The sequence below is a fragment of the Camelina sativa genome, chromosome 18 (genome assembly GCF_030686135.1).
Source record: "Camelina sativa cultivar CO46 ecotype springtype chromosome 18, ASM3068613v1".
NCBI lineage: Eukaryota > Viridiplantae > Streptophyta > Magnoliopsida > Brassicales > Brassicaceae > Camelina > Camelina sativa.
Window position 1 is genome coordinate 5676736 of NC_141897.1, and position 133509 is coordinate 5810244.

A 133509-nucleotide genomic window follows, 5' to 3' on the forward strand; every position below is an offset into this window, starting at 1 on the left:
AAATCTCTAAAAACTAAAAACACTCTTTGTTCTTTGGCTAGGTTTCTCTCATCTCGAGAGCTGGCTAATTCAATTATGTGTTTTTTGTGAACATTGGATTGATTGTTCGTTGTGTGGTATTGAATTGAAGAAGTTTGTGTTCGATTGTGGAGTTTATTGTATTAGAGGCCCAACACCAAGACAGCCCATTTCGTCTGAGTCATTCAAGGAAATGTGCTGGAGCCAACTCATTGTTTCCTTGTTAATGAAACTATGTGTTCTGTAATCTGCAAGTGATGTTCGAACAAAAGAGGAAAAAGCAAGGGACAAAACGCAGTGAGTGGGTGAGTGGGAAGGGAGAGTTTTGAATGCGTGTAGGGTTTGAGTTGTGAGTGTAAAATCTCTATGTAGAAGCCAATTATATAAGCTTGATTCTAGTGGATTCCGGGACAGATGTTTCCCGGAGTGAGTAGGGTTTCCTATAAGAGTTTCTTTGGAGTATCTTATAGGTTCTCAAATGAGAACCGATCTATGTTCTCTTCGTTCTTTTCTTTTTAAAATTTTTTTAGATACCTTCTATAATGTAACCGATGGAGGTGTTATAAGAAACTACTAGAGAGCGGTAGAAAGAACACAAAGAATTAGATAATTTCATTTATAATATCATGTTATTTTTGAAATTAACTTTTAGTAATGTTAAACATATCTTTTAATTAATTATTTACATAATTTAAATAGTTCAAAACCTAAATGGAAAATAACTCAATTTTACTAACCAAAAAATCCACAAAGGGAGAAGGGAGAGATTTGTGATTTGCAAATAACACAAATTCAACCGGACGCCGTCGGATGAAAACAGAGAAACAAAGGACATGGATTAGCAGAGAGAGACGTGAGCAGAGGTGAGAGGACTATGATGCTCCTTGGTGGAAATGATGTGAAGAAAAGAGTAAATCGTGATAGAGAGGAGAGAGAAAGACACAGTGGAGTGGTGAAAACCAATGGTGGGTCTGGGGACTCATGTTGTTGTTGTAGCAAGTCTTGATTGTGGTGGAGGAGCCAAGACAGGTCAGATCTGGGAAGGTAAAAGGGGAGAAGATAAATAAAGTGTAAAGAAAGATGGAGATAAAGGATGTTTAGAAGGACCCAATTTTGGGGGCTCTACGGCAACGTATCTGACGTCTTTTGGGGAAAGTAAAGATACCTACGTGATATCCAACAAGCCAATAGTCCTTACTAAGTGACAGAGCTTCAATAGGACTTAAACTCAACGAGTTATGTGTGCTACTTCCTAGCCAAGTAGTTGCTGGAAAGTGGTGTAATTTATGCTAAGTAAAGAATATGAACAGTTCGTAGATGGGTTATCGAGGGCATCTTTTGGAGGTCTTAGTGATGTCCGATTGAGCTGAAAATTTGTGGAGAGACTCGTGGTAGTACATGCTCCATAATCAACGGTGGAATTGCACGAGTTTGGTTTGAGCTTAAACCTTGCAGGAGTTTCCATGGCTTATGAAAATAGGTATTTTTTTTTTGTTATTTATCATATATATATTAATACCAACAACAGTCTATATAAAATAATAAATTAAATAATTCTATACTATTTTATTTTTTTCTTATTAATTTGATAAAAAACAAAAATGATGCTTAAATTATAAACAAAAGAATATTTTTGTCAAGAATATGAAAAAAAAAGTTATAATACTTTTGTATATTATCTAAAACTTTTGCATATTATAATACTTTTGCATATCATCTATCCGTATATAGCTATTTATATGATTTTTAAGTTTAAAACTTTTTAAAAACAATCCATAAAAAGATATCCGCGCGTAGCGTATGGTAGATTCAAAACTTAGTTATTATTACTAGTCAAAGTTATGATTGTGTTGACATTTACTCTAGCGAACATAGAAACAAATTACAAATATTTGGGAAAAAAAACAAATTGACTTGAATTTCTCTTATATTTCTATTATTTTTTTGAATTTTAAAATAAAAATAAGGCATGTTTTGGTCAAAGTTTTCACTAAAAATTATTGTTTGACTGAGTTAAACATACATAATATAATACTAATAATATTAGGTAGCTAAGAGACTTACTACTTTTAATATTACACTATAGGTATCCTTTCGAAACTATAAATACACACACAAAAAGAGGGAGAAGGAGAAACAAAAACATTAGCTCTCCAACAATTCAACGAGGAAGCAACTTTCAAAAATAAGAAGAAAGGATTCATGATGAAAGCAACCTTTATTAGAGTTTTTTTCATTAACCCTTTCTTTCTTTTTTTGTGAGTATCGATCTCGTAATCCTGTAGTATGATATTTCAAATCATATGTCATCGTGTATGCTTCGAGCTATAGCATGGTAATGATTTTTGTTTGTCACACCTGTTATTCTATTCATGCCTATTTTGAAGGAAAAAAAAATCTGTAATTTTTGAATATGGGGTTAAATAATATATATCGGATGTAAGAACAATACTAGCCTTCTGAAGAAGTGTTATTATCCAATTTGTAATTACCCATTTTAAGTTATTCATATACATTTTGCTTACTCTTATCCTGTATTTTTAAATTATAAGTTCTTTTAAAGCGTTCTTTGGTATGTATCACTTGTTAAATTTTGGAGTTCAATGGAAACTTCTAGAATGATAGGATAAGGATAGTACAGCAAAAATTTGGAATCTTCATCTAAATTATTTGCTTGCAGCTTTCTGTGTGATCTCCAAAGTAAAAGTTTAAAGAAAAATTACACACATCAGAATTTAAAGGTTGATGCGTGTTTTGAAGGAGTGGAGAACAATCCTAGTGGAATTTGCTGGGATTCTACCTAATTTTAAGGATTTGAGTTCAGATTGATATTTACATAACTTCCCTCCTACGTGGATTAAGAAGTGAGTGACTCTCCGCAATTTTTGAATGTACAAGCAGTCCGGAAACTTGACAGAGACCGTCTGAACCAGGGTAACATCTCCAGGTAACAGCTCCACTCCGGCTGTAGAAAAAAGTATGAGCTCCACGAGAGAAGACCAGGGAGAGAAGGCTATATAGAGTGACGGAGATATCGTTCCAACAGATTATAAGTTGAAGAAATGAACATTCATCATCTTTTAGGGATATCTTTTTTATGTTTTACAACAGTAACAACAACAAAAACACAGTAAGTGGTATTGCGATGATCGATGGCTTTAGCTATGGGAAGGTTTTGCGTCGCCAATTTGTTCTACCATGTTTTCGACCTTCTGCTTCCGATTGTAGAAGCTAGTTATCTTCTTATCCAGTTTGTAGTATGCCTCCATTCTCTTTAATGGTTTCAGGCTTAGATCAATGAAGTGTACCTACATTTCCCAGTCCAAATATCTTTACATATATAAAAAATAAAAAACAGATTTTATGGTTCCTGAAAACTCAAACTGTTTTCTAATGAATCTCTTTTCTCATCAGGACTACAAATTCAACAATCACACCATGATCTCAGCAGATAGTTCTAATATTTCTTTCACCATAAAAGATAAGAATATGTTAAAATTAATGATACCTTGTAATCGAAAGTTTGATTGGTCGATTGTAGAGAAATGTAATCACAACAAGGTGCTGGGTCCCAAGCGTTTCTTGATTGAAAACTGATCATAAGACTACAGTCTTTGGCAGTTGCAGCAATTAGATACTCCTTCACGATCTTCAAGCTCTCATCTAAAGGTAAACCATGTAGAGACGATTTCGCCTCCAATGGCGTACCTTCTTTACAGATAGGGCAAGGCTGGTTGATAATATCGTAATACGAATGAATCGCTCCTTCAATGTCTAATATGTCTAGCTTCTGGATTTCAAGAAGTCTATTGAGCACTCCTGAGCCACAGACAGCGTCAGATACTAGTTGTAGAAAGGACTTCGTCCTATGGCCATCTTCTGATTCAATAAAGCCTTTGAGAGCATCCTCAAAGGCATACCCGATTTCGGGGCTGGTTCTCCCGGTGCTTTCACCGGAACCCCCTAATATGAGAGAACCATTCAAGAATACACGGAAATTGTTTTGGGGAGTAGAATATAAGGCTTTTATAGCTTCCAAAACTCTCTCTTTGGATCCAGAGAACAGATCAAGAGGATCATATTCGCTTTCTTCAGATATCTGTACAACAATGGCATACTTTTTATAAGACTTTTGAGCAAACCACAATCTATAGACCTCTTCCACAAAAGAAAGTTCCATTAAGATTGTAAACTACATATGATTTGCCTTACCTCGTTATATTCCAACTTCAAAATTTGATGCATTTTGAAGCGGCTTACGCTTGTTTTGAGCATGTTTTCTTTACCTATGAACCTTGAGGTTGGAAGAAATCCGCATTTGGGCTACTTCAGGGAATTAAGGACAGCGAGTTTAGGTCAAGGATGGGAAATACAAGGACCAGCGAATAGGAAAAAAAAAGAAGAGGATTTATCAAACCTTGATTTCAACACTAATGCAGTCACCACTGCTAGAAATCCCTGACACAGATCAACTGATAGTTACGACTAATTTACGTGATCACAACAAAAAACTCAACACAGATATGATTCTCTAAACAAAACTGATTTCTGATTATAAAATGGTTACCTTGAGAAAAAAGTGAATGATCATTCAAAATAAGGGCAGAATCATGACTAGTATCAACATTGGCTGCATTAACACGCCATAGCGGACGCTGCTTAGTTACTTTCTTATCAACACACTCAAGAAATTCCTTAGACACAGATACACGTACCTGGTAGACAAAAAAAACACCACAATACTCCAATCATCAGCTTACTAAGAAGCCATTGGTGTCCAAACTAAACCAACAAAGACAAATTGATAATTAAAACTTACTCCCGCATCGACATGTTTAGTACCCAAGAGTGGGATGATCACATGCTTAACATATCTTTGCTCAAGAACTTCCTTGTTTGGAGATGAAATAATCTCCTTGTGTTCTCTCCACAGAAGTTGCTCATCACTTGTTAAAACCGAAACAACGCCGTTTGCACTCTTTGTTGCTTTATCATTCCTCCGAGCCTTCTGTATACGGATCACTTTCCCCACCTAATATAAAAGTTTAGAGATTAAGATAACAGAATGACAATCATAATCAAACTAAAACAAACCAAATCAATCCTGTACATGACGTTTTTACATTATTTGGAAAATTGTGTGATTCTCTATACAAATTAACTCAGTTCAACAGCCAAAACATTTCTATCGCCTATCACATTTGCAAACCTAATTCTGATTCTGATTCTGATTCTGATTTATCATCATCCTCGAGCCACTAAAATAGAATCTGAAGAATCTAAGCAAAACTCGTAAAGCAAAAAAGAGAAAAAAAAGTTCAATGACGGCGAGAATCTGAACTACTTTTTTTTTTTTGACTACGAAATCAAAATTCACCAAAAGCTTGCTTTTTAACTTTTACAGGATTCAAAAATAAAAACGAAGAGAGATCGAAGAAGAAGAACTAACAAAAGGTGGAGATGATCCAGCGTAAGCAAGTACGAGATTAGCACCGCCTTCGCCTCTATAAATCCAATCACATGCATCCTTCTCCTCCAAAACCATCTCCATCAGATTCGATTTTTGAAGCGATCGAGATCAAATCGATGCACACCACGCAACAATGCAAATCGATCGAGAACGAAAGCAAGGAGAGCTTTTGAAAAAAGTTTCGACTACATCAAATTGGGTTTACTTCCTTTGTCTTGTGTTAAGGCTTTGGAGAGTCAAATTGTGAGCTGACCTTCTCTGTGATACAAATTGAAAGAGAAGCGTATGTGAAATGTATTCTCTCTGTGTATAGAATCCACGTGGATGCTGTAACCTCCACGTTTTATCTTTTACTTTATGAGACACACTGTATCCTTCTTTTTCTTTTCTTTTTTTTTTTTTTTTAACCACACACTGTATCCCTCTAAATTTTGCAAAAACTTGTAAAATTGCTACAAGTAAGTATATAAAATAAAGAAATTATTAGAAATACTCAGATACTTTTTTCCAAAATATCCTATACATATATATATATATATGTCTTCAATTGAATTTTTCAGGTTCCTATTTCTTTTTTTTTTTAGATTTTTAAAAATATATTAAAATTAAACAAAAATTTATTTGGGTCTGTTGGAGTTTTTAAAAAATGGTTCAGTTTGTATTATATTCAATATGGATTTAGGTAAAATGTACTTAACCAAATTGTGTCAGCATCATAATTTTATTATAGTTAAAAATGTATTTTGTACATATTCAACTATAGTTTAAGTCATTTTGTTTTATTTGGTATATTCGGTTTGGTTATAAAAATTAGGATTAGAGTTGGGTTTGGTTCAGTTTATTTAGTATAAAGTTTACGTATCATTATGATATATTTTATATATTAAAGAGTGTTCAAAAAACCGCTAGGCACTAAGCCACTAACTAGGTGGTGACCCAGCACCAAATACCTAAAATACTTAATCGGAATCTGTATGACTTTAGACGGTTTAAATGTTTGCACCATAAATCATTATCTACATAATATTAGAAATGGAAAGTATACAAATTATGTATAAGAATAATAAAAATATTCAATTAGAAACAAAAATATCATTTTTTAATTCAAAAGTTTGGAATCAGAATAAATTGTCTTTGGAAGAAAAAACTTTAACATAACATGTATATACCTTTCTGGGTTAAAAACTTTGATATATATGCTTATATTTATTTGTATATACATAACTCATACGTAAGTATATTTTTAAATAATGATATATATTGTATACGTGTCTGAATATTATTAAATTATTGACTCATAGTTAGATAATTTACTTTGATTTTCGAACTGTGTTTAAATCTTATTTTCTAAACCTTATTGTCAAAGTTACCCACTAACAAGATCGTAACGTGTGTTAATTGTATCATTCAGATATTGACAAACGTTAATTCTAAATATATTAAATTTTTTTAAAAAATAAAAAATGTAAAAATTCAAAACTTACCATAAAAATGTTTAATATAAAATTAAAATAGAGAAAAAAAAACCTAATTTTATTTAAAATCTTTTAAAGAAAAAAAAAAACCTTTGTAAACTTCTAAATGTAAAAAAAAACCATTAACAGTTTTAAAAATATTAAAAGACAATTATAAGAAAATTATAAAATTTAAATAGCTTTAAAATTTTATAAGATCATTATAAGGAAATTATATCTATATCATAAAATTGGAAATTATAATATAGTTTATTTGTTTTAATTTTAAATTTTACAAGAAAAATGATTAATTTTTATATAAGATACAAAAAGGTTGTGAAAATATAAAATTAATTACTGTTTTAAAAAAATGTAAATACTCACCTTTACATAAAAAAAAAATGGTTGAAATAAATAAAAAAACAAAAATTGTAAAAATGTTAATGTATGCGTTTTTGTATGTACAAATGTAAAAATGTAAATACTCACCTTTAAAATTAATATTAACGTATGCGTTTTTGTACCTGTAAAAATGTTAAAGTGAAAAGACATATAATAGGCTATTTAATGTGTTCATAAAGACAATTTGTTCGTAGTAGTAAAGGATAAAAAGTATATTTAAATAGTAAAATATATTTGTATGTACAAATATACTTTTAATGGTAATGTATATTTTCTATAATTAAAAGTTTATCTCTTTACTTTTATACATTGTTTTTACTTATGAAAAGAATTAATCTATATATTCTTTGTTAAATTTAATTTTAGTTTAATAAATTTGAACTCATCTACAACTATTTTCTTTAACTAACACTGTATCTATTTACTTTTTTTTTTTCAACCAAACAATAAATTAAAAGGAAATTCATCGATTAGTTGTCCAAGCTGGAGGGAAAGAGTTTACAAAAGAAACTTCAGAGATAAGAGAACGTGAAACACGGGCAAGACAATCTGCCTTCGTATTTGACGCACGCGGGATCCAAAAGATATAGAATAGTGGGAAGGACTCCAATGAGTTAAACTCATAGAGCAGGTTGGAGAAGGACGACCAATCTTTAAGGACTGCACAATAGTGAGTAACTCAGCACAATCAGTATCGAAATGTTGACAAGCGATCCCTGCAGCACGTATCCGCTCCATGACCCACAACAACGCTTCTAACTCTCAATGTAGGGGGGAGGGGTTCCGTCTTAGACACTTGTCTCCCAGCAACAAGGTTCGCTCCTCACCAATGCAACACCACCAGCCCAATCATGCACATTGGTTGCTTTCCAAGAACCATCAATCTGACAACCAGGTGAAGAAACCTGGACATCCAAAGACGGAGTTGGAGCTGACACGACCGCCGTAAAAGAGAGCGCCTCTTCCATGGTTAACTTATCGCCCAAAGTCTGAGCAATTATATTATTCGCCTCGATCTCTCAAACTTGAAATTTTTTTTTATTTATGACCTTCCAGATTGCGCATAAAACCTATGGTAATTGAAGAAGTTGATCAGGATCACCATGTTGAGAGGCACCCCTCCTGAAAACAAATCCAAATTCGAGTACACCGACTCATATGCAAAAGCCTCTGACGAGACCAGAGTCGGAGATAAATCTCAAACTTCACAAGAGCGAGAGCATTCAAAGAAAATATGATTAATAGTCTCAACCGCAGAGTCGCACCTTTTACACCAAATATCATATTGGACAATTCTGTGTATCAATTTATTTTTATAGATAGTTTTTTTTTTACTAAAAATATTTATTTTAGATTATATATTAAATTTAATTTTATTTTAACAACTCTAAACCCGCACAAAAATTTATATTTTCTTAATAATAAATTTAGTTTTTTCTGAGATACGATGGTGAGGGCGACGGCGGATCTAGGTTTCTAAATCGTTTCGATTACTACAGGGTTTGTTCGTTCTTGGAATTTTGAGGTTTCTGGGTACTCTTTCTCTCTTGACTCACTATGTGATGGAAAAGGGAGGAAGGGATTCGGTATTTTTTGTGGAGATCTCTCGCGATTGTCTTGGGGACTTGCCTCTGATTTGGAGGATTGGGTTTATCATAAATGGGCGATTTCATCAGGATTACTATCATTTTTGGATCCCCGGATCTCTGTCTTGATCAGATTTATTTGGGTTGGAGGAACGGATATCGCTGATATCATCGCTGGTTTATTTGTGGAAGGTGGATCTCTGAATATTTCAATTCGATCGGATTCGATTGATTATTATTTTTGGAGAACACAACTTTGGTTTACTTTTCTGAGAGTTTTGATTGTGATATCGATCCTCTTCTCGATATGGCTGAATAAATGGGATTTCAAGGATTGCTATCAACGGATTTTCACGATTTCGTGTGCAAGGAAAGTTGCGAAGTATAAAAGGGGTCTCTTCTCATCGTTTATTTCTCATCACAGCTTGTTTGTTTTTCAGTCTCTTGGCTTCTTTTGCAATTTTTTCCTATCCCTTTGTTCTGTCTTGTTACTTTTGAGTATGTCGCAAAGCGGTCTGTTGGGTAAGAATGGGTCGGGGAAGAAGGCTGATGGTTTGACTCCCAAGAGGAAGATCAAAATACCATACTTCGATAACTCAAATATGATCAAGGGGTATTCCAAGACGGTGGTGGGTCGATGCATGAATCCACGGTTGCAAAACATGAAGTCTCTTCTGTTTATGCTTCCTCGGATCTAGCATCTGGACGGGAAGGTTGTGGGAGCCGACTTAGGCCTCGGGAAGTTCCAATTTGACTTTGACAATGAGAGGATATCATGGAGGTTCTTCAGATGGAGCCGTTTCACTTTGATCGGTGGATGCTGTCCATGGTACGATGGAGCCCAACGGTTGATCCGGATTACCCTTCGGACATAACTTTCTGGGTCAGAGTGATTGGGGTTCCGTTCCAATTCTGGGCTGAACCTACTTTCCGGAGCATCGGGGAGGATCTGGGTCGGGTTTGAGCAGTTGATATCAATGGAGGAAGAGTCTGGGTTATAGTTAATGGGCTCAAGCCATTATGTTTTGACACGGTGATAGAGTTTTATAATGGTGAGGAGACTGTTGTTACTTTGTGGTTTGAGAGGCTCTATGGCTTCTGCAAACGGTGTTTCAGTATGTGTCATGCTACTGACCATTGCCCGCTGCTGGGACCATGAAAGCCTGCTCATACCACTGCTGTTCCTATGGAGGAGGAGGTAACCAGACCTCTTCAAAGCTACAAGGGAGCGGTTATAAGTGATCGACAAAAAGGCAAAGAGAAGATGAGTGAGGGTTCAGGCATGGCTCACAAATCTGAGCGTCCGCGAACAAATAAAGGCAGAAATGCTTCAGGAGTTAAGGTTCGATCTGGTGGTGACTTTGGTGAGCCTTTTACTAAGCTAAAGAGTGGTCTGAGTTATGTTCAAGTTAATGATAATCGTCATATGGCTCGCGTTGTTGCTGATGTTCTAGCATCAGTGGCGGGTCCCGACTGATCAACAGGAGCAAGGTCAACCTCTGGGTCCTAGTGACCAGAGTTTGCTAGTGCAGGAGGTTGGTGGTCGCATCCCTCCCCCAAAGAGGGTTCTTAGACCTCTTTTCCAAGAAACCACTTTGGGTGTGGAAGGGGACCAGGCTCCGGTTGTGCGGTCTGAACAAGGTAGTGAGGCTGTTGTTGGGTCCGGGGAAGGACAGACTGAGGCAGACGGCTCTGATCCGACAGCTATAAGGTTCGCTCCTGTTGTGCCTTTTGTAGTTCAAGAGTTAATTGGGGTGCAAAATAGTGGTTCGGAAAAAGTGGTTGCGGAAGGGATGGAGCTGAGTCATGAGGTCATTCCTTTAGCAGTGGTAGCTGCTGATGGACATGTCGATCAAGTGGCAATTCCGATAGGAAGTGAAACTTCAGATTCACCATTCTTAAAGGATGTTTGTCTGGGTAGTGAGGGATCGGAGATACATGTGGATGGTCCTGCTTCAGATTCAGCAGTTTTAGGAGGGGACTTAGCTAATGGAGGGGAGGATCCTATGGATACATCGGTTCCTACTGAAGCCTCATCCTCCTCTAATCAGGTTATGGATAAGGGTCGTAAACCAAAAGCCTCTATGGCCTTTCAAGGGGCTGCTTCTTAGAAGCTGAATGTCTATTTACGCGCAACACCGAAGAAACGCCCTGCACCTAGGTCTAACGATTTGGGTGATGAGGGGCCTAACCCGAAGAACTAGGGACGGGAGAAGGGAGCACCTATTGGATCTAAGCCACCTAAACCACAAAATAATAAATGAGGATCTTAAGCTGGAATTGTCAAGGATTCGGGAATAAAGCGACTATTGGGTATCTCATGGACTTATGGGGGAAGCATCAACCAAAGTTTTTGTTTCTTGCATAAACAAGACAATCTTTTTCTTTATTAGAATCTTTTGTTGGTCATTTTTGTAATTCTGATTTAAAAACGGTTGAACCGATTGGTTTTAGTGGGGATCTTGCACTTTTTTACAATAATAATAATAATAATAATATTAGTAATGTTTCAATATTATTTGAATCCAACAGACTTATTGATGTGGAATTGGTATACAAAGGGAAATTAATTTATCTTACTTTTGTCTACGGTGATCCTGTTCCAAAAAATCAGGAGTTGGTTTAGGAACGATTAACACGGATTGGTTTAAATAGAGACTCACCTTGGTTTTTAATTGGAGATTTTAATGAGTTGAAAGGCAATCATGAGAAGAGAGGGGGGGGGGGGGGGAAATTGCGTCGTGCTTCTTCTTTTGTGCCTTTCAACACTATGATTCGAAATTGTGGCCTACTTGAATTTCCATCTCTAGGGGATAGTCTTTCTTGGCGAGGATGGAGAGATAAGAAGCCAATTCGCTGTCGTTTAGATCGGGCTCTAGCAAATGAGGAATGGCATGATATGTTCAAGGATTCTTTTACAGAATATTTAACGATGATTGCCTCGGATCATAAGCCCCTAGTAGCGGTTATTGAGGATAAGATTAGACGGGGTCGAAGTGGTTTTCGATTTGATCGACGGTGGCTTGATAAGGAAGGTTTCTATGGTGCGGTTGCTGAAGGTTGGGACGCAAACCCAACTGATACACCCACATTAATGGATAAAATTACCACCTGTCGACGAGCTATCTCCTGTTGGCGGAAGGCCCAATTACCTTATGGGCGGGAAACAATTGAGGATTTAAAATCTAAATTAGCGACAACACAGGAAAATGATGATACTTCGGTAAACGAACTTATGGAGCTAACTTGGCGGTTAAGGGAGGCGTATAGGGATGAGGAAGTGTATTGGTATCAGAAGAGTAGGAGTCGATGGATGAAGATTGGGGATCATAATACTAGCTATTTCCATGCTCAAATGAAGCAAAGAAGAGCTCAGAACCGCATTATTGGCCTCCATGACCAGCATGGATTTTGGACAACGAAGGAGAGTGGTATTCAAAGTATTGCGGTGTCTTATTTTCAGGATTTATTTACTTCGTCGGATCCTTAGGATTTTCAGGAAATGCTAGACGAGGTTCAATCGTCCATTACTCAAGAGATAAATGATTTTTTATCTCGAGAGGTTACCGAGCAAGAGATTAAACAAGCGCTTTTCATGATGCATCCAGATAAAGCCCCGGGACCGGATGATATGAATGCCTTTTTTTACCAGAAAGCTTGGGCTACGGTTAAATCAGATCTAGTACAATTGGTCAACTCCTTCATGCATAATGGGGATTTTGACAAAAGGTTAAATGTGACTAATATATGTCTCATTCCAAAGGTGGATAAACCGACGAGGATGGCAGAGCTACGGCCCATTAGCCTATGTAATGTTGGTTATAAAATTATTTCTAAGGTCTTGTGCCAGCGGCTATGCACCTTTTTACCGTCTCTGGTTTCGGAGACCCAATCAGCCTTTGTTGAGGGTCGTTTAATTTCGGATAATATTTTGATTGCGCAGGAAATGTTTCATGGTCTACGAACTAACCCTTCTTGTAAGGGGAAATTCATGGCTATAAAGACATATATGAGTAAAGCCTATGATCGAGTGGAGTGGTCATTTGTTGAACATCTGCTCAGGCAATTCGGTTTTTGTGACAAATGGATCTCCTTGATTATGTAATGTGTAAAGTCGGTTCAGTATAAGGTCTTGATTAATGGTCAGACACATGGCTCCATTACTCCTTGTCGGGGACTGCGTCAGGGGGACCCTTTGTCGCCTTATCTCTTTATTCTCTGCACAGAGGTCCTTATTGCACATTTTCGGAAGGTCGAACGGATGAAACTTCTCACGGGGATTAAGGTGTCGACTGCTAGTCCTGCCATTTCCCATCTCTTATTTGCGGATGACAGTCTTTTCTTCTGTCGGGCTACGAAGGAGCAATGCGAGGTGGTATTAGAGATTCTTGGGAAATATGAAAGGGCTTCGGGTCAACAAATCAACTTCCAGAAATCCTTGGTACAGTTTGGCCATAAGGTGGAAAATGATCTGAGGGAAGAGTTGAAAGGGGTTCTAGGAATCACAAAATTGGGGGGGGGGGGGGGGGATGGGATCTTACTTAGGTATCCCGGAAAGCTTGGGTGGTGCTAAGACGAAAATATTTTCGTTTGTACAGGACAGGTTGCAAGCACGGGCCAGTGGGTGGCCGGCTAGGTTTTTATCAAATGGTGGTAAGGAGGTGATGATCAAATCTGTTGCTACGGTTGTTCCTACTTTCGTTATGTCGTGCTTTCGGTTACCTAGGACGGTTACGAGAAAATTGACTAGTGCAATCTCTAATTTCTGGTGGAGCTCGTCTGGACAATCACGAGGGCTACACTGGGTGGCGTGGGATACACTATGTAATGGTAAAGATGCAGGTGGACTGGGTTTTCGGTGTTTGGATGATTATAATACCGCTTTGCTTGCGAAGCAACTCTGGCGGTTGATCACAGCACCAAACTCACTTTTCCACGGGTTTTTAAAGGACAATATTATCGGCATTCTGATCCTTTGGATCCCATTAGATCTTACTCCCCTTCCTATGGGTGGCGGAGTATGATTTCTGCTCGCTCTCTGGTTACTAAAGGACTCATTAAACGGGTAGGATCTGGGGCTTCCATCTCTGTATGGACTGACCCATGGATCCCTGCACAATTCCCGAGACCAGCACTAAACACAGGGTCGCCTTCTTACCCTTTGCTTCGAGTTACAAATTTCATTGACATGAGCTCTAACTCCTGGGATATAGCTCAGCTTATGGCTACTTTTGTACCAGAGGATGTTGCTATAATTTCAGCCTTGTCGATGCGACAATCAGATGCTCCAGATTTGTTGGGCTGGCATTTTACCAAGTCTGGTAAATATTCGGTTAAATTAGGGTACGATATTTTTCGCTCAAATATGAAGGGCCCTTCTGAATCGAAAGTATTTGGCCCAGACTTTGCACCTCTTCAGGCCTTTGTATGGAAAATCAGGTGTCCACCAAAACTTCGTCATTTTATGTGGCAAGTACTCTCTGGTTGTGTCGCGGTTACGGAAAATCTCCGCAAACGTGGTATAAGTTGTGATACTATGTGCGGCCTTTGTGGTTGTCACGAGGAGACGATTAATCATACTCTATTTGAATGTCCGCCAGCTAGACAGATTTGGGCTTTGTCGCATTTTCCGACTGGACTGGGTTTCTTTCCCTCGGCGTCTATTTTCACAAACATGGATTTTCTTTTTTAGCGTTTTACAAATATTCCAGAACAGGAATATTTCCCTTGGATTCTGTGGTATATCTGGAAAGCGCGCAATGATAAACTTTTTGGTAACCTTGACTCAAATCCCCTGGCCAATTTGCAGTTAGCGGAGGAAGAGGCGAAAGCTTGGGCTCTGGCTCAAGTAGATGATATGGTATTAGCTTCAGATGCTACCACAGCGGTGGTTCACCATAGAAATGGGGGATTAGGGATTCCTAGGTCTTGCTCGAGCTATACTTGTTTCGTAGATGGGTCCTGGAAAGCAACAGATCGTTTTGCTGGTAGAGGATGGTTTTGTACTTCGCCCTCGGGTGATGGTCCTACTATGGGTGCTGCCAATCATCGTTGTAGTCTCTCTCATCTTCATGTCGAGATTGAAGCCCTTGTTTGGGCTATGCGCTGTATGATTGGAGCGGATAACCAATCTGTTGTTTTTCTCACCGACTGCTCCGACTTAGTGAAGATGGTGTCTTCGCCTTCTGAGTGGCCAGCTTTTACGCCTTATTTGGAGGACATACAGGCGGATAAAAAGGAGTTTGTTTCCTTTTCTTTGGTTTATGTCCCTCGCTCTCAGAATGGTAAAGCGAATAATTTAGCGCGTCGTGTTCGCACTCTACCGCACTTAGTTACCTATGTAAACAATATTCCTACGCATTGGCTTGTTTGAGCCAATCTTGTATTTTGTTGTAAAAAAAAAAAACTCTAAACTCACACATCGGACGGATCATAATCTAGTATGTTATAAACCTAAAACAATAATTTGATTTTTAATTTGTGTAGAAAACAAACACAACCACTATTTACCTTTATCGTAATAAAAAGTTTTAATAAGCTAATTATATATATTTTATCATGAATATAATTATTTATAAAATAAAATAGTATAAGTTTTTTCCGTGTGTGGCACTGGTTCTTATTTTGAAATCTCGTTTGAGTTTTGAGTTCATAAATTTTAAGTTTAGTAAATGTGGTTCATATCGACTTTATCTCTCTTCTGGAGAATTTAAGTTTAGTAAATTGTTTTGAGTCTCTCTTTTTTGTTGGAATGTGAAATGGATTTTTGGATACCGGATCCATATATTTTGGAAGCAATAAATGAAGTTTCTCTATGAACCAAGTACACTAGTTAGTACATATTGGTAAAGTGAGCGCCATTAGACCGGGCAAATAGAGCAAATGTGATTGGTGAACAAAAACCAATTATGTATTGTCTCGGTAACTAGGTAACAGATGCCGTAGTAAGTAAACAGATCTGTATGCGTGTTTATTTTCATGCTTAAACATGGTATGGACCATTGGTTAGGGACCTCACGAATGATATTGACATGAAATGTTGGTTTCCACAAAATTTTCTGTAAACTTGAACAAATAAAATTATCTCCCCTCTCCACCACACACGTTTAGATTGTTTTTATTCATTTTATGATTTGCTTACAGAAACTTTTGACTGTATGTATATGTTTTCTTTGTCAATGAAAGTTTAGTTTAATAATAAATAAAAAGTCTGAAAACGATTAATTAAAAGAAAAAATAACGTAAAAGAAACTCTCGTCTCTCTATCTCCCTCACGCCTCACCAAACAAATTCTAGTCAAACGTATTACACCCATCGGTCAACTAAAAAATACACACCGATGGAAATAATAAATCAACTTGCCAGATTGTGACGTACCATACACATCTCTGTAGTCTTTTGCCAACCAACGTTCCTCACGTGCTCCGCCGGTTGGTAATCACGTGTCCGGCAGCTTCTTAGTTCCTACAATCTGTTTTCTTCAACAAACGATTCTTGATCTCTAGTGTCTTATTTATAATGTCTTCGTAGCACATAGAATTGTACCAAAACCTACATAGAAAAATCTTTGCCTAAAGCACAATCCATCTTTGTGACACAAACAAAATGGTAAGTCAGAGAGAGACCGTGTGTGTGACCGGCGCTTCAGGATTCATTGGTTCATGGCTAGTGATGCGATTACTAGAACGTGGTTACTTTGTTCGTGCCACTGTTCGCGATCCTGGTACGTATCTATATATGTTCTTACAAACTCCTTTCTCCTAAGATTATATAAACTTAACTTTAGTAACCGTACCGGATTTAACTTATAAAGGGAATTTGAAGAAGGTGAAACATCTCCTTGACTTGCCAAACGCCAAGTCGAAACTCACTTTATGGATGGCCGATTTGTCTGACGAAGGAAGCTACGATGACGCCATAAAAGGATGCGACGGTGTTTTCCACGTGGCAACTCCCATGGATTTTGAGTCAAAAGACCCTGAGGTGAGAGTATATTGTATATATCGATAATTTATTAATAATCAATATTGAGTTTTTAATGTTTGTGAATCAGAACGAAGTGATAAAACCGACAGTGAATGGAATGTTGGGGATATTGAAAGCATGTGTCGAGGCAAAGACTGTACGAAGATTCGTATTTACTTCATCTGCGGGAACTGTTAACGTCGAAGAAAATCAGAAGAGTGTCTATGATGAACAAGATTGGAGTGATCTTGAGTTTATCATGTCCAAGAAGATGACAGGATGGGTATGCATACTAATTAAAATCAATTTAGCTAAGGCTAATCCTCTTCAAAGTAATTTTAAGTTGATCATATAAATACGTTTTTTTGGCAGATGTATTTCGTGTCGAAAACATTAGCGGAGAAAGCAGCGTGGGATTACGCCGAGGAAAAAGGATTAGATTTCATTAGTATTATTCCAACATTGGTGGTCGGTCCATTCATCACAACATCTATGCCGCCTAGCCTCATCACCGCGCTCTCTCCTATCACTCGTACGTGTGCGCTTCTTCTGTTGTTAGAATGTGAATTATATATTATATCTAAAACGATGAATTAATATAATGTTTCAGGGAACGAGGCACATTACTCGATCATTAAACAAGGACAGTATGTGCATTTGGACGATCTATGTAATGCTCATATCTTCTTGTACGAAAAAACTGCTGCCAAGGGACGTTATGTTTGTTCCTCTCACGATGCCACCATTCTTACTATGTCCAAATTTCTCAGGCAAAAATACCCCGAATACAACGTACCTTCAACGTAAGTAATTAATACCGGCTAAAGCCTCTGATCTCCTCGGGATCGATAAGGACTAGAGAAAATATTTAGGCCTAGTTTCCTTAATTATGCAATGAAATATTTTGCTAATAACTCTTTGGAACAGGTTTGAAGGTGTTGATGAGAATCTAAAGGGCATTGTGTTCAGTTCCAAGAAGCTGACTGAGGTGGGGTTTAACTTCAAGTATAGTCTCGAGGAAATGTTTGTTGAATCTATCGAGACATGTCGACAAAAGGGGTTTCTCCCGGTTTCTATGAACAAAGTTCCGAGTAAGGATGACAATATTGAGCTCAAAACAGGAATTGGACTAACCGATGGTATGATGTCATGTAACAAGACAGAACCAGGGGTAACCAGCGAGAGAAACGATGCTCCCATGCAAGGACAACAGATGTGTGCTTAGAAAATTCAACCGTTATTATATTATTATATTGTCATATCGATTTACGATTGGAGGTATGATTTGGGTTTGTCTTTACGTTACTAATCATAATTTATCATTGCGAGTGATATGAACTGATTTTTAATGTATGTGTGATCGTGTGTGAGTGTAACGGTATATGAATGAACCTATTTACGTATTTTTAAGAGTGTTGTCTTTGAATCGACTGAACTTTTGCAAGTTATATTTGTTACAACAATCTTAGACTTTTGAATGGTTGTTTATTAGTTTATCATGATATGGAGTTTTTGAATAGTTGAATGAAAAAAAAAAACAGATTTATATGGAGTTTTATGCTCAAGTGCGTACTAATATGAAGTTTTTTAGTACGCAACAATGTATACTAGTCTATAATAATGAATGGTCCTAAACATACTACACAAACCATTCAAAGCCAAGATGATTTGATCATTATTGAAAAGGACATTGTAAGATGAGTAAGATATCCATGTAATTTGTTTTCACAATTAAATTTGCACTATAAACTGAAAGATAAACATAGGCCTAAAAACTCGGCCCAATAAGTTAGAGAGCCAATACTTGGGCCAACAGTAAATCTAAGCCCATTTGTTAAGTTGTATCGAAGAGAGAAAGAGAGAGAGAGAGAGAGAGAGAGAGAGAGAGAGAGCTAAAGAGCATCCATGGCTTGAAGGAAAAGAAAAGTTTCCTGAGCTTTCTCATCTGTTCTATAAAACCCTTTCGAAGACGAGTAAAGAAGAAAAAGAGAAGAAGCAAAAAATGTTCAGAAACCAGTACGACACAGATGTTACGACATGGAGTCCCACAGGTCGTTTATTCCAAGTGGAATACGCCATGGAAGCAGTGAAGCAAGGATCTGCAGCAATTGGACTCAGATCTCGTTCCCATGTCGTCCTCGCTTGTGTCAACAAAGCTCAATCAGAGCTTTCTTCTCACCAGAGGAAGATCTTCAAAGTCGATGACCATATTGGTGTCGCAATCGCTGGTCTTACCGCCGACGGCCGTGTTCTCTCTCGCTATATGAGATCGGAGTCCATCAATCACTCGTTTACTTATGAGTCTCCTCTTCCTGTTGGTCGTCTCGTTGTTCATCTTGCTGATAAGGCTCAGGTTCGTTTTTTTCGATGATGCTCTTAGCTATTATCAGTGTAATTGTTGATTTAGATTTGGGTAATTTTGGATTGAATCATACTTTGACTCACTTAGCTATTAGTTTCTTGTAATCGAAATTGAGATTTAGCCAAATAGCTTCTTGAATTTGCGCTTAGGGTTAACATGTAATGTCTTAGTGATTTGCTCTTTTCTAAGATGTGACGATATGCTGAGAATGTGTTTTTGTCTTCTTCAATTACTGATTTGAGTGTGTGATGAGTTTTTGATGATTTGGAATTAGAGATGAGGTTAAGAGCAAGTGTAATAGTGATCTGAGGTGATTAAGACTTAATAAATTAATAGGGGTTTGCTTGATTTAGCGGATACTGAGTTGTAGGATTTATCAATTCCTGATTTGTAAATTCTTTGGATGTTGTTGTTGTCACAGCTGCATAATCAGTCGTGTATACAGAGGTTTTACCTTTACCAAGAACATGTCATGACATTAGGATTTTGAGAATGGGTTTTGTTTTTCTTCCGGTACATTTACTTGTTTCTGCAGTTGCCATTATGAGGATCTATCGTTATATCGTCTAATAATTGGATTTAGGTTGTATAAAACATTCACTTTTGAAATTAGGATGCTAGAAGACTGAGTTTTGATTCTCTGTTGGTACTTTTACTTGTTTGTGTAGTTGTCACTAAGAGATTCAATTGTCATTCGTTTAAGATTTGGATTTTGGTCTTCATTTTGCATCTAGTGTTCCGTTTGTTGGCTTTATACATAGCTTGTCCTGCTCTCTATCTTTTTTCACTTTTCTCACCGGTCATTACTCCTGCTATGATGTTCAACATCTTGCTTATCATTATGTGATACATATCTCTTCTGTTTTATCTCTCTAACTAATGGTTTCTTAAATTAGCTATTGTACTTTTCTGCTACATCTCACGTTTGTTGATGTCTATAACGCAATTGTTGTTATATTCCCATTTTTGATTGTTGGCTTGCTACAAAGCCACTAGCAATATGTCTTTCTAAAACGAACAGTCTTACATGTTTCTCATTCTTATGTTTTTATGTGATACTTCTTGATCTAAATTAGAGATTATTCTTGTGTGTGTTTTACTTGTGAACAGGTCTGTACCCAACGATCATGGAAACGGCCCTATGGTGTGGGTTTACTGGTAGGTGGATTGGATGAGTCTGGCGCCCACCTTTACTACAACTGTCCAAGCGGAAACTACTTTGAGTACCAAGCTTTTGCTATTGGATCCCGTTCCCAAGCGGCAAAGACCTATCTGGAACGCAGGTTTGAGAGCTTTGGGGATTCTTCAAGAGAAGATCTGATCAAAGATGCAATTTTGGCTGTTAGGGAGACATTGCAAGGGGAAACGCTGAAGAGTTCTCTCTGCACAGTCGCTATTCTAGGAGTCGATGAGCCATTCCACTTCTTAGACCAAGAAGCGATACAGAAAGTGATCGACACATTTGAGAAAGTGCCAGAGGAAGAGGAAGGCGAAGACGAGGCTGGTGAGGGTGAGGCCGAAGCTGCTGCTGCTGCACCTGCAGAACAAGGTGGTGCTGGTGCAGGTGACCAAGACGTGGCTCCAATGGAAATGTAAGGCTTTTGTGTGTGTAACCTGCAACTATTTTATTTTGATGTTAGCTGGATTTACTTTGCAAATGGCTGCGGGTTTAGATGTATGCTTGGGAACCTCGTGAAGTTGTCATTTGGTGATATAAACTCAATAGCTGCCATTAAGACTTTCTAGTAGTTTGCTCTTTTGGTTTTAAATCTGAAATCTGTTCACGACTTTCTATCTCGTTGTTTCTGCAATTCCTTGGTGAGTTGGTGTCAAGCTAAACGTAGACTTAGTCTCACACACACCAAACTTTGACTGTAATATCAAATTTATGATTAGTTCGACGTCATTTAGTCAAATAGAAAACATTAGTGGCCCCTACATGGTGACAACTACGAAAAACATTGGATAATGCGGACCCATTGACTTTGCCTTCTCTCTCAATCACTTGCTTATCCACCATTTGTTTCCGTAAAAACCATTAACCATAAAAGAAAAATGATCAAGAGTTTAGAATTGTTATCTACGAACTAGTTGATCATATAAAATTAGATTAACAAAGAACAAACGTGTTTTTGGTATACGAAGCCATTTTGAACTAAGCACTAAACAACGTCCAAATTGATTGAAGAATTCGGGGGAAAAACAAAATCAAGAAAACACTATCTTTCACGATTCATATTTGTATATCCTACAGTCCGAGAAGGTTGTAGCGACAATCCAATGTCAATCCGTTTAGATGAAGAACATAGGAGCACTAAATTGTTCTGTGAATATGGGCATCAAACCCTGATTCTGCAACATTGTGACATCAAGTCATGCGGTCTACCATCTATCTAGTCATATAGTTGCTATTTAACGTTCCAAATATGGATTTAAAATTAGTCAGTTGGACCAAATGACAAAACAAAAAAAATTAGGAGCGGATTAGACCGGACCGAAAATGATTCCAAAACAACCACCATCCTAACCACCAAACATAAGTTAATTAAATCTAACAAACTTGTTGAAATGCTTGACTTCATGCGAGATTATTTTAAAACATACAAATAATAAAAATAAAATAAACAAGGAAGAAAGTGTTGAGAATGTTATGCAAACATGGCCAGCTCGACGTTTATTTGTTGGAAGAAGTTGTCTTCTTCCTAAACCCATTTTGTATTTTCTGGTTGGGTTATTAAGGATGAAACAAACATCATCAATCTTTAATTTTGTTAGAAAATAAAAATAAAAATTGTTGTTGAGAAATGAAAGGAAGGGCCTACGTCATGATCTTCTTCTTCTGGGCTCTTCTCACCATTATCACCCCAATGCTTGTTAGCTGGTCTCAATCTCTCAAAAACCTTCCAACACTCTCTAATGATCAAGGTATACTTCTTAACAATCTCTTCTTAAGAAGTCAAGAAAATGATCGTTGACTCGGTCCTTCAAAGGAAGTTGAACCTTCCATCTTCAATTCAATCCCGCTTGGAAAGAATTATTTTAACCCAATAAGGGTATTATCAAATGCTTGTTCCAGGCTTAGGGAGGCTACTGGCTCAGCCCCGAACGTTTTGGTTGATAAAAGTGAACATTTTAGTTTTTCTTCTATAAAATATTCAATATTTTTTTTATATGAATTTCAGAAAAAAAAATCAAGGAATCTAGTCCAAGGCGGATGATGGGATATTCAGAAGAAATGCATTTGGCACAAGAGTTTGTTAGTCGCGTAGAAGAAGAGAAGTTGGTAATGGAGCCTTCGATGGCGCCAACGCCTGAAGATAATTAAGCCTTCACTATCTTTTGCGCGATTAGAACAACATGAAGGATTAGTCGCTAAAGATGCACATCCCATGACTTTGCGACAATTTTAAAGAGATTCTTTCTTTGTTTGTTTATATCGGAGATTATCTAAATTATCTTCTTTATATGAAACCTAATGCTGGCGGGAGAAGCTCTTGTAAATATATAAAATTGTCATCCTTTCGACAAAACTCAAAAGCCAATGGTAAGAAACTTTCTTTTGGTTATGATTACTATTATATTTTGAATTATATGGTGATAAGATCCCACATCAGTAGAGATAGAGGAGAGAGTGGTAATATATAAGTGCTCATGGGTTTCTCTCCTAGTAACCTAGGTTTTGGGGAGACATTAAGGACCCATGGACCTTATGAGGCCATTATCTCATATGCAACTCTATCAATTCGTCCGATCTACCGACTCAGGCTGGCTGATATGGGCTGATGTGAAGGCTGATTGTATAATCCGAAGCCGCTAGCGCCGAGACGTCGCTACTCGATGGGAGGGGTATATTGTTAAAATCCAACATTGGTAGAGATGCCAAAAACTAAACCTAAAGACGTATGGATAAAATGGTATGCAAAGTAACAATCTTTATTCACATAATACTGTAAAGTCAAGATAAATCATTCAGGCAAAACATATTCATGTGTGTGTTATCATTACATTTGCATTAGGACCACCAACCTGAAACGAGTCTGGTCTCTTTGAAATCTTGTTGAGCGAAGTAATATTTTTCCGTGATGTCTTCTTCAATAATAGTGTCACCAAATGTATTATGGACACGATCCACTTCTCCTATCTTCTCAATTACCTTCTCTTTATTGGTTGATTTGTGGTGGATTCTTTTTATTTTATTTTATTATTTTAAATTTAATATTGAGTTATATTCAAACAAAATATAACGTTTTTACAACTATTGGATCGTATAGTTGAAAAGAATAAAAATGAAAACTAATTTGAACTCAAGGTCTAGAGGCAAACCAGCCTTGCAAATTGTTATCATATCGTCTATCCCCAATGAGGTGAAGAGATAAGAACCAGTCCCTCATTTGTCTATCTACCATAGAGATTATCCAAGCTGCTGCATTAGGTGGGTGTCCGTGTCTTCTGGAGTTCCGCTCCCGCCAAAAGTTATAGATGACAGTTTGAAAGAGGTAGCGAACCATGCAGCTCTCAAGGCGATCATGCCATTGCCCGTAAACTGAAATGAGAAGGGATTTCCAGTCTGTTGTATGCTTTGTATTGAGAATATTTTTTGCTGTAGCTTCCCAAACTTCTGATCCAAAACTGCATGAAAAGAATAGGTAGTTCCTAGATTCTAGAGCACTGTTGCAGAGAACACACGTCTTGGATGCTCCATTGTTCCATTGGATCATGCGGTCTCCGAGTGATAATCTGTCTTGCACTGAAAGCCAAACACAGAAGGAGAACTTTGGCGTGGCATGCATAAACCATACCCCATTATACCAAGTCATGTCGCTTGCCACTGTGCATGTGTGATTCCACGTATCACTTGTAGAGAAATTTGATTTGTAAACATCATTTTTTCCCTTCCATAGAACCACATCGTCCCCCTCATTATGGTTCTGCCATTAGACATGAAGTGTATTTTTATCGTGTTTAAAACGACCACTCGGTGTCGCAGCCGACGACGACTAGCCCAAGCCTCTGCTACTGACATGTTCTTGCGGATACCCATATCAATAATCCTTCTTTCTCCCACAACATCTGCAAAACGTCCCAGCCCAAACTAATCATCAAACCAAAAGGATGTTGTACGACCATTGTTTACCTTTGTTTTATAGGAAAGCTTGGCTACAAAACATGAGTTTTTTCCCCATCCAAAAACCAAGGGTTGTGGACTCTTTGACTGACCAAAAACACTCGTGTTTGAGCAAGTTCGCCTCAGACCATTTAACCCATAATGAGTTCGCTTTAGAGACCACATGCCAGATGAATTTGAGAGAACATACATCATTTGCTTCTTTTAGAGACCAAAGGTCTAAGCCACCCTCTAGCTTTGGTTAACAAACATCATCCCAAGAAAGCTTTGATTGGTGAGTATTTAAATCGGGATCAGACCATAGGAAACATAGCATATATAGCTTATCAATCTCTCGGATGCACGCACGCGGGAGCTGAAATCTAGATAGACAAAGATTGCAGATGCTTTATAAATTTAAACTTATCTAATTACGATGACCTATGTTTGAGAGTAAGCGGTGATGTGATACAATAAGTGAAAGATTTCTTTGAAACATCAAAAATGAAATCAAATATGAATAATACTAATATTTGTCTAATCCCAAAGATATATAATCCTTCAACTCTATCAGAGTATAGGCCTATTGCTCTCTCCAATGTGTTCTATAAGATTATTTCAAAGTATATGGTTCAATGACTTAAAATTTTGATGGGATTGTCTCTAAGGCCCAAGCAGATTTCATTCCTGGCTGAATCATTCAAGACAATGTAATGATAGCTCATGATGTCATGCATTCGTTTAAGGTTCGCAAACGAGTATCAAATTCATATATGGTAGTTAAAACAGATGTTAGCAAAGCTTACAACAAAGTCAAATGAAATTTCTTGGAATCTACTTTTGAGATTATTTGGTTTCTACAATAAGTGGATAGGTTGGATTATGGCGGCTGTATGATCCGTTAGTTACTCTCTCTTGATAACGGTGCACCGTATGGCAATATTAAGCCAGAAAGACGGATTCGTCAAGATGATCTGTTATCACCTTATCTTTTTATACTCTGTTGAGACATTTTGAGTCATCTTTATCAAGTTAAAGGCTGAAGAATTGATATATTAAAGACATAAGGATTGAAAACGACATACCACACATTACTCATCGATAATTTGCAGATGACTTGCTTTTCTTTTGCCAAGCAAACAGAAGAAGTTGTCAGGCTTTAAAAGATGTATTTGATGACTATGAGTACTATTCGAGCAGAAAATAAATACATCTAAATCATTGATTACTTTTGGATCTTGGTGTTTGGAACTACACATGATAGATTAAAACCTATTCTAGGTATACCAAATCATGGAGGAGGGGGAAAATACTTGGGACTACCAAAACAATTTGGAAGGAAAAAACAAGAAGTGTTTTATTACATCATTGACAGAGTGAAGAAGGAACATCAAGTTGGACTGCAAATTAAAGAGACTTTCTCCAGCTAGCAAAGAAGTAATGCTCAAATCAGTAGGGTTGGCTATGCCATGCCAGTCTATGCAATGTCATGTTTTAAATTACCAAAGGGAATTACCTCTGATATTGAATCAATACTGATGAATTTTTGGTGGGAGAAATGTGTTCAACAAAGAGGAATTCCCTGAATTGCTTGGAAAAAATTACAATATTCAAAGCAGGAGGGAGGACTAAGATTTAAAGACTTGGAAAAACTCAATGATGTGTTGCTTGCAAAACAAGCATGAAGGCTAGTTCAATATCCAAATTCCTTATTTGCCGCGATAATGAAAGCTTGTTACTACAAGGATGATTCTATCTTAGATGCAAAACCTCGCAAAAATCTATCTTAGGGTTGGTGTTCATTGCTAGTTGGCATTTCATTATTAAAAAAAGCACAATATATAATGTTGGTGATGGTAGATCAATCCGATTATGAATAGTTAATGTCGTCAATTCACATCCTCCTCGGCCTATTCTTTCTAATAACCAACATGATCAAATTACCAAGGATACTTTCATTTCCAGATATGGGGATATAGATCATGTGATATGCTGAAGATTAATACGGTTTTCGATGCTGAAGATCGTGAACATATTCAACATATCTATCTTTCGAAGGATGAAAAACCAGATAAAATCATTTGGAATTATACCACTTTTGGAGACTACACTATTAAGTCGGGTTACTGATTTTTAACACATGATCCACTTTCATGTGACATTCCTTCTGATATACCTTATGGTTCGGTTGAGCACTAAAATAAAATCTGGAGGTTAAAATTAATCCTAAAGATCAAACTCTATGGTGTACTGTTTCTTGAGCTTTACCTACTATAACAAGACTACGGTCATGAATAGAGTTGTCAAATGGGCTTAGAACCCGCAGGCGTGGCCCAATTAGTACCATTGCAGAGCGGGCTTGGACACATAAGTTTTGTCCAAACATATGCGGGCATCGCGGGTCCGGTCCATGCGGAACATGGGTTTAACGGGTTTTTCCGTGGCGGGTTGGCGGGTATACAGACTGGTCCGCAAAAAAAAGTTTTATATTTTTCTTATATAGATAATAGATTTATTAAAGCTTATGTTTCTTATAGAGGTTTTCCAATCTTCTATACAAGTAAACATTTAACCTAAAACTAAAAACCCTACCTCGTTGAACTTTTAAATTGTGTCGAAAGTCAAAACAGAGTATTCACAAATCACAACTCAGATTCTCATATCATTCATCATCCTTCACTGCTCAAATCATTTATCAACTATCACAAGTTCACAACTTCACCACAAAGATCCACATTCAACCAAAACCAGAAATTTGCAATGGTAAGTTACTTCTTATTACTTACTAAGATAGTGTCTTCATGATTTAAGCTAAAACTTAAAAGTAATAGTTTGTGTGTTTGTTTTAGGAGTCACATGATTCTTGCAATCGTATATCGTTAGATTTGGAATCTCAGAGAATTCTTGATTTTGCAAATGCTGAAAGCGAAAGAGGAACATAGATCAACAACGATGATGATGGTGTCAAAGGAAAGTCACCAGCACAGAGGAAGAAAAAGCAGACTAATGGAGCTGAAACGTCTAAGCCTAGTAAAAGGTCATCCATTGAGAACTCTGATGATGATGACGATGGTGATGATGGTGACAAAGGAATTTCACAACAAAATGAAAAAAAGAAGGCAATATTCAGATGTGTGGGCTGACTTTACGGTGATTACTAAGAAGGATCACAAGGGAAAAACTGAAGAAAGAGCATTGTGCAAGCATTGTAAGTCAGATTATTCTTATAATCCACACAAAAATGGTACAAATTCATACGGACGTCATTTGCAAGTGTGTAAGCTTAAGCCTAGAAATGGTGATATTAGTCAAATGATGATTAATTCAGAAGCAAAGTTGCAAGCTAGGAAGATAGATCATATGGTTTTTCGTTAAATGATAGCTAAATGTATAATTCAGCATGATTTCCCATTTGCTTATGTTGAGTATGAGAGAGTAAGATCAATTTGGAAGTATTTGAATGCTGATGTAAAATTTATCAGCCGAAACACAGTAGCAGCTGATGTTTACAAGTTTTATGAAAATGAAGCAGATAATTTAAAGCGAGAATTAGCTAATCTCCCTGGAAGGATCAGTCTCACTTCTGATTTATGGTCTGCAATCACTCAAGAGGGATACATGTGTCTAACAGCACACTACATTGACAAGAATTGGAAGCTGAACAACAAAATTCTAGCATTTTGTGCTGTACCGCCTCCACATACAGGTACACACTTAGCTATGGAGATTCTTGAGAAACTGAAGGAATGGGGAATTGAAAAAAAAGTGTTCTCACTTACTTTAGACAATGCTACTAAGAACGATACAATGAAAGAGATGGTGGAAAATCAGCTAGTGTTGTGAAACGATTTGTTGTGTGGAGGAGAGCATTTTCATGTGAGATGTGCAGCACATGTTCTTAATCTCATTGTTTAAGATGGTCTGGCAGTGATTGGTAGTTCGTTGGTAAAAATCAGAAAGAGTATCAAGTATGTTAAAAAATCAGAACACCGGGAGATATTGTTTGCAAAATGTGTGGAATCTGTTGGTATAAAGCATCAGGCTGGTTTTTTGTTGGATGTAAAAACAAGATGGAACTCAACATACAAGATGCTTGATAGGGCTCTCAAGTATAGAGCTGCATTTGCTAATCTCAAAGTTATTGATGGGAAAGACTATAAGTTTTTTCCTACAAAAGATGAATGGAAACGACTCAATAGTTTGTGTGATTTGTTGGAGCCGTTTGATCAGGTTACTACTCTTATTTCAGGTTCCACATATCCAACTTCAACCTTGTACTTCATGCAAGTTTGGAAGATCAATAACTGGTTGACAGTGAATGAGTTTAGTGAAGATGAAGTTATTAGAATCATGATTGTACCCATGAAGGACAAGTTTGATAATTACTGGGAAGAAGTAAGTGATTTATTTGCAATGGCTACAGTGCTTGATCCAAGGTTGAAGCTAACACTTGCAAACTTCTGTTTTGGTAAACTTGATAAAAGTTCTTGTCAACAGAAGATTGAACACTTGAAAAGTAAACTAACTACTTTGTTTGAATCATATGAGAACAAGTCAGTTTTTGCATCACAATATCCAGAAACACGTGAAACATATCACCACAGAGATGACAATGAAGGAAAAAGAGGAAACTTCAGCAATTACGATGTAAGCACTCCTAAAGTCTCTGTTTGACTAGTTTCAGGTTCTGTTTTTTCTTGGTTTTAAAGTTTCAGGTTCTGGTTGTTAATTTGTTATGTTTTAGTTTTTCAAAAATTACAGGTTCTGGGTTTTTAAAACCTGCAGGTTTTTAGTTCGTTGGTTGTTATGTTTAAGATTCTGGTTTTAAAAAAATAGCAGTTTTGGTTTTAAAGTTTCAGTTTCTTAATTCTTACTGTTTCTTATGCAGGATTTCTTAGCCTTTCGAAAAGATACTCTTGTTGCTAGTGGAAAGACGTCCTTACAAATGTATCTTGATGAACCAGCAATAGACATGAAGAATTTTGAGAGTTTAGATATTCTAAAGTATTGGAAAGATAACTCTCAACGCTATGGAGAATTGGCTTCCATGGCTTGTGATCTTCATAGTATTCCTATAACAACAGTAGCCTCTGAATCCTCCTTTAGCATTGGAGCTAGAGTTTTGAACAAGTATAGAAGTTATCTTCTCCCAAAAAATGTTCAAGCATTAATATGCAGTCGCAATTGGTTAAAAGGTTTTGAAGCATATGAAAATGGTAAGCAAATGTGTTTCATAAGTTTTCAATTTCACAATCTTAGACATGACCTTCTTTCCAATCGATTAACTTGTTTTTTTTTTTTTGAAATCTGTAGAAGAGGAGAAAGGATTAATTGGTGAAGATGAGGCACTACCTTCTTTCCAATCGATTGTTGATGATGAAGAAACAGCTTGAGTTCCAGTTTCAAATTATTTTTAGGTTTCAGTTTAGTACTTCAGTTTCAGATTTTAGTTTGAATTAAAAAGGTGACATTGAGTTTTAGTTTTGTTTCAGACTTTTAAGTCTTTGACTTCAGATTTTGAATGTTTCAGATTTTAAGTGTTTGAGTTTTAACTTTAGCTTTGGTTTTATAAAACTGCAGGTTATGGTTTTATAAAACTGCAAGTTTAGGTTCTAATGTTCAATACAACTGCACTTTGCATGTTTCGGTTCTTATAAAAACTGCAGGTTCTGTTTTTTAAAAAAAACTGCAGGTTTTTGCCATGAATCGAATCATGTTTAAAAAACTCAGTGTTTTCAAGTATTCGATGCAGTGACCCTTCTCCTTAAGTTTGTCTAATCATAGCTTCAGATTTTATATGAAAACTGCAGGTTTTTGGTAAATTACAAGGTTTTTGGTAAACTGCAGGTTTTTGGTAAACTTTACAGACTCGCGGGCTGGTCCACATACCCGATGATCTTTGCGGAACGGGTTTGGACACTGTTTTATCTGTCCGTGGTCAAAGCGAGCGACCCACTGCGGTCTAAAGGAAGAAGCGAACAATGGCGGGTCTGTCCAGGCGGACGCCGGCATACCCGTTTGACAGCTCTAGTCATGAAGTATGCAACTTGGTGATATTTGTCCACGATGTCAACAAGCAGATGAAACAATAAACCATGCGTTATTTTCGTGTCCCTTTGCACAATTGGTTTGGCGACTCTCAAACACTTCTTTCCTTGATTTGACTCAAATTTCTAATGATGCTGAGGAGAATATATCCAATATCATCACACTTACACTAAACCATCCTAACATGGACAATGACACATTATTACCTTTTTGGCTGTTATGGCGTATATGGAAAGCACAAAAACAGATTTGTTTTTAATGACTTTAGAGAGAGTGCGTCGAAGACGGTTTTACAAGCCAAGGCAAAAACAAAAGAATGGCTTAATATTTTTAAGAAAATAGATAAATTACGATCTACAAGAACAAGATTTGAAGCACCAGGATGGACATCCCCATCTTTTTCAACCGTTAAATGTAATTTTGATGCAGGGTTTGACAATCTACACCAAGATGCAACTAGAGGTTGAATTATGCGCGACTATTTGGGTTCGCCTTTAGCTATGGGATCAACAAAGTTCACTCACACGACTTTACCATTAGAAGCAGAAACAAAAGCACTCTTGGCTGCTCTCCAACAAACTTGGATTAGGGGTTATACGTCGGTAATCTTTGAAGACAATTGTAAAGTTCTTATAAGTTTATTCCTTGGAAGGGACGTTTGATGCATCTCTTACAAACTTGCTCCAAGATATATACTAGGGAAATCGCACTCTATAACTCAAATTTTTTATTATAATTAACTTAGTAGCTATTCTAACCATATAAAGGTGATATAGTGTGTATTTTCTATAATAATTACAATATTAACCCCCTCTTATCACCCTCAACCACCTATCGCTGGCCACCACTTCCGGCGACCACCACCGACCACCACCGTAGGCCACCATCTCCGGCGACCACCGCCGGCAACCACCTCCGGCCACCACCTCCGACGACCACCACCGGCCATCACCTCCGGCGACTACCGCCGGTCACCACCTCCGACGACCACCATCGGCCACTACCTCCGACGACTACCGCCGGCCTCCACCTCTGACTACCACCATCGGCCACCACCTCCGGCGACTACCGCCAGCTGCCACCTCCGGCAACCACCACCGACCGTCACCTTCAGCAACCATCGTTGGCCACCACCGTCGGAAACAACCTCTGGCAACATCCGTCAGAAACCACCACTGGCGAACCTCCGGAAACCACTTCCGGCCACCACCCTCTACCACCACCTCCAAACCATCAACACTCTCCCCCATTGGTTATTTTTCCTAACCCTTATATCAGATATTTAATTTATTGAATTAATGTGATATATTCTTAAATATATTATCAATTTTGGTTATTACACTAATTCACCCTATACACTATTGGGCTTCAAAAAAATTTTCCTTAAGTTTTTTTTGCTTACAAAAAGAGAATGTAATAAAGTAGCTCACTTGTTAGCACAATTTGAATGTATTGATAGAGAGTTTTATGCTGAATCTGTAAAGCAGCCAATCTGGCTACAAGAGCAACTTTGTATTGAACATGTTTAAATTAATACAAGTACATTTTTGAGCAAATCCTTGGCCACAACAATCATTACACAGTTACACAAAATAGAGTTTGGTAAACTCATCAGTTCTTATCCTTGTGATTGTTCATCCAAATCTTAAACTTCTTTCGATTTACTCCAATCTCTACGCAAAACTCTTCAACTTCATCTCTCATCTCAGGTCTCACCTTCCACCGTAGCTTCTCCGCGTAATCCTTCATTTTCTCCGTCTGCTCCGCCGTAAACTTCTTCTTCAACCTCTTCACTCTCTTCTCCACCAAATCTTCTCCTTTCTCCTCTTTCTTCTTCTTCGCTTTGCTTTTTCCGCCGCCGTAAGGTGAGCAGAAGATCTCACGGAACTGAAGCGACGAAATCTTGAGAACTTCAAGAACCGTCTCGGCGACTCCGTTGTCACTGATCAGTTCTTCACGGTGGAAGTTACGGTGACAGCCGCATGCGGCGCAATTTAGAGAATGGTCTTCCTCCTCCTCGGCGGCCGTGACGAACTCGCGGCAGCCGTCGTAAGGGATGGTGCCGATATCGGCGGCATGATTCTTCCTGCATTCTCCGTAGCGTGGTTTGTGAGTGACTTTGAAGATTGATTCGAGGATCGGTGGTGGCGCGTGTTGAGTACGCGTGGGTTTGGATTTAGGTTTGCGTGTTGTTGTTGTTGGTGGATAATGGACGTGGTCTCCAGTTTCACGGCAAATGGGTTTGACGTTACGGCCTCGTTTGAGTTTTTCTTCTTCCTTTGGTTTGATCTCATCCATTTGTGATGATGGAGGAGGAAAGAGAGTGTTTGTGGAAAGAAGGAAGAGTCGATACTTTTTAGGCTGGTAGATTTTTTTTTTTTACAGTATTCAAATTCTAACAAAACTTAATGGTTCGGTTTGTGTGATTTAGGTAGTTCGGTTTGGAAAGAATTCTAATTAGACCGAAATGAAGGCTAATAGTCTACCAAACCGAACCAACATCATACAATCTTTTTCAAGTTGTGGATTTGTTGACCGGAACCAAAACTAATCACCTAAACACTAGTTTGGTGTACTTAGGTTTTAATACCCCTGGCCATTAAGAAATCAAATTATCATATTCCTATCAGAGACAACGAGAAAAAAAAAAACACAACTTCAACAAACTAGTTTAACAAATACTTGTTCATGTTTCTATGTCCTAGAGAGACCAGGAATGTAGTAGCTCAATGCTTGCCATAGAAACCAGGAATGTAGTAGCTAACCGCTTGCCATTGCCAATACTTCCTTTATCAGTTTCTCAGTCAATTCTTTGGGCAGACCCATCACGCTATCCGTTGTCCCAGCCTGATACAAACAATTTATCAATAATTTAACATTCATGGTTCAAATCGGTATAGAAAGATAAGAGAAAACAAAATTATAAGATCAACTTTTGCAGTACATATTTGTAATCTATCTATGATATTCAAGGAATAAGACTCTAGACTTGAATCCACGTAAAGTCATGTGTTATGGTTCAGATTATGTTAATATGGAGAAAGCAAGAGGAATCTAACCACTTCCTTAACGCATGGCAATATTAGAGGATGCTCGATTAGGAGTGCACCAGCCACCTTAAGCACTGTGCCTTCCTCAATCTGGTCACCAATACAGCCCTAATCTTAGTAGAGCCCAAGTAATGTTAATAAGGTGACATATATTAAACTTGTACCAAACACCACTCACCAGTTTCTCGATAGTCTCCTCCGGTATTTCATTGAAATAGATCTGTTAGGAATTTACATCATCAGCTGGTGCTATATATATTTTACAAAATGTAAAATATCCCAACTCTAACGGAATACAAAAGTAAAAAATGTTACCTCCACTCTATCAACGCCGGATTTTCTGAGTCCTGTTTTGAGATTTGTCACAGCCACAGAACTCACTGTTGCTGTGTGTCCCTTGGAATAGCCTGCGTTTTGAATTTAGTTATTTAACATAAGCCTTTTGAGTTGTAGTAAACAAGGACGATCATGTGAACTTACCTCTTATGTACTCCCTTGCTTCCTCGACACTCGAGGGTTTCTCTCTGACGGCATCTTCATAGACTACCACCTTCACAGAAGTCAAATCATTAAATCCAAGTCTCTCCTAGACTATCCAATATCACCAAGTACCACTTATGTCCTTAGAATGCCCCATCTTTCATAAGTCAACTCGTAAAAATTACATACCAACTAACAATTTATACAATCTTAGCTCTTTAGACTCCATTTTATCACTAACGTAACCTATTTACAGCTAGCTAGATGATAATGTCAAAGTAAACTTTGCGCCAACACAGAAAGTTCAAATATAAATCAGTACTTGGTCACAAGTAATAAGTAAGGTCGACTTATCCTCCTCTAGGCTGCCACCATCAGGGATTCGCTGCATGATTGCTTCAGCCTGGGAAAAAAATTTCGCCGATTTATTAATGTGTCTGACGAAGAGGAAATGCTTTATGAAACACCTTTGGTTATAAGGTGGCCTAAGATAAGATATCATGTAGGCAGAGCATAAAGATTTAACTTGCACAGAAGATAACAAATACGGAAAACAAAAGTAGATCAAGACCTAGAGAAATGACACATAAAATAGCCTGAGAGTGAAATATAGAGAACCCTAGCCCGTACGGCTATTAAGAATGTGTTTTGCCAAGAAGATGATGCATCCCCAGAGACATAAAATGGAACTTGGTGATAGTAGATTGAGACTTTACTAGTACTTAGCTAAACCAAAAACTACATACTGTATCCGATGCAATCAAGATTGTAGGTTGTTGTTCCTCATCCTCACATTCAGTATGTAGTTTTGACACAATAGCATCAGCCTGTGATGCAGTATATAAATAAATGCTTTCTTTATTTGAACAAAACAACATGGACAAGACTTCAAAGCAATCATCAATCAATATACACAAATAACCATTTTATTTGCAGTATACCTTTGCCTCAGCTAAAGCCAAAACCAACTCCTCAGGTTTATCTTTGCGGATGTTTTTCTCATCAATATCAGCACTCTAAATTAACAATTTACAAGTAAACTTTTTACTTCAATTAAACGAACCCAAATACAAAACTGCAATCTTTGAATAAGTTCAAAAGGGACAAGAAATTAGAAATTACCATGAGAGTGAATTGGTATCCCATGTCTGTGAGTATCTTACGTCGAGCAATCGAAGATGATCCCAAAATTAGCTGCGAACAAAATTCAAATTGGAAAGAAAAGAAGAATCACATCACTAACCTCTCTCTACATAGACACCAAATTCCACCAAGGGATGGTTTTGAAAACGCAGAAAGGTTCTAGCTTTAGCAGATACATTAAAAAAGGAACAAGCAAAAACATCAAATTCCACAGTTCGAAACAGTTCAATTGCAGAGATGGGGGCAAAACTAGAAACCTAATGGAAAAGAAGCGGACCTTGAAGTGAGGATGAATCGATTCCATTTTTGTTCTGCAACTTGAATAATCGTTATCAATCAGAAACCTTGATACACTCAAATCGGTAGTGTTGGAGTTGGAGGCTCTCGAGCAAAGCAGCAAATATATTTTTTGGTTTTCAACTTCTACTAAATTGCATTACGAGCCCTTTTATTTTTGGGTATTTCCGTTTCTCGGTTTATAAATTAAGCTGAAAAACCAGTTGCGTTCATCCAAGTTAGGGTGGGCAGACCGAACCGAACCAAAAATCCCCATACCGTAATAAAACCGAAGTTTCTTAAACAGCGTGAATGGTTTGTAAAATCTATATCCAAATTAATCAAAACCAAACCAAACAATAATTAAATAGTTAACCGAAATATCAGAAAACTTAGAAGATATCTAATATATATATATAAATAAACCAAACAATAATAATTTTTTCTATTTTTTCATATTTTTTCAACAACTAAAATAAATTAGCTCAGAAAACTAATTGGTAGGAAAATTATTTACACAAGTAACATAATGCAGTTTGGTATGAACTTTTTGTGGCAAAAAATGCGCTTTTACATTAGCATTACGAGAAATAAGAGATAAATAAAAGTTTGAAATTTTTTCCCTATCGATTGCAGTATCTTCAAGGTAAACTGAGAAAGTTGGCCACTCAAAATGTGAAGACACCATCTTCACCAAGCCTGAACACTCAGTGAGAAAAGTTACATCACGGTTATCAGCGCAAATCATACACTTCATAGCCGAGACGAAAGCTTCGCGACGTAGATTAGCAGCTCCCATGGTTAGCGCATCTTCATTTGGTTGCAAGCAATACCATCTTGTACCTGAAAACTTATCACTGGCCTTCCAAGAGCCATCAACATAACACCGACACCCTGAAGCAAAAGGCCTAAGGGTTATCGTTCGCATCCCAGGTGATTGACACATAATCGTAGGCTCCGGGTCTTCCTGTGAAGGCTCTAGCTGGGCTAGCTGCCAAGTTTTCTCCTCTGTCTCTGCCACACATAACACCTCGAGAACATTTATATCCTTAATTTCAAAAATCTTACCATTCTTGGCTTTCCATATATACCACATAATCCATGGGAACGTTGGAGCATATACTTTGTTGGGTGTTCTCCAAAATAAGTAGTCCATATTGGCATATAGAGAGGATGTTGGGAAGGTACCGGGTAATTAAGGAATCTGAGAGAGTGCCCAAATTTATCTAGCTGGTGGGCATTCAAACAAAGCATGATTATTAGTTTCCTTGGATCCCCACAAGTACCACACCCTGGATCACAATCTATCCCCATCTCCTCAAATTAGTTGTGACTGAACACAACCTGTCACAACCTGCAACATGAAGTGTTTCATTTTGGTTGTAAATTTTATCTTTCAAACAAAAGCCTGTAAGGGTATAATATCTGGACCGCAAATCATATTTTTAAAACCCCGAATTATCCACTCGGGCCCACTAAGAGGTGGCGGTCGGGGAGTTACAAGTGGTATCAGAGCCGAACCCAGACCAGTGTAGAGTCAAGTGGACTCACACCGTCGAGGGTGACTGTCTTGGTACGCAACGAGGACGTTGCGATCTGTTAGTGGGGATGAATTGTGACACCCTGTTTGCGGAGAGGTTTAAAAGAATTTATTTGGCTACCTATGTCACCAAAGTGCACTTATCTTTTCGGTCAAGGGTCCTGAGAGAACTCCAGAGTTAAGCGTGAGTTAAACGTGATTAAGCTGGAGTAGTCTTAGGATGGGTGACCTTCTGGCAAGTGACTGTTAGAACTATACGAGTGAGGACAAAACATAGGAAAGATCATGTGATAATTTGTAGGGACGATAACAAGTCTATAAAACCTCTCAAACGTAGCAAACCTACTGTCAGATATGGATGGGCTCACAGGCCTAGTGAGAGGACATGAGACCCATTAAATAAAGTGGACTCATGATCTAAGATTGGACATGGGGGCATAATCATTCCAGTCTGGTGTTGTGTATAGTCACAAGAGAGGAGTACACAAATCAGCCCAAATAGAGGAAGAGTAGGGGCATGCAAAGAAAAGATGGTCACGAGTTTCATTACATTCATTGCACAGTGGACATGATTGGGCGTGTCCCCATAACCCCATGCATTTTCTCGTAGATAGCTTATCCTTTATGACGAGCCAAGCAATGAAAGAGAATCTAGGGATGGCTTGAGGAAATCAAATGTGACACCAAGGTACTTTCGGCGAGGAACCACAGATGAGATCTCAAGTGCATATTAGAAGAGAAAGAGGAGCGATACTCACCCTGCGTATACATCCATAGAACCGTATCTTGACCTAAGACTGCAATTGGAGGAGAGATAGGGTGAATGATGTCTGCAACATCCCGAGAGATATGTCCCCTTGCTCTTTGGATAGACCAGTTGTGATCAAGAGTAGTCTCAGCCACAAAAGCATATCTTGTGTAATTGATTAAAGTCTTTCAATACTTAGATAAATAAAAAATACATATTTTAAAAATAATTGATATATGGCTTGGAAAATAATTATGAATTTATATATATATATATATATATGTATATATGTATGGTAGAATATCTAGGCTAGATAAATGTATTTTTGATGAGCTTCCATTTATTTATCACTAAATTGGAAAGTGCTTTATAATAAAGGGAGAGTTTCTAGATTAAGCCAACTTAAGGGAATAATTGCTAAATTAACTCTTAAAAAATAAAAGTTAATTGAGTTATTTTCATGTAAAAAAATACCAAAATACCTTTAATATTTTTTTCCAGCGATTGGGGGGAAAAATTACAAAATCTCTCGCAAGTGGAGACATATTTATTCGAGTGTCACAGTTTTCTTTTGTTAACGGCATATTTTTTTCGGCAGATTTTCTTCGGCAGATTTAATTTGGTCCACAGACTTATAAAAATAGGTTGTGACAGTTTTTTTTACGGCAGATTTTTTTCCACGTAACAAACTTTTTTTAATGACATAACAGAATGTTATTATTTATGCCGGTTTGTTATAATTTCTGGCCGATTTATTTTTGTAGTGGTTGCAGATTGTTTTGTAAAAAAAGAAATCTGTTGTAACGTGGCAAATTTGTTGATGAAAAAAAATTACTAGTTTGACGTTTAATGATAACAGATTATTTTTTAGTTAAAACAGAATTTAATAATTTTACCATAAATCTGCCCAGAGATAGCAGAATTTTTTATCAAAAATTAAAGTTGCTAGTTTGACCTACATTGTGTAGCATGTTATGGCAGATTTATATTATGTTCTAGCCGTTTTCTTGTTTTTCCGAAAATCTGTCTTTTGTTAACAGATTTATTAGTCGAAAAAATAATTGCTAGAATGACCTTACAAATTTTTTTAATGTTGTGACATATTTTTGTTTTTTAGACACAGTTTTTTTGGTTATGACAAGTATTTTTTTTTGTCAACCATTGGGCCACAACAGGCCAGCCCATCAGCCAAATCCCTACATTCGTAGGAAGCGGGACTCGATCTCTGGTGTGATGGTGCCTTGTGCAATAAGGACTTACCATTCGCCACTGCACTAAGTTCACTTCACAAGTTATGACAGTCTTTTTGTTATTATATAGTGACAAATTTTTTTTTGAACTAAATAATGACAGACTTGTTTCATAGTTCCAGATTAATAGTTCCAGATTTTTTTTGAACTAAATAATGGCAGACTTGTTTCATGTGGAAATATGTTAAGCTATATTACAACAAACTTATTATAGGTGTGGCAGACTTTTCATTTTAATTTTCATATTTATTACCGTAAAAATTAAAATCTTAGGATTTTCCATAAACGGTTTCCTATTTCTTCTCCATCTTCATCGGCACGACGACGCCCCTACACTCATTGAACATTGTTTTTTCTTTTGGGTTCAAAGTCAATTATAATTTTTTCTCTCCTTTTGCGATCTTCAAAATGAGTTTTGATTTTTTGGGTTTGGGATTTGTAGTTACGTTTTCGGTTCTATCTCTTTAATGGTCACATTTTCGGAATAAAGCAGGTAGAGACGAATTGAAGACCCAGATTTCGCATGGATCACGTGATTGTGGTATGTGGCAAGTGGATCTATGATGAAGCCATATGGTTGTTTGTTGTTGATAATAAGAGAGGTTGTCAAATTCTAGACTGTAACAAGCAAACGAGTTATGATGATTGTATCCAAATGGTGATTGAAGATTATGGTTTGGATGAGAAAGTATATGAGATTGGGTTGAGCTACAAGATTTCGAATGTGTTTTTACAAAAATTACCAAGCGATACACCACCAATATTTATCACCAATTTTCGACAGTTTCACCGTTTTGTAAGGCAATTGAAGAGCGACACACTTCGACTTTGTGTTGAAGTGACAGATAAAGTTAGGAGTGGATCGAGAAAACGAGGCAGAGATGATAATTCTTTGGTTGAAGGAGATACTGAATTGGCTGACGAAGACATTAGTAAAGAAGATTCAGAAGTTGACGATGAAGAAATGAGATTTGATTATTGTGACGATTCTGACGGAACAGATTCTGATGATGAAAATTTTAGCTTGTATGAGATTCCACCAGAATAAGAAGAGAAACCTACTGCTATTTCACCAAATAAGAAGACGATTTAAGGTATATTCATTGAAGAACAAAAGGAAGATGATAATTTTGCAAAGTTAGACTTGTCTTCTATTAATTTGGCTGTTGGTCAATGTTATGAAACAAAGTAGCATTTGGAGACACGATTTCAAATACTAACTAGAGAAGTTTGATTTTTTTGTTTATAAATTGACACCAACTTTGCTAATTGTAAGGTGCTGGGTAAAAGGGTGTACGTGGAGGGTGAGAGCTACAACATTAAAAGACTATCCAAAGTTTCATGTGCGTATGTTTGTTTCACAACATACATGTTCAATGACAGAGCGTTCTTCACATGCCCGACAAGCAACTCATGAGATTCTTGGAGCGCTGTACAAGGATTTCGTTGATGGAGTTGGGCCCAAGGTATTGCCAATGCACGTTGCAGAAGCGTTAGATAAACGCTTTCAGATCAAGGTACATTGCTTGGTTAATATTTAATATTTTTAATACAGTTTCAGTTTCTATAACGTTATCCTTAATAATTTGTTTTGTATAGATGGAATATTGGAAGGCGTATCGCACACTACAAAATGCTCATCAATTGGTCAGGGGTAGTCCAGAGAGTGGTTATTTGCAGCTAAATACTTACTTATACATGTTAAGGTGGGCAAATCCAGGAACATATACACAGCTTGAACTTGATGAAGCAGATAGATTCAAGTACTCGTTTCTAGCATTTGGTGCAAGCTTGAATGGATTTCCATTGATGAGGAAAGTGTTGGTTGTTGATGGTACATGTTTACAAGGAAAATACAAAGGGCCACTTCTGACGGCAGTAGCTAAAGATGGCAATTTCAGATATTTCCAATAGCGTTTGTTGTGGTTGATACAAAAAATGATGAATCATGGGACTTGTTTTTCAATCAACTCCGGTATGTGACAACATATGACGAAAGTCTTGCCATAATTTCTGATAGGCACAAATCTATTGGGAAAGCAATTAGGGAGGTTTATCAAAAGTCAAGTCGGGAAATATGTACATACCATTTGTACAAAAATATATTGGTTCAATTTAAAGGTCGGGAAACATTTGGTTTAATTAAGAAGGCGGAGAATGCTTTCAGACTAGTCGATTTTCAAACCATCTTTGATCAGATTGAAGCTTTGAATCATGTACTTCATAATTACCTTGTACAAGTTGATGTGCGACTGTGGACACGCATACATTTCCCTGGTGATAGGTACAACTTGCTTACTAGCAACATTACAGAATCAATGAATAAGGTGATGTCATACGCTAGAAGTTATCCTATTGTGGAACTGTTAGAAACAATTAGATCCATGATGACTAGATAGTTTTCAGATCAAAGGAATGATGCACTAAAATGACAACATCTCTAACACGCACTGTAGAGAAAGTTCTATAGGTATATTTTCTCATCTTATTGCTATAGAGTCGTGTATATATGTTAAAGTAATAATCATTTTTTGTTGTTTTACAATATCGTGTAGAGTATTCTAAGATAATTATTGTGCAAGATATATAAGTTAATCAAGTACAAGTTACAATTGGATCATCTCTCCACGTTGTAATTTTGAAATATAAAAGGTGTACATGTCACAGGATTGACTTGGAGAACTCGCCTTGTACACACGCTATTGCGGTTTGTGAATAGAGGAAAATATCTTGAATATCGATGTGTCATCCTTATTTTCGTAGAAGCTACTTGTGTGATTCCTATTGAACTGCCATCATGCCAAGAGATTTAGCTACACCAGTTTCTGAACAAGTTGTTAGCAAGGTTGCTTTACTACCGATACCTAAAACCCAACCTGGAAGGCCAAAGAATTCAAGGATGAAGTCTGCATTGGAGATTACGTAGGAAAAGAAAAAGCCAAGAAAACAACACTTGTGGTAATTGTAATCAAGTAAGACATAATCGAAAGACATGTAGTATGTAGAGTTTTAGTTTAGTTTTAAATTCTTGATTATGTAGAGTTCCAGTTTAAGTACAGTTTCAGTTTTAGACATAATCGAAAACAATACACTTTTAAGTTCGACAATCATGTTGTTTAGAGGATATAATCATTAGATATGAAAAAAAAGCACATGTTCATGTTCCTATTTTTACAATAATGTATGAAATGAACCAAAAAAAAAAACACACGTTCACGTCAAGGGTTAAAAACAGAAGTCATAAATAAGAAACAAGTACACAAATATAAGTCTACAAAAACACAAACTATCTCTCACTCATCAATGAAGTGAGGGATTCATCAATGAGGTGAGGGATTAAAAAATCTTTAGCATGAGGCAAAGTGTTAGACATATGATGTCCAAGACCCTCACCAACTTCATCAAATAACTCACATGCATGTTTTATCCGTATCGTCGAGATGTTCCTATCGCATATCCCATCAATTTTTATCCCAAAAGCCATGCATTCCATGTAATTTAGAGCAAACACACCACAATCACCTGGATCTTCATTCAATGGCAAACCTTGTGTCAATCATTTCACCTCTAGCATGGCATAACTCTTCTTACGAACGTGTGGAGGAATTGCTTGACTTAACAATGCAGAGATCATTCGCCTAAGTGCAATGCATTCTTTAACCAAATCAGAATCCTTCACCAAGGTTGAAATGTTGTCATACACGTATATCGTTTTAGTTGGCAAGTCAATATCCAGAGCCAACCAATAATTGTGGTTGAGAAAAGGGCAAGCGTATAAATGATCAACATGAATGTACACTTCTTGTTTGTCTGTGAGTCAATAGGAGCTCTACCATTGAAGTGATCCAAGTACATGTCTCTGAACAAGAAATTTCTTCGTGGAAGTGCAAACTAGTCATAATCTTTTAATAGTGATGAGAGCATATCTTGATCCAAGAAGGCTATGTGTTGGTTAGGATACTGAGAAGATAAAAAATGAACCTTTTGCGTAACATAGTTATGGCATCGCCCATGCGCTACATTACAAGAAAACCCACATTAGAAATGACCATAACATCACCACTATGTATTTTAAAAAACAAAAAACTGCCAATCAAAACCAATATGTATTTACTTACATAGTCTTTCAACCATCCATAATTAAAACTAGGCCAGTCCGATCTTGGTGTCATAATCTGCCAATAAAATAAAACATCCACATTTCCAGTTTACAAAGGTGCCTCCCTGTAAAAATGTTTACATCATAAGGCTAATGAGTACTAATTGGAAATAAAAAGCATAAAGTATCATAAGGTTAATAGTTACTCATCAAGCTTCAAGAAATCCATAAGTTTCCATAACTTATCATCTTCACCTAGCTTAAGGTCATAAGACACATTAGAATGGATTATTCGTTTCACAGTAGAGTTACCAACATATGGATACTTTTGAGATTTCGTCAACTATGGCACTCGTTTTGCTTGTGTCGTATCTCCATCCAAAATTTTTAACGCCTCTCCAAGAGATGTCATTGTTGCATCAAGCCTTTTACTGGCCAACTGTTGTTGAGGGTCATCCCATGTATCTTCAAAACAGGAAGCCATTTTAGTATCGAGAGCAACAACTTTTTCAGTAATATCTTCAAGTTCATCAACACAATAGCTAACCTCTTTACCTTCTTATTTTTATTTTCGGGACTTTCTCCCACAACTACAGCTTTCGACTTCTCATTCTTGCGACCAAGTTTCTTTAAAACATCACCCACAATGTTCTTCTGATGATCTTGAGTAAAATAATTCTTCTCACACAAAGAAAGATCAGCAGATATTTCTGTTTCTGTCTTCTTCTTTTTATTACTCACAGTGTAAACCTTCTTCACCACTCGAGGGACTGCAAATTCATCTTTCGATGTCTCTTTTATCTCTACCATTCAAGACTGCAAAATATGAATAAGTTAGATGACCAAGAAATCATATTACAATATAGAAAAAAATTTAAACAAAACAAAATTAAATACCAAAATATAACTTATTGGTTGATGACTATGTGCCTCATTCTCCTCATTGTTGTTTGAAGTCAAATCATTTGGGACAACAGTGGGTTTTGTATCTTTCATTCCTTTCAAATCTACCTCCACCATTATAATCCTATCACTAAGCTTCTCATCTAAGACATTCATTCTCTTCTCAACAAAAAAATCGAATTTACCTTCTAAAGCATCCATTCTACTGATTAAATTCTTGCCCAAGTCGGTAATTGTCCCATTCATTTTTTCTATCATCTTCCAAATATCCAACAAACTTTTTCTCTCATCTTCAACATTCTGCAATCAGTCATTTGTAAATAGAACTATATAGTAAATAGAACTTTCAATAATAACTTTAAAGACTAACATGAATATGCAAATGAATAAATAACTAACCTCAATATGTCTTTGCCATTATTTTCCTTCTTGTTTACATATTTTTCTCCTTCTTTCATTTTCAATTTCTTATCACTGCTTTGATTCTCGCCATTATCATTTTCTTTAGCTTTCCGTTTTATTCTTCCCATGGTCACTGTTTTCTCAACTTTCCAAACATCTGAAGGTAAGCAATGATGGACAAGATCAGTAATCAAGTTCTAGTGCCGGATCCTTCTCCACGTCGTCACTCCATTTAGGATACATATTTTCCTCCGACACATGAACCATGTGCCTTACACGCACCTACATACATCATAGAATTAATATATTAGTGTTCCTAGTCACATCGGAAAAAAAAAACTGAGACAAATTATAAAACAAATGGTGTAGTAATTAATTTCAAAAACTAACCTGTCCATGTGTAGCCATCTCATTCTTTATGAATTCATCAATCTTGATACCTTTCCGGGGTGATTGCCAATCAAGCAGTGGAATGCCAGTACTCGTAGACCTTCTCAGCCCAGATAGTTCTCCAATGCCAGAAACATTTTCATACAACCAAATCAACAAAGCATGCACACATCCTTGAACCGTGTAAGATTCTTTATCTAAGTCAACAATCTTCACTGAATTAACTAGGCAAGTAAAAGCCACTCGACCCCAAGGATGTTTTTCAAAACCATCTGGATCAAAAACTCTTTTAGCACATGAAAGAGGGATTCTAGAGCCGTGATGTATGCCATGTACTGCAACAGATAATAACATTAACCTACCAACCATAATCCTTTTTTCTGGAATCCATGTCTTGCTAAAATCCATCACCTTTTCCAACTCAGTATACTTTGGACCGTCTGAAGTTGTTGGTATTTTCATTTCGCTCTAGAACTCATTATGATCAACATCTAAGTTCTCTGACGGATCAATTGGATCACAGTTTAAACCCGTTATTTCAGCAAACTCATTTAACGAAAATCTGATAGGTCTACCATCAATCAATGACCATACCTCATGAGAATTGTTGACTGCTAGCTGATGTGTAAGGATATAATGAACTTTTGCGGCAGACCATGTGTATCCTAGTTCAGCTAACTTAATAAATACTCCAAGAGATGATTCCTTCAATTTATCCCACACATCCAAGCCGAAACCTTCTTTCATTATCCCAATTTTTGACAAAAAACAATTGTGGTCCATGCTCCCGTTTTGCAAAGGAGATCTTCCTTCTTCATAGAGGCGTGGAGGATATTTGGAGACTGTACTCGAAGACGCCATTCCTAAACATTTTGAAATTTAAATCATGAGTCAACAAAGTTGATAGGATCAGCTACAAACAAATTTAAATAAAACCCATCGAAAACAAAACATGTGTGAATAAGATAAAAAAAATCGGTCACTAAAGAATTAAAATGGCATATATATGTGGCTACAACAATAAAAATCCATATCAAACAAGAATTTGGCCAAAAAATTCACCAAAAGCATCCCGATGAAGTTGACAAATTGATAATTAGAATCTCCCGAAATTAAAAATTGGTGTTGGACAATTTTTAGCCTAGGAATTTAAAAGAAACTCACCAAAGGTCTAAAGTTGACAATAATGGAAGAAAGAAGTTGTGGCTGGAAGAAGAACATGACCGGCCAAAGATGCCAATGGGGAGCCGAATACGCCGCCGAAAATTTCAGTCACCAACAGAGAAGACAAAGTATTTCGCAAAACCAATAAACCTGTAGCTATAACAAATCACCTTTCAAATCATTCAATGTCAAATTGGAGGGAAATTCTTTTGTCTAAACAAATCCCATCTAATTAGACAACCTCCTTACCAGATTAATGAAAATTAAAGCCACCGATTATTTTGAGGAGCACCGAAGCAATTGAGGAGCAAAATCTGCAACAAAAAGGGATAAATAAAACAAGAAAAAAAATCGAGCACCAACGATTATAAGCCACCCGAATCTAAACTGAATGGAAACAACATGCAACACAAGATACTTACCGAATCAGACCAAGAACAAACTCCTTTGAATCGCCGAATTATGTTTTTGGTGAAATCGACAGATAAGTAAGCTTCAACTAAGGCTTAGGCTACGAGTTCAGCAAAAAAGGATTAGCGGCGGGGATTAGGTTTCTTATTCCCCAAAAAGGTAAATTTGTTGCGATTCCATTTGTTTCTCGCCGGCGAAGTTAAAGATCCAAAAAGAAAGAACGAATTTTTTATTTTTTGGTTAAATATAGAAGTGTTCATAGTTATGATTGATGAGATTTTTTTTCTTTGTTATTTTGGGAATATTTTTTTTCGTAAATACTATTTAGTAACTGGGAAAATTTTTTTTAGCCTTTTTGGTTTTTTTACTTAAATGCTGGGTCATTCTAGTTCTAGTCAAATTTCGGGACTCAATCTAGTTATTATACCTCATATTTGTGTCAAACTGGATAATTTTCAGTATAATAAAAAGAAAAATAGAGTGGGTCTAAAGAATTTACTATATTAGATGAGCAAAAAACCGGGACGTGTATAAAATTAGTTCCCTTTAAATAGGAACTTAAGTTGGTAGATTGGCTAAAATAGATATGTCTAACTTTATATAAGTACTTCATATGCTCTCTTTCTTTCTTAACTCACTTCTATAATCTACGATGAAAAAGTCTTTTCAATTGTCGCTCATCTTTCTATCTTTCTTTATCATTCTTGTGCTAGGTTTGTAATAACATTTAAACTCGTCTTGCTATACTTCATATATATATTTATTTTCATATAAAAAATACTATTTTCATCTCAAATACCATAAAACTAAGTTTTGTGTTTTTTAATATCTCAATAACAGGAGTACAAGAGAATGTGCAGCAAATGAGAAAAACTTGTGTTGACAATTTTCCAACCTTAGATGGTAAATGTAATGAAAATGATTGTAAGTCTAAGTGCTTGAAGAAATGGAAGAAAGCGCATAGTATTTGCGCTGATACAGGCGGAGGACATTTGCACTGCTCATGTCGTCATTTTTGTTCTTAATTTCTTTTAGTTTACGATATAACTTAGTTTATGTAATAATAAAATCAATATAATTAAAGAATAAGATTTGGATTACGATCTAAAATTTAGTGATTTGTATTAATGTTATTGTTCTGTCTATCATCCTGGTGTAAACCCATATAATGTATATTGCACAAATATATATATACTATAGCATAGTAGTAACTTGTTATAATATAAATGATAATAAAAGCAAACATTAACACCCAAACTAAATATATGTTTTCAAACTAAACTATACGAAATAATAATATTAGATTACAATACTTTTAAGCTATTTGAAAAAAATAATTATTTTGTATTTGTTTTCTAACTCTGAACAACCTAAATAATGAAAAAACAAAAATCATCAAATTTCTGTCATAATGGAAAATTTACAAAAAGATAACAACAATATTTATCTTTGTAACACCCAAATTCTTTCACGCATCTACAAAAGAAAAAGAGAGTTCAAAATAAGATTTCAGAATAATATGTTCCATAAAAGTCTTGGGTTAAATCTGAAAGAAAGTACGGAAAATATCGGCTATTTTTTTGAATCTTTTTAAAGAATTCAATATGGGTGCTATCTCTGAGATAGTTCAAAAATTTACTTCTTTTTATTACGAAGAGTAGGAATAGATATCTAAACAAAAAAAACTTTTAAAGTAACTCCATTGCTTATATAGCCACTTGGATGTAATAAATAATAGTAATATTTTTAATTTGATTTAATTATTTAATTATTTTTTAATTTGTCCAACCAATCAAATAAAGATAATAGTAGATTCTGTGTCTCAATAGTTTTCAGCAAAGACAATCTTTTTTTCATCTCTCTATCTTTTTCTCATTTTTTAAAACTTTTTTAATTCTCCATACGCTCTATCAGATATGAGATATGCCCGATGGAGATGGTCTTAGAATCTGAAGTTAAGAAAACATTATTTATATGAAACCATAGAAAACTACAAGACGAGATTGAATGCCATATTTATTCTACCAAATTTTTTGGCATTTTTAGGGACTTTCTTCATACCGAAAAATTTGATAAAAGACTAAACAAGACAAATATTTGTCTAATCCAAAAATAGGTAAGCAGTTCAAAGGATAGTTGAGTTTAAGCCAGTTAGTCTTTGTAACGTGAGTTATATATCTAAGATTCTTTGTCTAAGGCTTAAGAAAGTCTTGCTTATTTCAAAATAACAATCGGCATTCGTTTCCGGCAGACTAATCATAAATAACATCATGATTGCTCATGAGATGTTCCAGATTTTTTGGTCATTAAAATAAGAATTGTAAATCAGATTTTTTGGTCATTAAAATGGATGAGTAAAGCTTATGATAGAGTAGAATATACTTTTTGGAAACTGTTTTTTGACACGGTTAGGTTTTAATTCAAAATAGATATCTTGGATCATGTGGAGTGTGAAATCACTCTCATACCAAGTGTTACTAAATGGTCATCCTCGAGGACACATTACCCCTCAAGGAGATTTACGACAAAGAAATCCATTATCACCTTACTTATTTATTCTACTGTATAGAAGTCTTGATTGCTAATATTAGAAAAGCAGAGAGGGAGGAGAAACTGATCAGTACAATGTTAACCCGGAATTGCCCTTCTATATCGCACTTATGCTTAGTGGATGAAGAACAGCGTAAAATGGTCATTGATATTATAGGAAACTATGGGAAAGCTTCTGTGCAGGATTAAGGATGTCTTGGAACTAGAGCAATTTAAAAATGGATTATCTACTGCAATTTTTGTGGTGATTTGTAGGAATAATAAACAAGTAAAGCATTAGCCAGACGAGGGTGGAAACCACAAACCTAGAAAGGGTATGGAGGCCTATGGAAGATAGTGGTAACGAGATATAGTATTTGTACTAGATGATCAAAGACATGTGCATTAATCAATATAGCCTCGACGAGTAGAGAAACAAAAGTCCGCATAGTTTTTTATCCCTCAAATATATGTATTCTTCTTCTTTGAAGCTAAAAACATTGGAACTAGGCCTTGAGTTTAGAGTAATTCAATCAGTTCCAATTCGATTATATTCGGTTTTGGTTTTAGAGTTTAGGATCCGTATAGGTTCCAAAGAAAAATTGTTTTGGAGTTGGTTTTTTCGGTTATGGAGTTTAGAATCCATTCAGATATTTTTGAAGTATTTTTTGGTGTTCAGGTACTTTGAGGTATTTCAAACATTCTTATATATGTTTCGGGTACTTTGAGGTATTTCTTAAACATTCTTATACCAGTTTAAGTATTTTGATTATTTTTGAATATTTTTTTCAGATTTTTTTTATATATATTTTAGATATTTGGTTATTACGATAAAAATATTATAAAAATATTAAGTTATATACTTCGAATACTCTAAATATTTTATTTCAGTACCATATTGATTCTTTGGTCTTCAATTTCTAAAAAAACCAAAAATCGAATAACCCGAACCAAAATACCCGAAGAAACCGAAGTCGCATGCCTACTTGGAAACGAACCTGAACGGTAGGGATACACGATTAACAAAAACAATTAAACAAATCACACAGCTTTCCTATAAATACAACATGGGCGGGGGGTTACACACATATCTTAACTTTAGTTAACGTTTAGCCATGGCTCGTCTTATCCCAATTTCCCAACCGTTCTTCTCTTCAAACACTAAACCTCAACCACCACCAATAACGGTCGCTCAAATCTCCGACCACCACCCGCCGCAAATTCTCTCTCGCAGAGACACCATTCTCCTCTCCTCCACCGCTTCTCTTCTCCTCTCACTCTCCCCTACCGATCCCGCTTCTGCCTTCTCCTTAGGAATCTGTACACACACACAAACACTTCCCACTCTCCGTTTTATCATCTTATCTCCAATTTGTGATTTTTTTTTTTTTTTTTTTTGAAATAATTTGAACGCAGCAGGACCTAAAGAGTGGCTTAAAGAACAGAAGAAGAAGTCATCAAGATTCTTACTCGCTCCCATTGATGCATCTCGTGAAGCTCTCCGTTCTGCTTACCTTTCGATTACTAGTGAATCTGAGTTTACGGATAAAGATTTGGAGAATCTTCAGAATCTGTTTAAATCTTCTGCTAGAGACTGTGTTCCTAAAGAGAGAAGCTCTCTTGTGGACTTCCAATCAAAATCCGGAGTCGAGGTTTTGTTGCTGTAATCTTTAAAGTTTTGGTTTTTTAATTATCAAATGATCTTAAAGTTTCGATTTTTATGAAGATGGTGTGATGATGTTGCTGTTTAGGTTTGTACATTCAAGCTTGTTGTGAAGAATGCTGCTTCATTACTAGATGATAAAGACCCACTTAAGTTAGAAGCTGAGAATATACTCAGTGATCTCGTTAGGTATGTGCTAGTTTCATTCTATTGAATGCTCTGAAATGTGGTTCTTTGTTAGTTGATTTCGTGCTTTTTTGTATCCGCAGGTCTTTCGGTTCCTTGATCGTGTTGTCGAATGGGATTGATATGAATCTACCTTCTGATAGGTTAGTGATTGAAATTATGAAGGGATCTTATTCCTTTTATGTGTTCTCTGTTACTTAGAACGATGTTTATATAATGCTTTCAATGTTTAACTTGTTTCTCAGAAAAAAGGTTGCGGATGCGGTTACTGATGCTATCTCTTATCTTGACAAATTTGAGAAGGGTGTTAAGGACTGCCTTGAGATATGATTTGAGATGAAGTGTAGTTCTCTCTTTCTTCTCTTCTTGTGAACTCGTTTATGGCTGTATAGGTGTACCAACAACATCTGTTACAAGTTTCTTGTTGAAAGAGATCTCGTTTTATATAAATATAATTGCATGCTTGATGTTTAGCTTTGTTTGAGTTACAGTAAGTAAGGAAGGTTATGCTAGTTATTGAACAGCATGATAAGCCTTGTTTCTTCTTTGTAGTTTTGCAAGCAGATGAAATGGAACATTTTAGTTTAGAATATAGTGAATTGTTCATACCAATGTTTTATACATCATCAAATTACCAATAACCTCCTACACAATTTCTGTGGTGCGAAAGACTCATATATATATATATATATGTTCTGCAAAAGCGTGCAGTGCCAAATGCACATCTGGAAGGAGCTTACAAGCTCACATGATTCTCTACGAAATTATCTTGAGGCGGTGAACCAGAAGCTTCGACCAAATACAAACGGCAGCATGGTTTTCCATCATCTGGATGGATCTGTGCAGTCCTTGGCAGGCTAAGAAGTTTGTTGAAGAGATTGAGTGGATCATGCAGCAGACCGAAGTTTGCATCTGGATCACCAATCTGTGAAAGCCTGACATGAGAGAACCCCAAAGATGGCAAGAGCTGATCAGGCCAGTCACTGTAAAAGTGGAACACAGAGTTTGGGAGTGTAGCAGACGGTTTGTTCATGAAATCCGCCAAGAGTACTGTGCTGGTTATTGCACACTTCTGAGCTATGAGCTTCAGTACTTGCATTGCCTCTGTGTGAGACAGGTAATAAAGAATGCCTTCAAGAACCCATACAGTGTTAATATCTGGCAGAAAACCCGATTTCTTAAGCTGTTCAAACCAGTCGTTGTCTCTTATATCAATTGCTACTCTGACTAGTGATTTCGCTGTCATCCTAAGCTCATCTCTAGAATTTACTGCAGCTTGGACTAAGCTTGTTTTGGTTTCCAAGACATCTTGAAAATCCACTTCAAATACATCACTTTTTTTCAAGCAGTTTAGTCTGTATGATCTTGCATCCATTCCTGAAATTTCATTACACCATTCTATGTTGGCTACTTATCTTAAACTCATGCTTAACATATATCATGTAATTACACAAATATAAATTAAATAGGGGAAACCAAACCTGCACCAAGTAGCACAACCTGTGAAGATGCATCACTTTCGAAAGAATCCAAAGCAGCTTGAATCCTTGTGTCAAACCATAGAGTTCGAACGGCTAGAATCACACCGGAAATCTCTCGAGCGTTGTTGAGCCGGTCAGTCTGAATCTTTGTGTGTAGGTTTCTCAAATGTGTTTCTCCAGCAAACAAGTGAGCGAGAGGATCCTGAATGACATGTTTCCACAAAGCTCTTCCTGCAGCTGTTTGACAAGCAGACTTCTGTAGGTAATCCCACTCACTTTGAATGCTCATATGCAGTTTCTTCACACCTTCACTATGTAAAACCTCGGGTATCACGAATTCTTCCTCTATATCCGGCCATGTCGTCGTAGTAGACGCTGATGATTCTTCTTCTGCTTCTTCATTTGGCTTCTGCTTTTCTATTTCAGACATGGTTTCTTTCTAGTTCTCTCTCCTGAGCGAATAATGTTTTGTCTGATATATAATGAAGGAATGTGGAGAAATTATTTGGTGTTGGTCATAGAGATAAGAAAAGAGAACCACACATAAAAACAAAGGCTTAGAAGCAAAAGCTTACGTTCTTCTCTGCGTAACCACTGGCTTTTTTCTTTCCACTGGCTCCACACTCAAGTTGCTTCTTTTAGCCCCTTCCACTATTTCATATTTTTTTAACTTAATGATTTTGACCAACTAATTCTAAAGCTCGAGTGTCCACTCGTTTTTTCTGTTCTTTTGAAACGTTTCTTTATCAATTTGTGAAAGAACCCATTTCACTAGTTTTTCTCAGTTCTTTTAAAACGTTTCTTTTTCAGTTGAATTTGTCCAGTGTGAGAATTTTTTGATATTATTTTTATTTCAATTTGTGGAAGAACCCATTTCAATTTGTGAAACTAAGATAAATTTTCATGTTGAATTATCAAACAATCCGATCCGATCCTTTTTTTTTTTTTTTTTTTTAATTTAAATATTCTAATAACTAGTGATCAAATATTGACTATCAACCTAACCCTAATCAATGATAAGACAAAGCAATTCCAATAATCTAATAATGAATAAAACAATCACATAATACCAATTCCAACAACAATCCAAAACATAAACAAAGTCATAGAACTAGCAATCCTAACAACCATTCTATCAACTAAGTTTCACTCTAGCATTCTATCAAAGACATAGAGCAACTAACCGACCCTCTAGAACATCTTCTTTTTCGTAGACTTGATTCCACGATCACACTTTGCCTTTATCTGCGCTACAACACAAAAGAGAGGCGTAAGTATTACCAGAAATCCTTAGTAAGACAATCATTCCATCTACTGGACTATACACACAAGTCAATAAAATCTCTCATGCCACAATCAACAAACAATAAAAACAAACCATGCAACACAAAGCAAACACATCATCAACCGCTGCTGAAGGTTGGTGTCGACCAACACCCGCCTGGTGTCTATCGGCACTGACACCTGGCGAAGGCTGTGTTGACCGACAAACGACATGTGTCGATCGCTACAGATTACCTTGCGTCGACCAACACAGTGTGTCGATCGACGCATGTTCGACATTTCACGAAATCCATAATTGCATCGATGACATCTCCAAATGGAGGATTTGAAAGGATTTGTTTAGTTAAAAATAAAGAAATCCAAATTCCACTAATTTTGTTGATCGACACACCCACTAAAATTCTATTTTTTGGTTCGCGTGTGTTACAAATTCGATTAAATTTTCTGAAAAAGAATAGATAGTTTTTTTAGTTCGAATTAGATATGGACCCGCGGTATAGTACCAGACATTTTTTTTGTTCTCGATTATTTAATTATGTTATACCTTAGTGTTCTTATATTGGTATATATATCTTGTTATACATATAAATATATTATATAAACGTTTAATAAATTAATAACAGTAACGTTGGAGTGGGTTAATATTATTATAGTGTACAGTACAAATGTATATGAATAATCTTTGTGGCTGTTATGATACTTACTATTCGGTCGTCATCAATATTAAGAAATTTTGTTTGGACTGAGTGCTCAATCCAACGTTAATTTTTAAATAAAATTCTGAAAAATGTATATATTAATAAAAACCAAATAATGAAATGATAAAACTCGGATCATTTTATTAAATCAACGATATTACAAATTTAAGAAAATAATGGAATACCTTTGAAAAGGAAAATATTAAGAAACACACATTGTGTTTTATTATTCAAAAGCCCAAAAAACAGAGTAGTTAATTCTGAAATATTCCACTTGCCAAACATGCTTCCTCGTAAGACATATACACAACTGATATATCATGGTTTTTATGGTTTTTATGATGTTTTTGAGTTTTGGCAGGTTTTCTAGGATTTTGACATAGATGGAGCAAAGTGGAGCAATTTTGATTGTTTTGTAGCATTTAACCAAAAGCAATCAACTTAATGTCGTACCAGAGTGATGGTTTCGATTGACACCCCTGTTTATCCGACGAGAGAACAAGTTTTGGAAGTTTTACAAAATTGCCTGAAGTCTTCCATAATTGCAACACAAATCCCTGACGTGTTTTAGGACATATATATATAGTATTTTTAGGTTTTAGAAACCCAGAAGTTTTATTTTAGCAAGTTTTATTTTCTGCAACCCTGTGAGATTTTGAGAGCTTTTGGAGAGAGAGAGAGATCTGAACTACTTTGTAGAGAAGAAATTCTAAACTGTTTCTTACTCTTTTAATTTCTATTGCTTATTATTCAGAAAAAATGATTTGTTCTTGATTAAAAATGTCTGAGTAGTTTGCTTGTTAGGTTCAGGGTTTTTCACGGGGATTTTATGATTTATTAGATCTGTTTATTTAAGATTCATTATCTTTCTAGATCTTCGTCATAGGTTGTTCTTCATATTAATTCCTGATTGATCACCTAGAATTAATAACCTAGGAAAATAAATTGATATGAGAACATAATTGTTTTTCCTGATAAAACCTTTTGATGAGCAAAATTATTTCTTGCAAAGAGATTTGATTTAATGATTTTGTGAACAATCTAAACCTGTTTTTAAAGCTATTTTTTAACATAGAATTTTACAAAGAGATTTGGATTTTCTGGTTTTAAATTTAGATAATATTTGCAGTGAACACTGATTTATTTTACAAAAGAGTTTAGAGTTTTAGATATGATTTTAATTGCTTGAATTCTATTTAATAATTGATTTAATATATTGTAATTTCCTGAGAAATTTCCTGGACCTAGCTTTTTGATCTTCTGAATTTACAACACTTTTCTTTAATATTTTGCATTGCTTTTCTTAATTAAAATCAACTTGTTTAGCTTAATTATAACTCTATAATTTATCGTGTAGACTTGAGTACTTGTGGAATTCGACCCCTAAGTATTACAGTGACCTCTTAATTTGAGAGAGTATCTCTAGGGTTTTGAATTTGAGCATATCAAATTTTGGCGCCGTTGTCGGGGACTCGTTGATCTACCATTAGATTTGAGTTTTTGATTTCGTCTAAATTTTTCTTTTTATTTGAAACTTACAAGCTTTAGCTTCTTTTCTCTTGTGTGTTTCAGGTACATGCCTAATAAGCCTAACACAAGGAGCAACAAGACTGGTCCTACTGTGAAGCTTTCGAACCAAGAGTTAGGAAAACTTGAGCGTGAGAACCGAAAACCAGCTAAATAAGCAAAGATGGTCAATCCGGTTGTTCTGAGAGTTGATGAGGCTGGTTCTTTGCGAGATCAAAAGGGCCACTTGCGCAAGGAGCAGGGCCAAAAGCTTGATGTAGAAGGCAATGTGATTGCTGAAGCTGTTGTCGTCGACGGCAGACTGATGGTGTCGATCGACGCCAACTGGGTATCGATCGACACCCACCTGCAGCAGACGTACGTGGAGCTGCCAACAACGTCCAAAACCCAGTTCGAAGACAGAACCCATATCAAGACTTGATCAGGACCATTGCAGACTTCAACATAGCTGACATGGTTTATCAGAACCGATCTACAATTGTTCCTCCTCCATTCCAAAGGAATGTTTTCGAGCTGAAGCCTGCTTATTTCCAGCTGGTTGGGCAAAGACCTTTCTCAAACCTGAACAACGAGAAGCCTTTGGACCACCTTGAACATTTTGAAGATCTTGTGACTAGTATCAAGGCCAGTGGAGTGACTGAAGACTACATCTACTGCAAGCTCTTTCCATACTCACTTGGAGGAGAAGCATCTCATTGGTTGAAACAGTTGCCAGCTGGATCTTTGACATCTTGGCAACAAATTAAGGTGGCTTTCCCAAATTATTTCTATGATGATTCTATGTCTGATGAGTTTAGAATGAAGCTGTCCTCCTTCAAGCAAAGACCAGATGAAGCTTTCAAGGCAGCTTGGAAAGATAATCGACATGAACATCTTTACTACTACCTTTGAATCATTTATGGGGCTAGCAATAGCTTCTACTTACTTAGACACATATTCAACAGAAACAAGGATATATTTGTTTCCATAGGACGAAAGAAAAGGACCCATGAAATCTATTCCCCAAACATCTGAAACTTCAACTTCTTGTATGAAGTTGTGCGGCATCACATTTTTTTTACTGATGTTCCCATGCCTTTGACAAGCATCACACTTAGATATAAATTCATGGGTGTCTTTAAACATTGTTGGCCAACAAAAACCAGCTTGTAATGCCTTAGTGATTGTTTTGAATTTGGCAAAGTGTCCACAATAATTTGATCTGTGACAAGCAAAGAGAATACCTGGAACGTATTCTTCCGGAATGCACCTTCTAAACACCCCATCAGCACACGTCTTGTATAGGTATGGCTCATCCTAATAGTATCTTCTATCCTCACGCAAAAACTATTTCTTACGGTAACCGAAGAATGGAGGAGGCTCGACCTCAGCTGCTAAGTAGTTCGTGATGTGTCTGAACCAAGGAAGGTCGTATGAGATTGATATTGGGGTACCTTAGGACGTGCCTAAATGTTTAGGACCTCTCTCATTTCATTCTTATTGCAATCATGCATAGTCGAAGTCGAGACTTTGTCGCGTGAAAAAGTTTCGTAGCCAGACTTTGTCGGTTTGAAAACTTATTTCTTCGTCAGGCTTGAGGCTTCTTTTATAACGCCATGTGGCTTCTTCTTATCATCTCTAGTATCTAAATTCTAGTTTTCTTCATCAGATTTTGTTTCACAGTGAGAATGATCTATAGGAACAGCATGGTAGAAGACTCTCTTCTTGATTTTAGGGAAAGAAACTCTTCTTCTCGGATAATCTAGAAAGAAACCATGACCAAAGGACCTGGAAAGGACTTGGAAAAAAGGCCAGGAAAGAGAGCAGAAGAATTGCTGAAGGAATGTCCAAGAAATTCTGGACGGACCGAGAGATGACCGATGGTACCATGTACCGTACCACGTACTGCAGACGTACCGCATACCGCAGAGCTGAGAGGTGCCGCAGAAGTCGTCCGAGGCATGCCGCAGAGTTGTTTGTGACCATGCCGCAGATTCCTCTGTGAACATGCCGTAGATTGAGACCGAGCCGCGACACGAACTGTCGACAAACCGCGGTGTCGCCGACCAAGCCGACAAGTTCCGGAAATTAAGGAGTGTTTGTCTCCTTAATTGGCCAATCGAAATTCATGCAAAAATGGAAGAAAAAACATCATCATTATATTTTCACAAATTTGGCCAATCAAATTGCATGAAGAAATAGTGTGAGACAAAGGAGAAGAAGTGGTGGTTATTTGGCCAAGTAACACATGTCTCCACCAAATATTCTCAAGAAGAGAAGAAGACATTCTTGAGACAAGTCTTGTGTGTTTTCACCAAGCAATTTGTGTGGCATCAAAGTGAACGCTCGCTCAACATGCATTGGCGAGTGCCACCGCCCAAAACCCTCTATATAAGCTCGCCATCCCTTCTCATTTTTCGCTCATCATCAAAAAGACATAAAAAGAAGAGAAAGGAGAGAAAGGGCGAGGAGGGAGAGAAAGGAGAGAAAGGGGAGAAAGGGCGAGGAGGGAGAGAAAGGAGAGAAAGGGGAGAAGGCCTGAAGAAGGTGTGAAGGAAGAGGAAGACCAAGACAAGATTATCGACCATCAACGGTTGCATCCGAGTAAGGAACGTCGCCAAGAGATCCGTTCGCCGGTTATCTGTGAGTTTAGGCGCATTTCACCGAGCTAGATGGAACCCAATGACCTCCATCTAGTAAACGGTTTGCTTGGATTTTTAGTTGCATCTTTACTTGATTTATCTTTTGATTTTTCTTGTTTAATGCATGTGGTGTGAGGTTACTCTCGTTGCTAGATCGAAATGATTTAGTAATGAAAATAGTAACTTGGTTGAGAGTTTACACCCGCTGCTAGCTCTAAATGTTCTAGTGGCAGAGGTGGTAACTTGGAAAGGATACTTGTAAAATTATGAGCTTAAAAACCATAGAAACTCAAGTATCAATTTGTTGACGTCTTAATGCGTGTAGTCCGCGAGAAATTCCGGCTAGCATAGTTAGACTAGGGTATGGCTGTCCTCAGATCCGTACAGCATGCAGCCGCGACATGTAACCCATGTTTGTGAGTTGTAGGGTCTGGAATGAAGAGCTCGGAGGTTACTGGGCTCGCTACCCTGGCCGACGCTGTCTACATGACGGTGTAGCTCGAGGTGATGTCCGGTGGCATGCCTTTGTGGCTACAGCGCAGGTGTTCACAGAGTTGTTAAGGTGGGGAAGCATACCGAGCCCATAAGTTAAAACTTGTTTAAAACACTTTTGCTTTTATTCAAGTTTATTTCATGTTGTTGCAGTTGATTGATTGCTTGCTAGATTTATTTATTAGCTCATTATCTTCCGCGTGCCATCTCTGATTGTTTGTTGCTTGCTTACATGTTTGATTGCTTGATTGCTTGTTTTTATGCTTGCTTGATTGATTGATTGTTGTTTTGGGGATTTGGGGATTTGGAGTTTATTTTCTGCAGGAGCCCTGTGACTCACTAAGTAATATTAGATTACTTATGGTAAAAATTTGTCTTGCAGGAAACCCTAGAGAACACTAGAGGAAGTGGTGGACGTTAGGAAACCGGAGTAGTTTTTGTGTTTATTTGTAAAACAAAGTATGTTGTTTTGTAATCGATCTTTGGCTCTAGCCTTATCTCAAACTCTTTAAACCTTTTGGTTACCGTTTTGTAATAAACCCTTTATCTGCTTAATATATTCGGATTTCTTATTCGTACGAGTAATAACTGATATAGACTTTCTCCAAGTCGGCTCAACGTCTGGGATGTCTCGCAAAGCCTAAAAGATGTCCCATGCGGTTGGAAACACCGCCGACAGACTGGCTAAGGGCCCTGATGTGTTCTTGAACCTCGTCCGGATCGTTGGCGAACGGTTCCAGCGTAGCGTCCCGGGGCGGTCCGTGGCCATCCGGCCATAGGACGGTTCGGGGGCGTTACAACGGTGGTATCAGACAATGGTTATGATGCTATTAGGACTCGTGTTTTCAAATGTTTTATCGAGTCAAAATGGTCGCAAATAGACACCTTAGGAATCCGGTTTGTTCACCACTTCAGGATTAGATGGGATGGGATTACGTAACCCTTCTTATTGATGATGAATGCAGATGTCTCGCCAAGGATCTGGAAGGTCTAGATCGATGCGCTTTTTGCCGGACAGAGGGAGGGGTTCAAGTCAATAGTTTGGTCCGGAGGAATGGGGTCCGCATTTTGGAGATGAGAAAGGAGATGAGTAGTTTCCAGGCATTTACGAGCCAAACACATATATGCTTGAGTGGGATGTACCCGGTGCGACGCCGAGGTACTCGCCAACCAGTTCTACTCGGTTCAGCACAACTGAGTACGTGTACCCGCCATATAGAGAGTATTCGCGAGTTGGACCATTCGCTACCAACCCGAATCCAAGTATTCCAAGAGAAGACCAAGGACGTAAGGAGAATACAAATGTGCAGAGGGTGCCCAAGACCCAGCAAACGCTAAAGATGATACAAGATCTCTTAACTCACATGATCCAGCAACAACAACAACAGAACCAAGGAAACTAGCCAGCCCAGACTCCATCATCTAACTTCATAAAACTATTTATTATGATGAGAAACTTAGGAGTCCGCAAGTTCAAAGGAGACCAGAACACGGTGTTAGCAGACAAGTGGATAAGATAACTGGAGATGAATTTCGAGACATCAGGATGTCCAGAGGAATACAAGAAGGTGACTGCGATTAACTTTCTAGAGGAGGATGGACGCGCATGGTGGGATAGTGTAGTTCTTCGTTAGCACTACATGACGATACCTTGGGAGATTTTCAAGAGAGAGTTCGAGCAGAAGTACTTTCCACCAGAGTCTCACGATCAATTAGAGAATCAGCTCTTGCATCTAGAGCAAGGATATATGAGTGTCCGAGCCTAATGACAGATCTTCACCCGACTTCGGAGGTATCTGTACAAGGGAAACGATGACGAAGAAGCTATGCCTCGTCGATTCCTTTATGGGCTACGGCCAAAGATTTAAGGAAGGTTGCACGCTGTGACATATCGTAGTTTAGCTGAGATGGAGGAGGGAGCAGTGAGTGTCGAGGAAGGAATAGAGCTAGAGAGAGGAGTCATGGCTCAAGAGAAGAAGAAAGAACCTGTGCAACAGAGCAAGGTAGTGAATTTCCAGAAGATTAACCAAGTAGTTGGACGGAACAAAGGTGCGAACAGTGGTAGGGTTAACATGACTGCCAACCAAGGAGGACGTACAATGACCAATTTTGATCCAAGAGGATGTTTAACGTGTGGTCAACTCGGACATTTTGCCCGAGCTTGTCCGACACTTTCTGAGGTGAAGAGTCCCAATCTTGCGCTGATCACATGTTTCTACTGTGGAGAAATGGGACACTATGCGACCTCATGTCCGTCAAGGCTGACCAAACTGAACGTCCAAACTGTTAACCCTGCCCAGCCAGTGCAGCAAGTGAAGGAACCCCCGGAAAAGAAACAAGCGACCCTAGTTAATGTTTATGCCTTAGGATCAGAGCCACCCAAACTACCAGCGCTTGCGAAAGGCGTGATATCAGGTTTGAATGGGTTCTAACTCTCTTGTGATTGATTGTGTGATTGTGTGATTGCGTGTTTAGTTTTGCATTGCATATTTTTTTAAAAAAATTGTTTTGCATTAGGAACATTACTTGTGGGTGGTAACCCCACAAATGTATTGTTTGATTCGGGAGCGACCAATAGTTTTGTGACTCCCGAAGTGGCGAATGAGTTCGGAGATGTGTGAGGAGGAGGAAGTGAACATCAATGTCTACACCGTTGGTAATCAACCGCCGCTCAAGACCAAAAGGATGTTTAGAGATGTGTCGATAGTCTTACAAGATACAAACCTCCCGGTTGATCCGCTTGTGATGCCAATGGAGAGATTTGATGCTATTTTGGGAATGGATTGGTTATCGGAACACCAAGCCCATATAGACTGCAGCAGGAGCAGAGTCATATTTGAAAATGGAGGAAGGACACCTCTCGTTTTCTACGGAATTAGCCCGAGCAAAACGGCATTTCGCATCAGCAATAAGAATTGGAAATTCTTTTGAAGAAGGGAGCATTTACCTAGTCACTCTTACCACCACTGGAGGAGATGACAAGGAAGAGCTGGAAGTTGAGGACATCACAGTCGTAAAGGACTACGGGGATGTATTCAGGCCGTTAGAAGGATTGCCCTCACCGAGAAGTCAACCTTTTACCATAAATCTGGAGCCCGGAGCAACCCCAATCGCTAAAGCGTCGTACCGGATGGCACCAGCCGATTTAGCTGAAATCAAGACGCAGCTGGAAGACTTGTTAGAAAAATGTTTCATTCGACCAAGTTCATCGCCATGGGGAGCCCTAGTGATATTCGTCAAGAAGAAGGATGGAAGCATGCGCTTGTGTATTGATTACCGAGGAATCAATAACATTACCATTAAGGATTAGTATCCGTTGCCACAGATTGATAATCTGTTAGATCAACTTAGAGGAGCAAGCTGGTTTTTGAAGAATGATTTAGCCTCCGGCTACCACCAAATTTCGATCTCGGAACCAGATGTGATGAAGACTGCCTTCCGTACGAGATATGGCCAGTAAGAGTTCGTAGTGGTGTCGTTTGGACTTACCAACGCTCCAGCAGCATTCGTGCGACTCATGGACGAAGTTTTTCATGACTATTTGGATCAATTCGTAATTATATTCATCGATGACATCCTTATATACTCCCGGAGTGCCGAAGAACATGAAAAACATTTAAGGAAGGTATTAGAAAGACTAAGGGAGAAGAAGCTGTTTGCCAAGTTCAACAAGTGCAGATTTTGGCAAAGGGAGATTGGGTTACTAGGACACTGAGTCTCGGAACGAGGAGTGTCCGCCAACCCCGAGAAGATAGTCGCGATCCAGGATTAGCCAAGGCCAACGTCTGTGACAGAGGTCTGAGGTTTCGTAGGCCTCGCAGGCTATTACCGGAAGTTCGTAAAAGGGTTTTCATCTATTGCTAAACCTTTGATGCAACTCACTGGAAAAGGATTACCATTCATTTGAAGTGAGGAAGTGGAGGAAGCATTTAAGAAGTTGAAGGAAGCACTGACTACAACACCAATCTTAGCATTGCCAGAGCCAAATCAGCTGTATGTCGTGTACACAGATGCATCAAGAGTTGGAGTTGGATGTGTTCTGATGCAAGGAGACAAGGTAATTGCCTATGCCTCAAGGCAATTAAGGAAACACGAAGATAATTACCCCACACATGACCTGGAGATGGCAGCCGTGGTGTTTGAGCTAAGGATATGGAGGTCATATCTATATGGAGAAGTGGTTCAGGTATTTACGGATCACCAAATTCTTAAGTACTTGTTCACGCAACCAGACATCAATTTGCGCCAGAGAAGATGGATGGAATTCATTGCCGATTACAACTTGAAGATTCAAAATCATCCATGCAAGGCAAATGTAGTTGCAGATGCACTAAGCCGTAGGAGGGCGCAAGTCAACGTCGAGAGAGATGTGGAGTCTGTAGCCGATGAATGAAAAAGGTAAGGCTTTTACAAGCCGTAACTCAAGCCAGTCTAGTTCAGTGAATTCGTGAAGAGCAGCCTAAGGATGAAAACCTGAAGAAGATTGTTGAAAAATTAAGGAGTTTAGACGGACCGAATGCTAGTGGTTATCACTTAGCAGACGACGACACTTTACTTCTTAATGGGAGAATCACGGTACCTGACCGGACGAGACTGCGACAGGAGATCCTAACAGCAGCCCACAGCTCAGCATTGAGCATTCACCCTGGTAGTACCAAGATGTACAAGGACGTGCGCATGTATTACCATTGGCCTGGATTGAAGCGAGCAGTAGCAGATTGGGTGAGTTAGTGTGATTCATGTCAAAGAGTCAAGGTGGAGCATCAAGTGCCAGCAGGATTGCTTCGCAACTTGCCCATACCAACATGGAAGTGGGAGTCTATCTCGATGGATTTCATCACAGGATTACCGACAAGAAAAAGGGCGAGTTAACGACACAATATGGGTAGTGGTCGATCGTTTGACAAAGGTTGCCCACTTAGTTCCAGTGAAGAGTACGGATCAATCCCTATTTTAGCAGAAAAGTATATAGACGAGATATTGAAGCTGCATGGAGTACCAGCCAACATCGTCTCTGACCATGATCCAAAGTTTGCAGCCATATTTTGACAAGATCTACATAGAGCCCTAGGAACGGATGTTCATATGAGCACCTCATTCCACCTAGAGACCGATTGGCAGACAGAAAGGACTATCCGAACCATAGAAGACATGCTCCTCCTATGCGCATTGGACTGGTCGTCTGATTGGGAGAAGAATCTAACGTAGGTTGAATTTGCCTATAACAACAGTTATAACTCAAGCATCGGCATGTCCCCGTTCGAAGCAATGTACGGAAGACCTTGTTGAACACCATTCTGTTAGACAGAAGTAGGAGAAAGGACGAGTTTCAACCACAAGCTGATTTATGAGACAACAAGGAAGATCAAGTTCATACGAGAGAGTATGAAGAAGGCACAAGACCGCCAGAAGAAGTATGCAGATCGTAAAAGGCGAGAAGTAGAATTTGAAGTTGGAGATATGGGGTATTTGAAGGTTGCACCTCAGAAAGGGAAGGACCGGTTCGGTAAGGTTGGAAAACTAGCAGTGAGATTCATCAGACCATACCGGATCGAGAAGAGAGTTGGAGAGGTAGCCTACCGGCTATCTATGCCAGAAGTTATGCGATTGCATAAATTCTTCCACGTTTCATAACTACGGAAGCGCGTTCCTAATCCTAACATGATTGTACCTGAACCTATTGAGGAATTGGAGACGAATCTCACTTACCCTGAAGGACCGTTTGGGATCGGAGAGCGAAGTATGCAGAAGCTGAAGAACAGGAGCATTCCTTAAATCCAAGTATTTTAGGGAAAGCAAAACCGCAAGGTCACCACATGGGAAGATGAAGATAGGATACGAACCAAGTACCCGCAGATGTTCATCGAAGAAGACGAAGCAGGTCCATCAGATCCTTATGGAATTCGGGACGAATTCTATTAAGGGGGGGGGGGGGAGAATGTAATGACCCTCACCATGGAGTAAAATTCAAAATGAAAACCATGACCAAAGGACCTGGAAAGGACTTGGAAAGAAGGCTAGGAAAGAGAGCAGAAGAATTGCTGAAGGAATGTCCGAGAAATTCTAGACGGACCGAGAGAAGGCTGATGGTACCATGTATCATGTATTGTACCACATACCGCGGACATACTGCGTACCGCAGAGCCGAGACGTACCGCAGAATTCGTCCGAGGCATGCTGCAGATCCGAGACGCACCGCAGAGTCGTCCGTGACCATTTCGTAGATTGAGACCGAGCCGCGACGCGAACCGTCGAGAAACTATGATGTCGCCGACCGAGCAGACAAGTTCCGGAAATTTAGTAGTGTTTGTCTTCTTAATTGGCCAATTAAAATTCATGCAAAAAGTGAAGAAAAACATAATCATTATGTTTTCACAAATTTGACCAATCAAATCGCATGAAGAAAGAGTGTGAGACAAAGGAGAAGAAGTGTTGGTTATTTGGCCAAGTAACACATGTCTCCACCAAATATTCTCAAGAAGAGAAGAGGACATTCTTGAGACAAGTCTTGTGTGTTTTCACCAAGCAAGTTTTGTGGCATCAAAGTGAACACTCGCTCAACATGCATTGGCGAGTGCCACCGCCCAAAATCCTCTATATAAGCTCGCCATCCCTTCTCATTTTTCACTCATCATCAAAAACAAAAAAAGAAGAGAAAGGAGAGAAAGGGAGAGGAGGGAGAGAAAGGAGAGAAAGGGGAGAAGGAAGAAGGCGTGAAGAAGGTGTGAAGGAAGAGGAAGACCAAGATAAGACTATCCACCATCAACGGTTGCATCGAGAAGGAAATCGATTGCAACAAGAGAAGGATCCAAGGTGCTGCCGAGTAAGGAACGTCGCCGAGAGATCCGTTTGCCGGTTATCTAAGAGTTCAGGGGCATTTCACCGAGCTTGATGGAACCCAATGACCTCCATCTAGTAAACGGTTTGCTTGGAGTTTTAGTTGCATTTTTACTTGATTTATCTTTGTGATTTTTCTTGTTTAATGCATGTGGTGTGAGGTTACTCTCGTTGCTAGATCAAAATGATTTTGTAATGAAAATAGTAACTCGGTTGAGAGGTTACACCAGCTGTTAGCTCAAAATGTTCTAGTGGCAGAGGTGGTAACTTGGAAAGGATACTTGTAAAATTATGAGCTTAAAAACCATAAAAACTCAAGTATCAATTTGTTGAAGTCTTAATACGTGTAGTCCGCGAGAAATTCCGGCTAGCGTAGTTAGACTAGGGTATGGCTATCCTCAGATCCATACAGCATGCAGCCGCGACATGTAACCCATGTTCGTGAGTTGTAGGGTTTGGGACGAAGAGCTTGGAGGTTACTGGGCTCGCTACCCTGGCCGACGCTGTCTACACGACGGTGTAGCTCGAGGTGATGTTCGGTTGCATGCCTTTGTGGCTGCAGCGCGGGTGTTCACAGAGTTGTTAAGGAGGGGAAGCATATCGGGCCCATAAGTTAAAACTTGTTTAAAACACTTTTGCTTTTATTCAAGTTTATTGCATGTTGTTGTAGTTGATTGATTGCTTGCTTGATTTATTGATTAGCTCATTATCTTCCGCATGCCATCTCTGATTGTTTGTTGCTTGCTTGCATGTTTGATTGCTTGATTGCCAAAAAATTTGCATTTACATTAGCATTGCGTGAAATCAAAGTTAAAGAGAAAGAAGAAAACTCCTCCCTGTCACTCTTGATATCTTCGAGATAAGTCTTGAAAGCCGGCCAGTATTGGGGAGAAGACACCATCTTCACCAAATCTGAGCAATATGTATAAAACACTAAAAAAATACTTCTCGACGATTTAAATATTTAAGAAACTGTATGATATTGTTTTTCCTATATAATAAAAAATACACGGTATACACCTAAAACATAGAAATTGAACACTACATAATATATAGATGCAAAATACTATATATTTACAAAATACAAAAATAACTTACATATATAGTTAATTTACCAAACAAAATATATTTTGCATTTTTTAAACAAATTAAGCCTCGTGGTACACCGCGGGTGAATATCTAGTATCATAAAACTTATGAGAATTTTTGTTTCTCGACGACAACGAAACACATGGGGAGAGACTTTTAGTTGGGAGCAAGTCAAGGGGATCCAAATTTGTATGATACAAGGAGAGGGGTAAAAATGAACACCCACACTCACACTACACAACCTCTAGCTAAACTAAGACTTGCCACGGACAGTTCCCCTGACTGAATTTATCATCCAAAAGTTTCAATCCCAATCCGAGAACCCAACCCTCTTAAATCCACAAACAAAAAATTGATCCTTGGATCTGTTTTCACCAAGCCCATATAATAAATCATCTCTCGGACCAATCACATTTTCTATATGTGAATGTTGGAGAATCTTTGGGAGAAGAAAAACACTCATTTGTGGTCTCTCGAGACCATTTTAAACATGCCCATATTTTTAAAAAGTGACGACATGACATAAAACTAAGGTAAGAACTCCCTCACACCGTCTAGCGAACAATTTGGTTTGGTTTATCCATACTGCTTGAATCGCCTACCATATATATCCATTGACTAATCCAATATAACTGACGTCTTTCTACGATGAACAAAATTAACTATTCGGTGAATCAAAATATATGTCGATCATTCTCCTATTAGTACCCCCAATGCATATAACTATCTACATACATATAAACCTCGATAACTACAAATTAAAGACTAATCAAAATATTGAATCAACCCAAATACACTACATATGGTATGTGATATGTCAATCCCACCTCGAACCAATTTGCTTTCACATCAATACTAACATGTGTTTTTGGCATTACATTCCTTTTTCCACGACACAATTCGTCTACTATTTTTGTATTGACCATTCCATAATTTTTCTCTTTCCTTCGTTGGTCGTCTCTCTCCACGGCTTCCTTATCTTCTCCTCAAGAAAAGTTTTTGTCGTATTCTTCTTCTACCATTACAGAAAAACCGGAAAAATACTAATAATCATAAATAAATAAAGGCATCAAAAGAAAAACATAGAACCCCACTTAATGTAAGTCTCAAGACCGAACCTAAATAATAATATTATTATACCATCATATCCTTTGATCAACACAAAACTCCCTTTTCCCTTTTTTGATTTTTCTTTTCTTTTTTTTCCTCAATCATCATGGAAACCCATCTACAACAGGTGAAGAACAGTTCTCAAACTTTTTCTGAAAAGCAAAACCCTAAACAAGAAGCTTTACAATCATCACCTTCACCAATATCATCCACTTGTTCTTCTCCTTCTCATGACTTCTCTTTCACTATCTCTCTCCAGCCTCTCTCTTCTTCCTCTAAACACATCAGTCCTACTCTTAGAGGTTCAAACAAAACGACATCGTCTTATCAACAAACCGATCCATTCGCCGTCGACTTGTCCCCAGCCGATGAGATCTTCTTCCACGGCCATCTTCTCCCTCTCCACCTCCTCTCTCACCTCCCTGTCTCTCCTCGAACTTCCACCGGCTCGTATAATGACGGATTTACCCTCCCCGTTAATGAACCTGACCAGCCTACCACAAAGAACAACAATAACAACACGGAAAACGCTATCACAAACATCAGTACGGAGGCAAAGAACAACAACAGTACGGGCGATATAGCAGAAGGTGAGAACCGGGTAAAAACCAAACCCGTCAAGTCATTTTCTCTCTTTGGTTTATCAAAGTGGAAAAAAGGGTCTGAAAGCAACGAGCGAGAACAAGAACAGCAGCAGCAGCAGAAGATCAAAAAACCTATGAGCTTAGACCTAAGTCACGCTGTCAAGAAGTACAAAAGGATGTTGTTTCAAAGGAGAGGAAACGGCACGCAGTTTAGAAACAGAAGACAGACTTCATCTTATTCTTTCTCATCCTCTCTCATGGGTACGAACGGAAACAGCAAAACAATGATTAGTGGATCGTACAACAAGAGAGATCTGATAAGAGGAAGGAGAGGTGAGTTGTTCTCGGCTCCGGCTTCAATGAGAACATCTCCGACTAATAGTGGACATCTCCGAGTGTCCACGGCGGGACTATCGTCAAGCTCAGCGTCGACGTCATCATCTTCTAGTGATAGCACCATGGAAGAGTTACAAGCTGCGATTCAAGCGGCCATTGCTCATTGCAAGAACTCAAGCGCCGTTGATCGTGATGATAAGGTTAAGGATTCTTGATTTGATTTTTTTTTCTTTTGTCCTTAATATGTTGTTCTTTCTTGTCAGAAAGGGAAAAAAAAAGTGTTTAGTGTGTGACATGGAATTTAAAAATTACAGTAGAGGTAATTATTTTATTACGTGTATAGACAAGGAGTTACTGTTCCTATACTATATGTCTCTCCATAATTCATTTAATAATGATAATAATAAAAGAGAATTATTTCAAAGAAAAATTGGGCAAGTTTTGTTAGAATAATAGAAAGATAACAAGAAGTCCAGGCTGGGTTTTATTGTTTGTTTCCACAAATTGGGGATGACCAGAAACTGAGAAAATGAGTGGAGTTTCATTTTGAAAAGCAAAACAAGAGATGGGGTTTGAGATCGGTCCTTTAAGGTTGGTCCTCTTAGTATACTTGTCTCTGAGACAAAACAATTGTAAACAGTTTGTGGTAGAGACTATGCATAAACATCATATAAATGACTATAGATTTAACTTTTTACACTAACCACTATTCCTCAGCCTACAAAATTAAGTATTGCATTAAAAGCATATTAAGCAAATAAACTGTTACAACTAACTTCAACAAATACCACATGCTAAGTCAATTAAAACATTTATAGAATTAAGAAGACAATTGCCCCTTAATTCTTGCTCTGATTCGTTCTTGCAAACTTCAAGTTCCTCATCTCGATCGACAACAACATTTTCTAAATTTATAGTGAGACTTTCTTCCTTCATTTTAAAAATTAAAAAAAAAAAATCCTTTTATATCGCAGATCTATGGTTAGATAAAAACAGTTGGAAAACTTTTTTTATTAACAATCGTTTACTATTCAGTTCTAGGGTCTACTTTTTTTTTTTGTTCAAAAAGGGTCTACTTTTAAACAACAGATATATAACCTTCTCATATACGTAAATAAATCCTCCAATGAGTGTTATACCAAACACCTTTTTTAATATTACCTATATTGCTATATCACAATTATATGAGACATACTTGGGTTGATCCCTAACGGCATGTCCATCCGCCAACCTTCAAAATTAAGATGCTAAATTGATTTTATTACTATTTTAATATAAAAGCTGCTATCTAATTTAATTAATTATTTTTGTTTTCAAATTAACCAATTAAATGGTGACAGAAAAGCAAGAGAGGATCTGAAAAGGTCTTAGTTTATCTGCTGGGAGACACGAGATCTGTCTCTCTCCTCAATTTTTTTTTTTTAATTCAAAAGACACTCACGGTAGTATTACCCATGAGTTTGCTCTAAGGGTGAAAAAAACCTAAGTATTTTTCCAATTATATTGATTCAATATGTGATGTTAATCTTACCAACACCAACTTTGAACTTAGCCATCAAGTTTTTATTTTGTTTTTCTCTTGCATGAAATCAATGTCAAATGAATGTAAAATTCGTTACTAATTCGACCGAAGATTTTTTCTCCCAGACACAACTATCGAGAAACCCTCTCCGAACATGGTTTCCGACGCTGGCGATGGCGCAAAACGCCAGCGTAAGGAGTTTGCTCCTCTTATCTACTTGCTCTGTTTAGTGCTTGCTATTCTTAGTTGGTTTTCGATGCATTCAGCTTCATTATTATGCAAACCTTGTCTCAACCACCACAAACCTTCCTTCCCTCCTTGTCCCTCAACGATGACCAAAAGCTCAACGACGGCAGAAGACAATGGGGTCCGGCGTTTGTCCTCCCAGCTCCATCTCTGTTCACAACTTCTATGAGGGCAATTTTTTATTCAAGCGATGCAAGCTTCAAGGTGAATCATACTCTCTTCGCTCAACCATATACCTATAGATCTAATCCAAGTCCCCCAAAAGAACGCTCACACCGGACTTTGTTGATGGCAGGAGGCATCCCTCTTGGACCATCAGATGTGCCATGTTCGGTGGAGTCGTCGACGACGCACGACGGTTCTCTCTTCTGTACGGGAAGCTTAGGCTTCTCCAGATCCTTTCCAACGACTACTCTGCCAAGATCCAATCTCTCCTCATATCCGGCGAAGGCCTCTGTCTCCGATCAGTTGCTGTCGGTGACTTTAAATCGGGACAGTGAGCAGCCGCTCGTTCCGTTGAAAAGACAGCAATCACAAGGCAAAACCCTTCCTTTGTGGTAGGCCCATCACTTTCTGGCCCACTAATTTATCTTTCTCCGTCCAAGAATAATCTTATGGATATGGCCTCTACAACAAGCTGGCCCAGGTTTGCTCTACTTATTTATCTGTCAAAACCTAATTTATTGCTGCTTCACTACCTTGTTGAGAATGGCCGAAGACTCCTTCCTCACTTTGTTTTGAAACCAATAGTTAGTTTAGACAAATACAATCATCTAATCCTGGTGAAAGAAAATCTTAGTCTTCTAGTGCTAATCCCAAAACCTTTTTATCCGTCTAAGAAACCTTTGTTGCAACTATCCTCTTCAATAGAGAGAGCATTTGCTAGACCTTCAACCTCCTTGCTGACCAAGGCCAAGGATCCCTTATCAACGTCACTATCTCCTATTTGGAATGTGACCATTCAACAATCTCCTGCAATCTTCGTGGAATTGGTTTCGACTCACTATTCAATCGCCTGTGACAAGCTGCTATCTTGTTCTTGTCTCCGATGTATGGATCTATGGTCGTTTTACTCTATCTATGTTACCTATCAGTCTCTTGAAAGAGTTCTAGTATTGATCTTTGTTTGCTTCTTTGTACTTGTTTTGGCTTGAATGAATGAAGTATACTTTTGTCCAAAAAAAAAAAATGAATGTAAAATTCAAAAGTATCTCGTTTATTGTAACACTCGATCAATCTAATTTTTTTAAACAACACTCTTTAAATCATGAAATTTGATTACAAATATAAGAAAATATCTTTTTAAAAAATGATAAAATCATGCATTAAAATGCCAAAACACATATTTCATAAATTCTGAAGGTAATCTCATCAATTTTAAAAATACCAAATACTCAAAAACTACTTTTAATAGGGAATACAAAACAGAAATTAAAAAAAAAATCTCCTTTTCTGACAATCAAAATTAAAGTCCAAACTTAAAAATTGACCAAAGAAAACACAAAGAAGTAAGAAATACTCGATAGAATAAGCTTGATCTCCATGTCATGCATCTCCTTCTTCCCTAATAATGAACACAAGGCATTAGCTAGCCTCTCTTGCAAATTTTCCCCTTACAAAATACTAAAGATATTGATTTTAAGAGGTATCCTATCATATACTAATTGACACTAGGGGTGTTCAACTCGGATAAACCGATCCAAACTGAAATGCTAGGGCATGTGTGATATGCTTAAATTAAATCCTGGAGCTATTCTTTCAAATTAAGAGATCATTGTAGTAATTAGAGGTTGAATCCACAGAGACTTAAGATCAAACACAATAAATTATAGAGTTTTATAATTACGCTAAACATATTAATTTGAATTGAAATTAAAGCAATGCAAAATACTAAAATAAAAGTGTTGTAAATTCAGAAGATTAAAAAACTAGGTCTAGAGAATTTCTCAGGTAATTAGAAAATATTAAATCAATAAATTAATTAGGATTCAAGCAAATAAAATCGGATCTAGAACTCTAAAATCTTTTGTAAAATAAATCAGTTCTCACTGCAAATATTATCTAAATTCAAAACTAGAAAATCCAAATCTCTTCGTAAAATCCAAGGTTAAAAATCAGCTTTAATAACAGGTTTCGATTGTTCACAAAATTACCAAATCAAATCACTTTGCAAGAAGTAATTTTGCTCATCAATGGTTTAATCATGAAAATCAATTATATTCTCGTATCAATTTATTTTCCTAAGTTATTAATTCTAGGTAATCAATCAAGAACTAATATGAAGAACAACCAAATATGAAGATCATAAAAGATAATGAACCCTAAAAATAACAGATCTAATAAACCATAAAAACCCTGTGAAAAAACTTGAACCTAACAAGCAAACTACTGGTTAATGAAGAACAAGACATCTTTTATGAATAATAAACAATAGATATCAAAAGTAAAAGAGTGAGTTTAGAAATCTTCTCTCTACAAAAGTTCAGATTCATCTCTCCCAAAAGCTCTCAATACCTCTTTCTCAAAAAGCTGCTTAGAATAAAACTTCAGTGTTTCTAAAACCTAAAAACACTATATAGATATGTTCTAAAACATGTCAGGGGCTTGTGTTGCAATTGTAGAAAACTTCGGGTAAATTTGTAAAACTTCCAAATTTGAAGGCTCTATGTCACCTTGCATCGTTGTCGGCCTCCACCCAGGTGGTGTCGGTCGACAATGTCCCTCTAAACCGACTCTAAATTGATTTCCTCCAGTTAAATGCTCCAAAATGATCCAAATTGCTTCATTTCGCTTCATTCGTGCCAAAGTCCTCGAAAACCTGTAAAGACTCAAAAACATCATAGAAAACAAATCAAAAGACTCAAAAAGCACAAGTTAAAAACCGTAAAAACCATGATATATCAATGTGCATTGGGAGTTTCTTACAAAAGTTTCTCCCTTTAAAAAATAATAATAAAATATAGTATAATATTTTTTTATTGTGAGAGTTTCTCATAAAAGTTGATTTTAAAATGAGAATCTTTGAGAAACTTTATCCGTTGTTTTGAGAAACTTTTACGATAAAAAATATTATTTTATATCTTATTTATTATTTTTTTTGTTAATGAGAAACTTGGTGAGAGACTAACCAATGCACATGGTCTTAGATTCAAAAAAATAAACTATATCTTAATATATGGTTTAAATGGATTATTTTTTCTATATTCGATAAACCAAATCCGAATCCGAACAAAGAAAAAAAACCAAAATAAAACACCAATCTGTTAAGGATATAATTGACTAAACTTCTAATCTAAATCGAAACCAAATCTATCCAAACACTCCAATATGGTTGTAAAGTTTGGGTTTCAAAGTTGGTAACTCATACGATTGTGACATGCGTCAATTTTAATGATTAGAGATTTTGCTAATGTAGAAAATAAAAAGTTAGTTTTAACCATTTTAAAAAAGTATAAAGATAATTATAAGAAAATGTCCTAAAAACAACAAAACCCACCAGCTGGCTTGTTGTGAGGCTGAAGCTTTCTCTTCTTACGCTTAGGTGAAGCATTTGCCTTGGCTTTCCGCTGAGCTTGTGAAACCATCCTGCATAATCTAATAGAAAACGAGTATTAAATCCTATTCAATCCAGTAGAAAACGAGTAGTAATCGATTTGAAAAACGAGTATGAGAAAACGAGTATAAACTGAGAAAAAACGAGTATAAATGAGTATAAATCCTGTAAATCCAGGAAAAAACGAGTAGTAATCGATTTGAAAAACGAGTATGAGAAAACGAATATGAGAAAACGAGTATAAACTGAGAAAAAAACGAGTATAAATGAGTATAAGTCCTGTAAATCCAGTAAAAAAGAGTATAAATCCTCTAAAATCCAGTAGATAACGATTAGTAAATGATTTGAAAATAACTATAGCATTTATGATGATTTTTCATATTATAAAGTAAAATTACACAAAAATTATACTCCAAGCTAATCCATATAAAAGATCTCATATTTTCAAAATTTTATTATGAGACCAAGCTTATCCTATATATATATATATATGTGTGTGTGTGTGTGTGTTTATGTAACTCAACACATATGTTAACGTATTATGCATATATATTTTAATTTTTTTGACATGAGCTAAATTATTACTTAGGACAAGGATATATATATATATATATATATGTGTGTGTGTGTGTTTATATAAGTTTGTTTTTTCAAAAACTTAGTGATTTTCCTTTTTTTATCAATTACTTTTTGTTTATTTCCAAATATTTCAATTCTTATTATGATAAAGACTAAGATGCATAGATTGTGTTTGATATAATTTTGTAGCTAAAATCCATTTAAGATAAAGTATGAAATATGGTTTGTTTTGATGGTACAAATTGTTAAATTGTATTAAAGATAGATATAGTGTATTTCAAACATGTTTTAAAAAAAATCATTAAAATGTATAGTCACTCATATTTGAATTATTATTGATTTTTTTATTGTTTTTACCTGCATATGAACGCGGACCTTATCTAGTACCAACATACAAAAAAAAAATAACTTCAATCTATGCTACTACACAAGATCCCACAAATTTTTAACTTAAAAAGAGATCTCTCATACACCAGCCAAGTCATTTATGAAGAGCAATAAACAAATTGTTTAGCGCACCGCATTAGGGTAGTCGGTTCGGTTCAAACCACTATTCAGTTATTTTCAGTTCGGTTAGGAGAATTTAGTCGGTTATCTCTCGGTTCAAATTTTGCTCAAGGAGACAATATGGGAGACAAAATTGTAACTCTATTTAACAATGTGCAAGCAAGCAAAAAGCATACTGAAATGATTAATAAATTCAGTATCAGTTTAGTAATTGTAATTGTATTAGGCTGTATACCATTATTCATAAACTGAAAATCTGAAACCGAATCAAAATCCTGATTGAACACACCTAACTAAAATTTTTTGAATTTGAACATGGAAGCCATATGTACACCGTGAAATAAAAACAAAGAGTGTCGAAAATCTCAAACTTTATAAAAAAAAACCACTAAAATTTTGAAAATTTCCAAATATGTGTATATGCTTATAAGAATATACACAAATTACCTTTATATATGTGTAAAATTTTATATATATTTTATAAATAGAGTAAAAATATCTTTTAAAAACCTTGTAAACCTTTTAAAAACCTTATAAAATATTTTAAAACCTTTTAAAACTTTATAAATATTTCGATCGAGTCTTCAAGTAGTAGTTATTATCTAGAAGTACCTTGCAAACTATATAAAACTTTATAATTTTTCATATATAAAAAGGGTTATTTTTAAAAATAAATATATGAAAGGAGTATTTTTGAAAAAGAGTAAGGGATTTTTCAAAAATTCCCAAAATTTAACTGTTTGTTTTTGACAAAGCCACTAATTAACTAACTTCAACAGTCCCACATGATAAGTTAATGAAAACATTCAGTTGATTCGGACACGGGCAACATCCCTTAACACAACAGGCCCGATAGAAGCGCCATTAGTCGGTTGGGTGTTGATGTTGTTGCATGAACGCGGAACGCAATATAAGTTGAATATCTTGTTTTATTAGGCTAGTTTTGGAAAGCAAGGACAAACCCCAAAACTTTGCAATTATTAAAGTTTCTACGTAGGACAGGTCGAAACTCCTATAGAAACGTCACACTTGTAAAGGTATAGAGATAACACAACACACAAAAACTACACTTGGAACACGTCAAGCAAACGTTTTGAATCAATTTTATAAAAACCCTCATTTCTTATAAGACTTGAAAAACAAAGCTCAATCTCCTATCTATCTAACACAACACCTTGTGTAGATCTAAAAGAGTAAACTACACACATTCACCTTCAAAGCTTTTTGTATTTGCTTGAAGGTTTACAAAACTCTCAAACTTAATCCCACAAGTGCTGACTCTTTTTGCGGCTAGCCCTCGTTATTTTATAACCTCACAAACGATCTCTAACCTAGATATTTGTGAATCCTAACTAACAGAAAATATTCCTTATCTCTAAGCAAATATATTTCCTTATCTTTTCCTATAAAATATACTCTCAATATCTTCGAGTATATCTTGATCTCTTCTTCCTTCCTTCTCACGCATCTTGTCATTGTGTCCACAATATTTCTCCACGTCAGCACGTCACGCCACGTCAGCATATCAGCCCTTTGAACTACCTCACAGCTACTTGTTGCCTTCAGAGCTCTGTTGCACTTTCAATCTCCCCCTTTTTGACTGAACTTGACAAACAAGCATCCATCGTATTTAACCTGCTGACACATACACAAGCATAAACAAACCAAAAGCAAACACAACTGTACCAACAGTGCATCACAATTCTCAAAAGCAACAGCAGGTTAACCGATCAACGAATAAGCATCAAGACCAACCGGATGGCTTTGCGCTCTGCAGACGTTCCAGCTCTAAGATGAGACTCCGTTGGATGTGAAGCAGTCTTCTTACCCTTGGTCTTCTTCGTGTCTACCGGCTTAAGACATGGAACAGGTCGCTGGGCTTCCAAGAGCTGATAGATGAGACTGGGAAACGGTAGACGGATCCTGACTGAGCTTGCAATCCCAACTGTATGATCTGATCATAGACCATCCTTCCATAGTCAAAAGGAATCTGATGCATGATCATGTAGATCACCATTGCCCTGTTCGTGGAGATATAACCGGTGTTCACCGTGGGAGACCAGTTGCTGCAGCAAATTTTATGGAGGTCCTTGATGACTGGATTCTTAATGGCTGTAGCCACCAACTGCTTGCAGGATTTGATTTTTCCATCTGACATGAACAGTACAAGATCCTCTTCCAAGATAACAGCCGTCTGTTGTCTCTGTTCACGAACATCAACAGACTGGAGGCCAAACAGAGCATTGATACATCTAGGAGAGAACTCATACACATAGTCCCGAACAAGAACATCAACCGACTCCCCCTCGACCTTAACCATGGGAAAATTGGCCCAGAATTCATACACGACCTCTAAATCAAAGGTTAACACTTGTGTGATGGTTTTCAGCAGCCCAGCCCTAGCAATCAACTCCCTAGCCTGATCATCAGCCCCTAGAGAGAAACAGACCTCTGGAGAAAGATTCCTTGAAGCGAAGAAATCGTACCTGCGCGAGGCTTCAAACGACTCGAATCGCTTGCGATCAAAATCCCTCGAACTCGCTCCTCGAGAGGTTGTCGCAGCCTTCTCTTTGACACTGTGAGGACGTTTGGACTCCATGTTATCAGGCTCAGCAGATGTTTGTCGTTTACGCAGTCGGGATGAGATTCCCTGATTTGACAGAGAAGGCACAGGAACATCACCGGTCAGATCAATCACCGGAAAGCGTGATCTTGTCCTTCTTGGTAGAGAAGACGAAGAGTTGCATATGTCTTGATCTGCTTCAATAGACATCGGCCTGGGAGAAGGATTCTCAGGCACCGGAGGTGCTGTAGTTGATTCATCATGGGGTTCGTAGACGACCATCGCCGTTGTAGGATCAATCGGAACATAGGGAGACGGCGGAGGTAGGGCTGACGGAAGGGTGTGAAGCTCCTCATCTGAGCTAGAATCATAATGAAAACCGCTAAACACAGATTTCATGGTGATCACGAGTTATAGAGCAAAATCAGAAGAGAGAAAAAAAGAATTAGAAGCTTAATCGACAAAGATCTGAAATCGCAAGGATGAGAGAAACTCAAAACCCTAGCCGCTCCTTTTATACATCCTCATGAAACTTATTGGGGCTTTTGAGCTTTGGCCGATTAACCATGTCAATCCTAAAAACACTCAATGAATCTGTTATGGTACATCGAATCTTTTTCCCTTTTTAATCTCAATTGCATTTATCACAAGATCCTAATAAATCACATCCTTCACCCCTTTAAAGGAAACTGAATCTGTTCATGAATCAAACACATCAGATACACACATCCACTAAACTATGAACATAAAGGCACCCAGATCGAGAAAAAACACATGTGAGCATAATCGAGATTTTTTTTTTCTTTTTTATATTTTTTATTAAAACCAAAATACAGAACACGATACTAACCATACCTTTGTTGTGTCAACCACTTGTTCAGAACATTTGCCAAGAGCTATCACAACCTTTTGAATTGTTGAAAATCAGTGACCTAATGCCCGTGGGTAGTCTTTCACACTGCCTGCCTTTAGTCTGCAATCCAACCCAACATGTTAAGGCAGCTGGAGATTCTCTCTTTGAAAAGCACACACACACACATATATATATATATATATATATATATTATATCTATATATGTCTCAGCCTTTTGTTAGCTGTTTCACAGACATGAACACAGTGACATCATGAGCATTGTCAATCACTGATATCATACTTGTCCCCAAACAAAGTTTTCCTATTGAGGATGTACTTTTGTGTCTCTTCACAGCTCTTTGACCTCCTTAAAACATGATAACATTTGACAGGATGAATAGACCGGCATGACACGCAGCTATTTCCCACGGTTGCGTTCAGAGTGCTGATCTTCTATCTATTCTAGGATTTCCATGACCTGTTCTAGTACATGTTCCTTTCTCTGATCAACACATCTTAGGTAAAACAGGTTAGAACTCACAAACACCAATGGACTTCCTCAGATTTACAAATTTGTTGAAGTCCAGAGGCTTGGTAAACAAATCAGCTAACTGCGAATCAGTGCTCACATGGTCAATTTCGATCAGTTTCGCCTCAACTAGCTCACAAACAAAGTGGTGTCTAATATCTATATGTTTGGTTCGTGAATGCTGAACAGGATTCTTTGAAATATTGATTGCACTCAAGTTATCGCAATGAATTAAAAGAGTATCAGAATCCATACCATAATCAGAAGCCATTTGTCGCATCCATAGAAGTTGTGTGCAACAGCTTCCTAGCGCAATGTACTCAGCTTCAGCAGTTGATAGAGAGACACTGTTTTGTTTCTTGTTGTGCCATGAGATCAGATTGTTGCCCATGAAGAAGCAATCTCCACTTGTGCTACGACGATCATCCACAGAACCTGCCCAATCATCATCACAATATCCACTCAGAACGGTGTTGGTATCCTTGGTAGAATAGATGCCAAAGTCCAATGTCCCTTTCATGTACTTGATGATCTTCTTTACAACCAGTAAATGCGACAACTTGGGCTTGGCTTGATAGCGTGCACAGATCCCAACTGACAAACATATGCCTGGCCGACTAGCAGTCAAATACAACAGACTTCCAATCATTCCTCTGTATAGTCTCTCATCTACATCCTCCCCTTCTTCATCCTTGGAGAGTTTTTCGTTTGCACCCATTGGGATCTTTGCTTCTTTAATCTTATCAAAGCCAAAGCGTTGTACAAGCTCCTTAGCATAAGTACTTTGAGATACAAAGATTCCATCAGCTGATTGTTCAACTTGCAATCCCAAAAAGTACCTTAACTCTCCCACCATACTCATTTTGAATTCCTGAGACATGCTTTCCACAAATTGTTTTACAAGAGGCTGACACGTGGAACCAAAGACAATGTCATCCACATAGATCTGAACAAACATCAGATTATTGTTGTTGTTGAGAACAAATAACGTTTTGTCAACACTTCCTCGACTGTATGCGTGATCCATCAGAAATGTAGTCAATCTCTCATACCATGCTCGTGGTGCCTGCTTTAGACCATACAAGGCTTTCTTCAGACGATTAACATGCTCAGGGTGCTGCGAATTCTCAAAGCCTTTTGGTTGCTCAACATAAACCTCCTCTTGCAGTATCCCATTTAGAAAGGCACTTTTAACATCCATTTGATGCAAAGTGAACTTAAGCCTCCTCCGCCATACCGAACATAAACCTGATTGACTCCAACCTTGCCACTGAAGCAAAGGTTTCATCAAAGTCAATTCCCTCAATTTGAAAATAACCTTGAGCTACCAACCTTGCTTTGTTCCTCACAATGCAGCCACTAGCATCACTCTTATTCTTGAATATCCACTTTGTTCCTACGACGTTGACGTCAGCAGGACGCTGAGTGAGATCCCAAACATCACTTCGTTTAAATTGTTTCAACTCATCTTGCATAGCAGCAACCCAGAACTCATCACGAAGCGCCTCCTCGTGATTCTTAGGCTCAATGGAAGAGACAAAACATGCAAATTGCTCTACATCAGAGTCCTGAGAGACAGACTCCGGAACGACAGCCTTTTGTTTCTTCCCAGCCAACTGAGAAAAATCAATTTGCTTCCCTCTAGTAACTCTACCCCCCTGAATCGCACCTATAACATCAGTAGAGGAGTGATTCCTATGAACCTGAGAAGGCATAGGATCTGAACCAGATGGTGATACAGGCCTGTCAGAGACAACAGGACTGACAGCTTCTGGCACAGACTTCTCAGCATCAGTTACCAGGTCCGTGTCGGAGACAATAGGCACCAATGCCACTCGCAGGAAAGAGGTGTCGTCAAAAACTACATTGACAGTCTCCTGAATGGATATCAGACGTTTGTTGTAGACACGAAAGGCAGTGCTATGTCCAGAATAACCCAGAAAGATACCTTCATCACTTTTAGAGTCAAACTTACCCAACTGATCCTTATGATTTAGAATATAACACAGGCATCCAAACACATGTAAATAGTGCACAGTTGGAGACTTCCCTTTCCAAAGCTCATAGGGAGTCTTGCTGGTCCCTGGGCGAACATGCACACGATTGATGATGTAGCAGGCTGTGTTCACAGCTTCATCCCAGAACCGATGAGGCACTTGATTTCCATGTAGCTTAGCTCGTGCCATTTCTTGCAGCGTTCTGTTCTTACGTTCAACAACACCATTCTGTTATGGCATTCTTGGTGCAGAGTACTGATGAGTAATGCCTTGATGTCCATAGAATTGCTCAAACTTGTCGTTTTGAAACTCACCACCATGATCGCTTCGAATTGTCTCGATTGATCACTTCTCACTTTTAATCTGCAAGGCAAGAATACGAAAATATTCAAGAGTATCAGATTTATCATGAAGAAACCTTACCCAGGTGTAGCGAGTGTAGTCATCCACCATCATGAAAAGGAATCGTCGACCAGATATGCTCTGAACTTGTATAGGCCCCATCAGATCCATGTGAACCAACTGTAAAGCATGACTTGTGCGAATATCTGTCAGAGACCCATGGGATGTTTTGATCTGTTTTCCCTTGTTGCATGGACCACATACAAAGTGTGGATCACCCTTCAGCTTTGGCAGTCCGCGTACAACTTCTTGGTTTGCCAATTTCAACATTGTGCGCACATTCAAATGACCAAGTTTCTGGTGCCACAGCTCTGTGTCTAACTCAACAGTGGCATTAAAACATGACATTTCTGATTTCTACATATAGCAATTATTCCCAGATCGTTTACCTCTGAGTCTAACAGACCTTTGTTGATCAACAGCTTTGCAATCCTTCTTGGTGAAAGTAACATCTAAGCCCTCATCACACAATTGACTGACACTGATCAGATTGGCCTTCAATCCATCTACCAGGAACACATCATTCAGTTGGGGTTGAGTGTCACCACTAGTTGTACCCTTCCCTCGAATTGTCCCCTTTCCTCCATCTCCAAACGTGACTCTTCCAGCAGCAACATCTTCTATGTGAGACAAATTGTCGAGAGCCCTTGTCATATGTCTAGAACATCTGCTGTCAAAATACCACTTGGCCTGATCAACTTCAGTTCTATCTGTTGTGTACGCAACATGATAGTAGAGATCATCTTTTCTGACATACCCTTGCTTAACTCTTCTAACAGCTGGGTAGAAGCTACCATTCTGCACTAGATTTGTCACACGATTCTGAAACTTGAAGCACTGAGCCTTGTAGTGATTTAGATGACCACAGTACCAGCATCCTCTTCTCCTGCTGAGACCAACAGGTCGCTGAGCAGCCTGGGGATAGCTCTGTGGACCATACGTCTGCCTCCCCGGAACCTCACGCTGCACAAACATCTGCCTAGGATGCAGGTTTACCTTAGGGACCTGATTATGATGTCCGTTTGGTGCAACAGGTTGTGCTTTGAGTTTTGGTTCAGGGTTATGCCCTTTAACAAACTATGTGGACTTGTCAGAGCTGATTCTCTGATAACCCAGACCCCACTTTGCAGTGCTTGATTTTCCAGTACTGAGCAAGAAGTCCAGATCTTTAGCTCCTTTACTCAGCATCCTGATGCTCTTCAGCTGTTCTTCCAATTGCTTCTCAAGACGCAGAGACTTGGTTTTTTCTTCACTTAGTTCCTTATCCAACATTGCAATGTTCATCTGAAGCGTATCTCTTTCGGCAGACAACTCACTGTTATCTTGAGTCTTTTGCACAATAGTCTGAATAAGAAGACTTATCTGATCTTCCATCGACAAGTCGGGCTCCTCCCCATCTGAGTCTGACTCAATTGTCTTGTCAATGTCTTCTTTCAACAAGAGAACTTCATTTTCTTCATCTTCCTCGATTACTCCACAGCAGAGCCACAAAGTTGTTCATAATTTCACCTTTGTTATCTTCTTCATCAGAATCACTTTCACTCCATGTGATGTAGGACTTCTGATTACTTCCTTGGGAGGGACAATCAGTCTTGGTATGACCAAAACCCTTGCATCCATAGCATTTCAGAGATTGCTTCCGTTTGTTGTTTGGGCACTCAGCCTTGCAATGACCATATCCTTCACACTCAGCACACTGGCGTTCTGACTTATCATTCTTCCTGAAACCCTTGGCAGAATCTGCACTTGCAAGTGATGGAGTTCCCTTCCGCTGACCTCTTTCCATCTTGCGAAAATACTTCTTAACCAACAGACCGACCTTCTCTTCGTCTTCAAGCTCCTGTGATTCAACAAGCTTCTGTTCTTCTGCAGCTTTAAGAGCAAATGACTTAGCATTCATTTTCTCTTTCTTCTTTAGTTGCATCTCAAACGCCTGCATTATCCCAACGACTTGATTGAACTTGAGCTCATCATAATTGAGAGACACATCAATTGCAGACCTGTGCGGTTGAAACTTGTCAGGTAAACTTCTAAGAAATTTCTTGACCAGTTTTTTGTCCTTGTATCGTTTACCCAAAACGACAGACTCTTGAGCAATACCACTCAACCGGCTGCTATAGTCTGCCACAGATTCGGTTTCAATCATTTGCAGATTCTCAAAGTCTGACACAAGATTGTCCAGTCTTGTGCGCCTAACTCTACAAGTTCCTTCAAAAGTCACGACCAGAATGTCCCACTCCTCTTTAGCCGACACACAACCTTGAACTTGGTTGAAAATATCTCTCGGCAGAGATTTGAAGATGACTGACAACACCTGCGAATTGTGTTTGGCCTCAGCCTTTTCTTCAGCTGTCCACTTCTTTCTATGTTTTTGCACCAATTCACCATCTTCATTCTTATCAGTTGGATGAGTCCAACCATCCTCCACTGCAAACCAAGCTTCCATGTCAATGCTTGAGATGACCTGCTGGATCGATACTTTCCAGTAACCGAAACATTCCGGATCCAGTTTCAATGGCCCTTGTAGCGTAACAACCTCCAGTGATTTCTCCATACCCTAGTCGCAAGATCTCACCTGTTGAAAAAGATATCAGACTTTTTATCAGGTGTCTGCTCTGATACCAATTGTAAAGGTATAGAGATAACACAACACACAAAAACTACACTTGGAATGCGCCAAGCAAACGCTTGTGTAGATCTAAAAGACTTGAAAAACAAAGCTCACTCTCCTATCTATCTAACACAACACCTTGTGTAGATCTAAAAGACTTGAAAAACAAAGCTCACTCTCCTATCTATCTAACACAACACCTTGTGTAGACCTAAAAGAGTATACTACACACACTCACCTTCAAAGCTTTTTGTATTTGCTCGAAGGTTTACAAAACTCTCAAACTTAATCCCATGAGTGCTGACTCTTTTTGCGGCTAGCCCTCGTCCTTTTATAACCTCACAAACGATCTCTAACCTAGATCTTTGTGAATCTTAACTAAAAGGAAATATTTCTTATCTCTAAGCAAATATCTTCCCTTATCTTTTCCTATAAAATATACTCCCAATATCTTCGAATATATCTTGATCTCTTTTTCCTTCCTTCTCACGTATCTTATCAGCACGTCACGCCACGTCAGCATATCAGCCCTCTGAACTACCTCACAGCTACTTATTGCCTTCAGAGCTCTGTTGCACTTTCAACACTAGCTTAGCATCTTTAGGTTGTTTACTTGGATTACAAGTGATAAAGTTTATGAAATATATGTTTTGAGCGTTTATCGATTTTAGAGGCTGTCACCCACCAAAGTAAATGACTGCTAACACAAAAAGCACAATCACATGGTCATATCATTGACTCTGGACACAACTCGTGCACATGATGGGGTCATGCGCCGACAATCATGGTCGCGAACTACCATTCTCAGAAAGAAACAAAATTTCAATCGTGGTGTGATAAGCAAACCAGAGTTGTAAACTCATCACTTCATATTTTATACATGCATTGCAGTGAACTTTTTAGTACTAAACCACTAATTGTGTAAACAGTATTGAAGTTGAGCAAGGAGTAACTTATTTTCTGAAGCGGTTGTGTTCTCATCCTCGTCCTGATTTGGTAATTAGGATACAAAAAGGCTGTGAAATATTGTTAAACCTTTTATGAGCATATAAATTAATTAAAAAAAAGCTCATCTAATAATATGCTCCCAGTTCTGAACCTATGGGGTTTGGATTATTAGAACTCACTTTTAGATGATTTATGAGTGCCGATGAAGTATACTGATTAGGGACAGTTGCAAAAAAAAAAAAACAAGCGTGAAAAATGCTCCAATGGTTCGCGATTGGTTGAAGGCGGAGAAACAGGGGCTTGTTCATCAGATCTGCGGCTCGGAACTTGTCTGGAAGAGTGTTTGAGAGACGGTTTTAGGCAAAGCCATGAACGAAATTTGAGAATGTTAGAGCCTTTACAGAATCATACCTCGAGATATCGTTTCAAAAGTGTTGTGGTACTGTAATTGAATCCCTCGAGAGCCGTTCCTTGAGTGCGTGATGAATGAAGCTGCTTCCTCACCTGAGTAGCCAAAACTTTTCCTAGCTCAACTCCCCACTGGTCAAACGAATTGATACCCCACACAAAGCCTTGAACTGCAACTCTGTGTTCATAGATTGCCAACAACTGAAAACAATACATATACAAAAATGTCAGCTTTTATAGCAATAACCTTAAAGACTGTACTGATAAACCTGAAATAGAGACAGACCTGGCCAACACTGTAAGCAGTCAATTCTGGAAGTAGAAGGCTTAGAGAAGGTCGATTGCCGGAGAATGTCTGTGGAAAATTACAACAATTTATACGTGATTATACTGAAAAACATAGAAGTCCTTTTTTCTAATATTGATCCAAGACCATATTTTTTACCTTGTGGGGAATGAGATTTTCCGAAACGTTCTCTTTCTGCAACTGTTCAGGTGTCTACAAAGGAAAAACCAAAAAGTTTGTTTTACAACGGAACCTTAGTCATATATCAGTCTATTTATCCCGAATGACCAAATGTAATGTCTTACTTTCCCATATGCAAGCGCATCAGGCTGGGCAAAAAAGTTGGACATTAACTCGTCATGGTTACTGACCACCTCTCCTGTCAATCAAATTCAGAATTTAAGAACGGGAATACACAAAAAAGAACTCAAGTCAAATTTACAGCAACAGAAATGGAAATGCCTACCCTTCAGGTATACAGGTTGCTGACTCTTCACAATGCCAATAAAATCACAAGGGATTACACGTCCCTAAAACATCATTAAGAAAGATGTAATGCATTTCTCGTTAGCTTATCATGCGTTGAGAACTTGCTAAAACCCAGTCCAAAATTCCAGAGAAATCTATGTGTAGCATGTACCTGGTGAATTAGTTGGTAAAAGCTGTGTTGACCATTTGTTCCAGGTTCACCAAAATCAATCTCACCAGTCTCATACGGGAGAGGCAGACCATCAATTGAGACTCCCTTTCCATTACTTTCCATACTAACCTGAAATCAAACAATTGGTCCCAGTAAAAAAAATTAATTTTTAATGTCAAAAATAGATATGAAGAAGCAAAGGTTAAGGAGACAAAAGGGAAACCCAATTCACATGCCTGTTGAATGTGCGGAGCAAATTTCTCAAGGGCTTGAGAGTAAGGTAAGATGGCCTGAGAAAACCAAAGGATGTTAATGGAGGCTGAACATCTTAATCCGAGAAAAATTTCAGCCTGATGTAGAAGTAGTCAACGCTTACCCTGGCAGGATATCCAAGAAACGATACATTCCAGACACTCAACAACCCTAAAAGCACCTGAAATCGTTAGAAGTCACCAAATCAACCTCTCACAGAGCCTTGACTACAGTAGATACTAACATATGGGAATCTATACTGGGAGTTAACGGAAATGCTTGCTATCAAATGAGTATAAGGGCTGCTTCATGGAGAGTGATTCTATATTATCTCACACACCACACATACACATTGTCGAAGGAAGAATTTAAGTTACTCTCGGCGATTATCAAAATAAAGCACTCACAGGAATATTCTTCTCAAATGGTGTGGACTGGAAATGCTGATCGATGCTTGAAGCTCCCTTCAAAAACCTGCAATACAAAATAGAAAAGACTAAATATCAACTGCGTCCTTTAAGAAGGTTTCTTTTGGATTTAGAAACATATAACATTCCATTAACGGGAACACAAGAGAAAGGAAGAAATCATTCTGATATGGGAAAACATAAAACAGAATATACATCAATATATTTCCTGAGGCTTTATAGTTAGAACCAGTACATCTGCAAGCTTATTTAAATAAATCTCTGAAGACAGATATGTATTACTTCCTATGCCAAAGACATTTTATGAGAAGGATAATAAATAGAAGCTACCGTACTTCTCAACCACAGAGAAGCCATACTGCAGCGACAAAGGTAAGACTCCAACAGCACTGCAAACTGCAAGCAGAATTTCAGATAAAGACTTAAGTAAATGGATATGGGAGAGAAAATGAATCCAACAAAAAAACAGACAAGAACTTACCACTGTACCTTCCGCCGACCCAATCCCAAAATGCAAATGCATTGTTTGGGTCAATACCGAACTTCTCCACTAACTGTTAAACAAAACATCCAGAGTGTAAACATGTTCCTGACTTTCTGAATATGAAAATGTTCAAGGAAGTAGAAATAAATAATAAATCCTAGAACATGGAGACTACCATTGTCCAATAAACCTGGTAGATAATTCAGTTTAAGATTAGATTAACATGTCCATCCATTACATAGTCAGAAAGGCTCAAGTCTCTGTATTCGGTTTAACTTTCCTAAGATGGACAACACAAAAATAATAATGTCCCCAAAGAAACTATGGCAAATACATACCGCAAGATTAGTGCTGACAGCAACCATGTGTTTTGCAACAGCCGACGCCCTGTTAAGTTATCCCATGTTAGATGAATGTTGTTCATTCACGATATCCAAAACATGGGTAGAATAAAGAATAACAGATTATATTTTGAGCAAAATTGCTAGTAAATGTAAAAGCATAAAAGATTTCCTCTGACGATAATGTTTATCGTCTACAATAGGGTGTCACAAATACTTTCCATAGACATGTACAAACAGGAAAAACAACATGCAATGCACGTAGCCGAAATATGAGCAAATTCATTACTACATCACTGAGAGCAGCCAAAACGAGGAGTTGAAGAGAGCGGCACATCTCTGGCCATGGTTATTGTAAGTTTCTAACAAAACAAGATTTAGAATGCCAGAAATACTAACCCAAGAGCAGTTGTAATCCATTCCCTCAATGTTCTAGCGTTCAGCATTGTTTCAGCGGTTGTAAATGTTTTTGAGACCACCACCACTGGAGTTATAAATATCCTCAAGATTATTTAGAGTAAAACCCATAAATGGAAATGATAAAGGTGCATTTATAGATAGGTTTGAGCATGAACCTAAAGTGGTTTCTGGATTTAGTCCATTGATACTTCTCGCAACATCAACAGGATCAATATTTGCAAGGCTGCAAAAAAAAGATACACATTAAATTGAGGTGTAAACATAGACTGCCACAAGAAAAAAAAATATAAAAATAACCAAGAATGGAATCCAAGATGAATAACTAGATGCTAACAAGTTCAATACAGTCGCCTCTTACTAAGTTACCCGAAAATTAGATAAACAAGGAGTATGTGACACTAGTGGTAAAAGAACACATAAATTAGGAGTTTCTGTGGACCTTCAGCAGAAAATTTAAACCGTAAGCATATCAATGAAGACAAGCATTCAAAACAACCAAAGCCATCAGGGAATAAACAGAGAAAGTACAGAAAAAAATACATAATTCTTACAATCGCAGCTGGCGTCCTTTAGCACTCTCTAGAGCTTCTGGATCTGAGAATGAACATGTATAAAAGCATAAATTTGAATTACACAAGCTAGAAAGAAAACTAGCAAGAGGCTAGGTACCAAGACTAGATGCAGCCACCTGTTTGAATAGCCGTGTGCACAAACAGTGGACCTAAGAAGCTGCCACCAATACCAACTGCAACGACATCTTTCAGTGGTTTGCCCGTAGCTCCAACCTGTCAATTAGTGCAGAAAACTTAATACATAGAGATGATAACTTTAGAGGTAGACTTTCAAGTGGCATGTACAAATTACCCATGAACCAGAGCGAATTTTCTCAGAAAAATCCTTGATCTTATCTAGAACGTTCCACACTTCCGGCACCACATTCTTTCCATCAGCCTTAATAACTGCATCTTTTGGAGCACGGAGCGCAGCATGAAGAACTGACCTGTTCTCCGTACTGTTAATCTGAGGAAGCCATTCAGAAAGTTACGCAAGGAAAAAATCAGACGCCAGAGATGAGAAAAAACGTCTATATCCCTATACCAAAGGAGATGGAATTTCAAATCTCTAGGAATAGAAATGTCTTCATTTATATTTTCTAATATGTAACACTATAATAAGAAGTTTCATTTGATAGAATCAAACTGAGATTAAGAGCTATTCCAATATCTTCCTATATATACTTGTCAATGTATAACTCACATGATCCCCACTGAACATTCTGCTGATCTTCTCTGCCAACTGAGCTGCCTGTATACAGAACCAAGTGATTAAAATCTCCAGTAAAAAATTCGTTGCAGTCGTATGAAAATCTGCCAATAAACATCCTGCTCTCACCTTTGCCAATTTCAAAAGCTTGTCCATCGTCTCAATAGTTGCACGCTGACGAGAATAATCCAAGAACAGCCCGTCAAATTCCCTGAAAAAATCAAACCACATAGAAATGGGAACTCATGAATCACTTATAACAAAACACATGCCAAGGCATAAAACAAAAATCTCCACCTTCTCTATAATAGCAATAGAGATAAGAAAGAAGACATACATCATCATAGACTGGCATCTGTTGGCATCACTCATCAAATCACGCAAATGAGTCTTCTTAATATCTTCTACATGTCCCTGCCAAAATTACCAAAAACAATCCCAAATCACTCTTCTCGAAACAACCACCATTGACAAACAAACTAAGAACAGAAGACTAATAATACCTTCAAATCCTTCCAGGCTTCGGTATCACAAATCAAAGTAGTTGACGACGCCATTACTGGTAATCAATCAATCAGAAACAACAACCAAAAAGAAAAAGTCAAATACAAAAACAAGTTCCGTTCATCATCCAGCTATGGTTATAGCAAAACTTCAGATTCCGATAGATTACGCATTTCACATAAACAGTCGTTAATTGAAATTAGAGAGAATCGGTACAATCGGAAACCTTATCAACGGAACGAAACGGTACAAACTTTGATTTCGTTATCAATCGAGAGAAGAGAGACAAAAAAAAAAAAAAAAATAAGAACCTGAGGGGATCTTCGAAGATGAGGTGAAGAAGAAGGTTCTGGTAAAAAAGAAGAAGAAAAAAAATTGGTGAGGAAGACGCCTTGGAGAAAAAGAAAAAAAAAAAAAAAGCGATAGGGAAGCGTGAGACGGACCTGTGGGTATGACACGTGTCGGTGGAAGGTTCTGCGCTCTGCAACACGCGACTGAAACGGTGTTTAAAACGGTGGTTTGTTTTTTAATTGGGTTAAGAGTAGACTGATTAGGTTTATTGATTTTTTCTATACACCGCGGAATACATAAATCATCAAACGGGAAGTCTCAATTATTTGAGACTTTTATAGCATGTTTTCTTTGTTCAATACGATTATAGACAATCTCAAAATTTCAAATCTTTTATCATTTTTAGAATTTAAAATATCCTACCAATAAATACTGTGAAGTATTGTACATTTCCACACTTTTATTTTATTAACGCAAATAGATTTCTATTAATTTAACCAAAGTTAGTACAAAGAAATTCAATTAACCAATCTGGTTTTGATATAGACTCAACATAACAATTCATTGTTTAACAACCCATTTTAGCAAGAGAATGAGCAGCTACATTATTTTCCTATTTGTAAAAATACACGAAACGTTGAAATTTCAAAAGCCATAACTATATATCACGCAGTAGATTTGTGAGTGAAGCATTATGAAGTCGGCCATTAACTAAATTAATCAGATTCTCACAATCACCTTCGAAGATCATCGAACAATAGCCATAACCTCTACAGAGTAGTTGTATACTTGATAATAATGTCTTTGCCTCCGCCTCCAAAATTGAGTTAGAAAGAGATAATTTAGTCGCTCCACAAACAATGGCGTCGCCCAATTGATTCCGTATTATCCATCCTCCTGAGGTGTGATGACTAATGATAATAATGTCTTTGCCTCCGCCTCCAAAGCTGAGTTAGAAAGAGATAATTTAGTCTCTCCCCAAATAGTGGCATCGCCCAAGTGATTCTGTATTATCCATCCTCCTGAGGTGTGATGACTAATGGGAACGTCGGCTGCATCAAAGTTACATTTAAGCACAAGAGTAGGTGGTGACCATGGTAAATTTTCATTCATCAAAGTTTGCCTGCAATTTTTGTTTGTCAGTTTGACAAAATGTATCCATTCATTTGTTTCAACAAGTGCTTTTATAATAGTAACCGTGGCTCCCTCTCTATATTCATCAAAAACTAAAGTGTTTCTAGTTTTCCAAATTCGTCAAACCACCCAAAAAGGGGATAACAAATCTTTGATGTTGTTATGTTGATTAGATAGATCAATTAAAGATGAAATTATTGACTCTGCATCAGTATCAACTTAAAAAAGTTTTAAAGATAGATTTTTTGACATTCTCCAAATCATTTTAGCAAACGGGCAAGTAAAAAGTGCATGAAGGATTGTTTCATCATCTTGATTGCATCTTGGACAAAGTGAACTTATTTTCATTCCACGAGTTCGTAATCTGGTTGTTGTTGGTAGTGCTCTCGAAACAACTCTCCAGAGAAAATGTTTTGTTTTTGGGAGGATGTTCAACCTCCATATTTTATTCTTCAAAAGCCACTGATCCATGAGATATATTTGGGACTGGATTGTATCAAAAGGATTGTGTGTGAGGAACCAATACCCTGACTTTACAGAGTATTCACCAGATGTTGTATAATGCCAGATTAAAGAGTCTTTGGTTGCAACTTGTGAGATGTATAGGTTTTTAGTAGCTGTGCTATCTTTCGGAGTGGTGACAATATCTAACTGTTGTGAATCTAGTGGACGAGTTGCTCATGTTTTCTTTATCAAAGTCTCCATTGTTGAAATGCTTTGTGAAGCTACTAGGTTAATTGGTCTTGGTGGATGCTCTGCAAACACATTATCAATTCCCAAACCTATTGTTTTGCCATCCCCATCTAGGTATCTTATTCCCTTTTTGATCAAATCTATTCATGCCAGTAATGATGCCCACCCGTAGGATTGATTTTTGTGTTCCTTGGCATCTAGTAGTCTATCATCACGATAGTACAGTGCTTTCATGACTTTGGCAAATAAAGAATTAGGATACTTAATTAGTCTCCATGCTTGTTTTTGCCAGAAGGGCATCATTAAATTTTTCAAGGTCTTTAAATCCCAATCCTCCATCCTTTTTAGATTTCTGAAGTTTGGTCCAAGCAATCCATGGGATACGTCAATGATGTTTATCTCGTTCCCACCAAAAAATCATCAGCAGAGTTTCAATGGCTGATATAATGCCCTTTGGTAATTTAAAACATGACATTGCATACACAGGCATTGAGACGGCTACTGATTTTAGCATGATTTCCTTTCCTGCAGGTGATAAGGTTCGTGTGCTCCAATGGGACGTACGGTTTCTTACACGGTCAATGATATAGCTAAACATCTCTCTTTTTACGATCGAATTGTTCTGGGAGTCCCAGGTACTTACCACCTCCATTGTGGTTTGGTATGTTTAAGATCATCTTCAGTTTGTCTTGAGTCGTACCATAAACTCTAGAGCCGAGAGTTATCATTGACTTTGATGTGTTTATCTTTTGACTATAATAGTATTCATATATATCAAAAACATCCTTTAGTGCTTGGCAATTTCGTCTATTTGCTCGGAACTCCATTGCCTAGCTTGATGCCCCTAATATCATCATCCTTAGCTCGAGAAACTATCAAATGACTTAAAATGTCAGAGCAAAAGATGAACATATAGGGTGAAAGGGGGTCTCCCTGTCTAATTCCACGTTCTGGTTTAATATTCCCATGTGTCACTCCATTAATCAAGATAGAGTAGTATACCGTTGACACAACTGACATTATCCATGTAATCCACTGATCACAGAAGCCAAACAATTTGAGTGTTGTCTCGAGAAATTTCCACTCTACCCGGTCATATGCCTTACTTACATCAGTTTTAACGGCCATATAAGTTTGTGAAACCCGCTTTCTAGCCTTCAGAGAGTGCATCAACTCGTGTGCAATCATAACATTATCTTGTGTAATACGACCTGGGATAAAGGCAGCTTGAGCCTTGAAAACTATGCCATTCAGATGTGGCTTTAGTCGTTGAACTAGACACTTCGACACTATTTTGTAAAGCACATTACATAATGCTATTGGACGATAATCAAAAAGAGTAGTCGGATCATCTATCTTTGGAATCATACAAATGTTAGTATGGTTAATGCTTTCTTTCATGAGAGATGTTTGGAAAAATGATTTTATCTCTTGAACCACATGTGCTCCAAGTGTGCTCCAGCTTTGTTTGTAAAATAGAGTTGTCAATCCATCCGGTCCAGGTGCTCTGTCATCGCCTATAAGGCACAAAGTGTTGTAGATTTCTTGTTCAGTAAACTCCCTCGTTAAACTATTGTTTACCTCAGTTTATACAGTTGGGATGAAATCTGCAAATTCTAAAGGTGTGACAGAATGACCACTTGAGGTGTAAATCCCTGTGAAAAACTCTTGTGTGTGCATCCCTATATCTTGATCTCCTTGAAACAAGTTTCCATTCTCATCAAGGATAGATATGATCTTATTCTTTGCATATCTAGATTTTGCTGAAGCATGAAAGAAATTTGTGTTGCGATCTCCTTCCGTCATCCATTTATTACGGCTTTTCTGTTTCCAGTGTGTTTCTTCATCCGCATAGGCTCTTGTGATTTCACCTTGCAAATTTGGAATCTGCCTTCTAAGTATATTATCCTGACTCTCCATTGTCGTATTCAATTTTGATTGAAGAGATTTGATCCTTGTTGTACATTTCTACACTATTATATAATATTGAAGCAAAAGAATTGCCTAACAAATGTGATAGATTTATGACTTTATTGTAAAACACAAGTGTGATTATTCCATCACAAACACATGGCATTACACTTATCCATATAGTGTTACATAATCTTTGAAGTGTTAACACTTGTCATTACATCTTTCAACTTGTCATTACCAAAACTAATGGGTGTGTGACTCGTGTGTTTTGTAATGCATTATGTATATGAAGTTGTAAGAGAGTAATACACATATAAGTTTCCTTTGATAAAAAAGACTCCCAAAATCTCTCTCACTCTCGTGGCTGCTCCTCCCTCTCTCTCACTTTATTATTTCTTGTTTTCTTTACAAAATATTGCAAACACACATAAGTGTATTTTAGTTATAATTCATAACACGTTATCAGCTCGAACGACTCTCGATCCGTTACAAGTTTATGCATAAACTATTTGTGATCCATCATAAAATTTGACGTAACTTTTAAATTATGTTAAATTCATTTAAGCTTATATACATATTGTTTATAGAGTAGTAAGCTATGATTTTTCTTTGATCATAATGGTAGGCTCTACCTCTTTGATCATTTAGATCTACATTCTTGATCATAATGGTAGGCTCTGCCTCCTTGATCATATGTTTAGATCTATATATATTAATTATATGGAAGGTTATGCCTCCCAAAATGATTGTTTTAATTTATGAATATATTATATAGCTTATAACTTTTTCTTATAGTTTATATTTATTACTAAAACAAGATTTTACAAAAGTGTTTCATAAAAATTTATTTTTAACAAGTTGTTTTATTATTTATATAGTAATCCTGTCAAACTTGGCAGAGCTTGAATTTCCCGCCCCTGATGTCTCTGGGAAAAATTATATGACATGGGCATCAGATGCGAAATTCTATCCAAAAGGGAATGGGCTTCTCAAAACCCTCAATCCGTCAGAAACGGGGTTACAAGAGGAAAAAGCAAGAGTCATGGTGTTCTTGCGTCACCATCTCCCCGATGGTTTAAAAAATGAATACATCACGAGATAAAATCCCGCAGATCTCTGGATCTCTCAAGGATAGGTTTGATCACCAAAAGTATGTGATCTTACCAAAAGCCAAACATGAATGGCTAAATCTGTGGTTTCAGGATTACAAAAGTGTAAGTGAGTACAATTCCGCTTTGTTTAGAATCACTTCAAGGATGTCTCTCTGCGGAGAAGAAGTTTCGGATTATGATATGATCGAGAAAACATTCTAAACTTTCCATCCTTCAAATTTAATCATGCAGCAACAATATCGAGAAAGAGGGTATACTAAATATTCTGAATTGATGCAAGTTATGCATGTTGCTGAACAAAATAATGAGCTCGTGAAATCATCAAACCCGTCCAACTGGATCAGCTCCACTTTCATAAGTGAATGTTGCTACATCCAGCTATAATAATTGGCAAGGACGAGGATGAGGACGCAGAAGTGGTCGAGGCCATAGTCACGGTTGTGGAGGAGGTCGTGGAGGAGGAAAATTAAGAGGTTTCTCTCCCAATGACTTCAACGCAAGAAAAACCAACAAAAATCTTCAAATCAATAATGTTGGTCGCGTTTTAAAGTAACAAGTTGAAAATACTTGTTACAGATGCGGCATGAAAGGACATATGTATCAGACCAGTCGTATTCCAAAGAATTTGGCCGATCTGTACCAAGCATCCCAAAAGGCAAAAGAAATATTTCTCCTCTCTCAAAATAAAAGACTTCGCTAGAAGCGTGAACACTATATGTGGTAATGCAGAGATTATTATAGGCTCTCGAAAAGCCAATTTTTAAATGTCAAGGGGAACAAAATATTAAATTGATGCATTATATTGCCCTAAGTCTCATAGAAACTTGATTAGTTTCAGAGATATCCGAATAAATGGATATCATACAGAGACGCTGAATAAGAATGGCATTGAATATCATATCATCTGAGGAGAAACATATATTGGAAGAATTGTCAATGTTATCCTCTGGATTGTATTGCACAAAAATAAATAATTTTGCATCTTATGTTACAATAAACTCTAAGTTTACTAGTACATTTAAGATATGGCATAAAAGACTTGGACATCCTGGTTCAGTCATTATGCGAAAATTGTGCAAAATTCTAATGGCCATCAATTAAACCAAAAGATTTTTAGATCTGATGAGTTTTCTCGTGATGCATGTTCTCAAGGAAAACTCATAATTCGGCCATCGCCAGCCAAAGTTGGGAATGATTCACCAATGTTCTTAGAGAGAATACATGGTGATATATGTGGACCTATCCACCCTTCATGCGGGCTATTTCGTTATTTTATGGTAATGATTTACGCATCTAGTAGATGGTCGAATGTGTGTCTATTGACCACACGAAACACGGCCTTCGCAAAATTCATTACCAAAATAATCAGGTTGAAAGCTCAATTCCCTGATTATGCCATAAAGAAAGTCAGACTTGATAACGCTGGTGAATTTACTTCACAAGCTTTGAATGACTATTGTATGTCAATAGAAATCGATGTTGAGCATCTGGTTCCTCATGTTCATGCACAAAATGGCATGGCTGAATCTTTGATTAAACGGCTACAACTCATTGCTAGACCGTTAATATTGAGAACAAGGCATGTTATATTGCATGCTGCGACATTGGTGCAAATACAACCAAGCGCATATAATAAATATTCCCCTTTACAATTAGCATCTGGCCAAGAGCCAAACATATCCTATCTCCGTAATTTTGGATGTGCTGTTTACGTTCCTATAGCCCCACCACAAAGAATAAAAATGGGGCCACAAAGGACATTGGGTATATATGTCGGTTATGCATCACCGAGTATAATTCGATATCTTGAACCGCAAACTGGTGATATGTTTACGGCACATTTTGCCAATTGCCATTTTAATGAAGTTGAATTTCCAGCGTTAGGGGGAGGAATTAAACAAGTACCAAAAGATATTACGTGGTATACACCATCTTTGATATATGTTGATCCCCCTACAAATCAACGTGAACTGGAAGTTCAGAAAATTATACATTTACAAAATTTGGCAAATCAATTACCAGATGCGTTCATAGATACAAAAAGGGTGACAAAATCACCATCAAGAGTTGAAATTCCTAGAGAGGAATTCGATGGAAGCAAAGGTAATGAACCTAGGGTGTAATTGAAATGGGGGATGCCAATGGGCTCTAAAGATAAAAATCCCTAAAAGAGAAAGAAAATGGTAGATGAAAAAGTTCAATAAGAACCAAATAAAGAGAAAAATCCTCAGGATGATACAGAAAAATATGATATTTCTATTAACTATGCCCAAAATGGAATATCATGGTATAGAGATGAAATCGATGATGATAATGGAATATTCTCTTTTTCTGTATCTAAAGAGATCGATCATGAAAAAGATGATCCAGATGCTACCATAGGCCTGATTGGGAGAAATGGAAAAAGGCTATGCAACTTAAGTTGCTCTCCCTCAAAAAAAAATGTCTTTGGACCTCTTGTCACTGCATCTAAAGATGTAAAACCTGTTGGTTGCAAGTGGGTATTTGTAAGAAAAATAAATGAGAAAAATAAATAACTTGTACCCAAGGTTTTTCTCAAAGACCTGAAGTTGAATATGAAGAAACATATTGTCCAGTCATGGATGCAATTACATTCAGGTACTTAATGAGTCTAACGGCTTCTAAGAATTTAGATTTGTATCTTATTGATGTAGTGACAGCATATTTGTATGGATCGTTAGATAATGATATATACATGAAAATCCCAGGAGGATTTAAGATTCCTGAAGCATTAGACTCTAAGTCTAATGAAATTTGTGCGATTAAATTACAGCGATCACTTTACGGATTAAAACAATCTGGATGCATGTGGTATAATCGCTTAAGCGAATACATATTGAAGAAAGGGTATGTTAATAATGAATTATGCCCATGCATCTTTATAAAGAAATCTCCATCGAGATTTGTGATCATTGTTGTATATGTTGATGATCTGAATATAATTGGAACTTAAAAGGAGATTGATGATGCAAGAACTCATATGAAAGAAGAGTTTGAAATGAAAGATCTTGAAAAGACAAAATTCTGTCTCGGGCTTCAAATAGAGCATTTCTAAGATGGAATATTTGTGCATCAATCAAATTATACGAAATAATTTTTAAAGCGCTTTAATATGGACAAAGCAACTCCTTTAAGTACTCCAATAGTCAACAGATCTATGAATGTTGAAAATGATCCATTTAGACCTTGTGAAAATAACGAGAAAATACTTGGTCCCGAAGTACCTTATATGAGTGCTATCGGTGGACTCATGTATCTTGCAAATTGCACTAGACCAGATATAGCATTCGGTACAAATCTACTTGCAAGATACAACTCATCCCCTACCTGCAGGTATTGGAATGGGATAAAACATATTCTCCATTATCTTCAAGGTACGATTGACTTGGGATTATTATATCCTAGAAACTCTTCGGTTGGTCTAGTTGGTTTTGCAGATGCAAGATATTTATCAGATCCACATAAATTCCGATCCCAAACTGGATATGTTTTCACAATTGGAGGAACTGCAATCTCATGGCGCTCACAGAAACAGACTTTGGTCGCCACTTCCTCAAATCATGCAGAAATAATTGCTCTTCATGAAACATCGAGGGAATGTGTATGGCTCAGATCAATGACTAACCACATACAAGAATCGAGTAGAATAGTCACCAGTAAAGAGCCAACAACATTATTTGAATACAATGTTGCTTGTGTCGCCCAAATCAAAGAAAGTTACATCAAGAGCGACAAAATAAAGCATATACCTCCAACATTTTTTTCCTACACTCAAGAACTCGAGCAAAAGAAGGAAATTGATATCCAACATATTCGCTCAAGTGACAATGCAACAGCTCTATTTACAAAGGCGCTTCCGACTACCACATTCAGAAAGCATATTCATAGTATTGGAATGCTTCACCTACGAGATTTATGAAGAAAGATTATACATATCTTTTCGAAGGGGAGATTACGTTGCTATACTCTTTTTCCCTTTGCATGATTTTTATCCCAATGGGTTTTTCCGTGACAAAGTTTTTAATGAGGTAGTATGTAACTCGTCAATGGTGATGGATAATCAAGGGGGGGGGGGGTATTGTAAAGCACAAGTGTGATTATTTCATCACAAACACATGGCATTACACTTGTCCATATAGTGTTACATAATCTTTGAAGTGTTAACACTTGTCATTACATCTTTTTACTTGTCATTACCAAAACTAATGAGTGTGACACTCATGTGTTTTGTAATGCATTATATATAAAGTTGTAGGAGAGTAATACACATATAAGTTTCCTTTGATAAAAAAGACTCCCAAAATTTCTCTCACTCTCGTGGCTGCTCCTTCCTCTCTCTCACTTTATTATTTCTTGTTCTCTTTACAAAATATTTCAAACACACATAATTGTATATTAGTTATAAATCATAACAGACTTCTATTAAAACAAAATTTGTTACCATCTCTTATATGTTATATAGAAAATAACTGAACAATATTTATAAATTGTTATTTTTTTGAAGTAAAAAAAAATGATTATTTAATTTTTAAAGTTTAGAGAATGATCGCTAAATTCCTCAGCTTCTGGTAATTTGCAAAATTATTCTGTAACTTTCACGCTTGCAAACTAATTCCTCAAGTTTCCGTTGACTATGCAAAATTAAGTTAAAAAAAATCAATGTTAACTTATACATTTTTCAATTTAATTTTTCAAGTTTCAATTTACGTAGTCAACATAAATTTGGAGAAATAGAACTAATCTGCATACATGATAGTTAAGGAATTAATATGTCTGTCAAATGCAAATATTTGACGAACTAAGTGATCTTTTCTGAAAATAGTCTGTTTTGGTTTAGGAGTTGTATTTAAAACATATTATAAAACCAAACATAATACAATGTACTCTTTAATTGTAATAAGAAAAATTAATAAACTAAGAAAATGTGTATATTACTTTAAATAATATTTCTTATAAAATGCAGTAGCATAATGCATGGATTCAGTATGAATCTATTACTGGAAGGCCACTTATTGAAAAAATTTGATCTAGCGTGCCACCCAAAACGTGATATCCCCACTTTACTCTTAACGAAAGAATTGTTGAATTAATATAATTTTAACCAAACAAAAAAAACTGTCGAGCAGCTCGAATCTCTCGTCTATTGCTGGGAATATCATGGTGGTCGACGGAGAACGAAGGTCGCGATTCGGAGCAGCTCTCATTCCATTACTCTTGCTCGACGGCTGCCTTTGACGCAATAACCGCCGCGTAATTCTTACATTGTTCGTCCGTTGCATTTAATTCATGTAAGATTGAGTTATTTATTAGGTTTTGTACATTTTTCAAATTTTGGGGTTCGCTTGATCTGGGCATTTTGTTGTTTAGGTATGTACATTGGATTGATATATTCTGTTTAAAGGAGCGCAGTAACTAATTGCATTGGTATGTACTGTTTGAATCGTGTTAAAATAAGAGAATCTCATATCTGAGTAGACCAATTTGATTAGAGCGGTATTTTATAGGTTAACTGGAAAAACTGGTACAAATGTATGATTGTAGGACAAGTGTATAACCGGTACAACTGTGGCTATGTAATTGTCTTTTATGTGGTTATATTTCCAGGAGGCGATGAAGAGGAATAGCCACACAAGTGTACATTATGACATTGGCGGATACTATTCAGAGCATGAGTGGATTTCGAAAAATCCACTATATGTTATATTGTTTAAGATGGCATCTTTGGAGAAGATAACATATTATGTGTTAGTAGATAAGATACGGAAGACGAGTGCAATTAATGAAGCCGCAGGAAAGCTGAAATTGATTTACCATCAATCTAAAGCTCGAAGAGAGTCAAATATTGAAGATGACGATGACGTATATGTATTTTTAACATCATTAGACACAGATGGACTTAAACCAGTATTGCATGTGGAGTTGGAAAATGGTGTCGAGCAACTGTCAAGAGCAGAGCGTGGAAGTTCTGTTGGCGTAAATTATGAGAGTGTTGATGATCAACAGTGTCATGCAGGAATCATGACTATTTTTAGAGAGGGGGAAAACATCACAACAAGAGCCGATTATTGTGGAGACTATTATTGAAGAACGGGATATTGAGCATCCGATTATTGATGAGAGAATGGAGAATGCTGAGAGAATGCAGAATGCTGAGAGAATGGAGAATGCTGAGAGAATAGAGAATGCTGAGAGAATGGAGAATGCTGAGAGAATAGAGAATGCTGAGAGAATGGAGAATGTTGAGACAGTGGAGATTGGTGAAAATGTTATTATTGAAAATTGTGAGAATGTAGCGGGTGTGGATAACCCGATAGGTATTGTGGATGTCTTTGAGGGTGGTAGGATTGAATATGTTGAGCCTCCTCGTCATGTATAAGTAAGTCATACTTATAAAGAATGGGAAGATGGTACAGGTCTGGAAATATTTCAAGAATTTTCTTCTAAAGAGGCAATATGGGATGTGCTTAACAAAGCTGCAATTAAGCATTGTTATGGTGTGAAGTCAGTTAAGTCTGACACGAAGCGACTTATGGTGGAATGTAGTCAAGCTGAAAAAGGTTGTGAATGATATTTGCGAGTTGGAAAAATTAAGGATTCTGATTTTTGGAGTGTTAGAGTACATAAAAACATGCAGACATGCTCTCGGACTGAGTTAAACAACTACCACCTTGAGTACAGCGTTATAGGTCCTGATGAGAAGACATATTTGGTGGACTTAAAAATGAAAAGTTGTTCTTGTAGATGTTTTAGTATTGACAAGTACCCATGTGTCCATGTCATGGCCACAGTCAGAAAACTCATGAGGAGAGAAGGAAGAACAGTGCATATCGAAATGCATGATCTCTGCTCAATATATCACTTGATTGAGACGTGGGTATTGGCATATTACAGAACAATTTATGTTGTACCGCATGAGTCTGACTGGAATGTTCCTGCTGCAATTCGACAATTAATGGCTAAACCGCCATAATACACTAAAACTGGTGGTGGAAGAACTCTAGAAAAGAGGTTTCGTTCTATTGTGGAACGTCGTCGTAAGAGGGGGAGGCAAATGAATTTTAAACCTGGAATAAACCTCGATAACTGGTTGCAGCCTCCAAATCGTGCTGGACAAACTGGGGACACCTAAGTTTATTTTATGTATCTTTGTTTTGTGGAATGTTCTGTTTTATGCTTGTGTTGTTTATCGTAGAACCAATTGTAAGTCTTGACAACTAAATTCTGGTTTTATGTATGTGTTTTTTGTTGGTTATTCAGTAAACCAGGTTCATCTGGGGACAACTAAGAATATCACTTGCTGATGAGTTGGTTTTAAGTGGATCAACTTATAGGTTAAACAGGAACAATTTGTAGGTTCAACAGGAACAACTAGTAGGTTCAACAGGTACAACTAATAGGTCCAACAGGAACAACTAACGAAAATTTATTTGTTGTGTCTCAAGGTCTTCTATTATTTGCTGAAATTAAGGTAAATTATAGGTAAGAAAAAGTCCATAACAAGAAATTAGATTGTGAATTTTATTTCTATTTTTTCTTAATACAAGCTATTATTTCATATGAACCTCTCTTCAAAGTATATGAGACTCTTTGTTCTTCTCATTCAATTGACAACAAAATACGGGAAAATACTGATATCGATAAATTTTTCAACAAGAACCTCTTAAGTGATGAATTATTATGACAACAAATGTGACCAACTTTAATCCCTAAAGGTTAAGTAAAGGCCAACTAATAAAACACAAAAATCTTTAAAGTACAACTTTGTTAGTATAGGAACAACTGGACACTTAAGACAACTATGAGTATAGATATCGGTATTTTAGTATTATTCCGCCGACATTTCTGAAGGTAGACAAAACATGTGGAAGCTCAGACACGTGCTCTCCAAAATATATTTATTTTATAACCCGCTCTTCTATTTGATTTCACAATTCAATTCATTTTCTTTAATTATTCACAATTTCAAAACTAGATCTAGGATTTCGATGAAGAGAAGAGAAAGAGAAGCGGCTGCAATTTCAGGTTTCGGTAATTAACAATGCCAATCAGCTACACTGAGAGTTCTGAAACTGAACCAAGTCTCGACAGTGGTTGTGCAAGAGAGGATTGTAATTACGGTGTTCCAACCAAATATTTCTGTGGCGAACAGATTCAACAGGAAGTGTGTGCTTTTGGGCAAAATCAAGGTAGAAAATTCTACAAGTGCCCAAAGAGTGAGGTAACGTTATTTTGTAAATCTTCAAAAAAATCATGAGTATATTGCAAAACTTGTTAGTAAGAAGTCTTTTTTATTTTGAAAAATGAAAAACATGAGCATAGGATGGTGGCCAACATATATCAAAGTGGTGGGATGATGTTGTTGATTACGAGTTTCTTAGGTTGTGGAACGAAATTAGGAAGCAATGTGGTAACAATCCTGCAATGGAGTCAATTCCTGAGTCAAAGCGTCGTATGCATATTGAACTTGATTCCATCAAGGAGCAGAATCAGCAGAGTCCTACTTTGGCGTCACTTTCTGAGTCAATGCGTCTTATGCGTATTGACATTGCTAATGTTAAGGAGGAGAATGAGCTCATTGCAAATTTGTACCGTTTTGGAGGTGGTGCTGCTGTGGAGTCATTTCGTGAGCACCTACGTGTTATGCGTATTGAGGTTGCTGATCTGAAGGAGCGCTTATCCAAGAAAGAATATGAGATTGGTAAGCTGAAGGAGTTACTTTCTAAGTGGTAGTTTGTGTGGGCTAGATTAAGAATATCATCTTTGTAAGTTCGTGAATGATAACATGGAAGATAATCTATCTATCTTTGTTGTTGTAAATTTTTCTAAGACGTATTTGTATTTGTTCTCCATGGAAAATTCTATCTACCTTTTTTGGTGTAAAACTTTATAAGACGTAGTTGTACCAAAATATGCCAGTTGTACTTTCCAAAAAGGTACATACTATAACCAAAAAAGTGTACTTTAAGATTACCAAAAATATTGTAGTTGTACTAAATTAATATTGTAGTTGTACTAAATTAAACCAGTTGTCCAAACTGAATTACACATAGTTGTACTTTAAAAAGGGTTGTACCTAAATAACATCAAAATACAACCTCATTACAAGTCTTCCAAAGATAATACTACTTTCGAATCCCAAAATACACAATCCTACTTTCGTTGTTGCTTCCCACCACTTGTGTATGGTGTCTTAAGCAGATTGGAAGGTTCCCTTCTTCGCTTCTTCCTAGTTTCTATTAAAGTGATATTGTCATTCATATTGGATTTCTTCGCTTTCACCTTCTTCTTCTCTTGATCCTTATTCTTCTCTTGTTCCTCCATTCCCTCTTGATCTTCCATTTCCTCTTGTTCTTCCATTTCCTCTTGATCTTCCATTTCCTTTTGATCTTTCTCTTGATCCTTCTCATTCTCCTTCTCTTGATTCTTCTCATTCTCCTTCTCTTAATTCTTCTCCTGACCAACTGCATAATTTTGGTAACAGACTACTAAAAAAACAAATAATGCATAACTCCACCATCAAATAAACTTCACAAAAGTACTCGATTATACCCTCAACATTAGCAGATACGGGGTCATTAGGCGTCTTCTGACTAATTCCGGTGTCATGTGAAGTCCCCAGACCACAATTTGTTGGCGTTCCCGGACCAAAATTTATTGGCCTCTCATGACAATAAATTATTCTTTCAGCTTCTTTATCTAACTGCGATGATACATACATTTCTAGAGCCTTCACTCTATCAGTTAAGTCAACAAGCTTCTTCATGATTTCCTCAAACCCTTTCTCCATTGCTTCCTTTACTGACCTAATCTATGCACCCATTTCCGGGATTTCATTTCCAATTTCCGGAATTTAATTTCCAATTTATGGGATTTCATTTGCAGTATCAGGGACTTGAATAAGACTTTTACCAGCCAAGTCCAGTTTATACTACCTTTTCCACCATATCTTCTTCTTCGGTACAGTTAGACTGTCTCTCCAACAATCAACAATTGGGTCAATTACACCTATCCCATCATCAAAACCTTCATCTATTATGCGCCTCAAAAGATGTTTCTCATCCATGTCTGGTTCCAAGATGCTAATAATAGCCTGAAACACATAACATATCCTATGATTAATTAAACTATCAACTCAAAGTTCTCAAACTATCTACACAAACTTTTACCGTTTTATTCCCAACTGCTGCATTAATTTCTTCCAAGGAAAAACCTTTCATGCAACTTTCGGTGAACTTGTGCTTGCACATCCTTGGACAATCCCTCTCTGCGGGTACAACTTCTCTAAATTTTCTTCCAAGATGTGGAATACACTCAAATGCCAGAATCTACACATAAAGTTACAATGTGTGAGTGTTAAATCATACGACAATCACATTAAAAGTAAAAATATTCACTGAAAAATACCTCCAGAGGAACAATGAATCCACAAAAGCTAGTTTGTGCTTTTTTTTTCACCGACCTTTTCATGTTCTTCATAACCCTCCAAAGCCCTTTCATACACTCATCAAATGAATAACGCCCCCAAGGAAACTTCTCCACAGCTTCTATGTCATCAACAACACTTAGAAGGACCGAGTCTATGTTCCCGTCACCCTTAGAGCTAGCTTTCACTACCTTGCACAGGAAGTACAAGATAGTCATCCGCATTCTATCAGTTGAGCTCTTACTCTTCATTTTCTTCAGCTTCGCTTCCACATCTTCAATTTTTATTTTTTCAATCCTTTTAAACATCCTTTCTGCAAATGACCAGCCCCCTATTTTTTTGTAGTTTGGTGGGTACTCATGGTAGTCAAACCCGGTTAACAACACATGCTCTTTCAAAGAATACCTAATAGGCACTCCATTCACTACAAACCAACACTCTCTATCCATGTTCGTACAAGCTGTACAAAGAAGAAGCATCCACAAACCTTGCACCATGTGGTTTGACTCCCTAGGCATGTGGAATACATGCTTGAATTGAGAATGCTTCTTGAACCAACTGATTTCTTCTTCAAGTGTCTCTATGTATTCCACTGTCTGGGTCACAAGGCACCTGCTTCCTACCTTACCACCCTTGTTGTATTCAGTTTCCTTAAATAACATTTCCGGCGGCGGTGGTTGGGATTCATCTTCCTCAACATCTTCATAAATATCATCTTCCTCACCTGAATCATCATTATCAGCATCATCACCATCATTATCAGCATCATTTTCAGCATCATCATCATCATTTTCAGCAGTATTATCATCATTATCAGCAGCATTATCATCGTTATTGGTATCCTGCAATCATAGACACACTGACTTAGTTTTTCTAGTTCTCCGAATTTGCTCAAACCATCATTTCTTGTAAATTTGTATTAATTGACACTTATCAACAATTGCTCAAACTAATGTATCTACCTGAGCATTGGATTTTGATTCCTCCTCTTCCTCCTCATGCAATTCTTTCGTAATTCCCTCTTTTGTAGAAGATGTTGCTTCCCCTCTTTTGGTGGGAGGTGCTACTTCTCCAGTTTGAGCTTCTGCTGTTGTGGGACGAGCTTCTGTTGTTTCTAGTTGTTTTGTCGGAAACGCTTCTGTTAGAGGTACTTCTGTGGGAGCTATCACATGATCAACGGCGGCTTCGGTTGTTGACTCATAAACTCTACCACCATCTTTCACAATAGTCATTGCTGAGACCGAACAAGAACAACCAAACGACAAAAATTCTTTTAAACAAACCAAACAACCAAACTAATGGGATGCCAATTGAGCAATTTCGAGAGACTAACAAGATGAATGGAAGCAAATGATCTTACCAATTCCAATTTAATCACCCTGGGTAATTTTCGGCGATGGAGACTACTAACCGGGAGAAGATTCCAAAGTTGATGGGTACTACTAACCGGGAGAAGATAAGTCGTTGGGAGTAGATGCAGAGAACTCACTGAGATCTGGAATCAGAGATAACGGCTGCGCTTTGTTTTTCCCCAGGAGAAGTTATTCAAGTTTTCTGATCTTTAACAGTTAGACTTCGCGATTTAGGGATTTAGGATTCTAGATAGCGGATCTTTTGTTCGGATGCTCTGTTTTATTGGATTCGGGTCGAATAGTTTGGTTGGGTCTGTAATATTCAATATTTTACAAGGCTTTTTAGACATATCCTTCAGTTTTCAGTATTAAAAAAATGATAAACTAATAACGAAATAAGAGGGTGGCATATCCGATCATATTTTTTTGGATAGTGGCCTTCCAACACTGAGCTCATTCAGTATAGAAAATGTTCTAGTTTAGATCCACATTATAAAAAAATAACTTAAGAATATTTACAAAACTAGCCATTTGTGATGTAAAGAAATGATTATTTAAGTCTTCAAGCTTAGAAAATAATCGCTAAATCCCTTAGCTTTTGCATATTTGCAATATTATTCCTCAACTTTCACTTTTGAAAATGAATCCCTAAAATTTTCATTGATTATACAAATTAGGTTAATCGAAAAAAAAAAGTTTTTTGAATTTAACGTTGACTTTTTTAAGTTTCAATTTTCGTAGTCAACATAAACTTTGAAATTAATCGGTCAATTGCAAATATTTGTGTGATTAAATAATCTCTGAAGATTATCTACTTTGATTTAGATGTTGTATTTAAATTTAAAAACATATTATAAAACCAAACACAAACAGTATATATGTACTCTTTCATCGTAATTAAAATATTAAATAAACTAATAAAAAAATATATATATATATATATATATATATATATATCACTATAAATAGTATTGTTTATAAGTTATAATGTACGTATTCTTAGCTAGTTCTATTGATTTAATTGGTATGAAGAATAAATATCATAATAAAAACAATATATTTATCATAAAACAACATAGTCAACAAGAACATTTGTAAGTAAACCTAATAAAGTATTAAAAGACATAATATAAGTTAAATACAAAAAAAAACGTGAATGATATTCTTCTGAGAAGAAAGAAATATTAGATTATAAATCATTTAAATTAGTGGTAATTTATTTGTTTATAGAGAAATTTTTATAAATACTTACTTGTGAATACTTTTTTTGACCATTTTCATTTTTACTCATTACAATATATTAAATTAATTTTTAAAAGTTTTTGTTTTTCTTATTTTACATTTAGAGTGTAATTTTTAAAAATAGAATTTAGTTTTTGGAGTTTAGAGTTTATAATTTAGTTATTTTGTATATCGAAAAATGTATTATAGAAAATAAACAACAAATTAGTGTATTTTTGTAAAAGAGTATTGAAAAAATATATTTTTTTGCAAATGCCTCTTGTTTATATTCTTTTTAGTCGGTTCAATTAGTTTAATTTAGATAGTATAAGACAAAATATAAAATTAAACATTTCAACTCTTGAAAATCGATGAACTACATGATCAATGCATACAAAACGAAGACAAACAACATCGATGCCGAAATAGAGAGAGAACGGCAAATGTGAGCGAGAGAGGCAGAGCGCGGAGTCGAATTGTGAACATCGGTTTGTCCAGAGTTTTTGTCCGAGGGAGTAACAGGTGAAGGGAGAATCATCTGCGGCGGAGCAGGAAAGGTTTGCCCTGTCGGGGCGGCGGCTGGTGGTAGACGTCGCGTTGTTGGCGACTGTGGAGCCATGGAAGACTGGGAAACGTAAAAAAAAATAACATATGGTTTGGTTTAGACAAATAAGAGGACATGTAGTGCCTTGCTTGGACTTGCCTCACGTTAAATTAATATCATATAAAGCCATATGTTCATAAACAAAAACGTACTTGGTTATTGGTAGTCTTGGTGAGCCCGATATCGTAAGTCATGGTTAGATCAGGTTTAAACAACCCGAAGGCTCGTTCTGAACCTTTCCCAGGCTTGAGATTCTCGTCGTACAATGCAAACAAGTATGTCTCGATCACTTTCCCGGGCATAAGTGGCGTCCCGGACCCAGATTTCAAATGAGCAATGAGGTTTTTATTGTAAGCTCTAGCGTTCTCAACTGTTGCACCAGCCTCTTCCGAATCTCCCTTGTATGGCCACCCAGTCTCAGCGACCATTATCTCTACGTCTTTAAACCCCATTGAGTTTAAAGCTGAATACACCGCATCAACCTTCACAAAACCAAATTTTTACCACCGTAAACCACAAAATAGATTTGATCTCATTTTTTTTTTCCTTTCTATATTACAAATCAAGTTTTCCGTATTTAGTCTCCTTTCCTAAAAGTATGAATCCATAATTGCAAATTTCAATATCAGTTGTGTTCCTTCCACTTAACTTTAATAGGTACACTCACTTTGTGTCCTTTACTGATTTATACCACTTTTTCTTCCTAGAGCACAATTTTCACTTTTCATTCATTTGACGTAACTAAATGTGCTAAACTTTTTGATTAAGGAAAGTGTTTTGTCAGAATAAAACTACAAGAAAAATTCATTCAATTTATCAAAAAAAAAAAAAAAAAAAACTCTAATAATATATCATCTCGTTACCCAACTTTAAGTATACATCAAAAAATTCATGAAATACTTTCTGTCCACTAAATATATTTGGTTCAAATATAATAACTTCGATTAAAGTAGCTAAAACTTAAAATATGTCAAAAGGAAGTAAAATAAAACCTGAGCATCGAACATGTTCATATACTTAAGGTTGCTGTTGGGGTCGACACGGCCAGGATTAGTCTGAAACAAGCAATAGGCCAACGTTTCGGGTCTCCGGTCTTCTTGGTACGCGAAAAACGGGTACGGGTTAACCGCAAAAGGTGACCCGGTCTCACTATTAAACTCTAGCAACCCCTTCAATATATCAGCATGTTCCGGTTTAAATACCGCGGTCGAAGGAGGGTCTGACCCGGCCAGAACCGACATTACATGTACCGTCGAGACCTTAATTTTCCCGCCACCAAGAGACGCCGCCTCGAGAGCACTTTGTACATTTTTCATAGCAGGTAGAAGCTGCGACATGAGGGTATTGTCGCCAAAGGTTGTGACCTCGTTCCCAACGGCTATAAGAACAATCTTGCTCGCTGGATAATAAGGTATCACGTTGGTTTCGACCCAAGTTCGGGCGAAACCAGGGTCGGATGCTAAACCGGGTACATCTCCGTTGGCTGCACCGATAACGATCTCGATCCCCGTGTTTGCGAGGGCCTTGATTACAGCCGGGTCGGATCCGTAAAGACGGACTTTTTGGAAAGTTGTGGACTGAAGAAGCTTTGCACTGGCTGAGGGAGGTGGAAGATTGTCGGCGGTAAGGCCATAGTTTACTCCGAGGAACGGTTGAGACTCTGTTTTGATACATGTGAAAGAATCAGATTTAGAGAAAGTTTTAAATATGAAACTGTAAATGAGTTTTTGAGAACTTACTTGATAGATGTAAACATGAGGAGAAGAAGAGTAGGAGAAATGAATAAACAGAAGCTGCCATGGCTGCTCTGTTTTTTCGTTTTCTGTGTTCTTTTGAATTTGAATTGTTCTGATTTGTAACTTTCGTTTGTCCCTATATTATAGAAAACTATGGAGTAGAACTATAGATATATATATATATATATATATATATGTAGAAAACGACCGACGTTGTTAAGGTAAAATGTAATACTTTCGAAAATTTAAAATGGTAAAAAGACACGATTACTCTCTCTTTTTGATTTGGACCAATGATAAGTTAGTATAATACCTACAAAACTGAAATACATTTAAGGCTTTTTTTCTTTTTCTTTAAGTATTTATCCTAGTACTTAATAGTTCCTTTTTCTTGTCAACGTATTTAGTAGTTCTTGTTTAGTATATTAAATAAGTGGAAAAATCTATGCACCATGCATCCCCTTAATTTTAAATTGGTCAATACAGGATTTATGTACACAGTTCCTTTTTGTTTGGATTATACTAAACGAATTTAGCTTTGGATTTGTCAGAGAAAACTAATACTGTCTCTTTCTTTAGTAAACGAAGACTACTACTATTAGTATTAGATATAAATAAAGAGTGCTTTTAATAATATAACAAAGAACTCGGCATTGTTACCAAAGAGAAAAAAGAAAAGAAAAAAACTCTTGCACACCTCAAGGAATATTGCTTGTATAATCAGAACATTTCTGACACAGTTTATAGTATAATTTTGTTTATAAGCCGACTAGCTGACTATTTAAAATTTCAAAGATACCCGGTGAATATAGTCATATACTTCTGACATACATTTATTAGTTTGTTTAGATTTTGTTACATTTCGTTTATCTTCAGCTTCCAACTAAAAATCAATTGGCAATTACTAGATTGGCCCTAACCAATTGGCAATTAGTAGATTGGCCCTAACCTTTTATATATTAATGATAATTTTTATCAAATTTTAGTTGTGGAACTTGGATTGTATTTCAACAATCTCCCCTTCAAATCAAGGACCATATATGGGATTTTAACATGCCTATTCGAGATGATAACTCAATCTCGAACCGATCTCACTTGGACCGATAATAAACCCCTTCTTGGGCCTCCATTACTCGGGTTAATAAGAGGCATGTCCGTATCCACTTTTCTAGATCCACCAGAATTTTAACCTTAGGTTCTGATACCATGTTAAATTTGGGCTTATCTTGGGCTTCCAACTAAAAACCAATTGACAATTAATAGATTAGTCCTAACCCTTTATAATGATAGTTTTTATCAAAATTCAGTTGTGGAACTTGGATTGTATTCCAACACATTTAGAAGTTAGAGAATTTGATAAGTGGGTTTTACTTTGGTGCTTTAACAATAGTGAACTTGCGGAAATGTTTATTCACAAATTAAGACATATAGACTCTCCGAGGAAAAAGATATTACATACAGTACTTGACAAAGAAACAAAATACATCATGGAAATGTTCAAAGTACGTGTTGAATGGAAACTAAAAGAGACAATAAAAGAAGATTAAAATCCTAAAGTGTCTTTAGTTAATTACTTACATGAAAAAGTGAGACAGAAATATTAGAATAAATTAGAATTATTTTCCACTCTTAATGAAGCATTCAGCACATAGTTAATTATTAACTAGTTTAAAATGATGGCTTTATGTTAATTAGATATTCCTTCTCGACTAAGAAATGGAGCAATGCACCGAAGGTGGTGGAGGAGGAGAGCAAGGAATTAGACATTCCAACATCTACCACAAAGATGGAAAAAGAACAATAATAAAGAAGAAGCTGTCGCTTTTGCTGTGGCCTAAGGAAAAGATAAAGCATGTTTTAACTATTGTTTTTTTCCTCAAAAAGACGGGGAAAATTATTAAAACAAAAGCAACAAAAGGCCTAACATTTGAACCACAGTTTTCAAACTTGGGTTGTTTGAATCATTTTGTATTGTAACGTAACTTCCAAAAATTATCGAGTGGTAGTGGTAGCAATCGTTTCCGAGCAAAATGGTATACGAATTTTATTGTTGATTGTGTAGTTAAAAGACTACATAGTTCAACTTAAAACTAGATAGTTTGAGTTCCATTTTAGACCAATAGACAGTATGATCCAACTCATATGTTATACGTGCGTTTTTGTGGGAATCAGAACGGTTTAAATCTTGGATTTGAGGATTTAACCGAAGATCAAACTTAGTAAGAGTGTAAGACAATAGAAAGCCGTAAGAGAACTACTAAAAAAAAAAAAATTGACTAAAATCATAAAATTTTATAATTTGTACTCATTAAGAATTACAACGGTTTTATGGTAAACTGGACCCGATTTACGGTTCTTAATTCGTGAAACCCAAATATTTGTTACTAAAATCTCGAAATATTGTTTTATAGTTACTTGTTTTGGGATGAAAAGTTCATTGGTCCTCATCAAGTTCACTTTTCCCCCACAACATATACACTTTTAAAAAAATTATTTTAAAAAATTTGAAAGAGTTCTGGACCTAATTTTGCCCATATATACATTATCAAGTTCAGTTGTTTTTTTATAGTATACATTCTCTTCACGAATAAAACTAAAGAATTTTCGAAATCCTATATGGAAAACTGAGAATAAAACTCATATAGATCAAACCAAGAATAAAGTTGGGAATTTTAGCGAAAGATAGTTTTGAAAAGTATAACTAAGAAGTAGATATGATAGTTTGAAGATATAATTTGGGGAATGTATACTTTTTGTGTTTATTATGAAATGATTAGACTTTTATTTTTCATCAAATACGCACCTATATTCTTATTAGCCACGCAAGAAACTAAAGAGTACACCTACGAATCTACTATTTTTGTTAGTTGTTACATCAAATCGCATTGACAGTACACAAAAGACTCACTCTGACCATCGATTCGATTTCCATACCATATCATTTGCTCACACAAGGTTGAAAAAAAAAAAAAACCATTTTCAGACAAAACATTAACGAAGTGGATTAATGTCTGAAGATAAGTGATCACCTAAAACGTAACAAGAGTTCACTTTTGACTCGGAGAGAAAGAAGAGTCTCGTCTATATGCATATAAGATCTCTTGTTATCTCCTCCAAGAGTCCACTGAAGACTTCCCTCTCTATATCCCTCATAACATCATCTTTCTCAATAAAGGCGAGCATGGAATCGTTCCAACCCATGTCCCACATTGAGTTCAAGTTTGGGTCTTTATGGAGAACATCTCTTTCCAACACGTAGTCTTCAACATGTGATCCAATGTTGTAATCTCTACCGTCGGCTCGCAGCTTCTCTAACTCTTTGCTCATTTGTCTAATAAGATGGTCCAGTGAGTTTACTTTAGAGGAACTGATGGGTACCTTGACGAAAGGATGTACACTTAACTCTTGAAATCTCCTTTTTCGTTTCATAAGCTCGAAGCCACATTCGAGGATTAGATTTTTGTCTTCTTGATAGTAATCGCTTTCAACGGAGGCGTCATGAAAAACATTTGGTGGAATGTTGAGTTTGAAAAGTGCCTTTGCTGTGTCTAGAAATAGTTGGCTTTTCACAAATATTTTCTTGAGGTTAATTTCATTTTCAGACAATGTATCTGTGGTTTCTTGTTTCCGGTGTTCTTGTCGCTTCTCCAACAAAGGTAAACCAGCTTCTACCTCCTCTTTGGTTCCTGAAATAATTGAAACTTATTTTAGTTCCATAAAAAAAATCGCTTACTTGTTGCCTAATATGCTTGTGGCTCTATCATGAGTAAAGAATGAAGCCTTGGATATGTGGATATGTTTTCAAAACATACATTGTTTTTGTTTTGTTCTTACCTTTACATATTGTCTTGGGTAATCTCTCTGAATTTCCATTAAACTTTGATATTGGAGCTTGTTGATCTATCCCATCCGTGAACATAATCCCATGATGCTGCTCATGAAAATCAAGACACAGAGATTAGAGTTAATATATACAGATGGTGTGTGAAGTTTATATACAGTAATAAGCTTACGTTTTCTAATGGAGCTTGGCATGTGACTCTCTCCGCGGCAATAAGAAGAATTGAGTCATCTTTGATTCCTCTCTTATGTTCTACCACACTTTTGTTTGATGATTGGACCTCAGCACCTGAAACTTGAGAAGTTTTGATGCATGTCTCTGCTTCTTCCTTCATCTTATTACAGTCATTATCACTTATGCGTAACTGATCATGTTTTACATCTGCTTTCTTAATCTCTGGTCGCTTCATTACTTTGCACAATCCTTCATTTTGATTATATATACCTTGGTTTTTATTCTCGCGGATCTTGGCTTTATGCACCTCTCCTTCTCTTCCCTTTTGTGTTATTTCAACATGAGAAAAGCTTTTCCTTGGAGCTTTAGCATTGTCTGTGACTGTGAGGGGTAGCTTCTTTTGTATATCCACTGAACTCAAAGGTCTTGGTGATTGATTGGGCTTTACGCTATATTCTCGCTGCAACTTCTCTTTCTTGGTGATCTCTTCTTCCTCAGGTTTATGAAAGATTAGTTTCTTCTCAGAACTAAGTTTCTGTAAAGGCTTCCTCGCGACAACCTTATGTTTATGTTCTGTTGGAGATGGACTCCTTCTGATAGCAATTTTCGTCGTCACTTCTTCATCCTTCTTGTATGAAACTTTGCTTCTTTTTCTACTGTTTGAAATTGAATCATCTTTCTCTCTATCTTTCTGCTGAGACTTGGCTTTGTAGTTCATCTCACTCGCGGTTTGAGTCTCTTTATGTACTACTAAATCCAATGATGTTGACTTCCTTGGTGCCTTTTGTTCAACAAGATTTTCACTAGCTTGCATTACTCTATGCCTTGTGAGATTCTCTGCAGATTTAGTGGATTTATCATGTATGTTGTTGGTCTCTTTTCCATCCTCTGGAAACTCTCCTAGTCCCATCAACTTGGCAACAACACTTGGAATCCTTCCTTTCTGAGGTTTTAGTGATCTCTCTTCTGTATCTCCGCAACTACTTGTTCTTCTATGTTTGTTCTTCTTATTATCCTCTTGGTAGTTAAGTGCCAATAGTCTCATCTCGATATCTGCCTTGGCGACTTCTTTGATCTTTTGGTAATTTTGGTTATGAGCTTCATCTTGATCTTCATCATCGTTTTCGTCAAGCAGCTTGATTCTGTTTTTCCTCTGTTTATTCGTTGTGTAATCAGAAGCTTGTTGTATGTCTACAAGCAAACGGATAGACTTTTCCAAGTCAATAGCACCTTCCATGAGTTGTTCACCGCATTGTATCGAGTACCTCCCTTTACGAAAACTGAGGCCGTTGCTACATGCTTTAATTATCTGATTCAGTTTTTGAGCTCCCTTTGAAATCTCTTTGATATGAACATGAATCATGGGACTGCTTGAGGAAGGTTGTTGTTGTTGTTGTTGTTGTTGCACCGAAACTTGACTGCTTCTTCTTTCTCCCAAAGATCTCTTTCCTACTTCATGCAAGAAGCTAATGATTGAGGCACTCCCTGAAGGATCTCCTCTTGTAGCTTTCCCAGCATTCTCAAGTGCATATGCTAAAGCTTTCGAAAGATCGATTTTCTCCATGCTCCGGCCTTTTCCATAAGGAACTAACTGATTTGAAGCCTCTACGCTGCTGCTAGTGAGTTCTTGAAATGTTGTCTGAGAGCAAACAAACCATTTGATATTAACAAGATAATGAAAAGGCTCATTGAGAATATTGAAAGTTCAGAAGATGCTTTATAGCTTACAGATTTTGCTCTGGATCCCTTAAATCCTCTGTTAATATATGCATAGTTATCTGCAACCACGAAAAAATAAATTGGCATTACAGAGATTTTTCATGTAACTAGTCTAATCTGTTCTAGATTAATGTTTATTGGTAATACTTAATAATATGGAAAAAATCTCTATTTAGCCTTGATGAACTGGCAAGGAGCATTTTAGCCTTTGTTGGTTACTTCAACTAGATCTAACTGAGGAAGTCAGGAAATTTTGTAAAAAAGATCAAGAACCTAGCAAGATACATGCTATCTCTCTTCAGATTCAGTGTTTTGTTCATTGATTATTTACCTGTTGGTAGGCAGTTCTTAGAGCCTGAAAGCTGTTCCTTCCGAACGCGAAGATCATCCAACAACTTCTGAGCGAAATCGGACCTTTTCATCATCCTCTTTTCGCCATTCAAACTCATTTTCTCTTCTTTTCACTCTTGAGTCCAGAATCAAGAAGACACAAAAAAAGACAAGTCTCTGCACATACATTTAGCTTTAAGGTTTATTTCTAAAGACTCAATAGTACACAATTTTTATTTTTATTTTGTTTGGTTTGAGTTGTTTTCTTGACTTAATCTTTGGTTGAAATGGTACTTTCAGTGTTTGGTGAGAAAATTCTAGTAGTGATAGCAAAAAATCTAATTGATAACAATGGAATGTGCGTTTTGGATGATTGACGTGAACGTTAGGCCCTTCTGAGTTAAAATGTGTGTTTCTTATAACTTCGATTGCAAGTTAAGCAATGACGAAGGCCTTCCTTTGCGACTTAACTTTCAAGCCTCCCCTCACTCTGCTGGTGCCTTTGAATTTATTATTATGAACAGAATATTATAATTTATGCGTACCAAAATATTAAAACTCCAAATGGATTGTGCATGGTAATATATATATTTTTTCGAGTATTAATGAATTAAGAATTATTAAACATTACTTTCATGCAAATATAATATAGAGAAGTACCCTTCACCATCTAAAGAGTTAAGGTAAAAAAAACAACATATAATTTTTTGTCCCTACATCTTGAATTTGTATTGCTAGATGAATATCGGGAAGGATCTTACAAAATGATTACACAGTTACAAATAAAAAAAAAAACAAAAAACAAAAAAAACAAATAAAAAAAAAAAAACTAATTTAAGATGTATAGATTGATGACAAAAAAGACAAGTGGTGGCATGACTAAAGTTTTGACACATTAACACAAATTTTAAAAAACTTGAATTACACATGTTTGCCCCTATTTCATAAGTAGTTTTAGGGGTAAACTAAGAAATTTAGTGTAAAAAAACACATTGTAAATGTAAAATAACACTTTTTGTAAAACAAAAAAAATTCTCTAAAAAATGACATTTTTTGTGAAACAGTAAAGTAGAATTTAAACATAAAACCAAATTTAGTTTTTATCTCTCATTCCCAAGATTAAAAGAGTTTTACACTAATGGAAATAACCACTTCCAAGTTCCAAAACATTGTTAACCATATATCAGATTTTAGCGGTGAAGAGCACAAAAGACAAAAAGGGCAATAAAGTTCTAACTCGGGCCATTTCCAACTTCTTGACATGATCAGCTCATATCTCGGAGCTTTCTCCAGAACTTCCAACTCTTATAATGTAAACCTGACCGAAGAACAACGACATTGATCATCAGTTTCAGCATTATTTGCCCAAGATTGGTTAGTTAGGTTGTAAAAAGGGTTTACAAACCTTGAAAGCGGTAGGGCGAACTAACTCGAAAACAAGAGTATCCCCATACGCTAGATTGTGAGCAATCGCGAATCCCATCCATCCACCACTAAGTCCAGTCCTCTTCGCTAAGTGGATGGTCTCATACTCCTCCCCTTCTTCATCTATCAAAGTTATGACACCATCATGTTTCCCGAGGTAGGATCTACAGAACTGAACTGGAAGACCCTGATTGTAACATACAAAATATACAAGTTAATAAAATTCAATTCTATAACCATAGAAGAGACTTGATTAACCAGAGAAACGCCCAAAACCAAGACCTTTAGACAAATCTAGAATGATGTTCTTGAGCTGGAAAAGCTACAATTCCCCTGCACCATCCCTAGGCTATTACAAAATAGTCCAGCTCTAGCATCTAGACATAACCGTCCTGACATTATTATCTCGAACTCATCGGATTAAAAGCCATACTTTTCCCAAGTAACACGCAATGCAAAGACTGGTGATGGACTCTAAGCAAACAGACTAGCAATTATGCAAATGTAAGTTATATAAATAGCTAAACTCAACATATACAGCTTGACAGCTTTGTAACACGAACCGATGCAAAGACCAGAAATGGACTCTTTAACCACACATAACGAAAATTAAGCAATGTAAGTTAATTTTTGTTAGTGTATATAAAAGTTGATTTACCAGCCAGAAGCCACCAGAAACATGTGATTGAAGCATAGATTTAACAAAACTTGGGTAATCACTCCCCAAATCAGCTTGAAATTTCTCAGCTCTTGCAATAGCCTCGTCTCTGATTTTGTCAGAAACATAAACCCGATTCGACAAGTCTCTCCTTTTACTTTTACTCACCCCCCTAAACAAAAAAAAAAAAAAAAAAAAACCCAAGTCAAGTTGTACAATTTCAAAAAAGATAAGATCTTTAGAGATGAAAAAAATCAGATCTTTATGTAATTTCACCTTCTACGATTCTGAACTCGATGGAGATCAACCTGTAAAAACAAAAACCCCAATTTCATAAAACGAGCTAAAACCCTAAAAATCAAGGAAAAAAAAAAAAAAGACTTGCTTCTTTGTAAACAGGAGTAGAAGAAGAATTAGAGAGACGGCTAGATCGACGAACAATCACCATCTGCTTCTCTGGTGTCCGAGGAATACATCTCTTCTTCATCTGTTGTCAACACAAAAGACTTTAAAATTTAATACGATCTATGATTGTGTGAACAGAGGAGAGAGAAGAGTAAGGATTCAAAACTGGGGAAGTCTTGAGAGAAGTGGGATTGAGATTTTGAGAGAGTTTTGGAAGATTCAGAGCTTCCATTCGTTTCTTGTTCTCTTCCACTCTTTTCAGACGAAACTCTTCGTAGTTTGATTGTTTCGCGACCACCATTTTTTTGGGTTTTCTTCTTCACAGATTCAGAGCTCAACTCTGTTTTTTTTGTTTTTGTTTTTGTTTTCCTCTTCTCTGAAAAGAAGCAAAAACCCTAACTGACCGTTCGGAGCTCAGTGATTTGAATTTGTGGGTTCTGATACTGAGACTGAGTTGAGTTCCATAAAAAACATCAAGAGTCAAAAGAAGGATTCTTTTTACCGAAACAAAACAAATGTTTGGGCCTTATAGTGGGCTATGGACTAAGGAACAATTGTCTTTAGAGATAAAATAAACCCAATAGTATCTACAACCAAAATTTCAAAAAAAAAAAAAATGTTACTATTGTTATAAAATAAGTGTTTAATTTTGTGGTGAATATAAATAATAAAGTTTAATTTTGTGGTGAATATAAATAATAGAGAGAAATTTTATACGCGCAGAAAGATTGAGATACTGAGTAAAACAGAGACGAGGGAGAGAGATTTTACTTCTTCTATAATTGAAGTTTTTGTAAGTTATATTCGTATGTTACAATGAACGATTCATCGCTCAATTTATAGAGGTATAAAGAGAAGTTACAGTGCTTGCATAGTGACGATAGGCTCTACAAAATTTACGTAACATTTATCACATGCACGCATCCTTTTGTGACTTTGTGAGTTCCTCCTATTTTTGACTTTCGTAACACTCCCCCTTGGAGACCAGTGTCACTATGTCTCTTGCGTAATATCTTTTGTTGCCTCATTAAAAACTTTTCTAGGAAAACCCAATGAAAAAAACATTAGTAAAGTAAAAAGAGTACAACCTCGCAAGCTCCCCCTCGACTGATCAAGATTGCATCTTACAAGTCTTGTTGACGACGCATTCCAATGTTATGGACATGTTTCCTGAACATGGTCGTGGGTAATGACTTTGTGAAGAGATCTGCAGAATTCTCGGATGATCGAACATATCTTACTTCAATGTCTTTATTCTTCATGAGTTCTTGGGTGTACGAAAAGAACTTTGGAGGGATATCTTTGGTTCTATCACTTTTGATATACCCTTCCTTTGTTTGAGCAACACATGTAGCATTTTCTTCATATAAGATAGTTGGCTCTGTATTCTGATGAATTCCGCTACTTGATTTAATGTGTTGACTTATCGATCTTAGCCACATACATTCTCTACTTGCTTCATGAAGTGCGATAATTTCAGCATGATTCGAAGAAGTAGCTACGAGTGTCTGCTTTTGAGAACGCCATGATATAGCAGTGCCTCCAATCTTGAACACGTATCCTGTTTGTGAACGAGCTTTGTCTGGATATGATAGATATCCTGCATCTGCAAAACCAATCATTTGACCATTTAAATTGTTAGGATAAAATAATCCTAAGTCAATAGTCCCTTGAAGATAACTAAAGACATGTTTAATCCCATTCCAATGTCTTCGTGTAGGAGACGAACTAAATGTAGCCAAAAGATTAATTGAAAATGAAATATTAGGTCGAGTGCAATTTGCAAGATACATAAGGGCTCCAATTGCACTTAGATACGGTACTTCAGGACCAAGTATCTCTTCATTTTCATCAGGTGGTCGGAAAGGATCACTCTCAACATTTAATGATCTGACAACCATTGGAGTACTGAGAGGAGATGCCTTATCCATCTTAAAACCTTTTAACACTCTTTTAGTGTATGTGGATTGATGCACAAATATACCCTTTTGAGTATGCTCAATTTGTAGACCCAGACAAAATTTTGTCTGTCCGAGATCTTTCATCTCAAATTCCCCTTTTAAATAGTTTTTTGCTTTCTGTATTTCTTGTTGAGTCCCGATTAAATTAAGATCATCAACATATACCGCAATTATCACAAATCCGGAGTTTGTTTTCTTGATGAAAACACATGGTCATAGAGGATCATTCACATAACCTTCTTTTGTTAAATGCTCACTGAGACGATTATACCACATACGTCCAGACTGCTTTAATCCATATAACGATCTTTGCAACTTTATTGCACATAACTCTTTGGATTTAGCTTTTAATGCTTCTGGCATATTAAATCCATCACGAACTCTCATGTAGATATTAGTATCTAATGATCCATATAAATATGCTATAACGACATCCATGAGACGCATCTCTAGTTTTTCGCCAGCTGCTAAACTCATTAGAAATCTAAACGTTATTGCATCCATAACGAGGGAATATGTTTCCTCATTATCAATTCCAGGTCTTTGAGAAAATCCTTGAGCTACAAGACGAGCCTTATATCTCGTAATTTCATTTTTCTCATTTCGTTTTCTAACGAATACCCACTTGTATCCAACCGGTCTCACATTTTCAGGCGTGAGTACAATAGGTCCGAATACATTTCGTTTATTAAGCGAGTCAAGTTCGAATTGTATTGCATCTTTCCATTTTGTCCAGTCATGTCTTTTTTGACATTCATATACTGACTTTGGTTCTGGATCCTCACTTTCCTCATCTATTTCCCTTGAAACAAGGTACAAGAAAGTGTCATCAATATCATCGATTTTATTTCGATTCCATATCTTTCCATTATGGATATAGTTGATAGAAATCTCATGATTTTCTTCAGGCTCATGATGCTCAATACTTCCATTAGACTCATGATTCGTTTCTTCCAAAATGCTTTCTGCTATTTTGGGCATATCATGCTTTTAAGCTTCCTTTCGTTTTCTAGGATTTTTATCCTTAGAACCAACTGGCCTACCACACTTCAAACGTGTTCTAGACTCTCGTGTATAATCTGCTATTCCACGTTCCTGTGGTATTTCAATTCTAGCAGAAACAATTGCAGCTGGTATATATGATTTAGTTACCGTTTTGGTATCAGCAAATGCATCAGGAAGTTGATTTGCAATACTCTGCATATGCATGATTCGTCGAAATTCTATTTCAGACTTCTTTGTAGGAGGATAAAGGTGTAACAAAGATGGTACACACCATTTGATATCTTTTCATACTTGTTTATTTTCTCCCCTAGAACCGGGAAAACTTTCTCATCAAAATGACAATCGGCAAAACGTGCCGTAAAGACATCACCAGTCTGTGGTTCTAGGTATCTTATAATTGATGAAGAATCGCAACCAATATATATACCCAACCTTCTTTGTGGTCCCATCTTTGTACGTTGTGGAGGTGCTATAGGCACATATACCGCAAAACCAAAAATCCTTAGATGAGATATATTTGTTTCTCGACCAAATGCTAACTGCAAAGGGGAATACTTATGATATGCACTTGGTCTTATCCGAATAAGTGCTTCTGCATGCAAGATGGCATGTCCCCATACAGAGGTTGGAAATTTTGAACTCATGATCAATGGTCTTGCAATCAATTGCAGACGTTTAATTAATGATTACGCCAAACCATTTTGTGTATGAACATGAGCTACAGGATGTTCAACTTCAATTCCTGTTACCATGCAATAATCATTAAATGCTTGGGATGTGAATTCACCAGCGTTGTCCAGTCTAACTCTCTTAATAGGATAATCGGAGAACTGAGCTCTAAATTTGATAATCTGAGTTAGAAATCTCGCAAATGCCAAATTTCGAGATGACAATAGACAAACATGTGACCATCTGCTAGATGGATCAATCAACACCATATAATAGTGGAATGGTCCACATGGTGGATTTATCGGTCCACATATATCACCTTGAATTCGTTTAAGGAACTTTGGTGATTCGTTATCAATTTTTGGTTGGTGATGGTGTTTTGATCAATTTTCCAAGAGAACACGCTTCACATGTCATTTTATTCCCCTGATATATCTCATTAGTTTTCAGTGAATGACCATGTGAGCTTTCTATAATTTTTCGCATCATCGTAGTGCCTGGGTGACCAAGGCGATCATGCCACAATGTGAAATCTTCTGGATTTGTTTTGATGATAAGATGCGATACTATTGCATCTATATAAGTACGATGCAAATCAGAAGGAAGTTCTGGAAATTTTTACAACACATGCCTTTTTCCAGATTTATTAGAAGTTATATACATACACTTCTTTCCATTCTCAGTGGCAGACTGAGTTTCATATCCTTGAAGGTATATGTCTTTGAAACTCAACAAATTTCTTTTAGAATTCGGAGAATATAAGGCATTCTTTATGGAAAACTCAGTTTCATTAGGCAATGCAAAGTTAGTTTTACCACTTCCTTCAATCAAGTCTGTTGGACCTGATATTGTATTGACAATAATTTTTGTCGGTTTTAACTCAGAGAAAAATCTCTTATGTCTCAGAATAGTGTGTGTTGTTCCACTTTCTGGTATACAAATTTCTTTGATATTTTTCTTTGTAATTGTTTTGTTTGAATCTTCATCCATTTCTGTAATAAATATAAATATTAATAATAGAAATATATCTCATTTATAGAGAAACATATAATGATTATACATCATCTTATTTTTAGAAACAACATTATTTTAAAACAATTGAAATACATAATACTTATATAATGGCGTTACTGGAGACTACTAGTCTCACTACAAGCATTTCAGTTATCCGCATGAGCGGTCTCGTCGAACTCGTTCACGTCAGATGCATCGAGGTACGATGTACCCTCAAAATGCTTTGTGAGGTTCACTTCTTTCCCTTTTCCCTTTTGGGACTCTTTGAATAATTTGCAAAGATGTTCAGGGGTTCGACATACATGGGCCCAATGCCCTTTAGATCCACGTCGATAGCAGATGTTCTCACGCTTCTGTGCGTTACTTCCCTAGGATTCTTTTCCTTTAAGACTTTGTTCAGATTGAACCTATTTATATGACCTCTTGTTTTGTGGGTGAAAAGATCTTCCACGTCCGCGATTAAATCGGCGACCACGACCTCGATAGGTTTGACTTCCTTTCTTCCCGTAGGACGAGAGTTCTGGTTTTCGAGGAGAAGTTCATTATTCTTCTCCGCCAATATGAGAGTCATAATTAACTCAGAAAATCTCTTGTATCCGCAATTTCTATACATCTCTTGGAGAACTCGATGTTCTTTATGAAAAGTGAGGTAAGTCTTCTCGAGCATTTCAGCTTCGATAATAGGCTTACCATAATATTTTAATTGCGATACAATCCTCAGCATAGCAGAAATGTAATCCTCCACTTTTTCAAAGTCCTGGAATCTCAAGTTTTTCCAGTCCTCTAATGCATGAGGGAGAGTTATTTTTCTCTGGTTGTCAAACCGTGATTTTAAAGCTTGCCACAGCTCTGCAGGGTCTTTTATGTGTGCATAGTCATGCGTCACATTTTCATCGAGATGTTTTCTCAGGAATATTATTGTCTTGGCCTTATCTTTGGAACGCGACATATTTTCCAATTTTATGGTCTCCAACAATTCTTGCGACTCTAAATAGAGTTCCACATCTGTTGTCCATGCTATGTAGTTTGCTCCAATAATTTTGAGAGCCAGAAACTTAAGCTTCTCAATGTTTGCCATTAGTTATTTCTAAACACAAAAGCGAATAAAAATTATTAGTAAGATAATTTTATTTATTTTAAAATGCACCATTTATATTAATAATGCAAGCGATTAAAAAAAAACACAAATGCATAGAAAAGTAAGCTGATGTTAATGGTAAATTCTTCGTGACTAAATTCTAGAACGAAGAGACCATAAATACAAGTAATAATTGCAATTAAACAAACAATTAAAATCAAGCTAATCATTTTCCAAAATGAAAACTTAAACAACTTTTTTTTATAGAGAATTTTATGAGGAGTGATGCGATTTTAGATGAATGAAAAGAGTGAAAATATGAGTGTATTTCTAGATTGAAAATTACTGTTCATAGCCGTTTGAAAAGTGTAAGATTTTTGAAAAAAAATTCTTTGTGACCGTTGGTGAAAAGTATTAATCATAAAATAAATCATAAATTGAACAATCAATCAGTTAAAATTTAGCAATTTCATAGATATGTTAATATACAGGTGGCTGAATCTCCTTATATATTAACCATAATATATATATAATTTAACGGCAATATTATGGTGACGGAGTCATCCACATAAGAACAATAAATAAATTATGGTGACGGAGTCATCCACATTATCGGCGGCTGAGGCGTCCATTATTATGGTGCGTGAAGCAGCCATTACAATAATTACTTATAGGGGCGGAATAACTCTCACTATAGTAACAGATAAATAATGGTGTTTTGAACAACCACCGAAAAATATATATATATTTTTTAACGAGGCGAACGTACCGCCTGGTAGAATAACGTATATAGTATAATAACATACATATTATAAATATATAATTATAACCCACCATAGAGTGATCGTACTGATAACATGTTATAAAATAAGTGTTTAATTTTGTGGTGAATATAAATAATAGAGAGAAATTTTATACTCGCAGAAAGATTGAGATACTGAGTAAAAGAGAGATGAGGGAGAGAGATTTTATTTCTTCTATAATTGAAGTTTTTGTAAGTTATATTCGTATGTTACAATGAACGATTCATCGCTCAATTTATAGAGGTAAAAAGAGAAGTTACAGTGCTTACATAGTGACGATGGGCTCCACAAAATTTACCTTGCATTTATCAAATGCACTCATCCTTTTGTGACTTTGTGAGTTCTTCCTATTTTTGATTTTCCTAACAACTATCACTTAATTTCAAAATAATTAATTTAAGACTAATGTTATCATTAATTTCTTTAAAAGCTTTCAGAAATATAGTGATAAAATATCCACTTTAGGTAAAATTATTAGGGGCATTTGCGAAAAAAACCATTTCTTCTATACCTTTTATATATACAAAATGACTAAATTTTAAACGCTAAACTCCAAATACTAAATCATACCCTTTAAAACTATACCATAAATATAAAATAGAGAATTTAAATCTAAAAAAAATAAAAGTTAATTTAACATATTGTAATTGTGTATAAAAGGGCAAAAATGAAAATAACCAAAAAAAGTGTTTTTTACAAAGAGTATCTATGAAAGGGTATCTCTAACAATTTGTCTATACTTTTTAAAAAATATTTTTAAGAAAAAATACATTTTCTTTTAGAATTAGTAATATATTTTATTATTTTCTTATAATAATAAATTGTATAATTTTCTTATAATAATCTTAATTTTTTGAAAACTGTTTTAGTTTTATGTGTTTTTTATTAAAATATCTTAGTGGATGGACATAGTACATTTCATGATCACGTGAAGTACCAACTAAGAATCTAAGATAATTTGAACTCATGCCCGGCCCGCCGCACATTCCTATGACACAAATGTATTGAGCCTCTATTTTTTTTTTTGAAAATTTTAGTAAAAAAGTTAGGCCCAACTAAACATTTACATTGCAAATATAGGCCTCATTTTCAAAAAATTTAAGATTTGGTCTCAAATTTTAATATTTATCTATCTATTATTCCAAAAATAGGCCTTTATTTTATGAACTCTTAAAATTTTGTTTTAAAATTTTAAAATTTACCTTATAAAATTTATTTTAAAATGGTTACGTATTGGGCCTCATTTTTTGTTGTGCCGACACTGTTTGAACTTGCCATTACAATGTCCCTATTTTTTTGCTACCTAAAAAACTTACCACTCATCTTACAGGACAAATACAGAAGTTTTGGTGGTCTCGAGTAAGATGACCAGGCTAAATCAATATACGGGATTGGGTTTTAAAGATCTTTATCAGTTTAATATTGCTTTGCTAGCGAAGCAGGCTTGGAAGATGCTCCAAGAACCACAGTTTCTCCTTAGACGAGTCCTCCAAGCAAAGTATTTCTAAAAATCTGAATTGATGGATGCAAATTTGGGACATCGTTCTAGCCACGCCTGGAGAAGTATTTACCAAGGTATACAACTTATTAAACAAGGATTAAAGTGGAGAACAGGGGATGGCAATACTTTTAGGATATGGCGCGATCAATGGATTGACAATCCTCCTCACCTAGCTAGGAGTGTACACCAACACCAACAAGATCTCAACTCTCTAAAAGTGGCAGATATCATGACACCTAACTCATCACGATGGAGCTCAGAGAGACTTCAAGAGTTAATACATCCAGAACACAGCAGTCACATTCAAAAGATCAGACCACACATCTCTAAGGTACCTGACACTCCAACTTGGATCTTTACAAAGAATGGACACTACAGTGTAAGGTCGGGTTACCACCTACTTACAAAACTAAGCTCAGAAGCTGATCCAATGGTTAAAAAAGTATGGAGCTCTTTGTGGTCTTTATATACTCCGCCGAAGATAAAACACTTTTGGTAGAGCAGGAACCATGTCGAACTAGGAAAGAATGCTTAAGTCACCTTGGAGTTCAGAGAAGTAGTCAAAGATTCCATCGGACTGTCAACCATAAATGACATGCGTGATTGACAGAGTAAATTGATTACGCATTGATAGACTTGTAGTAGTATAAATAAAAGGAAAGAAAAAATTGTAAGTGATCGAAAATTTTATCTCAATAAGAACTTTTAGTCACTTCGCGCATCATAATCAAAATAATAGTCTAACAGTTCGGAACTAAGACGGTGGTAAGCTCATCCGTCCCAAAAGTCACTCCTATAAGAGAAGATCTATCTCTGAACTCACAAAAAGCACTCCTTCAGATCAAGCATCTTGACTACCATCCAATTACCTTTTGTGGAGACTCAAAGGTTATATATACATATTTGGAAAATGTTCAAAAACAAAACTTTCTACTGGAAGGTATTGCATTAGTTCAATGATACTTGGAGGACATACTTGATTTGAGTGATAGTCTCCATCTGTTTAGATTTGTTGGTAGAAATTGCAATGTATTGGCTGATATATTAGCAAAAAAGGCTAGAATTAAGAATTCTTCTCTGGTTATCTGTTAGATTTGTTAATGTTGTAAAACTGATGTATTTATACCCTTTTACCATAGAAATGTTGGCCGACAAAAAAAAAACTTGGTTAGAGGTTACTTGGGCCATCATCCTAAGTGGTTCTTACCAATTCTAATTTCTAAACTAGCCTAATCTAAGCCGAATAATAATCAAACAAAACCGGTAGCACTTGGGATAAATTAGGATACTACACTACAAAACAGCAATAAGTATAAATCTTGAGGGCGAGTGAGCGCGTAAAAAGTGGAAATAGAACGTGCGTGGAATCTAATCGTACGGTCAAGATTAAACAAAAGATGAATCATCAATAAAATCCCTAATGTTTTTTAACATACACAAACCAAGTCATATAAACCTAAACTAGGGCAACACAAGAGTTTCAAAGCCGCGTCTTTGCACTTTTGCATTGAAACATATATAGCAAAAAAAAAAAACCCTAATTCCGCCACTATTCCAACCACACGGAAACCACCACAATAATGGCAGACACCACCACCAAGGTTCAATCTCCAGAAACAACAACCACGGTGGTTGATGACGAGAACCAACGGGTAACAACATCGCCGCCGCCACCACCACCACAACAACCACAATGGAAAGGGATGAGGTACCCTTCTCCTATGGTAATGCCACATCACATGATGTATGCTCCACCACCTTATCCTCCTTATCATCATCATCATCTTCACCCTCATCATCCGTTTCATCACCCGCATCATCATCACCACCATCATCAGTCTCGTGGTAACAAGCATCAGAATGCTTCGAATACTGAGAATAAGACTATTTGGGTTGGTGATTTGCTTCATTGGATGGATGAGAATTATCTTAATTCTGCCTTTTCTTCTTCTGGAGAGGTCTGGTTTCACTCTTTTTTTTATCTCTCGACTCTCTGTTACTAAAGTTGTTCAAAGTTTTGGTTTTTATGTGTTTTGACTTTTGTAATATTGATGTTAGTAATGTTTGGTTGCTTGCACTAGTTGGTTTAGTGTATCTTGATGTGTTTTCTCTGTCGGCCAGGTCTGGCTCTCTATTTACTTACCTTCCCAAAACCGTCTGTTACGAAAGCTATCTAAAGTTTTGGTTTTTATGTGTTGACTTTTGCTATATTGATGTTAGTAAAGCTTGGTTGCTACCACTACTGTTTGGTGTATCTTAGTTTGCTAAAGTTGTCTAATTCCTCAGGATCAAGTATGATTCTTTAATGAATTTGTTTTCATGAAAGTATCTAGTAAATTGTCTATGGTGTCACAGTATTTGTCTGAGTCTGATATGTTATTCAAGTGTTCGTTTTGATGTGTTGACTTTTGCAATTTTGATGTTTTTTGTAGCTTTTTTTAGAATACAATGTTGTTAGAGCTTGGTTGCTTCTACCAGTTTTCCTGTTTATCTTTGTCAGCATCAAAAGTATTTATCTTTGAAGGTTTTTGCTGCTGTAGTGTATACTGATATTGAAAGTGCCCAGTGAATAATGGCCTATTATGGTGTCACAGTACTCGAGTCTATCTTCCTTTCTAATTTTGTCTGAGTGTGATATGCTAATCGTATCTTCTTTTTGATGTGTTTGACTTTTGCAAGTTTGATGCTTTGGTAGCTTTGTTAGACTTCCACCTGTTTTCCTGTGTGTGTGTGTCTTTGTCAGCATAAGTATGACTCTTTGTTTTTGCTAATGTGAAGTATATTAAACCCGAAACTGTCCAGTGAATTGTTTATGGTGTCACAGAATTCGAGTTCATTTTCATTCTTTAATATGTAATGTTATCACTTGAAGCATGTTTTTTTTGGTTATTTTACATTGATCCTATTTTTTATGGTGTAGATTTCGTCGGTTAAGGTTATCCGCAATAAGCACCATGGTTTATCTGAAGGCTATGGGTTTGTGGAGTTTGTTTCCCACGATGTTGCGGAGAAGGTGTTGCAGGAATTCAATGGTGAAACTATGATAAATGCCGAGCAACCTTTCCGTTTAAACTGGGCTAGTTTTAGCACCGGTGAAAAGCGTTTAGAGAGTGGTCCTGATCTCTCGATTTTTGTCGGAGACTTAGCGCCAGAAGTCACTGATACTTTGTTGGAAAAACTATTTTCTGAGAAATATCCATCTGTCAAGAATGCAAAAGTTGTCATTGATGGCATCTCTGGTCGATCAAAGGGATATGGCTTTGTGAGATTTGGAGATGATAGTGAGAGGAGCAAAGCTATGTTGGAGATGAATGGCGTGAAGTGTTCTAGCCGCGCTATGCGAATTGGTCCTGCAACCCCTAGGAAGCCAAGTGGTTATCACCACCAAGGTATATTGTCTGATCTTTTATCTTTCCTTACCAAACCATGTGTTTTATATCTAATGGTTGTGTCCTGACTACTTGCATTTCATCTTTAATCAACAATTGCTTGTGACTTGTGAGGAACATGTTCTTGTTACTTCCAGTACCTTTCCAGTCTCTTAATATTTGTTTGGACTTTGCAGGTGGGTATATGTCGAATGGTGGCTTGCCCCGACATGATGGTGAATCATTGAACACAACAGTAATTATTTTTCCTTTGTTTCCCTGTTTTGTCTTGGTTGTGACTGTGGAAAGATGGGTATGATCTTCATCCTTGCATGTTTATATTGCAGATATTTGTTGGAGGACTTGATTCTAGTGTCACAGACGAAGATCTTAGACAACCTTTTGCTGCTTATGGTGAAATAGTCTCTGTCAAGATACCTATTGGCAGAGGATGTGGATTCATTCAGTTTGTGAACAGGTAAACATTTATGCAGCACTGAAGCTATGAATGTGGATGTTGACTCTCTATTCCTTGACATGTCACCTGATTTGATATTGGTACTTGACATTTTGTTGCAGAGAAAATGCAGAGGAGGCTTTAGAGAAATTAAATGGGTCTCTGATTGGTAAACAAACTGTTCGCCTTTCTTGGGGTCATAATACTGGCAAGAAACAGGTAACTCTGCTATATCCTTGTGTACTATTTTACATTGTTCGATAGTCATTTCGGTTTGGTTTGGTTTATATGATCCGACGTAGCTTCTTCTAATCTCTGACCAAAGATGTATTGGTGCTTTTTTCAGCCTAGAGGTGAGTATGCAGAGCATTGGGTTGACCACCCATACTATGGAGGACAATTTTACAATGGTTATGGATACATGGTACCGCCACATGTTGACCAGAGAATGTATGCTGCTGCACCTTATGGAGGTTATCCGGTTTACGGTGGTCATCAGCAACAACAAGTAAGCTGAGAAGAACAATAAAAGAAGTTAGTAGGTATGGAAGACAACAAGAATTGTCTTTCTTCTTCTCTCTCTCTCTATCCTCTCTCCTTGGTTTAGCTCCCTGGGCAATGAATTTTGATAAAACCATAGTGCTACTTAATTTTTATTTAGGGATTTTGATTGGATTGATTTATTCGATTTGATTCTCAGATGCTTATATTATGGAACTTTAAGTGGTCGATGATTGAGTTGTGGTTTGGTCATTTGATAAGTCCTGCTCTTTATATGTGGTTTCTCATACTAGTGAGTTAGAATAGTCTTGAACACGATTAGTTTATCATTAGGCTATAACACCAAAAACAAGGTAAGTGAAGACACCCATTTACTACTTACTGTAAATCGTGAGTGGTTGATTCAGAACTCAGAAGTGTTGTCTTTGAAGCCAACATGGATGGGGTTTCACATATCCTAAAAACACATAAGCGCCAGACATTTCCTGAAACGTGTGTAGCTTACTGCACCAAATGTTAGGTTTCAGAACCGTATCCTCTTTATTCTCTTCTACCAACACCTATTACATAAGATGCAGAACTATGACCAGATCCTAATCTGAAGCTTTCTCACGATCTCATGGCGATCAGATACGAAGGTCTCATCTCTCATGTCTGACACTTACGAGTTAGGACGACATACACAACATTAAGCATGAGGAAAAATACAAACATCTCTATAGCTACTTCTTAAGGTAGACATCCATAACAGCAAACCATCTGCGGCAATCGCAGTCTCCCTTTAGTCTTTACTCTGCCGGCCCAACTGCCACGTCAACATCGTATCAAAAGCTAAAGTCAAAAGGTGTTGATGTGAATCATGTAATTTTACTCATTATGTTACGTTGTATACATCTCAATACGAGAATCGCTTAGAACGAAGGGGCAGCTTCTCTGAGAATGTGCTAGTGTTTTGACCACTGAGTTTTGTTCAGAAGTGTTTTGTGTGCAAGAATGATAAAGCAATGATCCACTTCTGACTAATACAGAGTTGTAAAACAATAATTTAGAATGTTCTTTAGCTAAAACATTAAATTGAACATATATTAGTTATATCAAAGTTTGCATAAATAATTTGGTCGTTGTTATCAGTGCTTGGTCAAGATCTTATCTTGTGATGTCGATCGAGATAATACACACACCGATCCATGTTCCTAACATAAATATCATTGTATCTAGAAAATAAACAAAAATTAAATTGACACATAAGATTTGTTTTAACGACACACAAAAGCAGAAGAAACGAAAAGGTTTAAATCCACCGCACCACGTTCACTCATGATGGTTGAAACACATGCCCACACCACCCCTCATTATTTTCTGTACGGATCTATCGATCTCTCTTTCCCATAATACTTCTTTTTGTATTTAAACATATATCTACTAGTATTTTAATTTATAGTGCATGTGGTGTATATAGTAGTTAGATTACCAACATCTCAGTTCATAATATTATTCAACAGAGAGAAAAGTAACATTTAGTGGAAGAATTCTTTAAGCCAAAAGGAAACTGCCCGATTAGGTAGAAATGTATATAGTATAGTTGTGGTATCAATCATCAGTATCTAAAACAAAAGATCTTATTTGAGGTGTTGTTATGGTATGAACATAATTTTCAAAAGAGACAAGCTTATGTAATAGTCAAGACTCAAGAGTTTGGAACTAGTTTTACGTTTTAACGATGAGAAAATAATATTGTGGAGATTGTATTTAGGATGAATTAGGTGTATAACCAAAATCAATAATATAATTAAGAATATAGCACTATAATTGAAGAAATTTGAAGAATAGGATGAAGGGTATGCACAATTACTATTTTAGTGTTTTAAAGATAGGGATGATGGTGGTGACCGATGATGGTGGCCAGAGGTCGGCGACCGGCGATGGTGGCCAAAGACCGGAGTCTGGTGGCGGTGGCCGGAGTCCGGCGGCGGTGGCCGAAGTCCGGCGGTGGTGGCCGGATTCCGGCGGTGGTGGCCGGATTCCGGCGGTGGTGCCCAGAGTCCGGCGGCGATGGTCGGA

The 133509-nt window shown here is 36.9% G+C and overlaps 19 protein-coding genes, 2 long non-coding RNA genes and 6 pseudogenes across 36 annotated transcripts; 13 read left to right on the plus strand and 14 right to left on the minus strand.

Moving 5' to 3' along the window:
• Positions 1 to 3052: 3052 nt before the first annotated feature.
• Positions 3053 to 5972, minus strand: LOC104760678 (inositol-pentakisphosphate 2-kinase). The gene is made up of 7 exons (XM_087499149.1): positions 5468 to 5972; positions 4838 to 5050; positions 4586 to 4733; positions 4436 to 4476; positions 4231 to 4341; positions 3527 to 4117; positions 3053 to 3326 (listed from the first exon to the last, which is right to left on the minus strand). Exons 1-7 carry the CDS (start codon positions 5567 to 5569, stop codon positions 3177 to 3179), a joined length of 1356 nt encoding a protein of 451 aa, XP_087355275.1. The 5' UTR covers positions 5570 to 5972; the 3' UTR covers positions 3053 to 3176.
• A 5728-nt stretch (positions 5973 to 11700) lies between these two features.
• LOC147921566 (uncharacterized) lies at positions 11701 to 12420 on the plus strand. Its single transcript, XM_087497740.1, has one exon. It carries the CDS (start codon positions 11701 to 11703, stop codon positions 12418 to 12420), a length of 720 nt encoding a protein of 239 aa, XP_087353866.1.
• A 1530-nt stretch (positions 12421 to 13950) lies between these two features.
• On the plus strand, positions 13951 to 15303 carry LOC147921567 (uncharacterized). The gene is made up of 3 exons (XM_087497741.1): positions 13951 to 14449; positions 14642 to 15102; positions 15157 to 15303. Exons 1-3 carry the CDS (start codon positions 13951 to 13953, stop codon positions 15301 to 15303), a joined length of 1107 nt encoding a protein of 368 aa, XP_087353867.1.
• Positions 15304 to 16203: 900 nt separating this feature from the next.
• Positions 16204 to 18298, plus strand: LOC104760679 (dihydroflavonol 4-reductase-like). Its single transcript, XM_010483639.3, has 6 exons — positions 16204 to 16653; positions 16744 to 16913; positions 16984 to 17178; positions 17268 to 17427; positions 17506 to 17698; positions 17823 to 18298. Exons 1-6 carry the CDS (start codon positions 16536 to 16538, stop codon positions 18118 to 18120), a joined length of 1134 nt encoding a protein of 377 aa, XP_010481941.2. The 5' UTR covers positions 16204 to 16535; the 3' UTR covers positions 18121 to 18298.
• A 414-nt stretch (positions 18299 to 18712) lies between these two features.
• On the plus strand, positions 18713 to 21049 carry LOC147921568 (proteasome subunit alpha type-1-A). Its single transcript, XM_087499204.1, has 2 exons — positions 18713 to 19248; positions 20368 to 21049. Exons 1-2 carry the CDS (start codon positions 18898 to 18900, stop codon positions 20851 to 20853), a joined length of 837 nt encoding a protein of 278 aa, XP_087355330.1. The 5' UTR covers positions 18713 to 18897; the 3' UTR covers positions 20854 to 21049.
• Positions 21050 to 21933: 884 nt separating this feature from the next.
• On the plus strand, positions 21934 to 22829 carry LOC104760681 (uncharacterized; annotated as a pseudogene). Its single transcript, XR_015588855.1, has 2 exons — positions 21934 to 22182; positions 22440 to 22829. The product of XR_015588855.1 is annotated as an uncharacterized LOC104760681 (transcript).
• A 732-nt stretch (positions 22830 to 23561) lies between these two features.
• LOC147921569 (uncharacterized) lies at positions 23562 to 24074 on the minus strand. Its single transcript, XM_087497742.1, has one exon. It carries the CDS (start codon positions 24072 to 24074, stop codon positions 23562 to 23564), a length of 513 nt encoding a protein of 170 aa, XP_087353868.1.
• A 3343-nt stretch (positions 24075 to 27417) lies between these two features.
• LOC104763174 (zinc finger BED domain-containing protein DAYSLEEPER-like) lies at positions 27418 to 29754 on the plus strand. The gene is made up of 3 exons (XM_087497743.1): positions 27418 to 29008; positions 29250 to 29577; positions 29675 to 29754. The coding sequence occupies exons 1-3, from the start codon at positions 28451 to 28453 to the stop codon at positions 29752 to 29754; spliced, it is 966 nt and encodes a 321-aa protein (XP_087353869.1). The 5' UTR covers positions 27418 to 28450.
• Positions 29755 to 31872: 2118 nt separating this feature from the next.
• On the minus strand, positions 31873 to 32856 carry LOC104760682 (zinc-finger homeodomain protein 13 pseudogene; annotated as a pseudogene). Its single transcript, XR_015588858.1, has one exon. The product of XR_015588858.1 is annotated as a zinc-finger homeodomain protein 13 pseudogene (transcript).
• A 129-nt stretch (positions 32857 to 32985) lies between these two features.
• Positions 32986 to 37822, minus strand: LOC104760683 (uncharacterized). 10 transcript variants are annotated; one of them, XM_087499206.1, is made up of 10 exons: positions 37657 to 37822; positions 35062 to 35133; positions 34881 to 34955; positions 34686 to 34766; positions 34262 to 34342; positions 33940 to 34009; positions 33775 to 33866; positions 33638 to 33679; positions 33469 to 33549; positions 32986 to 33256 (listed from the first exon to the last, which is right to left on the minus strand). In XM_087499206.1, the coding sequence occupies exons 2-10, from the start codon at positions 35083 to 35085 to the stop codon at positions 33170 to 33172; spliced, it is 633 nt and encodes a 210-aa protein (XP_087355332.1). In that variant the 5' UTR covers positions 35086 to 35133; positions 37657 to 37822; the 3' UTR covers positions 32986 to 33169. The 10 variants fall into 10 exon arrangements, with proteins under 10 accessions (XP_087355332.1, XP_010481947.1, XP_010481946.1 ...); XM_010483645.3 differs by lacking the exon at positions 34262 to 34342 and adding an exon at positions 35360 to 35570 and having other exon boundaries at positions 37657 to 37818; XM_010483644.3 differs by lacking the exon at positions 34686 to 34766 and adding an exon at positions 35360 to 35570 and having other exon boundaries at positions 37657 to 37809.
• LOC147921570 (uncharacterized) lies at positions 35852 to 36514 on the minus strand. Its single transcript, XM_087497744.1, has one exon. The coding sequence runs from the start codon at positions 36512 to 36514 to the stop codon at positions 35852 to 35854; it is 663 nt and encodes a 220-aa protein (XP_087353870.1).
• A 1597-nt stretch (positions 37823 to 39419) lies between the features above and the next one.
• Positions 39420 to 40393, plus strand: LOC147921571 (uncharacterized; annotated as a pseudogene).
• Positions 40394 to 40495: 102 nt separating this feature from the next.
• On the plus strand, positions 40496 to 41295 carry LOC147921572 (uncharacterized). Its single transcript, XM_087497745.1, has 2 exons — positions 40496 to 40730; positions 40811 to 41295. Exons 1-2 carry the CDS (start codon positions 40496 to 40498, stop codon positions 41293 to 41295), a joined length of 720 nt encoding a protein of 239 aa, XP_087353871.1.
• A 713-nt stretch (positions 41296 to 42008) lies between these two features.
• On the minus strand, positions 42009 to 43460 carry LOC147921573 (uncharacterized). Its single transcript, XR_015588477.1, has 2 exons — positions 43015 to 43460; positions 42009 to 42912 (listed from the first exon to the last, which is right to left on the minus strand). It is a non-coding gene; the product is annotated as an uncharacterized LOC147921573 (long non-coding RNA).
• Positions 43461 to 44025: 565 nt separating this feature from the next.
• On the minus strand, positions 44026 to 46657 carry LOC104760684 (uncharacterized; annotated as a pseudogene). Its single transcript, XR_015588476.1, has 6 exons — positions 46277 to 46657; positions 46104 to 46168; positions 45855 to 46004; positions 44691 to 45553; positions 44298 to 44582; positions 44026 to 44198 (listed from the first exon to the last, which is right to left on the minus strand). The product of XR_015588476.1 is annotated as an uncharacterized LOC104760684 (transcript).
• A 239-nt stretch (positions 46658 to 46896) lies between these two features.
• Positions 46897 to 47503, plus strand: LOC147921574 (uncharacterized). The gene is made up of 2 exons (XR_015588455.1): positions 46897 to 46978; positions 47106 to 47503. It is a non-coding gene; the product is annotated as an uncharacterized LOC147921574 (long non-coding RNA).
• A 2308-nt stretch (positions 47504 to 49811) lies between these two features.
• LOC104760688 (uncharacterized) lies at positions 49812 to 51116 on the plus strand. Its single transcript, XM_010483648.3, has 5 exons — positions 49812 to 50114; positions 50211 to 50446; positions 50546 to 50646; positions 50727 to 50786; positions 50889 to 51116. The coding sequence occupies exons 1-5, from the start codon at positions 49910 to 49912 to the stop codon at positions 50971 to 50973; spliced, it is 687 nt and encodes a 228-aa protein (XP_010481950.1). The 5' UTR covers positions 49812 to 49909; the 3' UTR covers positions 50974 to 51116.
• Positions 51117 to 51208: 92 nt separating this feature from the next.
• On the minus strand, positions 51209 to 52755 carry LOC109124859 (uncharacterized). The gene is made up of 2 exons (XM_010483646.3): positions 52125 to 52755; positions 51209 to 52020 (listed from the first exon to the last, which is right to left on the minus strand). Exons 1-2 carry the CDS (start codon positions 52552 to 52554, stop codon positions 51380 to 51382), a joined length of 1071 nt encoding a protein of 356 aa, XP_010481948.2. The 5' UTR covers positions 52555 to 52755; the 3' UTR covers positions 51209 to 51379.
• A 14872-nt stretch (positions 52756 to 67627) lies between these two features.
• Positions 67628 to 69132, plus strand: LOC104760689 (BRI1 kinase inhibitor 1). Its single transcript, XM_010483649.3, has one exon. It carries the CDS (start codon positions 67889 to 67891, stop codon positions 68915 to 68917), a length of 1029 nt encoding a protein of 342 aa, XP_010481951.2. The 5' UTR covers positions 67628 to 67888; the 3' UTR covers positions 68918 to 69132.
• Positions 69133 to 70397: 1265 nt separating this feature from the next.
• LOC147921575 (uncharacterized) lies at positions 70398 to 71031 on the plus strand. Its single transcript, XM_087497746.1, has 2 exons — positions 70398 to 70415; positions 70471 to 71031. The coding sequence occupies exons 1-2, from the start codon at positions 70398 to 70400 to the stop codon at positions 71029 to 71031; spliced, it is 579 nt and encodes a 192-aa protein (XP_087353872.1).
• Positions 71032 to 85088: 14057 nt separating this feature from the next.
• On the minus strand, positions 85089 to 90715 carry LOC104760691 (glucose-6-phosphate isomerase, cytosolic-like). Of its 3 annotated transcripts, none has more exons than XM_087498657.1 (24): positions 90482 to 90715; positions 90350 to 90387; positions 90038 to 90093; positions 89872 to 89948; positions 89664 to 89745; positions 89529 to 89576; positions 89136 to 89291; positions 88960 to 89056; positions 88823 to 88865; positions 88427 to 88494; positions 88251 to 88335; positions 87849 to 87897; positions 87508 to 87580; positions 87362 to 87422; positions 87006 to 87072; positions 86723 to 86779; positions 86583 to 86636; positions 86347 to 86475; positions 86173 to 86236; positions 86012 to 86085; positions 85866 to 85919; positions 85707 to 85775; positions 85424 to 85621; positions 85089 to 85343 (listed from the first exon to the last, which is right to left on the minus strand). In XM_087498657.1, exons 3-24 carry the CDS (start codon positions 90089 to 90091, stop codon positions 85320 to 85322), a joined length of 1683 nt encoding a protein of 560 aa, XP_087354783.1. In that variant the 5' UTR covers positions 90092 to 90093; positions 90350 to 90387; positions 90482 to 90715; the 3' UTR covers positions 85089 to 85319. The 3 variants fall into 3 exon arrangements, with proteins under 3 accessions (XP_087354783.1, XP_087354784.1, XP_087354782.1); XM_087498658.1 differs by having other exon boundaries at positions 90265 to 90387; positions 90482 to 90618; XM_087498656.1 differs by lacking the exon at positions 90482 to 90715 and having other exon boundaries at positions 90350 to 90456.
• Positions 90716 to 105065: 14350 nt separating this feature from the next.
• LOC147921576 (uncharacterized protein At3g43530-like) lies at positions 105066 to 106336 on the minus strand (annotated as a pseudogene).
• A 2193-nt stretch (positions 106337 to 108529) lies between these two features.
• On the minus strand, positions 108530 to 110713 carry LOC104760692 (glucan endo-1,3-beta-glucosidase 7). The gene is made up of 4 exons (XM_010483657.2): positions 110543 to 110713; positions 109796 to 110463; positions 108956 to 109285; positions 108530 to 108824 (listed from the first exon to the last, which is right to left on the minus strand). The coding sequence occupies exons 1-4, from the start codon at positions 110601 to 110603 to the stop codon at positions 108576 to 108578; spliced, it is 1308 nt and encodes a 435-aa protein (XP_010481959.2). The 5' UTR covers positions 110604 to 110713; the 3' UTR covers positions 108530 to 108575.
• A 2683-nt stretch (positions 110714 to 113396) lies between these two features.
• LOC104760693 (uncharacterized) lies at positions 113397 to 116974 on the minus strand. The gene is made up of 5 exons (XM_010483658.3): positions 116605 to 116974; positions 116283 to 116332; positions 114553 to 116193; positions 114374 to 114470; positions 113397 to 114225 (listed from the first exon to the last, which is right to left on the minus strand). Exons 1-5 carry the CDS (start codon positions 116720 to 116722, stop codon positions 113621 to 113623), a joined length of 2511 nt encoding a protein of 836 aa, XP_010481960.1. The 5' UTR covers positions 116723 to 116974; the 3' UTR covers positions 113397 to 113620.
• A 711-nt stretch (positions 116975 to 117685) lies between these two features.
• Positions 117686 to 119566, minus strand: LOC104760694 (B3 domain-containing protein At5g42700-like). Of its 2 annotated transcripts, none has more exons than XM_010483659.3 (6): positions 119258 to 119566; positions 119072 to 119173; positions 118963 to 118994; positions 118687 to 118858; positions 118009 to 118215; positions 117686 to 117921 (listed from the first exon to the last, which is right to left on the minus strand). In XM_010483659.3, exons 1-6 carry the CDS (start codon positions 119390 to 119392, stop codon positions 117874 to 117876), a joined length of 696 nt encoding a protein of 231 aa, XP_010481961.1. In that variant the 5' UTR covers positions 119393 to 119566; the 3' UTR covers positions 117686 to 117873. The 2 variants fall into 2 exon arrangements, with proteins under 2 accessions (XP_010481961.1, XP_010481963.1); XM_010483661.3 differs by having other exon boundaries at positions 119132 to 119173; positions 119258 to 119556.
• A 4320-nt stretch (positions 119567 to 123886) lies between these two features.
• Positions 123887 to 124818, minus strand: LOC147921577 (uncharacterized; annotated as a pseudogene).
• Positions 124819 to 128541: 3723 nt separating this feature from the next.
• On the plus strand, positions 128542 to 131700 carry LOC104760696 (polyadenylate-binding protein RBP47C'). Its single transcript, XM_010483662.3, has 6 exons — positions 128542 to 129080; positions 130043 to 130511; positions 130688 to 130746; positions 130838 to 130968; positions 131070 to 131166; positions 131294 to 131700. Exons 1-6 carry the CDS (start codon positions 128703 to 128705, stop codon positions 131462 to 131464), a joined length of 1305 nt encoding a protein of 434 aa, XP_010481964.2. The 5' UTR covers positions 128542 to 128702; the 3' UTR covers positions 131465 to 131700.
• Positions 131701 to 133509: the final 1809 nt, after the last annotated feature.

Excerpts from the sequence above, each read along its gene's own strand:
- LOC104760678 (XM_087499149.1), bottom strand. The coding sequence starts at position 5,569 with ATGGAGATGGTTTTGGAGGAGAAGGATGCATGTGATTGGATTTATAGA. Across the intron at positions 4,342-4,435 it reads GCATTAGTGTTGAAATCAAG|CCCAAATGCGGATTTCTTCC; the intron begins GTTTGATAAATC and ends TCCCTGAAGTAG. Across the intron at positions 3,327-3,526 it reads ATCAAACTTTCGATTACAAG|GTACACTTCATTGATCTAAG; the intron begins GTATCATTAATT and ends TGGGAAATGTAG.
- LOC147921566 (XM_087497740.1), top strand. The coding sequence starts at position 11,701 with ATGATTCGAAATTGTGGCCTACTTGAATTTCCATCTCTAGGGGATAGT.
- LOC147921567 (XM_087497741.1), top strand. The coding sequence starts at position 13,951 with ATGATTTCTGCTCGCTCTCTGGTTACTAAAGGACTCATTAAACGGGTA. Across the intron at positions 14,450-14,641 it reads GGAAAATCTCCGCAAACGTG|AACAGGAATATTTCCCTTGG; the intron begins GTATAAGTTGTG and ends CAAATATTCCAG. Across the intron at positions 15,103-15,156 it reads GCTCCGACTTAGTGAAGATG|GCGGATAAAAAGGAGTTTGT; the intron begins GTGTCTTCGCCT and ends GAGGACATACAG.
- LOC104760679 (XM_010483639.3), top strand. The coding sequence starts at position 16,536 with ATGGTAAGTCAGAGAGAGACCGTGTGTGTGACCGGCGCTTCAGGATTC. Across the intron at positions 16,654-16,743 it reads TGCCACTGTTCGCGATCCTG|GGAATTTGAAGAAGGTGAAA; the intron begins GTACGTATCTAT and ends TAACTTATAAAG. Across the intron at positions 17,699-17,822 it reads GAATACAACGTACCTTCAAC|GTTTGAAGGTGTTGATGAGA; the intron begins GTAAGTAATTAA and ends TCTTTGGAACAG.
- LOC147921568 (XM_087499204.1), top strand. The coding sequence starts at position 18,898 with ATGTTCAGAAACCAGTACGACACAGATGTTACGACATGGAGTCCCACA. Across the intron at positions 19,249-20,367 it reads ATCTTGCTGATAAGGCTCAG|GTCTGTACCCAACGATCATG; the intron begins GTTCGTTTTTTT and ends ACTTGTGAACAG.
- LOC147921569 (XM_087497742.1), bottom strand. The coding sequence starts at position 24,074 with ATGACTTGGTATAATGGGGTATGGTTTATGCATGCCACGCCAAAGTTC.
- LOC104763174 (XM_087497743.1), top strand. The coding sequence starts at position 28,451 with ATGCTTGATAGGGCTCTCAAGTATAGAGCTGCATTTGCTAATCTCAAA. Across the intron at positions 29,009-29,249 it reads GAAACTTCAGCAATTACGAT|GATTTCTTAGCCTTTCGAAA; the intron begins GTAAGCACTCCT and ends TTTCTTATGCAG. Across the intron at positions 29,578-29,674 it reads TTTTGAAGCATATGAAAATG|AAGAGGAGAAAGGATTAATT; the intron begins GTAAGCAAATGT and ends TGAAATCTGTAG.
- LOC104760683 (XM_087499205.1), bottom strand. The coding sequence starts at position 35,386 with ATGGAATCGATTCATCCTCACTTCAAG. Across the intron at positions 34,767-34,880 it reads TGGCTTTAGCTGAGGCAAAG|GCTGATGCTATTGTGTCAAA; the intron begins GTATACTGCAAA and ends ACTGCATCACAG. Across the intron at positions 33,680-33,774 it reads CCGGCGTTGATAGAGTGGAG|ATCTATTTCAATGAAATACC; the intron begins GTAACATTTTTT and ends AATTCCTAACAG.
- LOC147921570 (XM_087497744.1), bottom strand. The coding sequence starts at position 36,514 with ATGGACTACTTATTTTGGAGAACACCCAACAAAGTATATGCTCCAACG.
- LOC147921572 (XM_087497745.1), top strand. The coding sequence starts at position 40,496 with ATGGAATATTGGAAGGCGTATCGCACACTACAAAATGCTCATCAATTG. Across the intron at positions 40,731-40,810 it reads GAAAGTGTTGGTTGTTGATG|CGTTTGTTGTGGTTGATACA; the intron begins GTACATGTTTAC and ends TATTTCCAATAG.
- LOC104760688 (XM_010483648.3), top strand. The coding sequence starts at position 49,910 with ATGGCTCGTCTTATCCCAATTTCCCAACCGTTCTTCTCTTCAAACACT. Across the intron at positions 50,115-50,210 it reads TGCCTTCTCCTTAGGAATCT|CAGGACCTAAAGAGTGGCTT; the intron begins GTACACACACAC and ends ATTTGAACGCAG. Across the intron at positions 50,787-50,888 it reads ATGAATCTACCTTCTGATAG|AAAAAAGGTTGCGGATGCGG; the intron begins GTTAGTGATTGA and ends CTTGTTTCTCAG.
- LOC109124859 (XM_010483646.3), bottom strand. The coding sequence starts at position 52,554 with ATGTCTGAAATAGAAAAGCAGAAGCCAAATGAAGAAGCAGAAGAAGAA. Across the intron at positions 52,021-52,124 it reads GGTTGTGCTACTTGGTGCAG|GAATGGATGCAAGATCATAC; the intron begins GTTTGGTTTCCC and ends ATGAAATTTCAG.
- LOC104760689 (XM_010483649.3), top strand. The coding sequence starts at position 67,889 with ATGGAAACCCATCTACAACAGGTGAAGAACAGTTCTCAAACTTTTTCT.
- LOC104760691 (XM_087498657.1), bottom strand. The coding sequence starts at position 90,091 with ATGGCGTCGTCAACTACTTTGATTTGTGATACCGAAGCCTGGAAGGAT. Across the intron at positions 89,292-89,528 it reads GAATGTTCAGTGGGGATCAT|ATTAACAGTACGGAGAACAG; the intron begins GTGAGTTATACA and ends TGGCTTCCTCAG. Across the intron at positions 88,866-88,959 it reads GCACACGGCTATTCAAACAG|ATCCAGAAGCTCTAGAGAGT; the intron begins GTGGCTGCATCT and ends GTTCATTCTCAG.
- LOC104760692 (XM_010483657.2), bottom strand. The coding sequence starts at position 110,603 with ATGGCAGCTTCTGTTTATTCATTTCTCCTACTCTTCTTCTCCTCATGT. Across the intron at positions 110,464-110,542 it reads CTCATGTTTACATCTATCAA|AGTCTCAACCGTTCCTCGGA; the intron begins GTAAGTTCTCAA and ends GTATCAAAACAG. Across the intron at positions 109,286-109,795 it reads TGAACATGTTCGATGCTCAG|GTTGATGCGGTGTATTCAGC; the intron begins GTTTTATTTTAC and ends GGTTTTGTGAAG.
- LOC104760693 (XM_010483658.3), bottom strand. The coding sequence starts at position 116,722 with ATGAGTTTGAATGGCGAAAAGAGGATGATGAAAAGGTCCGATTTCGCT. Across the intron at positions 116,333-116,604 it reads TAAGAACTGCCTACCAACAG|ATAACTATGCATATATTAAC; the intron begins GTAAATAATCAA and ends TCGTGGTTGCAG. Across the intron at positions 116,194-116,282 it reads AGGGATCCAGAGCAAAATCT|ACAACATTTCAAGAACTCAC; the intron begins GTAAGCTATAAA and ends GTTTGCTCTCAG.
- LOC104760694 (XM_010483659.3), bottom strand. The coding sequence starts at position 119,392 with ATGGTGGTCGCGAAACAATCAAACTACGAAGAGTTTCGTCTGAAAAGA. Across the intron at positions 119,174-119,257 it reads CTTCTCTCAAGACTTCCCCA|ATGAAGAAGAGATGTATTCC; the intron begins GTTTTGAATCCT and ends TGTTGACAACAG. Across the intron at positions 117,922-118,008 it reads TTCGCCCTACCGCTTTCAAG|GTTTACATTATAAGAGTTGG; the intron begins GTTTGTAAACCC and ends TTCTTCGGTCAG.
- LOC104760696 (XM_010483662.3), top strand. The coding sequence starts at position 128,703 with ATGGCAGACACCACCACCAAGGTTCAATCTCCAGAAACAACAACCACG. Across the intron at positions 129,081-130,042 it reads CCTTTTCTTCTTCTGGAGAG|ATTTCGTCGGTTAAGGTTAT; the intron begins GTCTGGTTTCAC and ends TTTATGGTGTAG. Across the intron at positions 130,512-130,687 it reads AAGTGGTTATCACCACCAAG|GTGGGTATATGTCGAATGGT; the intron begins GTATATTGTCTG and ends TGGACTTTGCAG.